A 136,530-nucleotide genomic window follows, 5' to 3' on the forward strand; every position below is an offset into this window, starting at 1 on the left:
ATATAACTATTTTCAAGTTAATTTAATGAATATAATTATTTATTTATATATTTCGGTCAAGAAAGGAAAATGCATTTAAAAGAATTCTGTGTTTTTTATGCATTTTTAAGAGAATTTAGTAACACAGTGTAAGAATTTGTCAATTTAAAAAATGGCCGCATTTATCGAATTTTTGACGTCATTTACCAGTTTTTGGAATAAAATTAGCAATAAATGAGGTGCCACTCCACCTTTATGCATACTATACTCTATTTCAGAAGTGTATAGAGCAATAAACTGGGGAATTCCGTTCTGTTTGGCTACATTTCGTGGTAGTTCATAGGCGCAGGTACTTATAATATTTATGAATTTAATTTTCACGGATTAAATGCCTTTATAAAATAATATTCCTTAAAAAATTGCCTTATTGCTTAAAAAAATATATTATTCTATTTAAACAAAAGTAACTTTCTAAAATAAAATAGCATTTAAGTACATTAATTATAAGGTAAAAAACAAGTCCCAGTTGCACGCCTTTGGCGAACCGTTTTCAATGTTTATCAGTGGGTAACAATGGGCAAAACTCATAAATTGACCCAAAACCGGGTGGCACTACCTGCAATCAACGAAAAGAAAGAATTTTACATTGAAACTAATACCCAACTAAGGTAGTGGCATAAAATATTGGTGGATCACCAGGTACCACTTTTGCATACCTAATGAGGTTTTATTGCTCTACACACTTCTGAAATAGAGTATAACATAAAAAAATATTATTGACACCCCATGACAATAATATGAACAATATATTGAAAAATTGTTTACCTATACCACAATTCGGCGCCCCAATAAATGAATATCTGCTATTTCAGTTAAATAAAAAGTTATTACTCATACAACATTCATATATGTATATTTCGTTAATAAAAGGAAAATTCAATTCAAAGAATTCAATTGTTTTAAATCTATTTTTAAAAGAATTAACTGACTCAATTTTAAGAATTTGTCCACTTTCACAAAATGGCTGGATCGAATTTTTGACTTCACTTAACGCTTTTGGGGGTAAAATTAGTAAGGAATCACTCGACTAATATATACGTACTCAAAAAAAAATATTATTAACACAACATAAGTTTTTTATAAAAAATTGTATATCTTTCTATACCACACACGTTAATCATTTTTACATAAGTTTATCTTTGTCTTGGTCCCTATGTTACTTTGACGCTGTATATTAAAACAGAAATTATAAAAATCTGCAGAAATAATAAATATGGCCCGATAGTTGAGCGCCACAAGTATAAAAATTATTTTCATTTCGGCGAACTAGAAAAGTTATTGTTTATACAACATAATAATCTATTGAAAAATAATCTTTTAAGTTACTTTGAGAATTTTAATTATTTATTAATATATTTTGATGAATGATTGAAAATATATTTAAAAGAATGCTGTTTTTTTTCAAAGCACTTTTAAAATGATAAATTGGCACAATTTTAAGAGTTCGAAATTTTAACTGCTTAACTATTTTTGGGACAGAATTAGTAAAAAATAAGGTACCACTCTACTTATTTATTCCACGTATTAAGAAACTTAGGTTTTTTAGGAAAATGGCTGCAGATATCGAACTTTTGATTTTGGTTAACAGTTTGAGATGAGGTATTATTTAACTTATTGATTTTTTGACTTTACGTAACGTTTTCTGGGACAAAACTAGAAAGAAATGAGGCCATTTATTTTGAGTTTTTTCTAAAGATTATAATGATTATAAATATCTTACGTTTTCAAAATTTGATTCAATTAAATCAAAGCACTTTAAATGTTGTTTTATGACCACGTTAGTCGCCATAAATACCAATCGGTTCGAAAGTTTAAAATTAAAAAAAAAATCATTTTTGTGAACAAATGTTTCTTTATACACATCTCTCAAATTATTAAGATTTGTGGTATTTAAGAAGTTTATTTTTAACATAAATATAGGTTGATAAATTATTTGATGTACCAGACGATTCCATGTGAAATAGTCATCTCGGTAATATTTAAGAACCGAACATATTCTACATTTCTTAACTCCTAAAGTTTTTTAGTATTGACCTACATGTTGGGCGCCACAATTATACCAAACGCCTATAATATTATCTAAGTACTTTTTGGTAACAGTCGACTCTCATGTTCGACGCCTGAGTTATGCACTACGTTTATTAATTCATGGTGATTTTTCTCGTAAACTAGAATATTAAAAAATCATTTCCTTTTAATAGAATTTTGTATATATTTTTTTGACTTTAGATGCCTATTTAATGAAATTTTATCCTAAACTTTTTTACAAGCGCTAGAAGATTCTTATTAAAATAAATTAAAAAAAATTGCATAAATAATTTTAAATATATTTGTCAATTTAATTACAAAAGTACTGTAAAAGAAATGGAAAAAATATAATTTTATTAAACGATAATTGATGAAATTCATAAAAACTATTATTATATATAAAAAGAACACTAAAAACAAGATTAAAGAAGCATTTCGTACAAGAGCCCAGGAATAATAAAAAAGCTTTCAAAGGGAGTATTGCAGGGAATCTGGGTCATAAATCACTTAATATTGGTGCCAAAGTACTTATTTAAAGAAGCAATAGAAAACCACGTAATTTTATACAAATTATATCAAAAAACTGTTTTAATCAGATCAGTGGTTCAGGAGTCACATCCATTTAAACTTTAAGGGACGTCAGTGGTACCGTAGAATATTAACCTCAAATTCTTTGGCAGGTAACTTTGGATCTACTGAACTTAAAATCACGAATCATATTTTCTTTAGGAGATAATCATATTTTCGATAATTCTTGTATAAACCTTAAATTCTCTCAATGCATTAGAAAATCAGTTATTTAGCCTGAAAAGCGTGGAAGCATTTTTAAAGAAGTATGTCAAGGAAAATGGGTCGTAACTCACTTCATCTTGCCTCAACAGTATTTATTTATAGAAATATGAGAAGATCACGTAATTTTGAATCAATTATCTCAAAAAACTTTTTTATATAGATTAATAATTCAGGAATTACATTCATTTAAACTTTGCTTGATGTCAGTGGTACGTCAGGATATTAACCTCAAATACTTTGGCTGATAACTCTAGATCTACTAAACCTAGAATCTTGAAATAACTTTTTTTTGAAAGATAATCGTTTTTTCAATAATTCTTGTAAATACCGTATATTATTTAAATGCCTAATTTAGCCTGGAAAGCCTCCAAGCATTTTCAATCATTGGTTCAGAAGTTAGACCCATTTTACCTTTGGGTGACGTCAAAATGACTCAGGATCTACTGAACCTAGCAACACAGTCTAACAAAAATCATGAATCTATATACTTTGTTAGCAATCTTTGTTGAAATCTATATACTTTGCTAGCAATCTGAAACAAAATTCTTTTGCAATATAAATATATTTTAAACAATTCTTGTAAATACCTCAAATTCTCTAAATGCATTATAAGAGCAGTTATCCAGCCTGAAAAGCTTCCCAACATTACCAAGGAATACACGGCAAAGAAAATGAGTATACATAGTACTTTCCGAGTGTCGAAAATTTTCACAAGGGTATTTGAAATTTTTCTTTCCAGATTCAGTAACTTTTTGCGGCATAGTTTTCCAAATGCGATAACAATTAAATTTCTATCCAGAACCAAAATACAAACACACGTCGGTTAAATTATAATAATTTCCAGTTTTCTGTATTTTTGTATGAAAATATAAAACCAAAAATTTCACTACAATTTCAATTAGGATAATTTTTGTCTTGGACTAAAAAATAAATTTAAGAGAAATTTCTATGTATAATAAACATATCAATATCCTTTCATTTACATAACTCTATCAAATAAAAATTAAGTTTTCATGAACTTTTACCTTCACTTTATGGTACTACCATTAAAACTGCTGAGACTACAATTCTGGTAAAGTTAATATATTTGTCCTGGCGCCTTCCCCATAACGTAACAATGGTTTTTAATGGCCAATATGCCCATTTACACAGTAAGTTCCATATAATATATGACATCTTTTCTCACCATTATATCAAGTTATATTGAAAGCTTCAACAAGAACTTAACATTTTTGGGAGTCACATGTTACTTCTAATAATTCAAAAAAAGGATTTTTCTAAACAAGTGTTTCCCAGGAGACATTCCGTAGAATATTGAAACTCATTTTAATATTTTAGAACCGAATTTCTACATTTCTTAGCTGTTTTAGTATCGACCCACATGTTGGGCGCCACAATTACCAAACGCTTGTAATAATTTTTAAATATTTTCTAGCGACAGTGGCACTATTTAATTAAATTCATACACGTCAATAAAAAATCTATATTTTAAGCATGTAGTGCTTTTCGGTATCAACCCACATGTTGGGCACCCGAGTTTAACACTTGTTTCAAAATGAAACAAAATTTAAATGTAGTTTTATAGGGGCATTTTAAAGGTTCCATGGCGAATGAATATGTTAATTCTTGAAAAACATGTCCTGGCACCCTCTCTATACTGTAACAATGCTTTTTAATAGTCATTTACACAGAGGACTCCGTACTATATATTAGACTGTGATGTAACACTCTCCTCACCAATATATCAAGTGTACCGAAAAGATTCAATAAAAATTTTGGTAATTATAGATAGCACTAATTAAAATAAAATTACAATTTCAATTTTTAAACCTAATTATATTAAGCTCACTTTAAAAAAATAACTTGTTCTTAACATGTTATTTTCAACTTATATAACCTATTTAGATAATAAAAGTGTAATGCATAATGTATTCAATGTCCCTCCAGTACCTCCTCGGGGATCAAATCCAAATGAAGCTCAGAAAGTGATCTTCTCACTCTCCTAATACACCTGTTGCTCCCTTTAAACTCCTTTATAAATCCTGGGTTGCAAATGCAGAAATTTGGTGCTGAGCATACCCCATTTTCACAGCCATCTGGAAATAAGTAAATCTATCATTAATCGCTAAAAACAATATTAGAAACAGTATACTTAATGACTCTTTTAGAGTTTATACCAGGCTTGTCACATTATTAGTGGTCTACAGAACATTATAACTTTCTTTATTTAACAAATAAAATTACCTTGACAGAATGCTACACATTTACGTCCTCCAGTTCCAGGAGCCTCAGTGTATCCCTTCTTGCAAGCACAAGTTTCCGGTGCAACACAGTCTGCGTTCAAGCAAGTACTGGAGCAGTGAGGTACACATTGTGTTCCAGTTCTATCCAAGTTCCATCCAGGTTTGCAAGTGCACATGTTCGGAGCAGAGCAAACTCCATTAAGGCAACCTAGAAATTTTTTGTTTCAATTTGCTCTTTTATAATATTGCTTTTTTATACCTCTTGGACAGTCAGCTTCACATTTGTTTCCTTTTAAGATGTAGCCAGGTAGGCAAGAACATTTGTTTGGTCCAACACAAGTTCCATGTCCGCAACCACCCTCACAGTGATACTCGCACTTATTTGTTTCTCTGTTCACTTCAAAACTGCAAAGGAATATATTGTCAGTCTAAAATCAATGCGTTAAGATGAAGTATCAAAAGACTGAAGAACTGAAGAAAGATTTGTGATTAGTTATTAGAGATGCAACCATATGCTTCCATTTACAGAATCAAAAATAAAAAGTGAATTTGTAAGTTCATGGGAATTTAAAGATCATACTGAAGGTGTCTTCAGAATTCAAACCATGAGCTAACGTGTGGTCACTAGATCGATGTCCTCTTCAGGGTCAGATTAATGATTTTGAGATAGATCCATGGATCTTGAATTTAGATCCTAGAGTCCAGGGATTTGAACGGATTTTTCTCATTCATTAAATTTTTTTTGGACTCTTTGGACTAATTTAATGCAAAATAAGCGAATCAGATATCCAAGGATACTGTAATATTAGAAAACTATGAAAAATATAATGCCATATCATTCAATGTTAAAATCCTAAACACTATAAGGGTCGATGACCAAGTCCGAGCGAATAATTAACAAATAGAGTGTTATCAATCGGTAAAAGATATGATAATGCACTAGAGATTGAATAAAGAAGAACACAGCTGCGGTTCTAAAGATCCTCATGAAAAATCAAGAATCAAACGCCTTCCAGAGTTTAAATCAATGAAATCAATCTATTTTAAATGTAGTTAAATGGGCGCATTCTAAGGATTCCATGTCCAATAGATCTATAAATTCTCAAAAGAACTTGAAACTTTTGGGTTTTAGCCCCACGTTGGGCGCCACAATTACTAAATATATGGTTTACAGATTGTCTTGTAACTTCATTTTTAGGAATTTAAGTTCATATTGAAGGTGACTTCAGAATTTAAACCATGCGCTGACGTTTTGTAACTAGATCAATATTGTCTTTAGAGTCCAGGGATTTGATAGGATTTTTAACATTACCTAATTTTCTTTTGACTCTTTGGACTAATTTAATGCAAGAATCATTATCAACTGTAGCTCAATAAGAATATGAAATATCCAATGATACTATAATATCAAAGAATCTACAACAAATATAATTCAATATCATTCAATTTTAAAACCATACAGAATATAAACGTCTGATCAAGTTGATCAAATCTGATCGGATAATTAGCAGATGGAGTGAATCAATCGCTGAAGCATATGATAACGCATTAGAGATCGAATAAAAGACAGAGCTATGGTTCTAATGAACATCATCAAAAACCAAAAATCAAACGTTTTCCACAGTTAGGTTATTTAAATCAATGTAAATCAATTTAAGTGTAATTTTATGGGCGCATTTTTGGAATTCTACGACCAATGGATCTTTAGTTCTCAAAAAACTTTAAAATTTTTGGGTTTTAGCCCCACGTTGGGCGCCACAAACACCAATTTGTTCAGAACTTTAATAATTCAAAACTAATTATTTTGGCTAACAGGTGTTTCTCCGGGCAGATTTCGAATTATTGAAGATTCCCCAGATTATTGAAGCTCATTACTTAAGAAGAACATTCTTACTAAAAATTTAAATTCTTAAAGTAATAGATATCAGACGATTTTTGCCAATTTCTAAATTTCTAAGCTGTTAAAACTTTTAAGTATAGACCCACATGTTGGGCGCCAAAATTATCAAACGTGACCATATCATAATTTCAAATAACCAGGATATTACATTTTGAAAACGAGAATATATGGTTGAAAAATCTGGTTTGTGACTTCATTCATAGGAATTTAAGAAGATCTTACTAAAGGTGTCTTCAGAATTAAAACCATGAGCTGAGCAGGTGTCGTTACTAGACCAACCTCCTCTCTAGGGCCAGATTACTAGTCTTGAGATGGTTCATTGTATCTAGGATTTATATTCAGAGGATTTATATTCATATGATTTATATTAGAATCCAGGGATTTAGTAGAATTGTTATCATTAATTAATTTTCTGGACCATTTGGACTAATTTAATGCTGCTCAGAATAAAATGTTGGTATATTTAATATATTGAAAGAACTCGTGCATTATCTCAAAGAGACCTACGTAACTAGAGAAAAAATAACAACTCTAAGTCTCAGTCTCAAAATATCTTTTTATGTGTCAATCAGGTTACATGTTTCGCTAATAATGCCTCTGATGATGCTTTATTAGCGAAACATGTAACCTGATTGACACATAAAAAGATATTTCGAGACTGAGACTTAGAGTTGTTATTTTTTTTATATTTAATATATCCTGGCGCCTTCAGTATAATGTTCTTAAAACCCGTTATAGCTATTTTCACAGTGTGTTCCGTACTATATATAACAGCTATTCTCACCATTATATCAAGTTATATCGGAGAGCTTTAACAAAATATATTAAGAATAATTTATAAATGAATAGATAGCAGTGATTAAAATAAGATTACAATTTTAGTTATTAAACCTAATATTAAGCTCGGTTTTAGAAAATAACGTTTTCTTGAAAAAATATTTTAAACTTCTATTTAAATAATAAGAAGTGTAATATATATTGTATTCAATGTCTCTCCAATAAAGCTCAGAAAGTGATCTTCTCATTCTAGATAATATCTATAAACCGAATCTATATATTTCATAGCACTTAAAGCTTTTTAGTATCGACCCACGTGTTGGGCGCCACAATTACTAAAGGCCTGTAATATTTTTTTAAGTACCTTCTCGTGACAGTGGATATATTTAATGAAATTTACACACATCAGAAAAAAAATTCTACATTTTGAGCGCGTAGTGCTATTTGGTATCGACCCACATGTTGAGTGTATAAGTTTAATTGAATCTTTGTTTCATGGGGGTATTTTAAGGACTCCATAGCGAATGAATATGTTAATTCTTGAAAAGTATTACCAATTTTGGGAATTATGTATAAGAGCCACTTTGTGGTACAACCAATTTTAAATTAAAAAATGGCGATTTTATATTTTTTCTCCTGAACGAATGTTTCTCGGAGCTGATTATTTGAAGCACAAAAATCTTATTTAAAATGAGAAAAATAATTTAAAAGAATTAATGCTTGGTTTAGTGCTCATTGCGCGACTTAAGAACATTAATCTTAACAATGATTGCTTGAACATAACATTTCGGGACCAAATCACATCTACATTTTTATCTCTTTGTGCTACTCGATGTCATCCCATACGTTGGGCGCCACAATAATTACTTTTTAAATTAACTGGTAATAGATTATTCCTCTTCCACGTTAATTTTGTTAAAATAAATAAAAATATTTCTTACCCTGGGTTGCAAGTACAAGTTTCTGGTCCAGTACATTTACCGCCAGCGCCACATCCTCCAGAACAAACTGGTGTACAATATTTACCATCAGGACTCAGGGCGTGTCCGTAATTGCAATCGCATGTTCCACGGTTGGTGCACACCCCGTTTAAGCAGCCAATTGGGCAAGTTGGAATGCATTTGTTTTTTTCTTCTTTGCTCTAAAGGGTGAATTACTATTTATGCGTTTTTCTTTTAATAATAAAATTTAGCGTACCATAATATATCCCCTTTTACAAACACACACATTAGGGGCTGTGCAGTTGCCATTTTCACACCCGTTCTCACAAATCGGTTGGCAGTGGATGAAGGTGTGGGGTATCCTTTCATAGCCGGAACAACAAATTTCGATTTTTGTTAGGTCTGGTCTAGACTAGAAGAAATTATTTAATTAAATCATTTACTTTCTCCAAATTAGTTACTTAATAATTTAGGATTTATATAGGGAGGACATAAAGTTTACTTTACTTTACCTAACTTCTGTCGATACTTTTCTGATAACATTTTTCAAGATTTAAGTTTGGTATTATGAGACTAATGAGTTTTCTAATTAAATGGTGGGTTATGTGATTTTAAAGGCCTTTGCTATCGTATTTAATAGCCCCTCAATTTTGAAAACTCGCTTATAATAATGGCGGCCATATATGCATTTAAAATTAAATATAACGTAAATTACGTATTAAAAAATTAAATACAAAATTAGTCCATTCAACAATTAATGACTATAATCTGAGGGTCTGAATAATTGTTATAAAAGACCCTTAAAATAAATGTCACATGACATGATTTCATAGAGATCGAACACGTAAATATCCTGAAATATCTATGAATAATCTAGACATATAAATCCTTAACTTACAACCAAATTTTGTCTTCGAATTGATTAACAGGAACTCCTCTTTAATATTCTTTGTCTTAAAAAAAAGAGTCACTCGTAAGGTTTATTAAAAAATAGTTTCAAAGTATTACTACATTTATTAATATATTAGTATATTTTTTTAGGAAAATTTAGTGGAATTACAGTGATAAAACGTACATTCTAAATTTGCATAATTACGATGGCAATTCTGTTAGCGTAACGTATTATGTACAATAAGAAATATAAAATATTATTATATAAATTTACCATAAAATCTAGGAAAATATGATTTTTTGGGGTAAGTTTTTTAAATATATTATTTGATATTACATAAACTTATGTATGTAAATTTACATAGTTGATGTGTTACTACATATATAACTTTTGATATTAAAAGCTTTCCTTAAGGAAGTTGAAGTATGGTACTAATAATAAAATATCTTAAATTAATCTTAAATTAAGCATACACAAAAAATAAAAATATGAAATGTGTAAAATCTGTTAATATATTATATGAAGTTACATCAACTTATTTGCTAGATAAAAAAATAAATGTAATTTTAAGAAATAAAATATCTTCTTAAAGAATAAACCCATCAGATTATTAGAAAAAAAAGTTCAAAGAAGAATAAAAAATTAATATAAAATTTATATTTACACGTATTTTTGACTCACCAGTAACTATTTAAAAAAATATAAATGAGTGTAAATACTTGCATTTTGATTATTGATGATTGAGATTTACTCACATATATCATCAATATCATAAAGTACCTGTATGTAAAGAGCCAGAAGCTAGCATAAGTACAGTTTATAGCATAACTTTAAAAATATTTAATACTAGGTATACACAAATTGTACTATTAATACGGTTAAAAAATGGAACAAAATGCTATGCTTTATCAAAGATTATACACTATAACGCACATATTCTATATTTGAATGGATTCAGCCTGAAGGTCTCTTAATATACGACACACCTTCACAGTAAATCCGTAGTGCATAGCCTTTGATATATCATAGGATACAATTCTCGTACAATTTTGTTAATGCAAAATTGTCTAGTTATGTAGCCTCTGATAAATCATAGCATATTATTTCAATAAAATTTCTTTTTTGTAAAAATATACCAAAAACAAGTTATGCGTGGCCAGAGGCTGTGCATCACTATAAAAAAAACTTGATTGATATGCTACATGTAAGAAAACACCGAGTTTTAATTAAATTATGATTTAATAAAATGAAAAATCTTAAAATAAAGCAGAACAAATTTCTCTTCAGAAATAACGCGTCGCAGACGCTGTCTAAAATTCGAATGTCCCCTTTTTTTTTAATAGCAAAACTCTTACTTAAAACTTAAAACTAACACAGACACTCCGCATCCATAAATCGTCATCATAAAAAGTCCCATAATGTCAAATAAATAAGGCTAATGGCTCGGGTGACGATTTCATGAAGAGGGCCCTATTGAGTTTCGAATCTAGCTGGTCTGGCACGGAATATATTCTCACATACATAATACCACCATGAATCTGTGGTACATAGCCTTTCATATATCATAGCATGTAACTTCAGTAAAAAAAATGCCTCGTTTATAAAAATGTAGTATAATTATAAAACTATTTAAAACGTGAATAATGCAGTAACAAAGTTGTACTAAAATTATATGCTATTGGTATGTATATTGTATACAGTGCTTTCATTTCAAAACGATCCACCCTTAATAACTTTCTCAAAAAAAAAAAAAAAAAAAAAAAAAAAAAAAAAAAAACACGTCAAATGAATATGAATCACGTGCTATGAATGCTAGTTATACAGGGGGACGTTTAATTATGCATTTTCTGAAGTTCTGTCAATCACCTCCTCACCTCCAGCTAACCTCACTTTAATATGTCAAATGGGAACCCCAATCGTGTGATACATCATAGTAAGCAGCGTAAAATTCTCTATTCAACGGTACCAAAAAAAATTAAATCGGTAAATGTGTAAGCAAATAGTTAGCGAAAATGTCTAGAAATAATAAATATTTTATTTACGCCAAACTTTGGTATGTCAAATGGCTACCCCATGGTGTGATACTTTATATGTTGCTTATGTGTGATATTATTTTAAAGGGCATTCATTATGCTATCAATGGTTGTAAAAAAAATAAAATTGATTGACCAAGAAGCAATTAAAGTGTAAATCGGTAGGAAATAATTTTCCTTTATGGAGCTCAAGATCGGTGTGATCGCAGAACATTTTCGCGAGAGCATTTAATGAAAGGTATCAAGATAAAAACGTGAGCCATAAATAGGTATTAGAATTGATACGAAAATTTGAAGAGACGGGATCGATTTGCAATAAGAAAAAATATGAAAATAGAGTTGTCGATAAAGCATGCCAAGTTGAAGTACTAGGACAATTTGCTATGGATCCAAATTTGTCTATACCAAAGGCCGCAAAACTAATATTAACGCAATATTTCCACTGCTTCCGTACATAAAATTAAAAAAAAAAATAAGTTCTTTCCTTATAAAATTCATATTCTTCATGAATTCTAGAAGAGAAGATGATTTTGATAGGAGAATTCAATTTTGTGAAGTGATGTGCCAGCGAATTGACGACGATCCCCATTTATTCAAGAACATTTGCTTCAGTGACGAATCGACCTTTTTTTTAAATGGCCTGGTGACCAGACATAACTGTAGATACTGGGATAATGAAAATCCGCATGTTTTTCGGGAAGGCCATACCCAATATCCCCAAAAAATTAATGTTTGGGCAGGAATTTATGGGAATGAAATAATCGGGCCATTTTTTTTGGAAGAAAATTTGACTGGCGAAATTTATTTAAACCTTTTAGAAAATGCAATATACCCTTCCATCATCCAATCTATGGAAAATCAAGTAGATCAACAAGGTGCTATATTATTGAATGAAAATAATATACATTTTCAGCAGGATGGAGCTCCCGCGCACTACACTTTGGTAGTTCGAGAGTGGCTTGATGAAAATTTTCGAGAAAAGTGGATTGGCAGACGTGGTGCAATCAAATGGCCTACGCGGTCTCCGGACCTAACCCCACTAGACTTTTTTCTTTGGGGCTACTTGAAAAGCAAAGTTTATAGAACCCCACCTGAGAGTATTGAGAATTTAAAAAATAGAATATTTCAAGAATGCAGAGAAATTAGCAGGCAGACCCTTGCCAATGTTCGTAAGGAGTTTGAAAATAGGCTTTTTTATTGTCTTGCTAATAACGGCGCGCATTTTGAACATTTAATAAAATTAATTTGTTAAACTAATTAAATTTGTTTCTCTACCCTACCGATTTACACTTTAATTGCTTCTTGGTCAATCAATTTTATTTTTTTTACAACCATTGATAGCATAATGAATGCACTTTAAATAATGTATCACACCATGGGGTAGCCATTTGACATACCAAAGTTTGGCGTAAATAAAATATTCATTATTTCTAGACATTTCCGCTAACTATTTGCTTACACATTTACCGATCTCATTTTTTATGATACCGTTGAATAGAGAATTTTACGCTCCTTACTATGATGTATCACACAATGGGGGTTCCCATTTGACATAATAAAGTGAGGTTAGCTGGAGGTGAGGAGGTGATTGACAGAACTTCAGTAAATGCATAATTAAACGCCCCCCTGTATATCTAATTTGACGTGTTTTGAAATGAAAGCACTGTATACATCTCATTGATGTAAATATAATTTGGTTGTATTGTTAAGATATTTTTTTTTGCCTCTTTAAATCTAATTTAGCCAGGGTTATTTAATTGTTAAATTAAAACCTATATACCAAGTCTTTCTTAGTTTTCTTTCATTTATAAAAAAAAACGAAGTGGCGCCCTCTTATTTAATAGTTATAATCAAGTTTATATTCTTTAATAGCCAGTCATAAGTGAACCTTTGAACAATCCCAAGCCTCCAATAATTCTAAGCTACCGTCTGCAAACTCTTGGCAAAATAGTAATACTGTAAAGTTAACGCCACAAGCTATGCATAAGCTGTTTATAGTATAACTGTAAACATATTTAACCCTTGGTCTACACTACACACACTGTACTATTAATACGATTAACAAAATTGAACAAAATGCTATGCTCTATCAAAGATTATACACTATAACGCACATATTCTATATTTGAATGGATTCAGTGTGAAGGTCTCTTAATATACGACACACCTTCACAGTAAATCCGTAGTGCATAGCCTTTGATATATCATAGCATATAACTTCAGTACAATTTGTTAATGCATTATTAAAAAATGCCTCGTTTATAAAAATTTAGTATAATAACAAAACTATTTAAAACGTGGATAATGCAGTAACAAAGTTGTACTAGAATTATATGCTATGGTATGTATATTGTTGTGCACCATGATTCATTAAGAACATTTTTTATACAGATGCATAGGGTGTTTTTAGTACATTTTTACTTGGATAATGCATTAACAAGATTATACTAGAATTATATGATATAATACAACATAAATAAGTAATTATATTAAATTTGCTATGAATGCTAAACATTTGAAAAATTTTAAAACTATTTGCGTAATTAATAAACGTTCATCTAAAAGCAGTTTACATGCAATGAAAATTTAGATATGACTATATGTAATGTGGATTCTATAAGATTTAAATGTAAACCATATGAAAAATACGTATTTATTAATATTGAATTGCATTGGATAAAATTAATTCTTAATCAAAAGTAAAAGTTTATGTAAACACAAGAATATATGAGATCTTAGAATTTATATGTAATTTTCAGTGTGTTTTATCTACTATGTTGTAGATCACATAAATTAAATTAATTATAAATGTAAAAATACATTGTAAATTCATGTTTGATGTTATTAAATGTAATTTTCTGTAACCTTTTAATGTACTTTTACATACTATATAAAAATACGTATTTCCCAATGTTTAAAATCAAAATGAGCAAAAGTAACAGAAGTTTATGTAAACAGAAAAATTTATGAACTCTCGGAGTTTGTCTGTTAGTTTCATTGTATCTTTATTTACTGTGCGATAAATGAAATAAATAAAAGTAATTATGTATAATTATATTGTCAATCTATTAGTATATACTCAAATTTGTACTAATAAATAGCTCAAAATAGAGATCTCTGGAAGACGACCATCAACATAACTATTGAATACTAGATTGCCCAAATTGTACTGAAATTGTATGGTATACCTTATGCGAGACTATACATCACTAAGAAATTTTTTCCTTTAAAACACATTCACTATTTAGCCTAGCCCCTGACCACGCATAACTCGTTTTAGTTTTACTATCAATAAATTATCGGTTAATGCATTAACAAAATTGTACTCAAACTTATTTTCTGTATTATGAGAGGCTACACACCACAGATGTAAATAGCTCCGCACAGCTCCGTGCTCCATGCGGAGCTATTTACATCTGTGCTACACACCATACATTGTGTATTTATAGTTGTACACCATGCACAATTTCTTTTTAGTACAATTTTAAAAAGAGTCAATTAGTATATAATTTGTACATTAATAGAACATTGATGGTAACAAAATTGTTGTACTGGAATTATATGTTATGTCTAATCAGAGACTATGGATTACCAGGCAGTTTTTACCAACACATATTTTATATTTAGAAGGATCAGAATAAATGTTTCTTAGTCATGTATAACTTCTGGCTACGCATTAACTGTTTTTAGTACAATTAAAAAAATATTTAACATCTTGATATTATGTTATGGATTACCAGGATTACTTATATATTAATGGATTACCTATATATTATACTATGGATTACCAGGCAGTTTTTACCAACACATATTTTATATTTAGAAGGATCAGAATAAATGTTTCTTAGTCATGTATAACTTCTGGCTACGCATTAACTGTTTTAAGTACAATTAAGAAAATATTTAACATCTTGATAAATAAAATTGTACTAATTTGTTCACGATCAACGTATGATTTTCGTATTCTAAGACCTACCTAACGTGAGAAACTTTAAAATGCTAAATTACTAAATTTTGAGAAACGAAAACTCCATGATAATTTGAGTTTTACTTTCAGAATCCTTTGTTAATATTTAGGCTGTGAAAAAATTGGAATATTAGACTTAGCGATCACACTTTAAAATTAAAGAAACAGAATTATTGAACAAAAATACGTTTCGAGTGTTCGATGTTTGGATTTCGCTTCCCATAGATGTTACTACTGCTCCCTCTGTAAACTATTTTTAAAATCGTCCGGAAAAATTGGATATGTTTAGTGTTTGAATTTCAAAACTGACATTTCAAGATTTAAAAAATTATGGTAAAGCTTACTTTAGATTATAGAGCAATACAGAATAAAAATTCTTGACTTTTATTACCCCCTATCAAAATATACGCAACACCACGCAATTTTTCGCCGCACATTCTTAATTTAAATGGAGTTCTTGGATAATGCATTGCTAAAATTGTACTAGAATGATATGCTATGATCAAATGGTACCACAAATTTATTATGAGGGTTTTTTTAATGTTAGTACATAAATTGTTTTAAGTAGATTTTCTTAATGTAAATAGAGTTAGTGTGTAGATTTCTTAGTGATGCATTTTTACAAACAATTAATTCTTAGATAATTCAATAATAAAATTGTACTGAAATTATATGCTTTGTTTTATCAAAGGCCACGTACTATACATTCTATATAGCCAGCCTCTAGCCACACATAATTTCTTTTTAGTACAATTTCAAAAACACTAAATTAGTACACAATTCGTACAATTATAGAACATTGACGGTACCTTATTGTGCTATTGTTATTATATAGTTGACTAAATTATTTAGAAAAATATTTGGCCTAAGTAAATAAATATTTACCATCATAATTAAAACTGAATATGCCATTTATATACTACTTACACCATTTCCTCGTGGCAAACCGGAAGCTCTATCTTCAGGCGCTATGATATCAATTGTCCTAGAAAAGAATGTTAATATTAATGCGGTCATGCGTAATCTATGGGGAATAACCATTTACTTTATGGTTATCTAATTCTAAATATTTTTTTATAATTCTAAGATTCGGATTATATGGTTTAAGCATTATTTTTATGACTATATAACTTAATGAAAAAAGTACTTACGGTACTTCCAAGACGCATACTCCAGTCCTAGAACTGTTACGGTGTCCACCGATTTGAGTCACGTTCCTGTGCTGACTCAGTACTGGTACATAACTTATGCAAAATATCATTAATAAAAAACCGACTCGAATGTTCTCCATGTTTTACACCTGATTAAGTCAAATTGAAACTAATTATAAGCTTATTTTTAAAATGGGCTTGACCAACACTTTTATATTGTCTAGAATGCAGAAAATAGATCTCAAAGAGTTTTCGTAACGCGCACCTCTTACTGACAACAGTAGCGGCGGTTCATTCACAACTAAAAATGTTCTAAGCGGATTTCTTTTATCGGTTTTTCGAAGATAAATCATTAAAGTGTTATGTTATTTAACAGTATTATGTTTGTCTGTGTGGGTTTATTCAAATTATCGGGAGGTCAAGGTATCGGTAACACCATTAGCATCATAAGTTGATAAAACTTGTTTTGATGTATTTATTTAGATATAGGGTGTGTCAACATTTGTTTGTTGAAAGAAAAAATAGCAATTAAACTAACCAGGTTTGAAGCTGGAACGAACTGAGAGAATAATAAGTTCTAAGTACAGTCCTGTCTATGTTGTCATAGACGTAGTGTTAAGCTACGTTTCCACTGGAGAAACAGCTCGTTGCTTAAAAATGTTTCCCAAAGTTCCTCAAAGTTCCTAAGTGTTTCTTTTTGTTTCGACAACAAATGCATGTTTGCGATTGTTGGTGATTTCCAGTTTTAGCGGTAAACTTCAAAAGAAATTCGGTAAGAACAGGGAACAGAAACATATTGTTGTCTGAGTGGAAACAGATACTGCAACTTGTAGTAATTGGTATTTGTCTAGTGCGGCTCGACGGCGAATGTCGAATAATTTATAGTCGGTCGGACGAGTGAAATAAATAGAAAAATGCCGTTCATGTGGACAAATGAGTTAATGCTTGAATTAATCGAAAACTATAAGCTTTGTGAGTGTTTATGGAATACGCCCAGTATAAATGTAGAAATACGAAACACGATGCTTGGACAACATTGGCAGAAAAAACAGGCTCAAATATAGAAGAAGTGAAAAGAAAAAATTAAAATATTATTGCAAGAAAAAAATATCGTACTTTAAAAAAGTCGGGAGCCGACGCCATTTTTATTTCAAAGTGGTTTGCTTATGAAGTCTTGTTATTTCTTGCGGGCAGGAACAAAGTTAGAAAATGTACTGAAAAAGGAATAACTACAAGTGAGGTATGTATATTTTTTTTATTTGTAATTTTTATACAAAGTTAAACATTATTTTGCCATAGAATCATTCCTTCGAGTGACATCAAATATTGAGCATATTCCTCTCGAACTTGTTTAGCTTCCAACGTTGAATTACGTGCTTGATTTTGCAGTAATGCAAACATATTGTTGTTTATTTCTTTTCTCCAAGAACCTAGGATAATTTTGCCCGTATCTTTATCTTCAGAATCAAAGGTGCCAGGAGGTGAGTATGATTTTCGGGAATGTAAACTGCTTCTCAGAAAATTATGGAGATATACGCATGCAGCAACAACTAATTCAAATCTTTCGGGTTCATATAGCATGAGTTTTCTTAATACCCTGAACCTAGCAGACATAATTCCAAAAACGTTCTCAGAAATATGCCTAGCGCATGATAAGCGGTAATTAAAAATTCGTTTTGAGTGCCAGGGTAAGGTTTCAATAAGTTTGGTGATAGGGGAAAAGCGTCATCTACTAGAAAAATAAACGGAACAGCTTTGGTGCTTCCTGGCAATGGTTCTAATTGAGGCAAATTGAGCATGTTTTCATATAACATTTTTTTGAAACGAGTACTGTCAAACACTCCACTGTCGGATATTTGACCTTGGCTGCCCACATTAAGATACATCACCTCATAATTTGCGTTGGCCACAATAAATAACACTACACTGAAGAAGGACTTGTAATTATAAAATTCACTGCCACTATGTTTTGGTGCTTGTGTCATAATGTGTTTGCTATCCATAACCCCGGCACATTTAGAAAAATTCCAAAGATTAGCGAATTGATGTCCCGTAATAAGCCACTCCTTTCTACTCTGAGACGTCTGAAAAATAAAAAAATCGGTAAATTTGTGTACCTAAAACTTCTCTCGCTATAAATATAATTTGTATTTCATATTCATTTAGCTTTAGTAAGTTAAAACAAGGTTCTACAAATTAGACATTTCCATTTAATATTTCAGATTGAAGGTGATGGGTCAGGCAGCAGTGCAACGGACAGCGGGGAAGTTAAATCGCAAAATTCCAATATAGCAGGCGAGGCAGATGAATTAAACGATTCTTTTTTGATTGTTGGAGAGGCGAACAATGACGTCGACAATTAGAACAAAATCGTTGCTGTTATTACTGAAACATCTACAAAGCCTGATGACAGCAGAACCAGATCTCCAACGCCTTCCACAAGCAGCACTAAAAAAAGTAAACAGGGAACTAAGCTCTTTAAAAGTCCAGAAACACTGAAATGTAAGAAAAGACAAGCTGAGGTGGAAACTGACGAACGACAGGAAGACGCATATCTAGTGCTGAAGCAGCTACAAACTAAAAAGCCACGTAATCGTTTTTAAATTTTCGGCGACTTAGTTGCCTGTAAAATCGAAAATCTTTAAAATGAAAACGCTAAGAACTTGGTAGAGCATTTCATTTCTAATATTTTGTATGAAGCGTCTATGGGTAAATATGATCGGCCATTTCCATGGTATCAAGAGTGGCATACATCTTCGGCCAATAACAACACAGCAAGATATTATTCAGATACTCAGAACTATTACTCATCCAGTTACACCAGCCTCAACAATACACACACCTATGCAATCACCAAATAGCTCATATGAAACTATATTTCCCAAACAGAGACAAACAACACGACACTCTCAAAAGAAAAGCAGCCTTGTAGTAATCTTCAAGAATCATCCATATCTGATGCGATACGTCTGGCCATGTCAGATGCAGGACTTGATATACATTACTGATGCAATATTATTTGTAAAATAGAATATCTCTTTAATTTTCTAATTAGATTTTTTTTTATTTTTTATTCAAACTTTAAGTAGAATATCTCGTAAATTTTTTTTTATTATTAAAATTTTTGTAAAATGCCTACTCATTACATTATGTCATTTGATTGAAAAGCTGTGTATTTACCGAGGTATCTACTTACCTTAAGTTTATCCTTCAGAACTTCAGCGATTACTCGACATACTTCTAGTATAATTCTACTAATTGATGGTACTGAAATTTTTAACAAGTACATCAAGGAATGGTAAGAATCGCCTGTTGCAAGGAATCGCAGTGTGAGCAGCAATCGTTTCATTAGTGAAATGGGTTGTTTATAATTGGTATCTTCTTTCTGTATTTTTAGGGCAACTTGACATAATAACCATTCAAAATCGGTGCTGGACATTCGTAAAAAATTTTTGACACTACTATTATTTCCTATGTGTAGATCGTCTTTAAAAAAAAAAAAAAAAAATACTTTTATTACCATTCAAAATTATTAAACATTATTACAGAATATACAAAGCAAAATTCCATGAATATACAAATAATTCAAAATTACAACAATTTGATTGGTAATCGGAGTGCAACGCGATTTTTATAAAAAAACCGATACACATGCAAGTACATAGATTACTTGTACAAGTGTGTACAACCCGTATTCCTAAATAAACTATTTTTTAAAAAACGTAATATTATGTATTTACAATAAGGTCCATACCAAAATCAAAAGGGACAATATGTGCATTTTACAATGAACTAGCGAGTGGCTATGAAACTGGGCAAAAAGAAAAACAAAAAAAAAAAAAACAAAAGAATCCAAAGACGAGCGAGAACGGTATAGGGGCGAGCACGGAGGGTAGATAACAGGCGAGTGAGAATTCAATTTTAATGTAAATATTTACAATTAGCAAGATCAGGTGTGTAGAACATTAATTAAAACAAAAATACCAGTTTATAAAATACGGTCACATTAGGTTACCATAATTTGCGTGTTTATATACAAAGAGATATTTTTTTAAGTTTATAATAAATTTTTTAGGTAAACATTCCTTTATATAAATAGGTAGTTCATTCCACATCCGAATGCCCATATATAAAAAAGATTTTTTAAAGGTTGCTGTTCTATGTAAGGGAATTCTAAGCAAATGGGGATTTTTTGTATTATAAGGAATATCTTGATTAAAAAATAAATTTCTTAAATTTGCAGGCTGTCCGGTTTTCATTATTTTATAAATTAAATTAAACATATGGACTTTCCTTCTATTGCTCATATTCAGAATTAAATTAGAATTTAAATATGGAGTTATGCGGTTTCTAGAGGCAATATTAAATGAATATCTCATGCAACTATTCTGAAGTTTCTGTATTTTGTTCGATAAGTATTTAGTTAAAGAATCGCCGTATACAATAACCCCATAGTCAAGTAATGAAAGAACTAGTGTATCACACAACCAATATTTTATTTTTGAAGGCAACATTTTCTTATACTGATAAAGGCCCTTTAATCTGATGTAGGCGGCTTGAAGTTTGACTTTAATATGGGAAATAAAGTTAAGATTTGAATCAATAACTACACCTAAATTACGTTTTTCAGTTACAACTGGAACAGACTCGCCATTAACAACTACTTTAAATCTGTTTGAAACCTCTTGCAGCTGACTCTTGTTATGTGTTACAAACATTACACACGATTTTGATGCGTTAAGTTTTAAGTTATGATTCTCAGTAAACACGGCCAAGCTCTGTAGATCCGTAATTCTTTTATTTTGTGCCTCATGCAGACCTGGAGTATCAAAAGCAATATATACCTGGGAATCGTCAGCATACTGTTGAAGTTTGGAATTTTGAAGACACTTTTCCATATCAGCCACATAGAGAGAAAACAGCAACGGTCCTAATATGGATCCTTGTGGAACACCCATGATAAGAGGCAAGAAGTTGTTTAATGCATTGAGTAGGTGCATGCCACCATATTCACTTCTATCAGAGAGACTTGGTTTCACCCAATATTTGTGTTTTCTTTTTTGCCGATAATACTATATAGGCCGCCGCTGCTGCAGCTATTTCATTATCTTGATCCATGTTTATCAACCTCGGTGGAAACACTAAGTTGCTCTCTTTCAGTTACCAGAAACCGCCAGAAACAAAAAGTTTACGTTTGTTGCTAATAAGTTCCTTAAATTCACAAACAAGAAGAAACACAAGGAAATAAAAATGTTGCTATTTGTTCCTCCGGTGGAAACGTAGCTTTATAAATAAGGCGCGCGCAGTACAACGATACAGAACAGTAGTAAGATTGTTTTGGTAAAAATTTTTAGGCGTTTTATTTAGATCAAGCTAGAATTATAAATAAAACAAATTATTTTTGCACATTTTTTCTTTATTTGATGCCAATAATAACTTTTTTTTTGCAATAAATTAATATACATCATAAACAACGATTCAAGTAAACATAAAACATTTACACCAATTTAACATCGGATTGGGTGTTACTAAATTATTTATCTACACTATAACCTTGAAATCTTAAAGTTAAAAAACTAATGCAAATATTACGACTTTATTGACAGATGTACTTAATGCATTCGGTTGATTGCATATTTTTTTGTTGTTACCCTGTATTGCATTTTATTGTCAATTTAGATTTTTTTTTTAATGAATCTTACCAGGCATAGTCCTTTTCATTGTTTTTTAATACTGCATCTGATTTGGCTACATTTAAATTATTATTATTAGTTTTGACTAAATTATTAAACACAAATATGATATTGGTTTACCCATTTATTGGTTTCCTTTGTATTTTCCATGGCATAATTTGTATTATACAAATAGCGATCAATAAAGTTAAACACATCTGAGAGGGACTGTAGAGTGATCCGGACATGTTCTAAATTGTTTTTATAATGTAAAATTTATATATTAATATTACCCTGTATATTTTTGATAAATTGGCTGCTTATGGCCTGTTATAGTTTTAGAAAACGTTTTTTACTAAGCTACTGTAATGGTATTAATATGTTTTGATTCTTTTACCAAATAAATTAATTTTTCCATTTTCTTGATTAAAATGTGTTAATCTATTCGCATTTATTTATTTATTGTTTCCTAATGCTTATTTCTTATCTTATTATCTCTTTTTTATGAATTGACATAAGACCTAGTTTTATTTATAAACATATATAGGCAAAGGCTTCGGTTTTTAAACGCAGATACTCTCCGTATGAATTTTTTAATTGAATATTTTTAATAAAAAGTTGGTACGCTACCGCCTTTTCTAAAAAAAAAATATTTCTCAAATCCTCAATCAGTTTGAAGTAAATTTGATTTTTTGCTTCTTTTCATATGGTGCAAGGTTTTCGAGTAAAAAAATTAAAACCAGGTCAGTTTAAATGCAAATAAAGAGTTTCCTTGCAGAAGATCCGCACCTGTAACTGCAGATTAGATGCTTGGTATGTCATAGTACATACTGTAAGTCATGTGAAAGCTTTTGGATGGTACTGCCCTAAAACGCTTTAAGACTTCATGTAACCATATAATATTTTGCATTAATATGAAAACAGCTGTTAAACGTCAAAGTGTGAAGTTCTTCTCGTCATACAAATACAATAAGCTAATTTATATGTGGCTAATACGACTTAGAGCTCCTTGTAAACTGATTTTAGTCCTACTGTTAGTTACTAATATTACAATGCATTGGTGAGATAAAAGATAAGTAGTAATTATTAACACAATAAAAATAGTTGCCATAGAAAAAATACAATAAATTTAATTAACAAGTCTTGTTACCAGATTTGAAGGATAACGATATTTTTATTCTTGATTTAGTAGAAACACATATTTTTGTTCTTTATCACATATTTATCCTTTTCTCATTTGTCTTTATATGCTAAAAATCTATTATAAAAATTAAATTTTTATAATAGATACACATTTTCTAAGCTCAGACAATTAAAATGTTTACGTTTAATGTTAATTTAACATATAAAATGTGCATAACTTTAATGGATACGGTTATTTATTTCGCGTTTTTTAATTATAGAAAACTGTATAGAATGAGTTATAGAAGAGAATTTATTTTTATAAAATGTGACATATTTGTGGGTATGAAGACATGGTAATAAGGAAGTTATCATACTTTTGTATACATTTCATATAAATTTACATGAAGTATATCTTAATAATTATTAATTTTTTCGTTTTTTCACAACATGTTTCGGATACAGCGGTGTCCATCATCAATTGATATTAAAAGAAAAGAGACTAAAGAAAGATATGATAATGAAATAAACAAAAAGAAAAACAGTTACAGAAAAGATTTTAAAATTAATATAACGCACACTAACAAAAGTTTAAAATTTTTTATTAGATTAATATTACTAGAAATACAAGACTTAAACTTAGTACAATGAGTTCCTTAATTCCTTCAGCCCAATTTTTGACGTCGTTTTTCATTTTTGTCAATAATAGAATATAAATAAAAAAATTAATAGATCAACGGTTTTTTGACATAAACTCAAACCCTGGTGTATGTAACTCGTACGAATTTCTGAAGTGACTCTTTGTATTTTTATTTCTTTGTTCATTTTCTTTTAGTATCCCCTGATGATGGACACCGCTGTGTCCGAAACATGTTGGGGATTCTAATTCAGACATAGTTCTGGATAAACTAAAAATTAAATAAATAAGTGGAGGAGGACTGTGGGATTTTCATTTTACCTTACTCTACAACTCTTTCTTTACCAATAAAGTAATGATTTTTTTTAATTCCAGGCAGTAGTAAGAAAAAATGGTTTGCTCAACTTCCTGGAATAGTAAAATCACTCATTTGCCTTGAATTTCTGCTATTTATGTTAATTTTTTTAAAATGCCATACTGGCGAGTCGTCATTTTTAAATTTTTGGGCATTTTGGTTATTTTTTTTAAATCTGAGACAGTTGAATTCTTTTTGTTTAGTTTTTACGTAATTATGATTTTTAATTTAAAAATTATTAATAAACCATTTACACGTGGCTCATAATATGTATTATATCTATTTAAAAGCTCTTAATTGGTACTGCCATAAAACGTTTTAAGATTTCATGTAAACTCACAATATTTATCAGTGGTTTCAAGCTACAAAGTAAACATTTTTTTAAATTTTTTCATATTGGTAATATGAAAAGAGTCGTTAAACGTCAAAGTGAAAATAGATTAAGCTAATTTGTATGTTGTTAACTTCAAGTTTACACGACTAAGTTTGATGTTCTTACACACATTTCTGATTGTCATCTGATAGTCAGATTTCTTTTCGGATTTATTTCAAGCAAAGTGTCAGAGAATTCGTGCAGCCAGTCAACGCTGATCTTCGGAATATGAACATAACCTCTAAATTGTTGTTTGTATTTTATCCTTTTTAATAGTCCTTGGTATTTGTTTCGAAAAATTGTAGGATTAGTCTAAAAATAAACATTAAGGAAACGAGTGATTTTGAATCGTCGGAAGAATCTGATCAGAATTTTGTTGATTCCGACACAGACTTTTAAGGAAGATTTAATTTTACGAGAACTATTTTAATGTAACTGTGTCCCAATTTAATAGAATATAATAATAGAATATAACTATTACTATTATAAAATTTCTCGACCATTTTAGAGTAAGCCCTGATGTAGCAAATATTCACACAATCTTAAACTCTATTAATAATATACAGCTATTTTAAGGTTGTAGTGTAATTTTTTTTTGTTTATGTTTTATTTATGTTTTATTTATGTTTCCATTTCCCACTGGCATAAAAAAGTGAGGTTATTTTTCTTCTTCACTCAACCCGTATTTGATGTTCGCACAGACGGTTTCAAATCGATCAGAAGTTGTAATATTTTACGCATGTGCATCAAGAATGGCTTTAAAACAGTTTCAAACTTGTAAGAAACTTGCAGTGAGAACAAACCGATTGACCATAAACGACTAGCTGTCAATGATGATGATGATAGCGTTTACACGAGGATAAGTGATTACATAGTATGCATTGTAAGCTATGTAAAAGTTTTTATATGGTACTGCTCTAAACCGCTTTAAGAGTTCATGTAAATGCACAATTTTTCACAGTAGTGCCAACCAAATTCGAAAATTTCCTAATGTTGGTAATTTTATAATAGATACACATTTTATAAGTCGAGACAATTAAATTGCTCACATCTATTTTTGATTTAACATACAAAACATTATAAAATATGCATAACTTTAATGGATACGATTGTTCATTTTTTAATTATAAACAAATATTTAGAATAAGTTATGGAAGAGAACTTGTTTTTATATGTGACATATTATTGATATAAAAGCATGGTAACAAGAGAGATGGAAAGGTATGACCTTTGTACTATATTTTATATAAATTGACAAGAAGTATATCTTGATAATTAGCCTGGTAATTATAGTACTTGTTTCGTTTTTTTTTAGACAGAATAACGATCCAAACATTTTAAGAAAATCAAAATTGTCAAGTCTATTTATAAACGTTTCATTAAAATCATTATCACATATGTTTATGTAAATTGATAAATATATTTATGAGAATTAAAAAAGTGGCGTAATCGTTGCATTTTTATTATCTTCAATTTTATAAACCGAGTGATTTATTTAAGATAAAGTAACAAAGTTAAGATTTTTTTAAAGCTCACCAAACATAAAAATCTTTTTTTAATTTTCCCTGTTAAATTTACAGAAATAGGCACTAGGATCAATAGAAATAGATTTTTCTTAAGTAAAATCATTCTTGTATGTCAATTAATAAGTTTAAAGTTTAATACATGCATTAGTTCTTTATCCATATATTAATTTAAATTGATACTTTTCTTTTAGGATTAAATAATTAAAAAAACATAATAACATAATAAAAAACATATTTATCCTAAAGAACATTTAACCACCCTGTAAGTTGCTTTTAAACCTAATCAAATATATAGTGTTCATTTTAAGAACTGTTTGTTGATTAGAATACCGAGAAAATCACTTTTTCACCGACATAATAAATAATATTGTAAAGAAATAAAAGAAAAGTATCGATAACATTATAACAACACCTGACATTTACATATTTGCCATCTTTAAACAAACACCGCTAATAATTTACATAATTTTTATACTTGTAAAAAATATCTAATTAGGTACCTTGGTTTATAATATGGTCTTCTTAAATTAGTTGAAGAACGTGATAGGACAGAAATATTCACCAAGAAAACCAAAAAATCAGCAGCAAATTATTCGATTGATTGCGAAACCTAAAACTTATTTTAAATGCACCAAATGACCAGCAAAATTTGTATGAAAAGATTGATATGGGTGTATAGGTAGTCCAGTTTTGTTTGCTTAAGATGCTAATTGAATAGTAGTTTTCTCATTAGAAATATAACTTGCTGGCCAATATGCATACAGTGACATAAAAATGGATGGGTTTATATGGAAAATAGTTTATTATTATTGTTCAAAAAAAAAGCAGGTGAGTAGTAAAAATTGTTTACAAATAAATTGATTTTTTAATAATTTGTTAGTAATTGTTGAAAACAGGTTGTTTTTTTAAACGGTAATATTAAATTATTTTTCCATATGACCTTCGTGGTCACTGCATATGATACATAAACCGCAAGAGTTACAAAAATCCCCCTTATTTAATAAACTATAATTTTAAACAAAAAAGCAAGGTTTTATGCCTGTTTAGAATTATCATTGCATGTTAAAAGCAATAAAATTGCAAATGATTTAATTTTTTATTGCTTTTTGGTTTTTTAAATAAAATGTTATCAGGGTCGTTAAATATATAAATCTGTTTCTGACTAATTTACCAGGAATTGTATATCAATTGCAGTGTTATACAGATTAAATATCCAAACGCTAAATAATGCTAATAATAATGATACCCTAGGGTGAAAAGGAATAAATACATTTCAAAACTTTTTAAAAAAGCGTCAACGCATGAATAAATATATTTTTTATACTTAAAACTTGTAATTTTTTTTCCAACATAGTAAAAGTTCAATAGAAAAAAAGGTATACAACGTATATAAATGCATAACATAAATGGATCCGATTTGCACTTGCTTATCGAGAAATCTAAATTTCGGAGTTCGGTAAAATTCAGTTGAAGAATTTGTGTACAGACAATATTTTAAAAACGAATTATTCCCTAAAAAATTTAAAAATTTTATTTGTGCCACTAATATTAAGTACTTGTACTTTTTTTTATTAAATTTTGCTTATTACGCCTTCTGTAGTAAAAGGTGTATTGAAATGGTTTTATAATTTAATAAAGTTCAGTCTGGAAATAAAGCGGAAGTTTATCCCCACTTATTAATGTCAGTGCAAATAATTTTTCATACTTCTGACTTGCAACGGCATTCTCTCTAATGTCTAAATAGTTATTACGAAGTAGAAATAAATTACTGTCAATAAAACACCACAATTTTAAATATTTACTCATTCACAACCTGAATATGAACCTATAAATTGAGTTGATTATGTCTACAGGATGGCAATTTATTATTTGTTGGGTTAATATATTTAGTTCGTATAATAATTAGGCTAATTTAAATAATTTGTTGCCTTTTTGCTTTTATTTATAGTCAATTAATGGACTAATTTTGAATATATATAATCTTTAAATTATCTCATTTTTTCCAACAAAATATCATTTATTATACCTGCATTACCAAAAACATGTATACCGAATTTTAGTATTTTAAAAACGAATTATAATTACAATAAACCTTGTTCTAGCCTTGAATAGTAAGCACTGGTACGTTTTTTAAATCAAATTTTGCTCACTACGTTATGAAGTCTAACCTATGCCTGAAACTTCAATTTTTTTCAAAAATTTTAAATTAAATACCTTTTTCAGCATCTCAAAGGCAAACTTATGATTTCTAAACTAAATATGAACTAATAAATAATGTATTTGTGCATAACATAAATGGATCCGATTCGCACGTGCTTACTGAGCAATCTAAATACCGGAGCTCAGTAAAATTGAGCTGATTATGTGAACAGAATAGCATTTTATTATTTTTTGGGTTAATATATTTAATTTGTATAACAACTACGTTAATTTAAATAATTTGTTGTTTTTGCTTTACTAATATTATAACTATAAACTTTATTCTAGTCTTTAATATATGACCGATAGATCCTTGATTGTAAAAATGGTAGAGGCTCTATTATAAAGAAATGTAAGGATTGTAGTGAGGCAAATCACCTTATAATAAGTTTAGAAAAAACTAAATACATATATATTATTCAAAAGGTATGTTGGATGTTTCAATTATTATTTTTTTATTCTTAAAAGACATTTGGGAGGGAAGGGTCTATTAAATAAATATTAAGCTTCCATGTTGCTATTTGGGGTAATAGGTCAGAGGCATAAAGGGTATTTCAAAAAAGATTTATAAGGCTGATGTTTAGTTGAAAATATAACAAATATTATTATACATATATAAAAATCAAAAATTTGTTGTCAAAGTAAGTGATTTTAATAAATAAATTATTAGATGTAAGGATGCTCTCTATTTGCCAAGGTATAACTTTGTTAATTTTAAAACTTACCCTTTTTGTGAAGGAGTATTAATACACTAAACTTATTTAAACAACTGCTTGCTACATTAAGAGAAGTAGATTACCAATTATTACTTCAGCAACATGTTGAAAGTCACTTCTGCTAGTCAGCGTCTGTATTATTTGTTAGTACTTTTATAGTTCTTATAGTTTCTCAATTTTATATATGTGTAATTAGGTTTAAAAAAACTTTTTTGCTGTTATAAGATGTAATAAGTTAGTATAACTTACAATGTACCAGTTTCTTTTAACCGACTTGCCTTTTTTATTGTACATGCAATAAAAAAATTACCAATTAAAAAAGTAAACAGTAAATATTAAGTTCTGGTCCGTTTTTCTAATTAACTTTAGCTAATTTCATTTAGAGTTGAACGTATAACCAAAAACTTGAATCTCTCCAAAGACTTAAATTTCAATACCCTAAAAACCTTCAACAAAACTAAACATAAATTTATAAATAATGTATTTATGCATAAAATAAATGGATACTATTCACACATTTTATATTTCTTATAAAAGCTTATTTTTACTTATTTACTTGTGTAATAGGCAAAGTAAAATGCATTTGTTTAAATATATTAAAAATACAAATTAATATGGATTTTCATTTTATCAAAAAGTAGATGCAATTTATGAAAAATATCAAATACAACCAATATTTAGCTTTTATCTTATTTATTAATAATAAAGTGATGCATAACCGAAATGTGTATTTTTGCATATTTTTTTGAAAAAACAAAAGTAAGTATGTCATTAAAAATGTTTACCCATTTAGAATAGTTTAATAAAAAATACACAACATCAATCAAATAAACCAATTTAATTACTATTATTCGAATACTGAATGTAAAAAAAGGATTATTATATTAATTTTAATTCAAATAATTCGTTTTTCGCAATATAACTTGGCATATTTATGAACTTCCTTGTTTTTGAGATATACATTCTATAACTCCTTATTTTAAATACCAACAAAGACTTTTTATTAAATAACTAAATTCGTTTTGAATATTTCAAAAGGATAAGTTTGTTTATAAATTTAATAAAATTATCAGTATAAATATTTAGCCACTTTTTCTTGCTCTGCTTTTATAGAGCGCTAAATGGTAAAAAAGTATAAAACTAATCATGCAATAAACAAGTGTTTAACTCCTGAGGCATAACATAAATGGATACGATACGCATTTTCTTATAAACAAGGACATTATATGTAACTCTCGCTGTTATGCAAAAAAATCGGTTAATTTTTGTATAATTTTGATACCTTAGTTTTTCCCTTAATAAAATAATAAAATTATCAATATTATAGTCTTTTTATCATTTTTGTAAACCTATTAAATACCCGATTAATTATTAACAATTTCATTTAATATTAATAGTATTAATTTCTTTAGCAACTTCATAATATTAAATAAACATTTACAGTGCTAAAGTAGGGCGGTTAGTCCACTAGTAGATATTTGCATTACGCTAATAATATAAATAAACACTTTTCATAGAATAAAAGCACAAATAGTTGAGAGCTCCATATCCTGGAGGCATAAGAACATTTGTTTTCAGGGGTATTATTAAAAGCCCATAAAGTTGCTAAAAAATTGAAGGAGTATACAAAAAATGACCCTGCAGCGCATAGTATAGAAACCTTCGTAATAAAAATTATCTTATAGCCATTATCAATAACACATAAAATCTAAGTTACAGTTAAAGCGCTATGGAAACTGTTTGGAAGTAGAAGGAAGGTTGTTTTCTTCTTGGAAACTAGTTGTGGAATCTTCTTTAGTTGCTAATGGAGGATTCTAAAAAAATTAGATGGGGTTAGTTTCCTTACATATTTGAAGCAATTTCAAATGTTTATTTGGAACAGTTAGCACTGAGAACTATATAGAGTGATCCATCATATTAGGTCTAAGGTCTTTGAAAGTCTAAAGTGTGAAGTTCAAATTTGTAACAATACATTGAATCACCTTATATAATAAAAGCTAAAGGGTGAAAAATTAAAGCTCTATAAGTAACCAAAGGACTTGTTTAAAGTGTAAAAGCTAATAAAACTCCCATAACGATTTAAGTTAGTTAACCACTTCGAATTTTATTTTTGTATATTCAACATATAATTTGCATCTACATATTAGAAAAAAATATTTACTTTCAATTAAGCCCCTCCTTAAGAGAATTTATTAAGAAACCAAGTTTAAAACCATTCTGCATTTTGCGTGCTCTAAAATAACTTTTCTCATAACTTCAATGTGAGTGAAAAAAACTCTCGTTGTTGAAACTTTGCCCACTCAAATTCAAAGCAACACGTTATCTACTATTCAAAAAAGATCAGCTGTTTTGGCCACTAGAAAGCGTAAAAGCGGGTGAGTTAACTTTACCTTTTTTTACATTTAAAATGCCATATAAGCGAAAGCGAAAAGCAAATAAAGTCCAGTAAGACTGGAGAAACTATAGAAAACTAAAAACCTTTATAAAGCATAGGAAGTATTGGCATAGCCACCCATCGTGGTTGGTTCGGTCTGTAAACAGAAAAAAAAACTGTGTTTTGTGTAATGTATCATATTTTTTATACGAATTTAAAATTGGTAAGAAAATGGTACAAGATGGGTGTTTCGAACATTTTTAGATAAGAGACTATATCTAAAATATCTGTTTTAGGTAGCAGTGTCTAAAAAAATGTAGTATTTAGTACAATTGGTCAGTTTAATATAAAAATTGAATTAAAAAGATTTATCTATTTTACGCATCAAATATGTAACAAATGTAACCTATTTTTTAGCATTTCTTAGCTGTTTTTAATTTCTATCCAAAAATCTTTTAGGACTTTTAAACTGTGTACTTTTTTAACCCAAAGACATAACATTTATTGGTAATGGTAAAATGTTTAACCTTCGGCGTTTGTTTTTATAATGTATAGTACGATCCACATGCCTACGCCTTTGTAAAAATACCGATGTGCGCGCGTCTGGCGACTTTTTACTGGTAGTATCGTTACAGTTGTTGTGTAGTTCAGTGCTGATACAGTTTTTTTATAGTTTCTAACAGTGTCATTTTGATATGAGTGGAAGATATTTGACTGATCGCGAATTGGAAGAAGCTCTATATGCTGAGGATGAAGATGATGTGAGGGATTACATAGATCCAGATTTGCAATGTTCAGATGAAGAATCCGATGACGATCGAGGTGAACAGCAGAATCGCTTTTGTCAAGAAACGGAAAATAACTCATTATCTAGCAAGTAACATATATTATAAATAAGTAAATAAATAACTAGTTTCAAAAAACGTAGCGCGTTGTGGCAAATATTTTACTGCGTTTGTATTCTATATTTTTTTGTATTCTTTTAGCTTCAAATATTCAAACAGAGTAGCATGAATCTTCTGAAGAAATTATGGATGAGGACTCAAATGAGGAAAGTAGAAGTACGAGTTTCCGAGTCTCCTAGATCTGGTCTTGGCTTCAGACTCGTACACTATATCAGTACATGCCCCCCTAGGAACATCGGATCACAAATTGATAACAGTCTCTTGCCAGTTGGAGGTTAAAACGCAGCATCCTCCGATGCCGTAGAAGGTATGGCACTATAAATCAGCAGAGTGGAACCATCTTCGGAAATTTTATCGCTCATTCCCTTGGAAAGAGGTCTGGTTTAGAACCAATAACATCTCAGAATATGCAAACCAAATTACAGAGACGATCTTGGCAGGAATGGAAGCTTATATCCCTTTTTCTACTAAATGCGGATCAAACAACAAGCAATGGTTCAACCTGAATTGCAAAAAGGCAGTAAACCCTAAAAACGCAGCATATCGCAAATGGCGTCAACATCCTTCCATCGAAAATCGGAGGAACTTTTTAGCCTCCAGAAATAGCTGCAAGCGAATTATTGATGAATGCAAAGAGAGTCACAACAACAGGATCAAAAACAAATTGCTAAACTGCCCAAATGGAACAAGATCTTTCTGGTCGGTATCGAAAGCCGTTAGTCAAGGATTTGCTAAGTCGGCCTTGCCACCCCTAACAGCAGATGATGGTTCTATCGCGGTAACAGCAAGGGAAAAAGCCAACTTACTGGGTAAACTCTTCGCGTCCAATTTCTACTCTGCACTCGCAAGGCAAAACACCGCCATATTTGCCAAGGGTGAATTCATCGATGGGAGAAATTTCGTTTCCCCAACGAATTATAAAAAAAATTCTTAAAAGCGTAGACACCAACAAAGCTTCTGGACCCGATGGAATTCCAGCCCTAATACTAAAATGTTAATTGCACTGGTTCCAGTAATATCGAAGATTATGGAGAAAGCAGTCAACCAACAACTGTTAAGATATCTGGAATCATCTGGACTAATCAGCGATCATCAATACGGTTTCCGAGAGCTTAGATCCACCGGCGATCTTCTGGCTTACGTCACACACTTGTGGACGGAGGCCATGGAGAAGCACGGCGAGTCCCGCTCAGTCGCTCTTGACATTTCCAAGGTATTTGACAGAGTGTGGCATGAGGGACTACTAACCAAGCTCTCCTCAATCGGCATACAAAACTCATTATTGAATTGGATCAAAAGTTTTCTTGAACAACGAACAATCCAAGTAGCCGTCGATGTATACTTCTCCGACAAATTTAACATTAACGCTGGAGTCCCTCAAGGATGCATTCTATCCCCCACCCTTTTCTTGATATATATCAACGATTTGCTAGGAACCACTGTCAATCCAATCTACAGCTTTGCGGACGATAGCACACTTATTTCCACATTTAAGTTCGCCAAACCAACGACAGCCGCAAGTTCTCAGAATCTTAGGCAGCAACAAGTAGCTTCAATCAGCAACGATATTAGAGCAATCTTGGAGTAAGGCGGTAACAATCTGGTCAATTTTAACGCTAAAAAAACGCAGGCTGCAGTATTTACGATGAAGACTAACCTTGGTGGCACGGAGCTGGTTTTGGCAGGGAAAACATTGCCAATGAAATCATCTTTACATCTTCTAGGAGTCGAGGTCACCAACAGTGTGTCCTGGCATGACCACGTTGCCGAGGTCGCCACGGCGGCTTCCAAAAAACTCGGAGTGCTTTTCAAAACGAAAAAACTGTATACACCAGAACAGCTGCTGACTCTTTATAAGGCTCAAATACGCCCTTCCCTCGAGTATTGCTCGCATGTCTGGAGCTCTGCACCCAAGTATAGTTTAAACCTGCTGGATTCTATACAGAAAAAAGCTAATCGTCTTATCGACAAACCAAAACTGACAAAGAGTCTGGATAGTCTGGAGCACAGGAGAAAGGTGGCTGATCTCTGTTTATTCTACCGTTATTATCACGGTAAGTGCTTCTCTGATCTGGCAGGCCTGATTCCACCCAGGGCTGTTCCGGCAAGAACGACGCGTCTAGCAGTTGCGGCTCATCAAGATCGAGTCCACCTGCCTACCCCAAGGACGTCGCTGTATCATGACTCATTCATCTGGAGAACATCTTCTTTATGGAACGGGCTTCCACCTCACATATTTCCCGATGCATACGACCTACAGCGATTCAAGATAAACGCCCACAAATATCTTCGCGCAAGCACCACTCCAAGAGTGACATAGGACTGTTCTCTTGTGCTTGTGTTTACCATAAAAAAAAAGTACGGAGGAAAATAATGGTACTTCTATCTTCAAAATGGTTTATTAGTAGTTTTGATTTTTTTTCTAGATTCTACAGCAAGACGTCGTCCACGGCCTAAAGCTGTAATAAATCAAATTAATTCTGATATGATTTCTGCATCAGGTCTTACATGGAAATCTGATCCTATTGCCCGACGAAGGCAAATTGCTGCTAATGTTATGAAAGAAGCGCCAGGTCTCGAAAATGGAGTAAATCCTAAAACGCCACTTGAAGCGATTCGACTTTTTTCGACGACGACACCATCGAATTTATTTCGGAATATACCAACCAGAAACTCGCCCTTGTAAAAGAAAGCACTCCACAATCTTCTTTCATACAAAAATCTAGGAGTTTTGAAAGAGAAGAAATATTAGGCTACATCAGCTTCTTGATAACAGCAGGTGCTTACAAGCAAAACAAAGATCCGCTTATCGACTTATTCAATGAAGAGAATTTGCCATTTTATAGGGCTACGTTTTCACACTACCGTTTCCAACTGCTCCAAAAATGTATAAGGTTTGATGATAAAACTACTCAAGATGTTCGTAAAGAATACGACAACTTTGCTGCAGCAAGAGATATATGGGAGCGTATCACAGGCAAATTTCCAGACTTTTTGGCTCCTTCAGAGTCAGTTGCTTATAAAATTCCATGGCAGATGCAAATTCCGTTTATATATTCCTACTAAACCTGGTAAATATGGGATTGAAGCTAATGTGCTTTGTGACTCAGAAAACTACTATTGTTTTGCTGCAGAATCATATGCTGGAAAAGTAATCAATCAACCCAAAGATTACAATAGTGGTCCAGAAGTCGTAAAACGTTTTGTAGAATTAGCAAAATTACAATAATGAGTAACAGAAAATATGTTCCACCAGAACTAAGACCACAATCGTTGAAGGATGCAACTCCCGGCACTATTCGCTTTGCTTTTCGGGACCATGAAACACTTGTAAGTTATGTACCCAAAAAGAAGAAGGTCGTCACTATTCTTTCTACACAACATCATAATATGCAAGTGAAAAATGACAAGCCAGAAATTATTCTGTACTATAACTCCACAAAAGCCGGCGTCGATACGCTTCATAAATGTGTAAGGGCGTATAGTTGTCGGCGAGGCACAAGAAGATGGCCGATGGCTGTTTTTTTTAATCTGATCGATATAGTTGCCTACAACTCCTATATTCTTTTCATAAAAGCTAGCGAGAACTGGGCAAGAGAGAATCCAAAACAAAAATCTGAGAGAAAAATATTTCTAAAATGCTTAGGCAAGGAGTTGTGTCAAATCAACATGAGAAATCGTTGAAAGTATAAGGGACTTCAAAATAAATATATAGCTTCTTTGAAAATTTTTGGTTTGGAATGTCAACAGGACCAGCACACAACAAGAGGTTTAGTTGGTCGAGAGGCAAATGGACCAGCTACTCGGTCCGCTGTGCAGAAGATTCCCAAAAAAGGAAGATGTTTTATTTGTCCAAGATCGGCTAATGGAAAATATATGAAGGCATGTTCTAATTGCGAAAAGTATATTTGCCCTAGGCATAAGGCCAGAGAACAAATTAAAACAACTAGACATTGCACAATTTGTAATAATAATTAGTTTTTTGCACACTTATTTTTTATTAAAGTCTTTAAAAAAATAAAATGTTTTTTTTTTAATAAGATCATTGATTTTATTACTTAAAAAAAAGCACCTACACATACAAAAATCTGGAGTCAGTAGCTAACCCCCCTGTTCCGGTTTCAAAGAAACCTGGGGTTAGTTCCTAACCCCCTCCTTTCATATTCTTCGGGTACACTGTTAGTGTACCCGGAGAATACACTGTTAGGGTCCCAGTGCGACTGCTAAGTATCACAAAACAACACACAACCTTAAACCAATTCCAGGAACTTACCATTAAGATTATTTTTTAATCTTAAATAATCTTTAAAATACATATGAATAATAGAGAGTTACCATGGTCTTATGATTATGAAAGTTAGCACACTGTCTTTTAATAAACTGGAGGATTCTATTTCAATCGTTTATCAAAATGTAATTTTTTAAATAAATGAGAAGAAGGACATTTAAATATGAAACTCAAGAAAGAGGTTGTTAATGTTTTTAGGTAACAAGGTGTTATTACAATGAAACAAACTATTACTAAAAAATTTCCTACAAAAGATTATTATACGTTAAACACAAAATAAATAAAGTTTAAATTTGCCGATAGATACAAGAACATATACATCCTCTGCATTACTGTCAACAAGAGCCACTGGATTAAATTTATTTTTGGCTGCTATAAAGACATCACCATCATAATCCTTTTTTGAACATATAGATACTGTTCTGATATGATGCCATAACATCTTGACTAATTAGCTCTTAATAATGTTAATTTGAATAATCCGAATTACTAAAAACCCCATCTTGTACAATTTTTAATGACCGGTCCAGTTGACGCTTACCTGCTTATCCTCCTCTAAGGTAGGCAACAGATCGTCAGTCGAGTGCGGGCTGGGAGTGGGGGTAAGCCTACCGACCGACGCAGAAGTCATTTTAGACAGTCTGCGCTGCATCTCCCTCTCCTCCTTTTCTGCCCTCTCTTTTTCATAGCGCCGGGCGCTGTAGCTGCGCATAGAGCTTGCGCTATGGATGGACGCTATACTTGGTCGACGTGACCCTAATTGCGAATATAATGAGGCCATAAAGTTTCATTATCTTTTATTCCAAAAAATAATTATATATTTAATGTTTATCAAGCAGAACCAGTTGATTTAAATTGGGTTATCAGTACTGTGATTAATATTTAAATTTGAACGTTACGTAAAGGGTTAGCAAAAGGAAAAAATTATTAAAAAAAATTTAATTGTTGCAGTACCAGTGGAGATTTTTCACCATTTTCTAATTTTATTTATTTAGTTAAACAGTGTGAATTGATTTCAATAATTTTTTCTCTCTTCTGCCTTATTTATAATATTAAAAAAAATATTTAAAAAGAAGCAAAAGCCATTCAAGTTTCGTGATTCTGCCAGAAGCTGTAACATGAGCAATATTTAACAAAAACCTATAAATACACATATTTTAAAAATAAATACATATAATATTTAAATCTTTTACAGATTTATTAAAAAAAAAATGTAAAAGATCCAAATTGAATTGAATACTAAACACAACACTTAAACAATAATAGTTATTATATAAATGCAAATGGTGGTGAGTAAAGCAAATTACACAATAAACAAATTTTCAACCCAAGCTGATAGAATCTTGATTAAAATAGTGCAATAATTCTATAAGCTTTGGTGAGGTTCTAGTTTATAATTAAAAATATATAAATTTAAAAATAATTAAACGCTAAGAAACGTTATTAATAATGATAAACCATGCACAAAAAATTGCTTCTTAATTATAAAAAACTGGAACATATCTACCAAATGCTACCGCTGCCATCTTGCTCATCCGTACATTTATATTCTTTTGCTTATTGTACATTGTTTAATATTAATGTAAGAAATAAGACTAAAGTAGCAGCATGTATCTCTTATATATCTCTTCTTTTTTATTGGATTTTATTTATTACATAATAATTAGTTAAAGACTCAAAAAGATAATAATGTACAATTCAGTTAGTTGCCACAATACCAAACTATATAATAAATATGATATGAAGTAAAAACTACAAAAAAGATTTATTCCATTTGATACAACAATCACAAGTTTCCACTGTCTAATTTACAATAAGCTGTTAAACAACTTGCTTAAGTTGAAAGTTTTAACATATAATATGTACAGGATGGCTCAAAATGGACCCTATCAAAAGATATCAGATATTGATAATCGACATACGTAACAGCACATGTTTCAGTAAGCATATAACACCAATAAGTGTTGCAGTAACATCTATCTAATATATTCGGGTAGATCTGCGAATATTTTGTTGAAGGATTTGAGTCAGTTTGTTTCTATAATTTGTGAATCAGAGTTGATTCTATGAATAAAAAGTATTTTTGGAAAATATAAAAATCTCTAAATTTAAGAAATGTTAAAAAATTTTCGCTAATACTAATTTTAATACTTGGCATACATTTTAAGTGCCTGGAATTACAATTAATTTATTAGAAATGTATTGAATTGCTTCAAATTCAAAAAAAATAATTCAAAAGCCTGCAAATTATTTAAAGACGTTAAAAAATGACATCAAAGTTCTGGAAAAACGTTATTCCTTGAGAATATAAAAATCCCAAAAGTCCCAAAAATGCTGCAAATTTCAAACCGCTCTTGCCAATACCACTTTTATTACTTGAATACGTTTTAAATACGTGGCATTACTATGAGTTCATTAATAATTTCATTAGCAGTTATAATGATGAGAAATTATTTTCAGTTGCCTCAAATTCAAAAAATTACTAGGAGAGCCTGAAAATCAGTCCAAAAGTCTGGGAAATACAAAAAATGCCTTCAATTACCGATATAATGATTTTATTGTAAAACGAATGAAATGCCTGGAATTATATATAATTTATTAGTAATTTCATTAAAAACTGTTGTAAATAATTAAAAGATATTAATAGTAATGTAGAATTTCTAAGAGATACAAAAATAAAAACTTGAAATAAGTGTGAAAATCAAATCAAAATTTTTAGTACTCATATACCTACAGTGCTTTCATTTCAAAAGGAACCACCCTTAATACGTTCTTAAAAAAAAAGAAACACGTCAATCTAGATATACAGGAGGATGTTAACCACCTCCTCACCTTCAGCTTTGATATGTCAAATGCGAACCTTTATCATTCCTAGCAGCATTAAAATGTCTATTCAACAGTGCCAAAAAACTTAAATTGGTCGACGTAGCAGTGAATATTTTGCTTAAATGTCTGGTAACAATGAATATTTTATCGACGTCATACTTTGGGTATGTCAAATGGCTATCCTATAGTATCCATCATTTTAAAAGATATACAATCTACCACCCAATGGTGATTAAAAATGTAAGTTTATAGACTCATAAACAGTAAGGGTGTTATAAAGTGTGTAAGTATTACTTTAAAATTAAATTATGTGTGTTATCGTAAATAGTTATTTTATTTAACAAATTACCCTTTGACAATGTATGTGTTCAAGGTTTGCTGTGTTCATTTTGAAAATACGAATTTTTAATTATAGATATTTTGATGCTCTTTACTGATTTGACATTTAAATCTATAAAAAGATTAAAACAACAAACAAAGTCATTTTCCTAAGGTGAAGGACATCTTAAGCCTTTTGGTCATTGACTAGCGTCAAATTATTAGGGTGAGTACAGTTTAGGTGATGTTACTTGGACAAGTATAAAAACTAAAAACGTTTAGCATGCGGCGTTTTCTTTATAAGGCATTGGCGTGCATATAATTTTTGTTTCTCTGGCTCAGTATATATGTAGTAAATATGTTATTTTACAACCAACAAAAACATTTATCAAGTTACGCAAAACTCATGGTAAGATGAAATTTCATTGTTAAGCGAAATTTTTTGGTCTTATCGAAATCAAATATAAGTGAAGTTAACTACATATTCATAATTTTGCACCCACATTTTTAACGTCCAAAAATGCTTACCTATTCAGCATCACTATCCATCTCTTCAGAACTGGATTCGTCATTGGCATGAATTATAATTGGATTAATTCGCGGCAGATTAATTATTATACCTCAATTAAATTATTGTATTTAAGACTTATTGAACTTACATTAAATTAAATATAACGAAAGGTTTCATTATGTGAATAAGTATATTTTCTTCTTCTTTTCAATATTTGAGATAGTATTTTCTAAAATGATATTTAATATAAGTGACATAATACCCAAAATAAGTGACTCAATAATTTTAATGTCAAAAATTCAATTTAACCTTGAATTTTTATCTTAAAAAACGGTACTCTATTTTTGTTTACTAATCAAATATTAACGATATATCTTTTAACGTATATTGTATGTAAAAATTATAATTCAGGTTTATATATATCCAGGTCAAAAATGACACGTGTTAAGAAATTGATGCTGTCTTAAAATTTTATCATAAACTAACACATTATAAAATACCTAAAACTATTTACACTACTCAATTCATTATCACTAGTATCAAAAGGCCGCCAAAATGACATTTTTATTGTTCAAAAGTTGAGACGAAAGTAAATAAAATAAAACATCAACAGTATATAATAAATAGAATAACAACAAGAACTACAGTATAATATAAACGCGAAACCGATTTTAGGGTGAGCCAAGTCTGCACCATGTTGACTTTTTGACAAACTTAAAACATACTGACAAAATTCAAAATTGGTATAATTATTACCATATACAGACCTATATATTATGACACGTATTTTAAGAAATGGTTGATTCTTGAAAACTTTATTTCCACGTACAAAAGGGGTGGTTCAATAGCGCCCCGACAAGAAATATAAATACTATATACAAATTTTGAAATGGCACATTTTTAGGCTCAAAAATGCACAACTTTGTCCTAAATTTAACCATCTTCTTATCTCTTATATTTACCGAGATCCCAATAGTGAACTAGGAATTTGTAGCACGCCGTATAATTGCACGGTCCGTCAGAGGAATAGGATGTTTTTAAAATAATCATAAAATCATTAGTTTTTGCTTTAGGGAAAATTTATTGGTAGACCAACATACACAAAGATATAGCATTTGATTATACTCGGATGGATTTTCAGGTGTGGAAAAAAATATCAGGCATATGGTGACCGTTTCCAAGGCGTTCGTGGAAATTAGCCTCGACTTTTTGTAGCAAATCTTTATTGATTCCATAATTTTCTGGCAGATTACATCTTTCAATTCATCTAATTTACGACGATTATTTTCATAAACTTGAGGTCCCGAATAGGTCATAAAACGTCACCGAATCTTAAAATTAAATGGTTGGCAAACAAAGGACGAAAAACAGCCATGGATGCCCTGGCGGTCTGTGCTGTGGCTCCATCTTACTGATATCACAAACGATCACGGTCAATACGTCTTCTTTCTAACTCGGGGATAAAGGTGTTTACCATATTAACGTAACGTTTAGACGTTACTGAAACGGTAATCCCATTTTCTTCAAAAAAATAGGAACCTATTAAGCCGAATTTGTAATCAATTGAAATGCTTTGAGTCAAGGACTGAATGTAATCTAACGCACACCCCTTCCTTCCCTCCTAAAAACGTTCACTCTTTGAGCCGCACCCTGTATAATATCTAGTAAAAAAGTACGTTTATAAATAATAGAACCTAATACAAGTTAATATTTTACTTATATTCGTTTATTTAAAGAGAAATGTAAAATAACAATGATAAAACGTATAAAATAATCGCATTTCCTATTGTTGATCGCGCGACTCTGTCTAATATTCCGTTCACAATTCAATTTCAGCAGCATCGAGAGAATCTCGTATCTTCGTCTGTTACACGTTATCTGCACCGAACTTGCCTTGCCTATCTTTATCTGACAAATATTGATTGTTGAACGGGCCGGGGTGCCGTGGAAAGACTCGAATTGACCGTAAATATACAGGGTGTCTACTATAAAAACCGCCAAACTTTAAGAGGTGATTGATTTTATCAAATCTCTTTGTTTTTTTTTTCATATAAACAAGAATATCTCCGTTATTCTTACCATCACCTAAAATTTAGATATACCATCTAAAAGAGAATTAAATTTGATATAAGATTGGTATATTTAAGTTTTTGAGTAATTTCTTATACCGGGTGTTATCAGAAGTTAAATGTAACATTTGGTGCAAAATTAGTGGTATCTTCTTCGTTGTCGTTTTTCTAAAATTTGGTAAATAGAGATATGTTTTTTTTCAGCAAAAACTACAGCATTTAATATGCTTTCCAATGATATACTTACTTTTGTGATAGCTATTTGTTTTCACAGCAACATCGCGGGCAAAAGAAAGAAAACCACAAAAATTGAAAATTTTCAAATTTTATATTTCTTGATCTTTTGAGCACCAATGCGGTGAGTACTTGTAGATCTATCTTCCCTAACACAACAACTCCAAAAATTTCCATTAAAGAAGCCGTAAACAAATAACATATCGCGATATTCATTCTTTAAGAAAAAAGACAGGTTTTCCTTCTTTTGTAAATAGCAATGAATCCGCAAAAGAAGGAAATTTACAAACCATGTTTCACTTGATTTTAAAACTAAAGCATAGATATTTACAATTTGACAAGAACTGTCATTAAGTTTTCACTTCGACATAAGTAATTTGATTTGAACGTGCTTAAAAATATAATGCCTAGTTTCACAGACATTGAATATCGGGACATCTTATTTATTTAAGGTGTCACAAATAGAAACTGGCGGGAGGCAGCAAGGGAGTATGCGCTTCGTTTTCCTAATAGGCGGCAACCCCATAGAAGTACATTTGCAGAAGTTCTCAGACGTTGTGGGGAAACTGGTTCCTTTCGAGGTTTGCGGATTAGAGAAGGTGGTCAAAATGGTCAACGCTGGAGACAAGAACCTGCGATTATGAGAGCTGTTGCAGAAGATAGATCTAGAAGTATTCGCCGCATTGGTGTTGCATGAAGGATTCACCATTCCACTGCACATAGAGTTCTTAAAAAAATAATTTGCATCCATTTCATTTGAAAAAAGTCCAGGATTTATTGCCAGTGGATGGTGAGGTGAGGCTTTAATTCTGTAGGTGGTACTTGAATAAGTTGCAAGAGTGGGGAACAGATCAAATATTTTGGACCGATGAAGCAACATTTACAAGAGTCGGAATAATGAATTTAAGAAAAAACCATATATGGCATACAGAAAACCCTCATGCGACTGTTGTTTCACATTTTCAGCATGAGATAAAGGTCAACGTATGGATAGGATTAATGAGAGGTCGCCTTTTCGGGCCTTTAATAGTTCCTGATCGGCTCAATTCCAATGAGTTTTTAAATTTATTAAATAATGATCTTGTTGACTTTCTGGAAGAAATCCCTTTAGCCGCTAGATAGGAACTTTGGTTTCAAATAGACGGATGCCCAGCCCATAATGGTAGAATTGTGCAAAATTCCTTGAATCAATGCTTTGGGGAGAAATGGATCGGAAGATACGGTCCGGTAAGATGGCCGCCCAGAAGGCCTGACCTTACGCCCCTTGACTTTTATGTCTGGGGCACATTAAAATCTAATGTTTATAGTATTAACATTAATACTGGAACGAACTAATTAATCGAATTAGTGTGTGTTACAATGAAATGCGAATCAATCATGAAACTGAATCAATAAATAACAACTCTCAAGTCGACGTCATATATACGGACTTTTCTAGGGCCTTTGACCGACTCTTCCATGGTATTCTCGTTAACAACTTCGATCGAATTTATGGATTTTCTTCCGGCCTAACGAATCTTTTTAGATCCTACTTGAGTGACCGCCCCCAGTACATAGAATGCTATGGTCGAAGCTCGGCAAAGATTGTTGCCGCCTCTGGAGTTCCGCAGGGCTCAATTTCGGGACCGCTTTTTTTCAACTCATTTATTAATAAAATATCTGATGAACTTTCTGTAAATAGTCTATTATACGCGGACGATAAAAAAGTTTTTTATAGAATTAACAGCATTTTGGACTGTATTTTACTTCAAAGTGACTTAAAGAAACTTAATGCATGGTGTAAAAATAATAACCTGCCTCTAAATGCTGCTAAATGTAATGTTGTTTTTTTCAGTTTAAAGAAAAAAATAATTATTTATGACTATACCATAGACAATGTCACAGTCCCTAGATCAACAGTTTTGAATGACTTAGGCGTAACATTTGATAGCTCTCTTTCTTTTTAGCCACACATTACAGATATTGTCAAACGTAGCTACAGAATGCTAGGTTTTGTAATACGTAACTCTCATAATTTTAATAATATCCTCAGCCTAAAAATCTTATTCTTCTCATATGTCAGATCCATACTTGAGTATGCTTCTCAAGTTTCGTCCCCCTATTACCAAAACCATATAAATGAGACTGAAGGTATACAGAGAAAATTTCTAAAATTTCTTTGCTATAAATACGATGGAGTGTACCCAGAAATCGGCTTTCCACATGCACGGTTACTGGAAAGATTTTTTTTTCATTCTTTAGAAGATAGAAGAAAATCTGCTGATTTGCAGTTTCTATATAAATTAGTGAACAACTTAATCGACTTGCCAGAATTATTACAAGAACTGAACTTTCATATACCTCGCATATCAGCCAGAAACTCACATTTTACCTACCTAGACCAAGGACTAACATTAACAAATTTTCTCCACTACGCAGAGCCTGTAGCACATATAATTCTGTTCAGGGTCAATGTGACTTATTTAACTGTAGCATAGCAGATATCAAAAAAGTACACTATTCTTAGTAAAACTTTGCTTTTTTTTTCTTTACTTTCCTCATTGTTTTTCTTTTTAAGCATTTCGTTATTGTTATTGATTGTAAATGTATTTTTTTGCCCATTCAGTAATTGGATGTATTTCTGTTGAATGGCGTAAATAAAATAAAATAAAATAAATGCGACAAAAACGCGTTGAACTTGAACGGGTTGTTGATAGCGTCAGAAGAAGATGCATCAAATGTATTGAACAAGAGGGAAGACATTTTGAACAATTGTTATAATTTTAGGTTTGTTTAATGAAATTTTGAATATTTAATTTTGGTCAATTAAGAAATATAAAATTTGAAAATTTTTAATTTTTGTGGTTTTCTTTCTTTTGCCCATGATATTGCTGTGAAAACAAATAGCTATCACAAAAGAAGTATATCATTGGAAAGCGTCTTAAATGCAGTAGTTTTTGCTGAAAAAAAACATGTCATATACTAAATTTTAGAAAAACGACAACGAAGAAGATACCACTAATTTTGCACATTTCTCAAATGTAATATTTAACATTTAACTAACACCCGGTATAAAAAATTACTCAAAAACTTAAAAATATCCATCTTATAGCAATTTTAGTTCTCTTTCAGATTGTATATCTAAATTTTATGTGGTTATAAGAATAACGGAGATATTCTTGTTTATATGAAAAAAAAAAAAAGAAATTTGATAAAATCAAAAAATGTTAAATACCAGAGGAACTAACAACTTTTCGAAAAAATGTTATGCGACTTTTTTATTGCAAATGACTTGTTTAATCACCGGTAAATATCGGAATAAATTTTGCCGTTTATTTTAATGCGTAGACGTAGTATATTGATTGTACTCAATTTTGAAGCTTGACCAAGTAACTTCACCTAAACTATACAAAGAAACACTAAAACACTAGTAACATGCATGCAAAATTTGGCAAAAATCAGTACACTAGAAAAAAAGTTATTAAAAAAAATAAGAAAACAAAATATTTTTTTCAACACCTTAATTTTGGTTTTTCAAAAAAATTGTATAAAAGTTTGTTGCATTAATTTTTCATGTAGAATCGCCCACCTAAATCCTGATGCGTAATTTCGAAACACCCTGTATAAACAGATATTCAAATGTCGATACTTAATAATCAATATATTTGAAAGCGTCTTTAAGAACAAAAAACTTTCAACAGTTTTAAGCCATCCAGTACATACACAGCGTGTACTAAGATCACGAGCTCTCACAAAATCTTAACGACATATTATGAAGCTCTCACTAATGTAAGGGCAGTACCGAGTGAGGATTCAACGATCGAACCGGACTCGCCGGCCGCTACGTAATCGCAGTACGACAAGAGCAAGATGGCGGCATCTCGCGCCGCACCTGTCCGTGATTGTGGTACCGTCGAGGTTCCGGTGCCGACACGGTGGAGCGTCGCGACGCTGCTGGCACGCCGCGTCGACGACGAACCGGTGCGTCGCGTGGACGCCTGCGATGGCGTCGCGACGCTTCGCGCCAAAATAGGTAACGGCAGCGATCCTAAAAAAGAAACAACAACTCTGCTGGGGGTGAAGGAAGGATTTGTCGCGTCTTGAGACGAGTTTTTTTTTTGGGGGTTTTTTATTCATCCCTGGGCCTATTTTCTAAAAATTGATTTGCTAATTTAATATTATTTGAAGCTATTGATGATCCGTCCGAGGAATATACAGGGTGATTATAAGTAGGAAAATATTGAAAATTTAGCAACGTGTCAGTATTAAAATATAATAGGATGGGTACGAAATAAAACACGCAGATTGTTTTATCTTCTATTGAAAACGGTTCTAAAGGAACTAACTATTAAGACAAGAGAACCAAATAAAAATATCCATCGTTTGTGTTTATATTAACACCATTCAAATTTAAGACAGGCCGATGGTAATAAATTAGATAAGTAAAGTGCGGTCTCTACGGTGTCGAATTACAATTTTTGCTTCGACTTATTTGATATATTTAACACTCCCACTCAAAAAATGTAATAACATATTATACCGAGAGCACTATAATGAAACTACACTTATTTACTAATCAAAAAAAATTAAGAAGATAAAACAAATACAAAAAAGAACAAAAAAAAAACTTATTTTAATCCCAGTTTGAATATCTACAAACTTAGTAGTAGACAATAGCTTTGTGAATGCATCTGCCAGTTGTTCACTTGTGGAAATATATTTAAGGATTATATTATTCTGAATAACCTGTTCTCTTGAAAAATGATGTGTTTTGATCTTTTATGACTTACTGGATTTTTTTTGCAATAGCAATACATGCATTATTATTTTCATATATAGTAATTGGGCTTTTCCGATTTGGAGCCTGTCCAAATTTAAAAAATATCATCCACAAACCGTCTCGAAATTAAAATCTTGTTGATAATTGTGTATTAAACAGTTTTTCTTCAAAATCTGACATCACGATATCAGTCAGTAGGGGAGACAAACCAGAACCCATTGGTAAACCATCTATAATATATATCATTAAACCTAAAGAAATCTAAATTAAATCACGCACGCAACAAAGAAATGATTCCCGTTTTAGTTCTGGGTGTTTGATTTTGATGTTTATTTAAGCCATTTTCTATTATAGCTATTAGTTCGTTTCTGGTTATGCTGGGAAAAAGATTAACTATGTCAAAGGAGACAAGAAGATAATTTTTTTAAAAAGATACACAACACCTCACTAAAACACCTTATTTTAAAAACATTGTAATACGAAAACTCTCCCATATATCAATTTTTGACAAGAAAATTTTACAATGTTGCCATTTTTAACAAAATTCTTAATAAATAATATAATCTCAAATGCAGCATATAACTTATTAGGATAATCAAAGACTGATTTTTATCCAGGATGCCAAATTTACGAACATTTCAAATTTCAGTTCGCCGTGGACGTATATCTCACGTGCTCTTTTATTTTCATAAATTTTCAATAGCATTTATGTGTTAAAATGTTTTACGGTAAACAATGCTATAAGCCCATAAATCTGTAATTAAAAATCAAAATCGATTTATATGACTAAACAAAAGCTCGATAATTAAAACATCGGGCGTCCATTAAACAAATACGTTTTTCCGTTGGCCCAGTTTATTGGAAATATTTTCCTTTTTTATCCGGTTCAAAAATAGCTTCAAATGATGCATTAGGTACTTGAGAGTGACGGAATTTAATACAAAACACAATGCAAAAAACAGATAATAATAGTAATCTAATATGTAATAATATGCTAAACTATAAAGGTTTTATAAAATTTGCATACAACAACAATGATCACGTTAGAAGAATACAGTAATGGGAGTGATGAGATGATTTAAAGGTTCGTTAATTTTAATTTTATAAGCTTAGAAACATCAACAAGGGAATATTAAGACATGATCTGTTTAATGGAAAATTTCTTTAATGTTCTTAATCAAAAGCAAAAATTATCAATTTGATTGGACCTTGTGATGTAAAACTAAAAAGAATAGTAGTTAATTTTATTCTCAATTCAGGTAAATTTTTAAATTAAATATCGGAGCAGTATGTATATTTAATGAAAATGGCTCTTTTATAGCCCATATCTACACTTAATCTCTTGAGAGTGTCTCAAAATGTACGGTTGAATTAGAGGATTTCTCTTTGCACATGCATAAACTGCAATATTTTCTGATATCATTAAGCAATTCCCTTCCGTTAAGATTATTTGAGTATACATGAGCCAGAAAATTGTAATTTTCTTCAATTAATAACAGGTTCTGATTGCTAGCTACTTTATTATCGACTAGATAATCCTTGTGCTCTAGAATATGCAAAGAAAGCGGAAACGCCTTTTCATTTATCTCATACTTAAAAAACGATTCGAAATCTCAGTACTAAGCTTATCTAGAATTTCAATTAGAAAACATTTTGTAACTTGATATGTATGATATGAGTTACGTCATCTGCAACATTGCCTGGTATCTTAAGTTTTCTTCTTGTACTTTTTTTGATGGTCACTTCCATTTCTTCACAAAGTTGCTTAGTCTTGAAAATAACAAAATCACAGAAAGTTATTCTTCATTCCTGCAGATAGTCCTCCAACGTTTCCAACAGTGTGTTTTTTGCAAAGCAATGTCATATCAACTGTCTCAGTTTTTATATCCCGTAACTTCTTAAGGGTCTTTCGTATTTGATCAAGTTGCATTAATAAACTTCTTCTACTACTACATTGGCACTACATGTTGTATCAGACTAGCACTGTAATTTATGTGAATTTTTTGAGCACGTCCCATCGATGAGTAGATTTTGTAAAGAAAGTGTATATTTGTTTAACTGTGCCAAAAAAGGTTATTACTTGTAGATTGGCATAAGCTTCCACTAAATTAATCAGATGATTAATTATCATATATTCTTCTCTGTATGTATATTTGCCATAGTTGCATGATTATCATATGATTGGTATCTGCAATTATGTATAACTAAAAAGCATTTTTTCAGCTTTTCTAGAATAACATTTGTCATATATTTCACGTCCTTCATGGAATCCGTATTTCATGGGAATTAAATCATTGATCGACTCCTTGATTTTCACGATTTTTTTCCACTTCCACATATCAAACTTTTTGAGATATTTTCTCCTTACAGCTTATTTCTGGCGTAATATCGAAAGAAAAGCTGAAGCACTTCTTAACTTTGTTCCAAAGTAATAAACTTAGATCGTTAAATATCATGAGAGAAGTATGACAATGATCGTTGATTTGCACCCACTCTATCTACGTGAGTCTTTGTAAAAGCAAGAAGAAAGGTTCATAGAGAACATATTAAATGGCGCGGTTAACGAAATGATTAGCACGTTATGAAGAAGGAAAGCAACGGATTATTATTATATATAAGAAATTGTAAAAAGCAAGAACGATGTATTAAGAGATTATGAAGAGTTAAGACAAGAGTCAAGAGGGAGTTGAAAAACTGAGTGCAAGAATGATGTAATTAATCATTAGTCATTGGATTTAATTAATGCTGACTTACAGAGGATCTCTGATTGGGCTGACAAAAACTCACTTTTTATAAATTCTGGTAAAACACAGGCAATCCAGTTCTCATGAAATGAACGTACCTTGAATAATGGAGCACCAAGTAAATTAAATATTAAGAGTGTTGAATTGGAATGGGTAGATCAACTAAAAAATCTGGGCCTTTGTATGGATAATCGAATATCATTTAATGCGCATGCAAATAAGATCTGTCAACAGTCATATTATAAATTAAAGTCATTATATGAATTTAAGGATATTTTGCCTGCTGGTACAAAAAAAATCCTTACACAGAGTTTAGTGCTTAGTATTGCTGGATACTTAAATATTGTATATGGTCCTTTTTTAACTCAACAAAATAAATATAAAATCCAGAAAATTCAAAATAACTGTGTAAGATTTACTAGAAATTTGCCTCGGAGGGTTCATGTGAGTGAGCATGTAAAGCAGGTCTATAGTCTTAATATGGCCCATAGAAGATTTTGGGGTATAAGCTACACTGTACATAAATTACTTAATTTTCATGAACCAGAATATCTGTCAGAATTCCTTATTCAAAGGGGAGATACGCAGATTGTAAATATTCGCTATAAAAGCACACTGGCAATCCCCCAGCATAAGACTGAATTTCTGAAAAGTTCTTTCATATATACTTCTGCCTGTATTTACAACGGCCTACCTGCAGAAATTAAAGATTTAGGCATGGCCTCTTTTAAGTCTAAATTTAAACAAATTTTGGAGGCTGCTGATATTTTAATACGGGTGTAACGTTGATTCTGGTATGGTTGGTTCTCTAAATCATTTTTGTTCAAATTTTTATTTTTAAGAAAATTGTGTGTTGAAAAATGTCCTTTTATTATTTATTGTGGTGGCTGTTTTGTGTAGCTGTATTTATTTCGAGTATTTCCAACAGATCAAGTTTATTGCTTTTCCGACAGAAATCTAACAGCTTTGAGTCAGTAGCTGGGTTAAAAGTGTGGTTATTAGTATAAACATGTTTTGCAAAGTTACACTCTACAATATTTATTGATACGTGTAGAAAATCTTCTTATAAATAAGTGGAGGTAGACAGACTGAAGGATTTTCACTTTTCATATAGTTAGAAAAAGTAAAGTTCTTAATTGAATATTTATTATAAATGCCAGTGATCTTCCTTAAGATGTTGTTTACCAAAAGGATAATCTGCAGCCAAGGGAATCCACAAATGAAGCAACAGGTCTCACACGAAACGCTTCTTTGTGTATTTTAGGCGTTCTTGCGTTTACAGGGCACAAGTTAAACTTGGCACATTCGAAATACTTAATGTAGAGTTAAAAAACGCTGACCACTCTTTATTTTTGAGCAAAAAAGTTAGTGTTGTCTTTATTAATAGTAACACAATCATTTAAGGATATAAAGTTAGAATCATCAGCAAATGTTCGTCCATTGCTTGACATGAGCCTCCTTTGATTGCTTCCACATTCTCTATGTTGTGTCAACCTTGGTATTAAATATTAAGTCGTGGGACTTAATTTTGTTCTTAAGAGAAATCATCTTAATTTTGTGGATTCTTTGACCTCTGCTTTTTATCTTATTCATAAATAATATTTCTGAGCAAAGAAGTAAACACCTTGATAAACTACGATGCCCAAAAGTATACTGTAGTAATTACCCCTATTGAAGACTGCAGTAAATTCTACCATTTGAATAAATAAATATTGAAGACAATGAGAACTTGGTAAATAACTATAAAAGCTTATACGGTCTCGTTAGGTAACTTTGAATAAGTCGCACAGCATTAAAAAATTCTACCAAATAAGGTAGTTTATTATAGTAATTTACTAAAGTTCGTTTATTCATCTCTTGTAGAAACTATATCAAATTATTGCATTGCTGTATGGGGAGCAACAAATAAAACAATTATAGAACCTTTAGTAATTACCCAGAAATAGATATTAAAATGATTTTAAGAAAACCTTAACTGTACTCATCTACTGCTCTTTTCTCTGAAGTTAATGTATTAAAGATAAGCCAGTTTTATATTAAAGTAGTAATTAAATCATACAATCATTTTTAAGGTTTCCAACTCATACATTTAATTAGGGCAAACTGTAATAAAGAAGCAGTAACACAAAATGTAAAACTTGAAAAATATCAAAAATGTATTTTTTATATTGTGCCAAAAATGTACAATATGCTTCCATTTGATATAAAAAATAAAAACATTAGTAAAATAAAACGCAAAATTAATATGGTTATTTGTAAGTAATATAGATTAGTTTAGTAGATCAATTTGTTCATGCTTACTTCTTAATATACTCTCTCGTATAACTTATTCGTTTCATCATTTATATATTTAAATATTTACTATAATATTATATTTATGTGCACATACCGATTGTAATCCATTGTGCACTTTAAATAGTTATATATATTATATTTGAATTAGTTATGTGAATATGTATTCATAAAATAATAAAACGGGCACCATAGGCATTTACGTTATGCATTTATATAATTTTAACTTAGATGTTATAATTTCTCTTGAAGTAATTTTCAAATTCTTTAGTGAGGTTCCAACTTGTCTCTAAGAAAGTAAATAAAATTAATATTTTTTCCTAATTCCCAATTATTTGGAAATACAAAAAAAAATAGTCTTGCTATCATAGGGCCTAAGGGCGATTAAGATTTCGTATGATATGACGTAAATGAAAATAGAATTTGCTATAGTCTCAACTTTCTTGAACAAGGCGTAAATCAAACCTTAATTCGTCGGTAAAAAGAATGTAAGCCCATTCACACTCTTGCCAGTTTTGATCCATTGTTGGCTTATTCTAATCTCCTTGCGCAAAATTAAAAAAAAGTATAGCGAGTCGTTTGTTACTTAAAAAATAATACGAGTACAAGAGTAGATAATTTGAGTGCAGAAATGCTAAAACAGCTTTCTCCAAGCGGTGTAAATTTATTATGGAAGATCTGGAAAACTGGGCAGAGTAGAGCTATTAAATTTTATCCACTTTCATTCCATGTCATAAAAAATGGTCAAGTGAAAAATATAGCAACTATAAGCGACGAAAGCCAACTCCTCAGACAACTAAGTCATCTACCTAGGACATGCCAGACTTCCGTAATACTTGCAAAGGATTAAAACATCCAAGAAATTAGCTAAAATCTGTGGCTAATAGCCGTTGCTGACCCGCTTCATATAACTATCAAATATGGTACCAGAGGCATAGTCATAAAAATCACCAGCAACAATACGCTCTTAAAACCCCAACCTGAATGTAAAGCATTTATTGGCAGCACGAGAATCCACGTCTAAAAGCTGATCACTGGCACACATGACATCATGACTTATGGCAATAATCCAGTTATGTTGCTATGACCACCTATCAGAAAAATTGAGGACCTCAACATAGCTCAACATTAGCTCAACTATTATTCTGATGACCTGGACCGACTCATAAAGCAACCTTTCGTTAACAAACATATGAGCTGATTTACTATCCTCACAATAGTACTTATCATAGTACTGATTGCCCTCTACATCACCTGTAAATATAAAACACGAGGAAATTTGAGAATTCAGCAGCTAGACATCTATATAGTGCCTTTTCTAAAAAATATAAGATCAAACATCCATATTGGAGATCCCTTAGAGGAAGAAGAACTCAACAGATGTCTTAAAAAGTTGTAAGTTAAAGAGTATGTAATCTATTCCTTATTGTTTGAGCAGAAACACTAATGCCATGATCATTTTGAAGCTCACTTCTTGGTTGGCAGTAATATTGGTATTTTGTAATACCTGAAGGCTAAACAAATCATGTTGTTATTGTTAAACCAGCATGTCTTTCTCTCATATTACCACTGCTCCTGGTGTTCCTATAATGCTCTTGGTAGAATTTACAGCTTCTGTAACGTTGTTCCATACCATATCATACCAATAGCTGGTAGCTGTGTTTCACAGTCAAAATGTTGCCTTTGAAATAGTTATGACTATACTAACAGCAAAAATTGTACTGAATACGCATTGAGGAATTTAAACTATTTATTCAATACTAAGAAAAAGAATTAATGTAATAAGGTAGGTTTAAAGGAATGTCCAACAAATAATAAACAAAATTTATCTTTAAAATAATTTTTTTCGCCATTTTGATGTGTATATTAGGAGAATCAACAAATTAAAAATAATAATCAAGAAATTATTTTCAATATAAATGAACTGATTCTGAACAATTCCAAACAGGCCATGTATAAAAAAAAAAATAAGAATTAAATTTTAATTTTTTATAAACTAATTTCTAGGACTAATCAAATTCTGTTCGCAAATTTTTAAAAATGATTTATTTTCGTAATTTTTTCAAATTTCAATTAATTTTATTAATTTTGTAAATAACATTTAGAATATTTTCTTTGGAAAAGTTTTTTTTTTATTGTGTTTGAATTTGAATAATAAAACACTATTATTCTAGTAAAAAAAATATTTAGGTTTCGTTATATTCATATTTTATTCTCCACTTGTTAAAATAATTACGTTACTTCTCATTTTTTTTTCAATTAAGTTATTCTAATAAATTTTCTGATTATTTTCAAATTTATTCAATAAACCTTATCGAATACGTCTATGCTATATTTATTGAAATTAATTTCATTACATTCGCTTAATCTAAATTTTATTGATGATTATTATCTTAATTTTTCCCAGGTAAGAATTATTCAGTAAAATTTTTTAGATAATTTATTTGTTAAAATTAAATTTTTTTTGCAGGAAATTTGTTCATTTAAATTGTTTGTCATCAATTTTGGCTAACTTAGTATTTATTTCCATTACGTTTATTCTTGATTCCTTATATAATAAATTCAGAAACTCCTCTAAAAATTGTTATTAAATTCTTATTTGCTCAATTAATTTATTCATTATATTTACATAATCAAAATTTTCAAATTATTATTTAATCTTTTTTATAGAATTTATTCATTAACATGGCTCGAAGATCCTATGAGTTGGCATTTTTCTTCTATATGGAATTTTTCTGCTAATACTCATTGTTTCAATTTTAAAATTTATTTGCTAAGATTCTAGCCTCAATAGGTCCTTAGGGTCCACTTGATCAAAACTATTATTTTTAATAATTGTTATTCAATTTATTTTCGATTAAACTAAAAGGAAATATGAGATGTACAGCATATTACCATACACAATTGCTGAGTTTTTCAACCATAAATTTATTAAAAAAAAAACATTAGAAAGCTTATCAAAATTAAAATAAACGAACCAATGAACTAAATACATTTCTAAACATAATTCTACACACATTTTCCATAATGCGAACATCTTCAGTTCTTACTGCTTTCAAAACACTGATTTACACAAAAAGTCTTAAGGGACTGCGAAAATATTAATTAAAAACTGTAAATCAGCCCCTTAAGAAATATTTTACTCCACTTAAATTATTAAATATTAAGGAAACTTACCTGGATCACTGGAAAATAAAATAGGAGGGGCTAAATTGGCGTTGCCAAATCTATGTCTATGGTGTCCAGATCCATATAGGTTTTGATTAAATAGATGCAGTACGAAGCAGATAAGGCCTGATAGGATGGCGATACCTGATAGAACTCCAGCAAACGTGGAGAAGTCTTTTGTTATTACCTGTATATCTAAATTTAAAAAAGAAATGGCTCATGAAGAAACTGTTCTAAAATGTTTTTTTTGGTTTTTAAAGAGTTTTACAAAAAAAAATTAGACTGTTTAATATCATTTTAATTTTCGCTTTAAAACGGATTATAATTGAATTTTATGCCAAAAAGAATCTCTTATAAAAGGACTTGACTAAAGGGCTTTTAGAGAGAAGTGCTTGTTAAAATCGCAAGAAGACTCTTATTAAAGGGCCAGGTAAGCCAATAAAATCAATTTAAAAAAATGGTTCTATGAAAAAGCTAATTTAATAAAATGTGCCAAAGAAAATTAGCTCAAAATCTGTATGTTAAAAAACAAAAAAATATATAAAAAGGGTTAGTGTTCCCACTTTTATTTCTCTAGAGAGTGTAAATACCTCATTAATCAGTTTATGATCAAAAAGGGGTCTGCTATAAATTCAACTTTATCTTTTTTATTAATCTTTTCACTGTTAGGTTAAGGGCTTTTGAAAAATTTATGCTTATATGCAAACCCTTAAAAATAATTTTATGAGCTTATATTTAAGGGCGGTAACATGAGGTACAAAATTGAACCAATATATTAAAAAACTATTTTCGATGACGTGGTAAAGACGAATATGCGGTCAAATCCTTTAAAGTTTCGCCGCATAAAGTATAACTTTAAATGATAAATACCGTGAATGATAATTTTTTGGTAATTTATTTTTAAAAAAGTTCTTACCTTCGGCACAGAATACCCTTTTCGTCGGCTTTTGCATAGCAACGGAATGGTAGCCATTTTGGCACTGACAGATGGCATTATGGTGGATCTGAATGCATGAGGAATGTTGATCCATATATTCGCAGGCCTCGTGGTAGTAACACTGTTCTCCCAATTTTTTAGCTAAAATTAAATAGAGAAACTCAAAAGAATGCTTAAAAGTTATCTATCTTTAAGTTATAGTTCAAATTAAACAAGGTTCTAGAAAAGGACACTTCCTCACTGCTTTTCAATAAGAAATTGAAGTGTTCATGTATGCAAATACAGTTCAATTAAGCCTTTATAATGTTATTTTTGATCTTGGAAAAAATATCAACGAAACGACCATCGAACAACCCTGGATTCGTCACCCCAAATAACGACTACAAACGAAAAGTTATTTATAACCGATTCTCACAGTTTACTATCGATCCACATTTATTTACTTGTAAAAGTCAATCCTTACGCAAAAGAAACGATAATAAATAAAAAATACGTCAAAGGCTTAAATAATTTAAATTATATTGTAACACAGTCATTGCAAAAATTTCCATACACTTTTCCCCTTATTAAAAAAGGTGTCATCCCAAAACATGAATAATTCAAGTAATGAAAATGAATAATCCGGCCTTATTCGAAGTTCTCACGCGATCAGGTTTCAAGATGAGCTGTTTTTTTAATAACAATATTTAATTTTTTAAGTAAAGTAAAAAATGCGTAACTTAAATGGATACGACTCACACTTCATATGATTTATTGAATTTTAGCTAATAGAAAGCATTAAATTATTAAGAGTTATTTTTGGAGTGCACGACATATGTTATTAATAATTCTTTTTAATAATAGTAGTAACATTTTGAACGATACATTTTTCATTTTGTCTCATTTTCCTTGAATAAAAATTTAAAAAATAGCAACAAATTCCAAATATATGATAAAATAATAAGTTGAAAAAAAATCACAGGTGTTTGAAAGGGTCATCCCCAAATATGAATAAACAAATAAATAGTAATAAACAATTTAGCATTTTAAAATCTAAAGGCTAAGAAATGTTCGAAAGATAATAACTGATTAGTCCAAGTGCCTTGGCTAAAAAAGTCAATATCCTAGCATCACTGAACACGATGAGACCATATTAGCCAAAATAAAATGGTTTATATAATCCTGATGATTCATGTTCCTCTAATAGAAATAAGAATTTTGTTTTTACATGAACTGTGAGTTGAGCTAGGACTAAGACGTGTTAAGAGTAATATATTTCTCTTACTCTTTCCATGCATTAGAGTGAGCGGAAGCTTACAAGAAGGCAATCATCAAATCACAAATTTGATCAGGATAACTAACAAACGTTGTGCGCTAGAGTGAGAAGAAACCATTTAACGATAATAGCTGATTAGTCCAAGTGCTTTGGATAAAAAAAATCAATATGGTAGCAGCATTAAACCCGATTTTTATTACCAGAAGACTAAATTAGCCAAAATAGAAAAGCTATCAAAATTGTTTGACTTAAGATGCTTTTTATAATACAAAGTGAAAAAAATTGTTTAATATTCAGAAAATATATATTTTAGGTTATTTATTCGTGTTTTCTGAAAATACCCTTGGTTTTAATTTTCTGAAAATATTTAAAATTGTTATTTTAATAAAGGATCTGTGTGGAGAAGGCAAAAGGCTTTTCTATGAATACTTTAAATACACCCAACAGAATTGATAAAAAATGCATAACTTAACTGGACACGGCTCACACTTTTAACGTACTGTTTATGGGTAAACTCGCTAAGTGAAGTATATATTTTATCAAAAAGAGGAAAGATTTTGCTATTTAATTTATATTATATTAACCCACTTAGTTTTAAGTTATTGCTGCATAAATGACATATGAATATGGACACCATTTTATGTATCCTAAAAAATAAATGTTCTTTATTGAAATGCAATGGAAAAAATTATTGAAGTGCATCATATTATGTAATTAAAATTTATAATATTTAAATATATTTTTTCCACCCATTTAATCGTATATTAACCCAGTTGGTTGGAAATTATTACTACATAAATGTCCTACAAAGTCCTACAAATGTCCTACTTTTAAGGTATTTCTATAAAAAATTATTGAAGCAAGGGCAATATATATAACAGGATCACATTTAAATGTGATCATGAACGGGTATACAAAACAATGCATCACTTAAATGCACATGACTCACACTTTTATTTTACTGTTTATTGGTAAACTAGCTAAATGATTCGTACGAAAAAAAGTGGAAGAGCTTTTACTATTTCAAAAATGTACATATGTATGTATATGTAGAGCTTACCAAAAATCATTTGCAAAATTTAATATTTACCATATTTGAATACATTCCCCACTCATTTAATTTATAATAAATTACAACTAACTGCGCTAATCGTACATTAACCCAGTTAGTTGTAAATTAATGCTGCATAAATGTCATACCAACATAGAAATTATTTTATTTCTAAAGACCACGTGCACTTATTGAAATACAATTGGGAAATTATTCAAATGCATGACACGATGCCATTATATTGAAGTATGAATGTAGTGAAATTATTTGAATTGTGAATTACGATAAGAAAATGCATAACTTAATTGAACACGACTCATGTTTTTATTTAAACATTTATGCATATGTCTTCAATTAAAAAAGGTGTCATGCCCAAATATGAATAATTCAAATGATAAAAAAGAAAAGTTCGGTATTATTTAAAGTTCTATGGGGTGTTTTTTTTATTAAAAGAATATCTAAAATTTAAAACTTGTAGAAAGCATCAAATTAATTAAAATTGTTGTTTTTAAAAACATAATTAAGGTTGTTGGATATTTCTTGAGTCTTTTAAATATGTTATTAGTTTTTTTAATAAAGGTTATTACAACTATTGAGTGATGTAATTTAAAGTGTGAAAGAGCGATTTAATATTGCTAAAATATATTCTTTAACTTCATATATATATTCATTTTAAATCTTTAAATTAGATTAATTATAATTATAAAAAAACTGTGCCAAGGGGAAAAAAGCTCTCAGGGGCTTTTCTGTGAAAACTTTGAAATGTAGGTCAGAATTGCGATAATATCATGTATAACTTAAGTGGACACAACTCCTACTTCTTACTATTTATTGGTAAAGTAGCTTTTTTAAATGAGGTGTATGTTTTTTAAAAAAGAGGTAAAGCTTTTACTATTTTAAAAATGTACATACATATGTATATGTATGGCTTAGCTAAAATAATTTTCAAAATTTGACATTTTTTATAATGAAATATATTTTTTCACCCATTAACGTATATTAACCTAGTTAAATATAAATAATTGCCACACAAATGTAATATGAACAAGAAAACCTTTTATTCCTAACGAAGGGGGTGCATTCATTAAAATGCAGTGGAAAAATTATTAAAATGCATGATACAATCCAATTATTGAAATAGGAACATCGTGAAATGTGGTTTGAAATATTTAGCTATTGGTTCATAAGAAGAGCTTATGAAATCATTAATAGAAAGAGATTAATAAGAAAATTAAAAAGTATATGTTTAAAGAGGTTTAGTATATATTTAAAAAATAGAAAACAGGTATTAAAAATTAATGATGTTTCGTTAGAACCATTAATACATAAATGTAGAGTCCTACAGGGTAGTCGGTTAGGACCATTGCTATTTGGGATATATATTAATGATTTAATAGACTATGTTAAAGAATGCACAACTTATCTTTTTGCAGATAATGCTTTATTTTATTTTACTACATCAAACACACATGAGTTTCAGGTTAAATTGAGTAATATATCAAATACTTAGGCATGTGGATAGATCGAACCTAAATTTTAAAATTCATGCACTTGAGGTCATTAGGAACGTTTCATATAAGGTTTATTATTTACCTAGGTATTCACCTTACTTATGCTTATAGAAAAAAAAAGATTTACAATGTACTTTTACTATCTGACTTTAATTATTGTTCTAGTATATTATTTATATTAAAACAAAATGAGTTGTCCCGATTTCAAAAGTTTCAAAATGGGGCTATACACATAACACTAGGTAAACCAAAATTAGCCCCAATAAAAGACATACGGGCTTTAAAATATTTACTAGTCAAAAATCACCCTCTACTCAATACCCTGATATTTGTTCACAAGATTAAAATTGGTCATACTCTACAGAACTGTTAAGTAAAGTCACATTTAGTGGAGGAACAATTTTTATATACCAAGAGTTTCTCTAGAACGTGCTCAAAATTCATTATTCTTTAATACCTAAAATCCTTTGCAACATTTTAAAATTAATAATAATTAAATATATTTTTTCACCAATTTAGTTGTATATTAACCAAGTTGGAAATAATTGCTACATAAAAACATAAAAAATATTTTAAGGTACTCAGTACGAACAATAACCTTTAAGGCTTTCCTATGATAAATGATTGAGAAATTGCAGAGAAAGTGTTGCATTAAAAAGTCCAGAATAGATATTACAAAAAAAATGCATAACTTAAATGGACACGACTTACACTTCTTAGTTTTTAAGTTTTATAAAAAAAGGAAAAAGTTTTACTTTTTGGCAAACTTAGAAGATTTAAGAGGCTCGTGTTATTGATTGAAAACTCGGGACGTTTAATATGCGATTTTGTAGTGCCCTCCTTTGGCTCCGCCCTCTTGGTATTAGATTCCGTGTTGGTCTTTCTTAAGGTCTCGGCGAAGCTGTTTATGTTTGGATTTTTTGGGCAGCGCCAATAGCTCGCCGGATGGTCGCCACCACAATTGCAACACTCTGCCGGTGTTGCTCTGTCTTTTTCACAATCTGAGTAGTGGTGTTCGCCCATGCATTTATGGCAACGCGGCTTTGCGTTGCAATTGCTCATTACATGTCCGTATTCCTGGCAGCGATGACACTGCCCAATTTGCTTCCTGTTTTCTATTGTGTGAGTCTTTAAGTCCGTGTTGAGCATGGACTCTAATATTTAATATGCTTTCAATTTCAAACACGGCCTCATGCTCTTTAGGGACGAGGAACCTGATGAGGTCCGTGGGCCTTCGGCGACCTGGGCCGGTTTTAAACCAACCCAGCTCCTCAGGCTCGAACCCCATCATTCTGAGTTCCTCCTCCACTTCTTCCAGTTTGAAGTTCTGATCCAGTCCCCTCAGTATAACATTCAATTTTGTGTCCTCTTCAAGGAAGAAGCAATGGAATTCCATTCCCTCTTCCTTAAGTAGTTCTGTAAGTGCTCTGTGGTCTTTGGAAGTTTTGGGGAAGAGCGCTAATCCCAATCTATCTTTTTGGACTTTTGTAATGTTAATTTTGTTTTCACAAAATAATTTATATGTGTAATAATTTATACTTAATTTATATGCTTGGGTTTTTGTCGCTAGCCAGCCCTCCCTGCACCGTCTGGCGCTCTTCGAGCTTGGCGTTTTTGTTAGTAAGGGCTTTGATTTCGTTCATTCTTAGCCTGATAGTTGTAATCTCTCAGTTAGCTGAGAGTTTTGAAGTTTAACCTCGTATATCTCTTTTACATTACATTCAATCAGCAAATCTCTTTCCCGAATTATCTCCTCGAGTTTGCGTACTCTTTCCTCGCTTTGCCTCTACTCCGCAGACTGGGGTGGTGCTTTGCCAGCTCCCAGGTCGGGGTTTTAAGTGATTTTTAAGGTTTTGGACAATCTGGGGTCAGTTCGGGATTTTGTTTGGGGTTTTAGGAACTTTGAGGAGTCGTCCTGAGTCTTACCCCGCTCTCTCTCTAGTCTGCTTCTCGATCTACTGCAGTCCTCGCTTGTCGTGGACCTGTCCGTCTGGTATCCATCAGATAGGTCCATTTTGTTCTCGTCCTCTTTTTTATTCCGGCGTGGGTTTTGCCCCCCACTGACAATGGGGGGCGAGACGACGTTTTTCTCCGCCGTTTGTTCTTGAGGCGTCTCTGGTTTGTGGATTGATAGGTGAATCACACTGTGTGTGTAGCTATGTCTGTCTAATTTTGGCTCTGTTAACTGCTGTACTGCTTCTGTGTAGTAGACTGCCAACAAAGAATGAAAACAACTGCCAACTAACTGCCTAAACTGCCGTGGTAAGGATGGAGTTGTTGCTCGTGTAGTACCCGCCAGACAAAAGCGTTACTCGTATTCATATTCTTAGCGACGTCACGTGTGCTATTTGATGGTTCATCGGCAACTCACTGAAGCACCTCTTCTTCAAATTCGACCGTTCTTACGGTTCGAGCAACACCAGTATCATGCATCTTGGTCTTAAATATGCCTGTCTCAGCGAGCCGCCGATGAACCGCAATAAACTTTTTGTATCCAGGATGCTGTCGTGCGGGATAACGTTCATGATACAACCGCGATGCTGCTCGTGCATTGCAGTTTGTTGCTCCGTATGCCAAATGCATATCCGCCAATTCTTGATTGGTAAACTTTTCCATTAGCAATAAATGTTGTAAACATGAAATTGAGAATTGACATTGATAAGCGTTGATTTTAAATAATTGTTGTTATGGTATCATGTACAAAAGGTAAAAATAAATGCAGCAGATCCTCTTTGAGTAATTAATGTATATTATACGAAAATGAGAACTGATTTATTTCTGAAAAACAAATACAGACGGTACGGAAAAAACCTTTAAAGTCCTTTTTATGAAAATTTATAACCACAATACTAGGAAAAGTGTTAAACTTAAATGTGAAAATAATTTTAATAGATACCGTTTACATATGTTCATTTTAGTCTATTCTATCTATGATAAAGAATATTGCATTGACACGAAGTTGGTTATTCTAAAAATAAAATGAAATTTATTATATGTATTTACTATTCTAATAATAGAGATTAAAATTTTTTTTATTGAGACTAAAAACTGTTTTAATAAAATTGATTTAAGTTTAAATGTGAAAGTCGTGAATAAATATTATTAGAAAAAATGCATAATTTAAATGAATACTACTAAAAGCCGCATTCATAAAATTGATTTAAAATTAAATGTGAAAATGATGGATAAATATTACGATAAAAAAGTGCATAATTTAAATAGACACCGTTCACATATTTTATTTTTAGCCTCCTCTGTGGTACAGAAATAATGAAGAATATTGAATTAAAGTTAGTGACTATCAAAATTGAATAAAGTATTTTTAACTATTCAAATGGATATTTTTAATTTTTTTTTATTGAAAGTAAAAACCGTATTCATATAATTGATGTTGCAATTAGTTCGTCACATGGAAAGATAACAATGTTAAATAATCACTTGCCAACATTCGGTTCATGCACGTTTGGGACTGATACAATCCAATTAGTTGGAAAAATCGTGTGATTTTTTGCTTTGATTTTTTTCCGGAGGGCTTGCAAATGTAAACAGTAGGTTATACAAGAGCAGGATTTGATAAAGTGTTTTCAAAATTTGATTTTACTTTCAGGGCAAAATTATGGCTTCTGAAAAATACGAGAATCTTTAGAAAACGTTAATTTATTTTCCAGTTTTTTTTTAAACGTTAATTCATTAAAACTCATTTTTAATAAAAATTTGCTTAAAATATACATTTTTCAGAATTGTGTTTTATTTACAATATATGTAATACCAGTTTATACCTATATAAAAAAATACTATAAATAGTTTCTCACTCTCACTTCACGAATTTCTACAAGAATAACGAAGTAAACGCTGAAACATAAATAATGTTAGTTTAAATGTTAAAAATGTAAGAAAAAAATGTAGTATATTTTTATTATGACCCTTATGAAATAATGATAACAAAATACAAGTTCCTTATATTTTATAACTATGTTTTTACAGGACTAGTTATGCCCTAACGTAGACACACTATATATTAAAATTAACATTTGCTTTACCCGACAAAAAATCGCATTTGCATGTCTATTTTTACTACTAGCAAAATAAACTTCCGAAATTACCCCGAAAAATGGAAAGTCCTGATTCAGCCCGTCTGATTTACCTGGAAAATTAATTTTTTCGGGAAACCTTTTAACTTGGTTTGTGTATTTTGCATAAAATCCATCTTTTTTTGGAATATTGCCTTAATTTAAATTTATACTATATAAATAATTTAACAAAATTATTAATTTTAATACATATCAAATTTATAATACAAGGCCTTTTTTAATTTAGGCCCTTAAAGAATAATTTATTCTATTCGTAAAATTTGAGGTTTTTACAGTATCCAAAAGAAAAAAAATTACCATAAATCAGAGTTTCTTGGAAGATATGCAAATATATTTTAAACAACGGTGGAGGACCATAATTGAGTAGCCTCAGGGTTGCTTTTGCAATAGAGTTTTTACTGCATGATTCTCCAAACACCAAAGTTTGTTTAGGATATATATTTTGGAAATCTTTAGGGGTGAAGAATATATATTAGAATAAAACTTTTTGATATACTCTAAACTTTTACAATCACCTCAGGAAAAGTTATTCTGTAACTATTTTGAAGTTCTATTATTCAAAAACTATTGGCTTTCAAAGTAAAATATATTCTGCCTTCAACGTCTATGCCATTTCATACCTTTGAATAAATTTATGTATATTTCATGTTTTCAAGCTCCGGGTTACCACCTCGAGGAGTAGTAAATTATGACTTTATTCATCTGTGATTCAATAAGGCTGAAGCTATATTTTATACTCATTTAAATCACTTTTAAGATAATTATAGAAAAATAAACGCAATAAATAAACAACTAAATATGCTCCATAAAGATTTTCACTCTACAGTAATAATACGATTGTACAGATAAAATGACATGCGGTGATTTACTAATTGCGATGTGAAGTCCAATTCACTTAGGAAGAAAGCCATTAAAAGTACCAAAAGGAACTGGATATGCTCGCTTTAGATCAAAGAGAAATATTTTCAGGGATTTTTCTATTTATCAATTAATATATAGTAAATATGTGTTAGATGCAAAAGATAGTATGAAAGACGATAACTGCGGTGATGGCAAATCTATCGAGTCCAGTCACGTAAGCGGTCCCAAAATGCTGAATAGGCCGCTAGACGCCGGGATATGTTTGTTGATTTTTCGGGGCTTAATATGGTTCAGTCAGTTACATACGGTCGTTCTTTGATATTTGCCTTTAGTACGCCTGTAATTCTTTTTATAAAATTTGATTTAAGTAAAGTGTGTTAAAACTAATTTTTGTGTTTTTCTTTTAAAACAAAGTAAAATCTACCAAAATCTATCATATGTATTAACTAAATACGTAAAGACCATTTTAACTTAAAGTCCTAAGACTGTAGCATACAGCCTTAATTCCAATATTAAAATATTCATGAAGGTTGGATTAATCTCCAAAATTCTTATGCAAATTATCAGTTTACTACACTAAATGTTCCTTAATGAAAGTAAAATGCTGACCTTAAACTCAATTGCCGACAAATAGAAAATACGAGACTCCATTAAATATTAATAAGGTTCTTAGACGCTTTTAATGCATTAATTTCCTTAATTTTTCCAATAGAATTGGAGTGAATTACTCTGTTTTATTAATATATTTATCATAACCGTTAGCACTATGGCGTAGCAAATGTTTAAAACATCATTAAGGAGTATTAGTATCTGTCTTTATTATCCACCTTCATTAAGTACGATAGCATGTTATGTATTATATAGAACCTCATCAGGAATGCAAATTGACTACAAGGGTTTAATAAAGATAATAAAATTTAACTTATGCCTGAAAAAACTGGAAAGGAATTTTATTACTTTATATATTTTAGAATTTTTAATTGTATTTTCTTTTAGGCGCAAATATTTTAAAGAAAAATAGATACAATTGGGACCTCAATTTTACCTTATTAGCCCTTTCAGGTTATTTTGTATATTTCTTTTTTCAACAGTTTTTTGCAGTTCACTCCTGGGCATAGGCTTCCCCTGATAGTTTCCAACAATAATATCTTTGACATCATCATGTTTGCGGTCTACCAACATTTCTTTTATGCAGTTGTGGTAACTATGACTCCATGATCCCTACACATTCTCCTAACATCACCCAATTTATTAATATTTCCCAAGTAGACGTAATCTTCGACGTAATTTTTCTCTGATCGGATTGCTGACGCGCATAACAAAATATCAACTGCAATTATGAGCTTTTTCGGCATTTCTTGTAATTCACCGATATTTTGACTAATAATCACAACATAATCCACAAAGCAAAGATGGTTTATATATTTCCGTTAATTCTATTGACGTTTCGTGTTTCTTTATATCTTAAATCAACTCTTGCATTATTTAAGATATCAAAGATAGCCCACAGTCATATGGCATCGAACGCCTTATTATAATCGATGAAAGCACGGTGTTAAATTAAAACTTTGTTGTATTCATTACATTTTTCTACTAATGATCGGATTGAATTAAGGTGTAGTTATATTAAAGCCTTTAAGGAATTCATCCTGTTCAGGAGGTTAGTTATCATGTAATTTATTGTCACGATGCAAGAGAAGATATGCAAGGTTCGTTTGACCGGCCTGAAATATTGACGACATTGTGTCACATTCAGAAAAAAAGTGACCCTGGTTTGAAAGACGTGCCTGGATAAAATGCTTTTTGCAAGAAAAAATTGTTAATGTTTTTTCCTAATCTTATTAACAGAACAATTAAATCAATATCAGCTTCTATGATACAAATTTTGTTATAATTTATATGTGCTTTATTAATATCGGCCTCGACGATCAGTCTATATTGTTTTAAATAAATAAAAGTTGTAATAAGTAAATTTACCATCTGTAGCAAATACTGTGATAAATAACGTAATCAAATGTTTGATGCTTATTGTTGGACCCAATTTTCCATTCAGTGTTCCGTTCAGTCACATAAGAAATTTGTTCATATGAATATTCAAGTATGTGTTACTATCTAAAACTTTGAAACGTAAGCAACAAGTTATTACAATGAAAAAGTTAAAAAACTACATAATTGCACACCTTGCGGAAAAACAAATACGATGTGTAAATAAGCAATTTGTGCAAACGAACGATTTATTGATATAGACTTGTACAGGGTGTCCCAAATTCGAGGGTGACCATTAGGATCTCGGAAACCGTAAGAGTTACGGGGTCGGTTAAATGGAGGCAAAGTTGCGCAATTTGGAGCTAATAAAAATTTGTCAAAATCGTTTTTACCTTCTACCGACTTTATTTAAAGAGATATCGGAAAACTAAGAACAGTTTTTTATTACCACTTTTTATGCTCTACAACATGATGCAAAAAAAATAATCCGACGTTTCGTTTTTTTTCGGTCATCATCAACTTTATTTTTTCTTATGGGCGCCATATTGGATTTTCTCATTTTAATTAAAAGTATTTTTAATTGCCTTTAAAATGAGGTATCGCACTTGCATGTCCGATTACTCCGAATTTTTTAAACGTCATTTTATTAAGCTCCAAATTGCGCAACTTTGCCTCCATTTAACCGATGTAAGTCTTTTTAACCCTGTAAGTCTTCCTTCGATTTCCGAGATTCCGATGGCTACCCTCGAATTTGGGACACCCTGTACATAACTTGATTGGTTACCTACAATTTGATATATTAAAATTTATTTTGCGTGAACAAATGACGGAGATAATAAAAGACTTAAATAGACAAATACGTTAACAATGTAGATTATCGCTTACAACATTTTAGTTAAAAAACTCAGATTTAGCATCTTGGAGTGGAGGTTCACTAAAATGAACCAAATAAATGCATGTCCGAATTATATATATTGAATTCCATTTATAATTTTACTGGGCTAAACTTGTTCATTTTACTTGTCATACCATCATCTCCTGGTGCTCTCTTGCTCTTTATTTAGGATAGTGCTAATTGTACTCCTTAGCCGGGTAATGCTTCGGATTCAACATTAAGAACTTTTCTGTTGTCTGCCTCTTTCTCTGTAGTATAGAAATTCTCGGTAATATTTATTAGCTCACTTTTTTCATTTGTGGTATTTCCGTTAATGTGTTTAGATCGACGTATTCTGAGTCGCTCCTTTGTGTTAATCATCTTGAGAACTTTCCTTTTTTTTGTTCTTAATAACTATTTTTATTAGTTCTGTGTTGTAGTATCTCAGATCATCTCTGGTTTTCGTATTTATAATTTTATTTTGCTCTCTTGTTTATGATATAGTTATTTTAATATCTCTTCTCAATACCCGTAGTTTCTTATTTGTTTATGTCCATTGGGACTGTCAATTAACAATGGGATGCCTGAAGATTTCTTTCTTTTCTTCTAATTCGCATTTTAATACATAACTTTAATAGATACGATAAATCATTTTTGTCCTGGGTTTAATCCTATCAGTCTAAAGCCTACAACGTAAATATTGTGAACTTATAACTTTTTATAAATAGAATAATTTAATAAGAATATTTACTTAATTTATATACATTTATTTCTTTATTATTAAGTTTTTTTACATAACTGATTAAACGAATAATTACAAAAAGATAAATAAATTAATTAAGAATCACTATTGAGGAGAAAATATAAAAAAATCAATAAACTATTCTAGAAGAGAGAAGCTAAATTCTAAAAACTCGAACTTAATAAAATAATACGAATTTATAAAAATTATAGCACTCAGAATTTGTCCTTAAATCTGAAACTCACCTTATACAAAGTAGCCAGAAAACAATAACCAAACAAATTATTTTCAGAATTACTTCAATTACTAAATAAAACCCTAAAACAAAAATCTACAAAAAAATTTAAAAACTGCATTTATTATCAGGAATAAGAGAATTAATTACAAGGAAATAAACGAACAATAATACTGATTGTAAAAAATTATATAATAAGAATTACTTTTACACGAAGAGTTGCCTCACAATTTTTTGATTAGTTTTAATGCACTACTTTTAATAAATATGATTGGCAACTAAAAATGTCTAATCTAGGACATGGTTGTAAATCTGTCAAAATAAAAACTAGGAGGGAAAAATACTGTGCTCCATTTAAATTGGCGGTACTTTTTGAAGATCGTCCCAAATATTTGTGTGCTGATACATGGCCTGATGGGGTATCAGTGAACCACTTTCTGAACCTACAGTACTATTGAAATCCCAGTTGCCAGACAAATGATCTTTAAGGTGTTCCATATTAGATCTAATTTGTTATTAGATTTAATATTAAGACAAATAAATTAAAATCTAATATTAGATCTGAGTATATTAACAATGAAGATTTCTTTGGATAAGTTTTGCTATTTATGCTTCCAGCAATCTTCTTTTCTTCCAATGTGCACAAAATCTCTGCTTCTGTCCAATGTATATTGTGGCAATTAGATCAAATATGTTTTGCTATTATTGATCTAAATGACTCTCCTGTTCGCGTTTTAATGTTTTTTTGTCCTGTATTTCAGTGGTCGCTTGGTCTCGCCTCAGTATGATTCTTAACATTCACAGGGGATTGATTTATGCAGTTCCTGGTATCCACTAAGCATTGTTCAATATTAAACCTCGTGTGGTTATGCTGCAAATAAAAGATGGTGATATTTCTGGCAATTCTCCTAATTCCTTGATGTATGGAATTGTTAGTTAATGTAGGATCTTCCAGGTACTGTGACTTTTTCTATGTTATCTCTGCTGTTGTCATAATAGTTCACTTTATAAATTTGCTGGGTACCTGCCTTTCTGCTGTAAACCTTTGCTGATATTTTTTATTTCCCTGCTGAGGTCAACAGTGTTGTGGCAAATTGTGACTGCCCTTTTTTGTTGTAAAGTTTGCCTATTATCAAAGCTATGCATGTTTTTAATACAGCAGATATAAGCAGTTGGCAGTTATTGTAACTGTACCATTCTCTTAAGTTCTTTAAGCATGAATTTCTTCTTCTACCTGTAATTATATTTTTTTGTTTAATTATATGAATCACATGTTCAATTTTTTGACCCTGTACGTGTATGGTTATGTGAGTGAGTTTTGTAATGATTTAGATACCACTATATTTTTTTTGCTGATGTTAATAATCCATATTTTTTGCTACATTCTACTATTCTGGTAATTAGTATCTGAAGATCTTGTAGAGTTTCTGCAATTACGACCGGGTCATCAGCATATCCTTAGTTGTTCATTGGGATGTCTCTGTATATCTTGCTATTATAGTCCTCTGTTTATAATGTCTTCTGAGTATATGTGGAATAAGATTGATGACGGTATACATTCCAGTCTTACGCTTTATTAATTTATTCTCGATTTCCTCCGTTGTCTCCTACTCTATTCGAATATTCGATTTTTGGTTTTAGTCAATCTTGAAAATAATTCTGTGACATAACAATTAAAGACAGCAAACAATGCCAGGAAGAACCAGCATCTACAAAACAGAAGAAATACCAAAGGAATGGCTTCTGCCACTATACCAAAAAAATACAAAAGATTTGAATTCATTGGATTGGGGATGGACATAATTGATAATTATTTACAGCCAATACAAACACTATTGTCATCTGCTCCTGACGTTTATTAAATACATTTTTTTAATTGTATGAAAGGTTGTGGAGCTAACTGCGAATATAGAAAACTTGGCCTACACTATTCTCCTATTTATGGATAATTATGTGTAAACATTAAATCGGATGATAAAGAGAAGAATATAATCGGATAATATAGAAAGAGAATTTATATCTAAATGAATGAATTTTTTGTACTCGACACTTAAGGTTGGCGAAGACTCGGAAAATGTCGCCTCATGTCACACTGATAACTCTGCTCGTTGGTGATTTTTATATTGTTTTAATTGTACAAATAATTTTTTTTTAAAGATCTCTATGAATAAAATGCATAGGACCTTTGTTGTGGAGAACTTCATACTAACTAAAAAAGAAATAGCTCATTTTATCGTAGGATTAATAGTAAATAACTGTTTTTTATGACTTTCGACCCTCCATAAAAAAAGCTCCACATAGATTCATAGGGACTTATGAGGAATAATTTCTAATATCAAAAAGAACCTTTAGTAAAAAATATATCCACCTGGGAATTTCTCAACAAATCAGTCTTCTTTTTATCTAATAGTCCTGGACTATAATCTCTCTAGAGCTTTAGAAGGCTCTAAAGAGATTAACCCTCCTATACAGAGTTTTAATAATTGCCATTCATTTATAACATAACATACATTCCTTTATTGAACCAGGATGATTAAAGTTGTAGTATAGGTATTGTTATATGTGTGATGGTTTCCGACAGACTGACGTCCTTATTGCTCCTATGTAAAACCTATCTTTGAATTAAAGGTAGGAGTTACGAAGACAAACATTGAAAAGGTGCATCCCTCCCTTCAGTTTGCAGACAAATGTGCCCATCTGAGAATTCCTTAATATCATCTTAACAGTTGTAGAACACACTGGACTTCCACTGGAGAAAGTGTTGGACCTTTTTTGAGGTTAGTCTTTCTAACTTCTACTTTCAATTCAAATACAGGATTGTTTTATTTGTTGTTTTATTTGTTGGGTGCCAATTAACCAAAGTACAAAATATATTTGTGTATCCTTATAATAGTATTTTGAATTTCTAAATATTTTTTTATAATCCATCATATATTATAGAAAAGTTAAAAGGTAAATTAGCTTGATTAGCTTTTTTTGTATTTATTTTTTGATTAGCGATCTCTCCTAAAATGTATCTTTTGTTGTGGTAAATTATACTAAATAATCAATAATTTTAATTTTGCGTTTCTAATTCGCGTTTTTTTATTCAAATTAAAACGTTCTGAAGGTGTCAATCATTGGAATTTTTATACTACTATTCAATCGGTCATTAGGTGCCAATTATAAGAATAAAGAAAAAATAAAGCCACCGGAGAAAGACATTGTTATTACCGACATCCTAGAACCATCGAATAATTATTATTATATTTAACACCGGTAAACACAAATGAAATAATTAAACATATTTCGACACTAAAAAGTAGTACTCCATCAGAAATAGATCAAATTGCAACGCGAGCCATAAAAATAGCAAATAACTGTATAGCAAAGCCTTTGAGTCATATTGTAAACCTTATTTTCGCAAACGGCTCAATACCAAAATATTTACAGTCGATTGTCACGCCAATACATAAGAAAGACCCCACAGCAAAAATTATCGCCCAATCAGCCTAATAAACAATTTTTCAAAAATTTTAGAAAAATGCATTAAAGATCGTTTAAAAACGTTTTTGAATATACTTTCTGGAGGAGTTTTATCAGATAATCAATTTGGCTTTTCAAAGGGTTTTAGAGGGTTTTTGACTACTTAAATTATTCATTTAAAGAGCTTTAAGAAAGAGCTGGAATCCAAACATGATAAAGATAAACAAATTTTTTTAATAATATATTTTTGCATGTATTAAAATACTTAGGTGCTTATTTTGTACTTTTATAAGAATTTATGTAACGAAATTTTTGGATTATAAATAAATGAAATGAAATTAAATAAAGTAAGAAATATGCAAATGTTGCCTTTATTATGCCTCCAACTCAAAAATTCATACTTCATACTCGGAGAAATAAATTATCATTACTTTGGCTTTATAGATGGCGAAACCTTAGTAGTGTTAACCCTCTCTTTTAATATAGTGAGTATTATAAATTTATAAAATAATGTCCTTTAACGAAAGAATTAAATACAACAAACAAGTTGACTGAAATAAGTTGACTGCAATAACCTAATTTTAAACCTTTTAAATGGCTTGAAATGTTTAGGCGTAAAAGTCTCTAGGATGTGATTTGCTGTATTTTTTTTTAAGTCGGTTTACTGGGTTAGTAAGTTATTAGGACCGAACAAAGATGACAAAAAAAATTAATAAACTGCTTCAGATAAATTTAAATTGAATAGAAAAGTGCTTTAGTCTTTTAGGAGAAAAACAACATACTTGGAGCTTTAAAAAATAAATTGCAGAAAAGTTTTTTTCACTTTAAACTAATTTAAAAAAAAAAGCTTTGTTATGCCATACAACCGCAATTTGTATAAAACCTATAGGGCAAGCAACAATAAATGTTTCTCAAAAGGTTTAGACCCAATAATCTAATTATTTAACACCTTTTTACGGATGGCACATTCAGGTATTAAAAACGATAATCAGGTGATTATTTATTTAAAAATTGGAATTTTCCCGATTTATTCCTGCATGAAAATGAAACGCCACCTGTATTATTCTAAATTTAGTCGTACAACACATGCTATAAATTCAGGATTTAACCAATAGTACAAGTAACCAAAAAATGCACTTTTCTGAAAAGTAAATTTTTTCAGATAATAGGATGTGTCAACCTACATCCTAAAAAAGCTGATCGAGCAATGATTCCAAATCAGGGGTGGCTATATTTTTATCTCATGTGCGGTGCCTTGGGTTGGGTTTTTTATAACATTATTAATAAAAATCAATCGGAAAATGTCAAAGAAAGGTAGCATCTAATCAGAATACCCTTGGGCCTTTATATCGATTAGGAAAATTGTGTTTTGTGGTCGAGACAACTCGGAAAAGCTGTGACGTTTTTTTTTTTTTTTAAATGCCATTCGGCCTCTGCCCCCTGGCTCAATATCCAATATACATTTTTTATTGGGTAAAAAATAATAGCGGTGAGTCGTAATAATTTGCTTAATTTGAATATATATAAGTTAAGGCAATTTATAGAACCTGATTTAATTTGAATACCTTTAAAGTTTATGTTTTTTATTCTTTCTTGCTACTTAACACAGTACAGAGCGAATTAATAACACATCCTTTAATTATTTTTTCTCAACAATTTAACCAGATCTAACGACTCTTGATAATATGTACACCTCGCGACATGTATGGACACACATAGGAAGTTTTTCGAGAACAGTGGCCTACCTAATATAAATGGAGCGCTTGTCGCCAGGAGGCCAGTATTTATATTGGCGCGACTTTTAAATCGATATGAATGTTTCTAGTAGTGCGTACGTGTGTAATAAATCAGTCTAGTATTTTTGTGCACGAGCAGTTAAAAACGTTATATTACTTACGTTTGCTACATCCCGAATAAGGATTATGAAGTTTAACAGGATATTTCTTTTCGCATTCGCAGGTGTTGGTGACTGGGTTGCAGTAGACGTGCTGCAATCTGGAGCTGCATGTAAACTCACAAGGGGCTCCAACATGCAACCCTCTTTCTAAATTATTAAAATAAATTTTAACTGTTTATCGGTATAAGTTCTATTGTTAAAAAGTTACCATCAGTGAGGTTTGTCTGGACGTAATCGTCTTTTTCGTCGTCCGACAAAATGGGATGGTCATCGTCTTCATCTTCGGAATGGTAACTTCTGGGTGGGGCTAACCTTTGGGCCTTGTTTAATGGCAATGCTGGTAAATACAAAAGCAACAACATATACAGGGCTAGCGGTACCATAGAATTTCTCATCTCATGAGGGTACCTTTTCGGTGGACCTCTAGGATATGCTGAAGAGGTGATGACATGGTACCAAAATACTGCAACTAAAACAAACAGTTTTTGATTTTACCGTGGATTTGGTATAGGATGTTATTAAAAGAAGCTTTTTAAGAAATGGAAGGTGCCAAAATAGAGCAGGTTAATCGTGCTGACGAAAAAAAAATTTTTTTTCGATTTCTACTAAAGAACTTGAAATTATAAGAAATACAAGAATTCATTAGGAAATCAAATGCATACAAAATTACTTCGAATTGAGCCTGGAATAAATACGTGAAGATCCTTTGTATACCTAAAATATATTAAAAAAAAATATTTGGTGTAAGATATTAAATACTTTAACGAAAAAAATTATCTAAAAGCCTAAAACAAAAATTACTTCTATGACTGAGAATTATGCAAAATACCTAGAAGATAAATAATATTATTCCAAAAGTCTAAAACAGGTAAGAAAAAATTCTACATCCCTAAAATAAAATTACACATTACGTCAAATGCCTAGAAGGCATAGAAAATTGCTCTCATTAGCTTAAAAATTTAAATTATTTCCAGATTTTGGTAGATAGTAAATGCTTGGAAGTATAATAAAGGCTCAAAAAAAATTACTATTCAAAGTGTAAAAATGACGTGGAATGCCTGGAAGACATAAAACATTAGTTCCAATAGCCTGAAAATCGTAAGAAGTTAGTTCCAATTTCTAAAAGATGTAAAATGCCTTAAGTTAAAACAGAAATTTTTTCCAAAAGAAAGTATCAAAAGTTTACAGTTTATAAGACAAATCTCAAAAATGTATTACAATAAATTTGATACAAAGTATAATATATAAATCTGTTTTATAAATATTTTGTTATTACCCTACTTAAAAAGTTATATACAACTACTATGAAAATTATAAGTTACAAAATGGTTTTAGAATCATTTTCTAACTAAATCACACATAAATATAAAAGAAAATTCTTAATCTTGTGCTCAGGTCAGTTTAATGTATTGACCACTTAACTTTTACAAGAATAAGAAATACTCTATAAACCTATGGGTACCATAATTTTAAAAAATAAATAAAAAACATGTAAAATATGTATTTACCTATATTAAAGAAAAGTTTTATAAATAGCTGACAACAATGTTGTGCACATATTTATTGTGCACAACACATATACATTATTAAATCACATTTGTATTACTAAAGTGGTAAAATGAATAAACATAGGCGGTGCCTTTATTCCTTTTTTGATAAATTTGTGGCGTAGTTTGTGGTTTTTTAATGGCAAATTTATAGTATTTAAAAAGTGTTGAGGGGCACCACCTAGGAAAAAATTAAATAGGAGGGAAAGCTATTTCTAGGAAAATTAATATTTTCGCATAAATTAACACTAAAGAATAAGCAAATTTGTGATAAAATTAAGTCAATTTTTTCCATTTTTATTTTTTTTAAAAAAACATACCAAATAGTGTTTATTTTATATATATATTTCTAAATACAGTATTTTATAAATTAAAAAAACATCTAAACAGGCTATTTTGAATAGAAATGTTCTAACATTTATTTTTTAATAATAAGTATAACTTTAAAAAATATTGTATTTCTATTAACCAATACTAATATAAATAAATAACATAAAATTCAAACAAAAATATAGAAAGCTATTTGTGGTAAACATATTTTCGAGAAAAATAAAGAAATAGCCTTTTCAATGTACATTTTATTTTGATATTTCTTGTTTTGTTATTTTTTCGTCATTTTTCTTGATTACAATAAAATTAAATAATTATACGTTTGTACAGGTTTCCTATAAAAGTCGATTTTTTAATTAAAAAGTTTAATACATAATATTAACACTTAGTTATCAAGTTGTCGTTTTATCTAAAATTAAGTCATAACGAGTAATTAAATTAGGCATAACTTAAACGGATATGATATTCACCTATTTAAATGTGGGTTTAAGTCTTATCTAAATGAAGTAATTTGCTGGTAGACTTAAAATATGTTAGTAAGAGCGTTTTTGTGAATAATTTTAATATGCTTCATGAGTAAAATTTGTTCGAGTTAATTACAATTTATAATTCTATTAGGATCGTCAATGCAATAAGAATTAAATATAAAATATATGTAAATATATATTCTTTTTGAAATGGAATATGGAGGGGTTAAAAACATTTCATTAGCTTGAAGGGATGATTTAAACTGAATTGAACTTCGAATTCTTCAATATAATAATAGAATTAAATAAGTAATTAAAACGAAAATAGCTAGTGCAAATATACAAATATTTGACAAAATTAATTACTTCAGTCGTAAAATTTAATTTTTTGCGATTTTTATTCTGACTTTTTCTATAGGTTTTAAGCGTGGTTTATGGTTCAAAATGGTCAAAATAAACACTACCTTGGAAAATCTTTAAACAGGAATAAAAGCTTTTTCTAGCACTTACCGGTACCGGTAAGAGTATTAATTAGTGAGCAATTTTTGAATAAAATTGGGTATTTTTATGATTTTCTTATTCATTATAGTTTAAAAAAATTATATAATACGTGTTTTTAGTAATATAATGTAATACCAAAAAAAACTTCCACAGAATTTATATGATCATGTAAGCACATAAGTACAACTGTAAAATATCCTGTATTGTAAGTCCAATGATTGGTATTTATTTTTATTATTATACATGTTTAATAATATAAATAAATACCAATCTCAATCTCAAGAATCAAGTTCTTAATTCTTGTTGACATAATAATTATCCTGGTGTGGTAATTATGTGATTTTAATGTTTGTGTAGACCCTGTTTATTCACTTTCTCATGCATCTTAATATACCCTTTTTATTTATTGTTAGTAGTTTTAACCTTTGACCTTGCCAGAAGCACTGTGGCTTTTTATGTGTTGTGATGGAAACCCTCATTGTATATCCCTGATGATGGACATCTTATATGTCCGAAACATGTAGGATAGATGGTTTTTCTAATAAATTTAGTGGAGGATGACCGAAACTATTTTAGTTACCCTTTGACATATTAACTCCACTGCAAGTATGGACTACTTCTTCAACTTTAATAAATAAATCTTGTATATACTGCACCATAAATATACCATAAAGATGAAAACCGTAAAATCCATGAAATTTATTTTTTATGTTGTCACTTATTATTAACTGGGTCGTCCCTCACAATTAGTTGTAAATTATACAAGAAATTTTTTTCCCAATTGTTTAAAAAGTACACAACAGGATTTAATTTAGCTATCGGAATTCTTCGAGGTGCTTGTTTAATCGGAGCATTGTCTCCAGTGTTAATTCGATGCTGCACCAAATCAGTTCTTCCCAGGTCATTATCGTGCAGCGAAAACACATCTTGATTTTCTTCAAGAAGACGTCGCAATTTACTACACTGGTCCATGGTTAAACTGGCAAAAGATTCTTCAAATAAGTTTTGTAAACATACAGGAAAAGGTCTGTTTGAATAACGACTTCTATCAGCATTTTTCATGACTGCCACTATTTCAGAGCATACGCCAATATTCTCTCCTTGTTTCAGGTGTTGATCATATCCTCTTAAATTTACCATTCGAACCAAAACAGTAGACTTCTTCTGCGTAGATAACGTCTTGGCTGGAAAAATTTCTTGACCATATAGTTTGCAGTTTTCCATGGGCTCAATCAAAACAGTTTCTCCCTCTTTTCCTCCGGTTGTAGCATTAACCACCACCTCTGAATTTCCTGGTATAGTAACATCTTTGAATAACTTAACGACTCTGGTATTTACTTTATCTTCATATAGGTGGTGCATAATCTCTTCATTTCTCGTCGTCAATATCCGGTTATATACATCCAATTTAAACTGCTGAGCATTCATAACATCTAATCCTAATGTGACATCATCCATGATTTCTGTCACTAGTACTGGCTGTTGGAATGTTGTTAAGCCAATTGTAACTATAGCTTCATGCAATCCAAGAATCGGGATCCTTTTTCCATTTGCAGACTCCAGAATTAAATTGGGTGGTGCTGAAAGCCTACAGTGTGCTACGATGTTCGGCTTCACGATAGTATGACTTGATCCTGTATCCACTACCATCTCACATTCACGGCCGCATATTTTTCCCGGTACTACCAAGCTCTCTCCAGGATGTGGCAGCCGGTTTAGTCTTATACGTGGGGCTTGGTAGCAGCCAGCCAGCTTGAAGTTGAAGTTTTCCTGATTCCTTGGATCTCTTAAAGGCTTGGGGCTTTGACGTTTAAGGTGCCCCTCCTCATTGCAATTCCAGCATTGCAATGGTCTTTTAGGTTTCCTCGCTAATAATGATTCAATCTTCTTTAGGCGGTCTTCGAGATCACTTTCCGAAGTTCTGATTTGTCTTATTCGTGTCTGCCTTCTAGTTGCTTGAAAAGCTGCCTCATACTCTAGTCCATGAGCCAATGCTTCTGAAATACTTTTATGATGAGCCATCCTTAGGCGTGGTTAGTATCTGGATCTCGAACTCCGTCAATAAAAAAGAATTTATAGAAATTTGTTCTCGGAACTCTGTTGGGGCTGAAGGGTAAGCCAGATTTACTAATCAAGCAACATCGGCCTCAAACTGTTGGAGTCCTTCCTCGGGTTGTTGTCTTCTAGATTTCCATTGAGCCTGGTACACTTGTTGTAGATGGGCTTCACCGTATCTCATCTCTAAGGTACGCACCAGTACGTCGAAATTGAGCTGATCCTCAGATGGCACCATTCTTAATATTTCTGTAGCTTCTCCTCTAAGGCTTAGCATAAGATTGATTGTCTTTTCTCCGTTATCCCAGCGATTTTCCCTAGCAGCGGCCTCAAATTGATTCAAATAGGTACTACATGCTTCTTTGCCGTTGAATTTTGGTGGCTTTACTTTCATCATTGTTTGCATTTCAGGATTGGGATGAAGAGGAGTCCGTTTTACTTTCATCTCAAGTTCTTGGTTCTTTTTTTGTACTTGCCCCAGTTCTTCTTCTACCGTTGCTTCAAAGTTAGTCATTAATTGTTTCTGATTCTTCTCCAGATCTTCTTTAAGTTGTAAAACTCGTTTAAATTATTGCTCAACAAAAATGTTGAACACTTGACAAATCTTCATCTATTCTACTACAACCCCCTAATAAATCATCAGCTTTAAATGAATAATATATATAATAATAAATGAATATTTACCAATCTTATACATGTCTGCTACTTTAATTAAAAATAAGATAGAACTTAATATGCACTTATGGTACATCAATAGTTATATAAAAGCTATTTGACTAAGCTTGATTTTCTAAGACTACCTGTTATTAAGACTATCCATAATAAGTCATTTTTGCTAAAAGCATGCTGTAATCCAATTTATTCAATGCTTTAAAGAAGTCAAACAATACGAATGCTATAGTATCGCCCTTAAGGATTTCTTGAGTAATTTTTATCAAGATGGATGTGTACTGTTAAAATTATTAAAATAATTGATATAGGTCTAAAATCGCAGTATTCTTTTGGACTAATGATTTTAGCTAAAGACATTATAAGAGAGGTCTTTCGAGCAAGATGTTAATTGCAATGTTGGAGCATTTTCGCTATGATACAATCACTACCAATAGCATTAGATTTGAGGCGTGAAACTATTTTTTAAATTCCTGTTATAGTGGCTATGAAATGATAACTAGAGAAGCTGGATTAATATTAATATTAAGAAAATATTAAACTATCTGATGGACTATAAACTGGCCAAAAAAATCATTAATTTTGTCAGGATTTTTAAGGTTTACAGGTATAGAATGATAAGAAAAAATTTTGAGAGTAATGTTATTTATTGCTTTTCATATTTTTTTACTATTGCTGCTATTTGTTGAAGATTCAAATATGCTGTATTTTCCTGCCTCATTACCAAATTGCACAGTTACTGATAGTAAATCGGTTAATCTTTAATGTAAAAAAAATTCATATTAGTTAGTCTTACATCCCCACATAAATTATGCTTCTAATAATAAAGATAATTAATTACAATGTACAACTCTAAAAATGTTACGGTATTTTATATGCAGGCCTTCGCCATAATAAATGGCTTTCGGGATTCACTTTTAAATTACAATCTATTTTGAAGCAATAACGTATAAAAAATATCTTTTGGCATGCATAATTTAATGCGTAATCACTCCACTTTTATAATATAATTCAAAATTAAGCCCCTACTAAAAGTAAATTAACTACTTAAGACATACTGTGAAATCCTTAGTTAGTTCGGGCCTTTCTTAGCCAAAAGAAAGGAAGATTAATCCAAATTTAGATTCCGATCAATATAACAGTTTATCTCACTACGTAAATATAAATCACTTTTTCGTGTTCTAACTAAATTGTTTACGCAATTATAAACCACTCTAGATACGCAATTTGATAATATACAAAACGCGATTTATGAATTTTTTTATGTGGAGATTTTTATCGACACTATGGAAAGGAGCACGAAACCGAAACTCCCCACAGAGTCTCCACAGCACCGTCCAGAAGGGAGCTGGCGTCGGCGTCGCTACACGATATTTGAAATGCGCTACCGAGCTACACAGCGACTTTGAGGGTGGAAATTTTCGGCCTACTATGCTTACATATTTTATTAAGGTTAAAAAATTGAAGCATTTAGGGCCGGTATTAATAGTTTTAGATTTATTAATAATTTTATTTATTTTTCTTCTGAATGAAACCTTATTGAAATTCTTATCTCTCAGCCAAATGAAAGTGCTCAAAAAGTTTTAATATGAGTCCTAATAAAACATTAATTATCTAATTGGAAATATATATACAGTAGTAACTTTTATTGTGCTTACGTTGCTGAAATTAAAATAAAAGTGCTGTTTTAATGATTTTTTTTTAAAATCACTGGATTTATTTAAAATTATGCAGAAAACTTTATCTGATACTGTTGATAAATCTTAATATGCCTTATCAACAAAAATCTTTTTTTTTTAATTATGGAAGTAAGAGGTAAAAATACTTAGAACCGAAAAATTAAATCTAAAACTATTATGTAACCGCTATATAAAACTATTTTGACAGATAACTTAAAGTTAACTTGTGGAATAACATCACATGTCACAGTTAACTTCAAAATGTAGAAGTTAACTTTATTAGGTGGATGGGATATCAGTTAAAGATAACTTTATAAAAAAATCCTGGGCTTTGACATCTATTCTATCAATAATTTTGAATATAACCTAACATTGAAAAAGCTCTATTCCTCGACATATAGATGGCGGTAAAACACGAAATTATCTCCCCGAGACTAATGGACCGTCAAGCATCTGATATGTCATGTAGAGGTCTTCTTTCTAGAAGTATATCTACTGCCAAGCCAACCCAAAATAAAAACACGAAAAATTCATCTTTGAACAGAAGCATACTGCCCTAATAACGTCTCAAAAACATAAAAGAAGAAGAAATGGGATGTTCATAAAACTGCCATTTTATTGCTAAGGGTAGTTTGCTGGTTAAAGTTAGCTTTTGAAAAATATTTATAATACCGGCCCTTAAAGCTATACAGGGCGTTCGAAAAATAGATGGAGATATATCAATGGGTGATTCCTTGTAAAAAAATATGAGAAAAAGTTTCCATAAACATGAGTCCGGAAATGCAGAGTTTTCAAGATACAGGGTAATAAATTTTTCTAAAAATATTAGTTTTTTATTAATATAAAAAAATATTTACTTGATTTTTTTTAAATTTGACAGTATTACTTGTTTTATTAAGAGGCTAATTTAGCCCTTAAAATTACCCTTAAATATTTTATTTCAGGCAATTTAACATTCGGAGTTATCGGTGTCGTTAGTTGGTGTTCTTAAATAGGCGTAGGTTCGGAGCGCGGAAGGGAAATAAAAAATCTATACATTGCTTAATTTTCACTTAGGCCTTAAAATAGTTCTCTTCAATTTGAGTCTATCCTCTGTTTCATTTTCAGTAAAATCTAATTGGTCTACTTAATCTTAAATACTTGTTGAACAGTTGTTCAATGGGGCAAGTGTAAACCATGGATTGTCTTTGCTGTCTTTACGTAGACTTTTCGATTTTGTTTTTTTATTTTAAATATAAATAAATATATACTTAACATAGTTCTTTGATTAACAAACAGCATACGCAGAACACTTAACATCGATTTCTCAGGAGGATATCGATTAAATCTTAAAATCCTCGATTTTAAATTGATCTCATACCTCTATTTTGGATTATTTCTAATTGGCTTATTTTGTATTGGGGTAAATTAAACAGCAGTGTTGAGCAAAATTATAAATGTAGAATTGCAATGGCTTTTTAAGTCTTTTTAAAATTTTTCTCATTATGTAGTCAGCATGGGCATGGCAATTTAAGTTGGCATCTAATATTATACTCAGGTATTTAATTTTTTTTTTATATAAGTCTATATACTTTTCTATAGACCATTCGGTTGGTAGATTTTATACTCTTTAAAATGATGTATCACAACTGGGGTAGCCATTTGAAATATAAAAGTTTGAGGTCGATAAAATATCTATTATTCCCAGACATTTTTGGTCACAATTCGCTGGTACGTCAACCTATTTAATTTTTTTTGACAATATTGAATAGACATTTTAATGCTGCTTGCGATGATGTATGACACGATGAGCTTCCGATTTGACATATCAAAGTGAGGTTAGCTGGAGGTGAGGAGGTGATTAGTAGATCTTTGTCAAATATGAAATTAAGCGTCCCTCTATATATCTGAATTAACGTGTTTTTTTTGTAGAAGTTATTAAGGCTTTGTTTTGAAATAAAAGCACTGCATATAATGCTATTATTAAGAACCATATTTAAATCTAATTGCAACTTAATGTAGTTACTTCTTTGAACATCTTAAAGTTATCTGAACTTCCATAACCACGATTTTCTACTAATGATAGATCTATTTTTTGAGTCAGTTTCTTAGTTTTTTCCACCAAAAATAATAGAGTAGCATTAACATTAATATCTAATTCTCATCCACATACCTTCTTTTCCTTATACGTTTTTTTCGAATCAAATCTTGGGAATGGTGTTCACTATTTATTCACGTTTCCAATTGGCTTTTTTCGTATGAAAAGTATGCATATCCACATTCCACATTTTCCATGATAATACAAACTACATACAGTATATTGTGTAACAATTTTGCATCATCAAATACATTAACGCACCTATGAAGGGTCCTCATCAAATGTTTTACTTGCACTCGCCATTTTGCATTGAGACTACAAGTAGTGGATACTCGAACACAGCAGTCAAATTGATTGATTGGTATTACTATCATACTGGTACTACTATATACTATATTACTGGTATTACTTCATGGCCAGAGCAGAATGGAACTACTTCGTAGTATCCAATGTTCCTGAAAATTTTACAGCAAATAAGCTTGCCTACTACATAAAAGAGAGACTCGGGACTACTGAATACATTCGTTGCTCTTACATGCAAAAAAATGGGCTCAGGTCGAATTTTAAGATTGGGGTGCAAAATAATGATCACCTTCCACAACTAAAGGAGATTCGCATGTGGCCCCCAGGCACCGTAATAGATGGTGACAAAGCGAATCCCTTACAGCTTTTACCTTTGGTGCAGCCAATAACATTGACCACAGCCGCCCAGGCTGCTTCTGCTAATGTTTCCAGGCAGGAAAAATTATTAAAGATCAGTTCGGATAAGAAAGCCATAGCTGTATGCAAGTCCCTTACTCAAGATGACGTCAGCATTGCAGTGGTGGATAATGTTAAAAACAAATATGTGCCGCTGCCGAATTTGGACCCGATGACTCCACAAAATTCTGATGCTGAAAGTGGTCGCTACCTCTTGTCGAGACTAAGGGATCCCTCCATCCTGAGAGCCCTTAGGCTGTACCTGTCATACCTTCACGACCAACCCTCCAATGTGTGATTTGAAGGGCACACGACCACTAGTATAAAACTAATGATAGCATCCGAAGGACTGCCCATCGATCTTGGTTCATTGCGAAACCTGCATATCCGCTTCCATGATGTCTACGGCATTGGCGCCGCCGAGGTTGAAGATGACCTTTCAGCCTTTAGGTCCTTTTTTTCATCTGAAAAACTGGTAAGGCTTCAAAAAATTAGGGAAAGTCAATCAAATTATTTTTCTAGTTGCTCTCCATCTAGAAACTAAAATTTTTAATTAATGTGACGCGACCAGAGGATCTAGCACCCTCTGTAAACTCGGAAGATAGCGAGCTCAGTGTTTTTCTTTTAAATATTCAGTCCTTAAGAAGCAAAACCAACGATTTATTCCTTCTATTAGAAGAACTTAAATTTCCTGAAATTATCGCCATTACCGAACATTGGTTAAACATAGATGAACCTATTTGTATTCAAAATTATACTACTAGGTTCAATAGAAGTATTTTTTCTCATGGCGGCACATTAATTATGTCTACCAACAGCGACTTTGTAGCGGTCACTAAGTTCGATATCTGATTATCTGAAAAAGAATTTGAATTTTCCATCGTTCATAACGCTTTACTTGACCTCTACATTATTTGTATTTATCGATCACCGGACGCTAATGTGCTGATTTTCTTCCAAAAACTACTGAGCTTGCTGGAATCCCTACCTATAAAAAGTAAATTGATTTTATGTGGTGACTTTAACATTGACTTCACCAGTGTGTGTGCTGCTCAAGAGTCTCTGCAGTCAATTTTTGATTCATTGGGTTTAGAAATGCACATCAACTCTCCAACCAGAATAACTAAATAAATAGTTCTAACACAATCGACTATATTGTGTCATCATTTATTCCATCATTCGTTGATCGTACTGTCTTAAATGCGGGGATTTCTGATCATGAAGCTGTGATTTGTAGATTTTCTTTGGAATCTAAAAACAAAAATACTTTACGTCGATTAGGCCGTGTTTTTGGTAACAAGAATTTATTCAATTTGAAGAATCAGTGCCTTGAGTGCAATTGGGATTTTCTTTCTGATGATATCGATGATGAGTTTTCTAGATTTACAAGGACTTTATCAAATATTTCAGATAAGTGTTTTCCTTTGAGGACTATAAAAATTAAACATCATAAGCCTTGGTCTACTTGTGGCTTACGTATATCAGCAAAAAACATGCGCTCATTATCGCATCTAAAAAAATTCTCCGTCAGATATCGTCATTTTCCACAATTACGTCAGGCGATACAGAAGAGTTTATCACAAGACAATAAAAGCGTCAAAAGATGCCTATTATAACAAAAGGCTTACTGATTCTGATAATGTGTCTAAAGAAACATGGTCTATTGTTAACGAATTGAGAAATAAATCTTCCTCGTCTAGCACTATCACTACTTCACCGGAGGACCTTAACAATTACTTTGTAAATGTGGCTAAGAACCTAATGACCACCATATCACCTTCTCACGATCCACTTTTGTATCTTTTAAATGGTAATCTGCACAGTTTCTTTTTCACCCCTATATCATTCACCGACCTTCGAAGTACAATTAACGAAATAAAAAATAAATCATCGTCTGGTACAGATGGCCTAACTCTCAAAATGTTTGCAAACCTGCCTGATTGCACCTTAAGTTACTTGGTGAACCTAATTAACATGTCATTTCAGAGGGGAATCTTTCCAAGCTGCCTAAAGACTGCAATTATTATTCTACTGCATAAAGGAGGGGATAAAGATCAAGCCTCAAATTATCGCCCAATAGCACTTCTCCCAACTTTATCTAAGATTGTTGAAACACTGGTTAAAGAATGGGTTTTGTCATTTTTGCTTAAATATAGAGTTCTAACACCGAATCAATTTGGATTTTTGAGTAATAAATGCACCAGTGATGCTATGTTTTCGCTCCTAAATAGTGTTTATTCCAGCCTAAATAATCAACACACCACAGCTACAGTTTTCTGCGATTTCTCAAAGGCATTTGATTGTGTTAATCATAATATTTTAATTAACAAACTGCAACACTATGGGTTTAAAGGATCTTCTCTCAAATGGTTTAAGTCATATCTTAGTTTCAGAAGTCAACTCGTGACAACATTTTCATGCCAACCAATTGAATGTGGTGTGCCGCAAGGTTCAGTTTTGGGCCCTATTTTGTTTCTCCTATTTATTAATGACATGGCCAATCTGGATATCAGCGGCAACATTTGTCTGTTCGCCGACGATACCAGCTTTACTTGGAGCACTCCAGATATCACGTCTCTGCATGCAACTATATCTAACTATTTACTTACCTTTAAGTCCTGGTGCGATTCCAATCTTCTATGCCTTAATATCTCTAAAACCAAGGTTGTATCATATAAAAGTACCATTCAACCTTTTACTCTACAAAATACCAGTTTGGATATTGTTGAATCTGTCAAGTTCTTGGGACTAATTTTAGACAGCTCTCTAAAATGGCAAAGTTAAGCTAGCATGTTTTGCCATAAGATCGATTTCCAAAGAATTAAGCTTTTTAACATCTAAATTAGTTTATTTTGCCCTTTTTGAGTCACTTCTTCGTTACGCCATTCCATTCTGGGGTTCATGCTGTGCCACTCAATTTGAGCGCGTATTCAAGTTGCAAAAGAGAGCGATACGCTATTTACTGGGACTTGACAGTACAGCTCACTGCCAAGAATACTTTAAAAAACATAGAATACTAACTCTTCCTTCACTGTTTATATTTGAATCTGTTTGCTTAATCCGAAAGCATATCAGAATTTTCAAAGAGGCCTTCTCATAACTATCCACTTAGAAAAGCAGAGCATGATATTTATCTGCCAACACCACGGTTGGAATTAGTAAAAACCTCTATACTCTAAAGAGCAAAAAAAATGCACAATCATCTTCTTTACGAAATCTAAGACAACGTTTTCCTGTTTTCGCCATGCCTTAAAAGCTTTACTATTGGAAAAGGCTTTATACATAGTAGAAGACTTTTTTAATCTTTCCTTTTAAATACCACACACACATTGGCCCTATTTACTTTATAGTCTCCATCATTAGTTATATTGTGATAATAGTCGTAATTTAATTTCAACTTATTTTGTATACTTCTTTTACCTAATTTACATTTTTGTATTGACTTTATAAACATTTAGTTGTATAAGTAATTTGACCATATACAATAGGTTACCTATTTTGTATAAAATCTAAATGTCTTGTATTTTTGTTTTTTGTGTACTCATGTGTTTACTCGTATGTGTTTATTTATTTATTTATATTAGCTTTGTCTATAAAATTTATGATTTTTTTACAATAAAGCGATTGTATTAAGTATTAAGTATTATTAAGTATTAATATATATGTAAACAAATATTACGATAAACAATTTTACACAAACTTCTTAATTGTTTTCACATAAAAAATGGTTTTAGGCTTAACTAACAGGCACTGTTACAACACGATAGATAAAATATTGGCCAATATTCTCGCCTAAATGCATGGGTATCTACTCACTAGTTATAACGAAATACGAACATTTATTGCTATTTTAATTTGGATGGGATTGGATAAAAAACCATCACTAAAAGATTATTGGCGCAAACATCCATTATATAAAAACGAAATATTTGCCGCGGAATAGATTTGAGCTGCTTTTACGTATGTTTCATTTGGCAAATAATGAAGATAGTCCTCCCAATGACCGGCTTCATAAAATTTAATGCCTTGTTGATATGCTGAACAAGAATGCTTCTTTCTGCATTATTCCAGAAGAAAGAAACTCTTTCATCGATGAAACCAAGATACCTTTCCAAGGTAAACTATCCTTTCGACAGTGTATAAAAGGAAAACGACATAAGTTCGGCATTTAAGTTTATAAAGTATGTCTAGATGGAGGATTTACTTACAGCCTGAAAGTATATTGTGGTAAAGAGAAAATAAATGGACAATAGGTTGCGGAATCTATTGTTATGGAAATGTTGCAACCATTGCTTGATAGTGGCCGGACCCTTTTTGCAGACAATTGGTACACCTCTATTCCTCTTGCGGAAAAGTTGCAAAATAGATCAACTCATCTAGTTGGAACGATTCGTAAAAATAGAAGAAACCTACCAAAGTCTGCAGTTGATGCAAAATTAAAAAAAGGGGAAATTGTTGCAAAACAAAATAAAAATAAAGTTGTTGTTATGAAGTGGCATGACAAGAGAGACGTGCTTTTCTTATCCACAAAACATACAGATGAACTAAAGGAAGTACACCATAGAGAGGGTCCTAGGCTCAAATCTTCTGCAATAATCGACTAAAATAAGGCCAAATCATTTGTTGATATGTCAGACCAAATGTCAGCTTATTCAAATTCTATTAGAATGTCAATAAAATGGTACAGAAAATTGGCCTTTGAATTTATCACAGGTACCTCAGTCGTAAATGCCTTAAATCTGTGCAATGAAATTAACGAAAAAAAAATTTCAATAACGACTTTCAAAGAAAATCTTGCCATGCAACTTTTGGAAACGGCAGTACCGCCAATCCCAATGAATCCCTCAAAAGACCACAAAGTTTCCGAAAAGACAGATAACGAGAAAAAGCTAAAAAGAGGCAGGTGCAGATATTGCTACGAAAAAAACTCACAAGAACAAGGGCGTAATAATGCTGTAAAAAATACCAAAAGAGTTTCCTACGTATGTCTAGGTTGTGACGAAAATATTTTTATTTGTATGGACTGTTTTTTTCAAAAATATGTTTTTAAAAATATAAAATAATCTTTTTATTTTGAAGTAATTTGTTTTTAAAATTTTAGTTTGTTTATTTTATAATTATAAATAACAATTTTATATGTTAAATTACTGCCCATTGAAAAAATAAACGTATCATTTAAAAACGTCAATATTTTGTGTCATATTATTTCGAAAAACAAAAATATTCCCGAGCCATTCTCAAACAAACTATTTCCTACGCCAGACCAATCCATATATACATTTCAATCAACGCTTAATGTGGCCACCCCATGTACACATGACTTGGAAGGTAAGAAGTTCTGTGTCCACTGGTGGTACACATGGCGCTGAATAAAAATTGACTGTGTCCATATATGGTACACATGGCAGTTAACGTGTTAGAGAACAGATCAAAAATATATATGAGAAACAACACAGGTGTCAGTATGGAGCCCTGTGGTACACCAGTACAAAATATAGGAAAAGCAGTTAATAACTTGCCTCTAAAAACGACACTTTGTTTTTTTTATCAAAAAGATAACTTCCAAAAAGCCTTATTGAAGCAAAGTAAATTGCGATCCATAGTATCAAAAGCCATAGAAAAGTCCGGAAAATTCAATGCGACATGCTTCTTTGCATACATGTTGCCAGGCGTAGTAGCATTCTAAAAATGTTGGCTTTACTTATTTTAATGGACTAATAATTGTTTTCTTGTTCAAAAAGGGATAATAAATGAACTATTGGTGTTTCTAATACGTATTAGCAATTACGATTTTATTTGCTATGCAAATAATGACAAATGACAACCTCTATTCCAATCACTTTGATGATTTGTATTTCTAATGGACTCTTATCCATAATCGATTTGATAAAAAATAAAATAAACAGTTTTTTAATGATTGTGGCTTAATAATCGCCGATAAGTCTTTGACTGAATTCCCTTTTTTAGGTATAAACGTAGGCTCTATTTACAAAGCCATTGGGGTCACGGCGCATGCGTCTTATTGCAATATTTTACCAGATTTCATATTTCGCGATTACGTTACCTACTTTAAAGCTATTATACGGCTACCGTGACATTTCTGTTGACAATGAGGGTATATATAGTCTAATTATTAGAGAGCACGTGCTGTGAGAAGGACAATATCGAAAATGTTGCGTAAACATTCATATGAGGCTTTATTCCTTAATGGATCATGTTGGTTATTAAAAAAAATTAACAAAATTAATTTGTGCTTTTTTGATATTAACGAATCATTTTTAATGAATAATTAAAGGCTCATTATTTTTCATTTAAAACGACGTTGAGCAAAGGAAGCTCTTACTTCTCAGGCGTAAAAATGCAAATTCTGTTAAATGAAATATCAAGGGAAAAGTTTGCATTTAAAGCATTTACTTAAAGTAAATTGGAATATACAATTAACAAATGGTTCAAGAAAGAGGTAGAATGAACTAGAAAATTCCCTATGATGACCATAGAGGTACTCAAGGTACTTCTATGTTGGATCCAAGGTTACCCTAAAATGCAAAAAGTATGAAACAATAATGGGATAAGATAAGTAATTTAATTTTTTATAGCGAATAGAATCGAGAAGTTTTGCCAAATTCCGTGTTTAAATTAAATTAATTTTAAAACTCCTTTATCTTCTCGACGTTGATTAGTCGACGTCTTCCAGTGAATTAATTTTAATTTAAAAAACGGGAAGTCGACGTCAACTCGATCATAATAAATTGGATTTATATTTATTTATCATTGGCACTTTCCAGTAAATGCATTTAACTTATATGATAAAAAATTGATATTATTTTTTAATCTTCTAAACATTAGAATTGAACACTAGTTTAACGTTTAACTTATTTAAAATAGTACGCCACTGATAATAAAAATTTTAATAATCCTTGGGTTATTTAACAGAAAAAAAGGTATCCTGCATCTTTTCCCAAAAGGCACCATTTTATCAGAATTTAAAAGTAAATAACTTTAATAAAAACTAAGGAAAAAAAAATTATCGGATAACGTTAAAAAATACTAAATAATCAATAATAATAATTAATTAAAAGGTGCTCAAAGTGGCCGCCATTTTGTTGGATACAAAGCCTGCAGCGTAATGTTAAATTGTCGTGAATTTTCTGAATAACTTCACCCCTATCTTTAATTTCGTTATTTGGTCTCGCACGAACTCATCGGATTCGCCGAGTGTGCACATCCGCTAACTCAATGCCACGCAAATTGCAAAGAGGGACATGATAACAAAATAACTAATAGCTTTGACGGTTGCTAGGATGTTTTTGACATACGAATCAAAACTTTGTTATAACGTCATCTTCCTGATTAATTTAAATAAGGTAGTTGTTCTGCCGTAAATAAATCATATTTTGAATTTTATGGAGCGATTTACGTGGAATGAATTGGCAGATATGCATTTAACCCTTGGTGAATCCAGAGGAAATGCTGTATTGGCTCGTGCGATTTATGCTGAACGTTTTCCCAATCGAATGGTCCCAGAGAGAAGATTTTTTCTTAAGGTCGACAGAAGTAAGTACCTACTTAAAAAAATAAAAACAAAAAATTAACATGTACTTTTTGTTTTAGGTGAACCCAGGCATAAGAGTTCGTGGAAGACCTATTCGTGATAATGTTGAGGAGGAAATACTTCACAATATTGAAGAGGATCCAAATACAAGTACCCGAAAAATTGCTGATCACCTGAGGATAAGCCAAACGTTGGTTTGGAATGTTTTGCATGATAACCACCTTTATCCATTTAAAAAACAAAAGGTTCAGCATCTGTTGCCCCAAGACTATGCTAATAGGTTCGCGTTTGCCACTTGGTATCTTCAACAAGGGGCTGAACACCCAGACATTCGCCAAGCTATTTTGTTTAGTGACGAATCAACGTTTTGCCGAGAGGTACATTTCAACCCAAGAAACAATCATGTCTGGGCTGATGAAAACCCTCATGCTAAATTTATCCGTGGCTACCAACAAAAATTCTCTGTGAATGTTTGGGCAGGCATTGTAGGGGAGAACTTGGTTTGATTTGATTGGTCCGTACATTTTGCCAAGACGTCTCATTGCAGGGAATTATTTGATTTTTCTTCGAGATGTACTGCCTGAACTTTTAGAAGATGTGCCATTGGATGTTCGGCAAATAATGTGGCTTCAACATGATGGTTGTCCGGCACACTATGGTCGCGTTTTTAGGGAATATTTGAACCAAAGATATCCTAGACGTTGGATTGGGAGGGGAGGTCCAGTGGCTTGGCCAGCGCGCTTCCCCGATTTAAATCCCTGTGATTTTTATTTGTGGGGTTATTTGGTCATTTTATTTATTCTACACCTGTGCCAGATAAATATGATCTTTTGGCTCGCATTGCAGTAGCTGCAGGCAAAATTAAAGATAGGGGTGAAGTTAATCAGAAAATCCACGACAATTTAACATTACGCTGCAGGCTCTGTATCCAACAAAATGGCGGCTACTTTAAGTACCTTTTAAATTAATTATTAATTATTATTATTTATTATTAAGTATTTTTTTAAGTTATCCAATAATTTTTTTTCCTTAGTTTTCATTAAAGTTATTTATTTTTAAATTCTGATAAAATGGTGCCCTTTGGGAAAAAGATGCAGGATACCTTTTTTTCTGTTACATAAATCAAGGATTCTTAAAATTATTACTACTATTTTTTTTATTAAAAAATTACTCTAATGCCTATCTGATCTACGCCACTGGTTGAAACTAAAACATTTTCTTTTTACATTTAAAGCATCTTTATTAGGTTGCTTTATTGAGAAAATTTGACACCAATATCTTAAACAGTCAAAAAACTAAAAATTAATTTCTTAATTTTTTTAAAAACTTTAACCCCCTGTATTTTGCTTCTGAGGCATTTCCTACCCATAGTATCTTATATCAAAAGTTATATTTGAACGTCCCCTATCATCCCCCAAAAGCATGACATTCTTATAAAAATCACCCTGTATAACAAGCAATGGACATCTATTTAACGTTCAAATTTCATTTTAAAATTACTGTTTAAAAAATGTTTTGTAACTAACCACAACTTAAAATTAAATTGACACGGTTTAAATTAATTGTTATCTAAGCCATTGAGGCTTTCATTAAATAATGCCATAGTTTATTAATTAGGAAATTAATAATAGTTTAACTTTTAAATTATTGCTCACTAACGCCTTTCACTAAAATAAAATTAATTTAAAAATTATAAAATTTACTTTTTATCGACTGTGAATAAGTTTAATATTAAAATTTATTCCTTCAATTAATATTCAAGAATGCCCCAATAAATAACTCATTTCATATTTATTCTAGAAATTTTCAATAATTTAAAATTATTTAAAAAAATAAAAAAAATCATTTTTTATTAGGATTTAATGTGAAAATGTATTTTAGAAAATATTATTCATTGGCGTCCCCACTAATTACACTTCATTTATTAAACAAGAAATATCTCTTTAGTAATAAAAAATTAATCCCTATAAAATTAAACAGTACAGTGTACATACAGTCATGCAGCAAAATAGAATATGTAATTATTATTATTATTATTATTCTATAAAAAATAAAACCAGTAAATACCTATCAGACCGCTCGTCGACGAGAAAAAGTGGTTGTCATAATTTAGGACAATGCGTAATCTTCAATTCGCCAACCTGTATATATTGATTTACTGCATTGAAGCTTATTATGAAAAAGCAAAAGAAAAGACCTTACTATTAAAAGGCATCTAGGAATGAAGGGTCTACTAAGTGTGTACTATGGGAAAGTAACTAAAGTTAAAATTTAATTTTAAAACTACCTCATTCTTCTTTTCTAGTAATTTACAATTTTAGTAAAATAAGCCTAATTTAAAAAGTCAGAAATCAGTACCGTAATATTTAATTTTATTTTAAAAACTAATGGATATTTACGCTACTGGAATTTTTTAACCTTTCACTAATATAAAAATGAGTTTATTATTAGTGCCAAAATTCCTTAAATTAATATTCGTTGTTTAATTTAAAAAAAAAACAAAAAATAGACATAAAGGACATTCTATTATATTTACTTTGAAATTAAAATTTAAAGGATTTAATCACACTTAAGTGTTAAAATTTATTTCTTTAATTACTATTTATCTAGCCCCAAGTAAATTATACTTATATTAACAATTTAATTTAAAAAGTATTTACAAGTTCAGTAAACTAAGTTAGAAATCGCTATGATGCTTTTCATTAAATTAACACACAGGCTATTATTCAATCACTCTTAATCCAATGTGAACAAGTTGAATAGTTAAAAATTACTCATTTAATTATTCTTTGAGTCCCCAATAAATTGCTCTTAAATTAAAATAATAAGAAATTGATAATTAATTAAAATTCAATAAATTAAAACTTAAAATTAATTTTTAAGATTATTGATTACTGGAGCTTTCCAGTAAATTATATTTAACTTATAAGACAAAAAATAGATATTTGTTTAATATAATTATTTAATTTTGCAACTTTTTAAAAAGTAATGGACGTCAGTTTAATATTGTGACTTTATGCAGTTCCCTTTAGATTATTAAAAATTACGCCTATTCCTAAATTAACATTACAGTGAAACCTCTCTTGAGCGGGCACTTATGGACCTTCAAAAAGTGACCGCTCAACGGAGGTGTCCGTCCAAGGGAAAAAGGCCACACAGAAGCAAAATTAAACAGCATGTTATTTTTTTAAACAAGTTTAATATTAATTATTTAATGACAATAAGTATATAATTAGGGTTACAAAATACTTATAATTATGCAAAAAAAAAACTTGTCGATTTTCTTTATTGAGCAAAGTATCTTGGAAATGAAGATCAAGCTTAGATAGTAAATCGAGAACAGATAGGTCACCCCTAGTCTGAGTGAAGCGTTTTAACTGTTGTGTCATAATAAAAGCCTGTTGATAGGTAGTCAATTCCTCTTCTTTCTCAACGTGTTTCTCTTCTGACTCATCGGATGATACCACTACTTCGTCTTGATTCGAAACCTCCAGAGGAAGGTCATCAATTTGCTCCAATATTAAATCATTGTCTACATTAAAAAATTCGTTGTTATCATTATTGTTTATCATTCCAAAATTATCCTTATTCCTCAACATTTGAGCTAAAAGTGACAATGGAATGTCGTCTTCATTTTCCTAGATTTACAGGTTTTCTGCTCTATTTTCTGAACTATTAAAGTGTGTAATGCCAGACTTAATAAAGCAATTTTGAACCGTTTTCTTTGTCACTTGGTCCCATGCAATGTTTATAAAGTAAATTGCATCCAGGACGTGTATTTTTCTGGCTAATTCTTGGGCTGATTCAGCAGTATTTATGGCTAATAAAAGTTTTTTAATAATGATTGTCCTATAAAATGTTTTAAAACTCCTAATAATGCCCTGATCTACAGGCTGTACAATAGAAGTGCAGTTTGGAGGCAAAAAAATCAATTTAATATTTTTCAATCTTATATCCTTTGGGTGACAACATGCATTGTCGAGAAATAATAAAATTTCTCGTTTTTCACGCATCATTTTTTTATCAAATTGATTTAACCATTCGGCCATTAGTTCACCGGTCATCCAAGCTTTTTTATTCCACCTATTTACATATTTACCATATTTACACAAAAAAGTATAGTCAGTCTCTCTTTTAAAAATTTACCTCCAATACATCTTTCTCGCTTCAAATGTAGAGTCCTGTTTGGTACTGCTCGGAAAAATAGCCCAGTCTCATCAGTATTATAGATATTTTTGGGAGCATAGTTCTTAATTATAGATGGTACTTTCTCCCAAAATGTCGTGACATCGGCAGAGTTCACACTTTTGCGGCCTCCCCACTAATGGTTCTAAAAGCAATGCTGTGCCGGGTACGAAACTTTTGCAGCCAACCTTCTGATGCACTGAAAGTTCCACACCCCAAACCATCAGCGATTTCTTTTTAACAATTGTACCTAAAAAGAAAATAGGCACACACAGGTAAAATATACAGTAATATGTGTAATAATTGAAGTACGTACCTGATAATGGAACATTTTTGCTTCGAGCTCTAATGAACCACTCATAGCACTGTCTGTCAATATTTCTGCCCTCTTGTCTTGGGAAGCTTCTTTTTTCATTCACATTTATATTTGAGTGGAACTTACTTAATAAAACATCCTTATTTTTAATAATCTCAGCTGCCTGTGTTTTTCCTAAATCTCAATTACGTCAACTTTTTCTTTAAGAGTTAGCACTCACTTTACGTTTCGACGACATATCGGTTGTTACGCTAATAACGCTAGAAGATACGACAATAAACTAAAGCCAAATGCATTAACAAAACAGTCAAAACACAAAAACATCCCGACAAACCGGCGCCATGCAAGGAGTACCGGGGAAAACCCAGGCTCTGGCGCCAATGCAACCCCCGAATGCGTGTTTAAATTTTTTTTGTGTCCGCTCAAAAGTTAGCGGTTCTTCGGACCACTTTTAGGTGTCCGCGTCCGCCCGAGAGAGTGTCCGTTAAAGCATATGGGAATTTAGTGTATTTTCAATGAGGCCAAAAAAAATATCCGCTCAAGGGAGTTGTCCGTCTATTGGAGGTGTCCGTATCGGGAGGTTTCACTATATTTAAACAAAATTAGAAATCGACATAATTCAAATTAATTTTATTTAAGCCATTGACGCTATTCATTAGATTAAACATAATTTATTAATAAAAGAAATTAACATTAGTTTAACGTCGCTAAGATGAATTAATTTAAAAAATTTACTGTCAACTTTTATGGAATGTCATTAATATAATTATTAACCTTTATCCTTTACATTAATATTCATTGGTCCTCCAGTAAATTACAGTTAAAAAATAAATTGATACTTAATCAGTTAAATCTAATATTATTATTTTTTTTATTTATTGCAAAAATTACACTTACTTACAAAACAAAAAATATGTATCTTTTTAACAAAAAATTTTAATTTTAAAAACATGTACAATTTAATTATTAGAAATCGACACAGTTTAAATTAAATTCTAATTTAGACCATTGACGCTTTTCATTAAATTGCATGTCGTTTATTTTTTAAGAATTTAATATTAATTTAAGGTTAAAATGATTGGACGTTGACCATTTACTAATATACATATACTTTAAGAACAAAAAATCAATTTTTTAGAGATTTAATTAAATTGTTTTAAAAAATAACCAATCTACTCTTAATTGTAGTCGAGACTTAATCACATCTTTAAGTTTAAATATATTCCTTAAATTATTATTTTTAGAAAATTACACTTAAAATGACAATTGAATATTAGAACTAAGTCATTCTTCTTTTACAGTTATTTACAATTTTATTAAACTAAGCCTAATTTAAAAAACTAGAAATCGACACAGTTTAAATTAAATTTTACCTCAGGCCCTATACATTAAATTATACGTAATTTATTAATCAAAAAATTAATATTACTTTAACGTTACAATTATTGTTTATTAACTTTTCACTTAAATACAATTAATTTCAAAAATAAAAAGTCAACTTTTATTCAAATGCCTATAAGATTAATGTTAAACTTTATTCCTTAAATTAGACTTAAAATAACAAAAAATTAATACCTGATTAGTTAAATGTAGTTTTACATTTTAAAAAAATTACTCTTAATCAAAATTTAAGGAGTAGTTAAATAGGGAGTTTAAATTTATAATTAATAAGTATTTAAAATTAATTTATGTATTTTTTAAAATAAGTCTTTTTCCTAAACTTTAATTGTGCATTGGCACCTACCAGTAAATTATATTTTACGTACAAGATAAGTAATCAACATCAGTTTAACATTAAATTCCTATTTTATATATCATGTAGATTTTCCCATGTTGGCTAATCTATTAGTAAATTACTCCGAATATAACCGGGAAATTACCCTATTTTTTTCACGTTAGTTGGTCGTTGACCTAAATAAATTACACCTAAATAATAAGAGGAAAATCCATTACTAGTTTAATAATAAAAGTTATCTTTTTGGTTTTTTATCAGTTGGTGGTGATATTTAATATAAAGGGCAAACACGTTACACTTTTAAGCAATAAGCTAATTTTTACCAACATTAACGTTCATTTAGGTCAGATTTAGGAGAGTAAAAGGTCTCACAAGAGATATTTTTATAACTCATACTGTCAGTTTGACCCGAGTTTTGATGCTAAAAGAGACAAAAAGAAACACAAAAATCAATAATTCACCCTTTAACAGGCTTTAAAGTAACTTTCTTCAAATAAGATTTTATAACGATTTTCACGATCAGTTGGCAATTTGCCATATTTGAGTTGTAATACTGCAGCATTCTATTTAAGGCGATTGAAAGCACTTCGCATCTTTATAGGACATCATTTAATTATCTTAGTTTAAAATTGTCGCAACTTTATTTATTTGTAACTTTAGGGCAATCTAATGATATGCTAAATCTGGTGCTATGCAATTAATTTTTAGGCTAAAGGTATGTTTATTAACGAACTCTCGATCAGCTGCTCAAAAAATCATGTTTCTAGGTGTACAAAGTAATGAATAGAAGTTGAAGATGGACCTTAAAAGACGACATGCCTTGTTGTAAATTTTAAATCAACATAATATTGGGCGAAAAAAGATGGCATTTATTTTGCTTTAATTAATATAAGAAAAAATGCCCCTCACTCATTCTCAAGTCTGGGACATCATGGGGCAGTAAACAGAAGATTCCTTATTGTTAATATTATTCAATTAAAATTAAATAAACATAATGGGCAAACAACGTAATAAAAGAGAACAAGTAAGCAATTAAATTAACATCAGACCCATTTAAGTTATGCATAATTTTAATGGTTTTATGTCCAACAAGTTTATATTGTTGTGTATATGAATTTTTTCCCATGTTTATTGTTTTTTAAATTTCCAACTGTTGAGTAATATTTGATGAATCTGGCAACGGTGCTTATTGATCGTGACCATGCGCTTTCGGCACCACGTGCCCGGTTCTCGAATGTTATCAACCTCAGGCAGTAAAATTCAATATCATTTACTTACACAACTTTGGCCAGCTGTTTGTGACGTACGATACGTTTAAACAAAAGGATTTTTGTTTGAACACAGGCTTTATCTTTAGTTTAGTTTAATTTAATTTTGGCGCTTTGTTTGCAGTTTTTCAAAAAAAAAATTAAAACAATGTGGGTGTTTGGCTATGGATCTTTAATGTGGAAAGTGGACTTTCCTTTTAGTGAGAAAATTGTGGGATATATTAAAGGGTATGGTTATATGTTTTATAGCTTAGGTAATGTTTTAATTAAATCTTATTGCCCCATTTATCAGTTAAATTTCCTTATTCACTCAAATTAAAAATATTCAATATATATATTTTAATTTAAGTGAATAAGGAAATTCTTTGGCAACTTTTTGGCACCCAACATTGGCCTCAAAAGTTTCGAGATGTTAGGAACTATTGGGAGTATTATCTTTCTAATAGTCTAGTTGAATGCAGGACGTTAAATATATGAAAAAATCGCCAAAAATTATAAAGATTGCGCGCATAATTTTTTGGCAGTGGTTTTTAAAAGTTGAATTTATTTAATTTTTCTGGCATAAATTTTGTTTAATGAAAATTTTGTTTTGTTTTCGGATGTTGTCTATCGATAGCAATGTCTTGAACTTAGCCTATAGATCACAAAAATACAGCAAGGTTATGTTCGGATCTGCATAGATCTTTAAAAATTTGGAAATATTCAAGAATGGTAATTCTTTTGCTTCAATTTACCCTCAAAATTTTTAAGTTCTCAGGAATTACTCATAATAGGACTTTTCTGCTTATCGTTGAGAAATCGATTTCGAAAGTCGAAAATACTAAAAGAAACGTCCGAATTATAAAAACTGAGGCCATTTAATTATCTTTCAAAGTTAGGGATATTTTTATTTTTCGTATATCTCTTATCAGGTATTATGATCAAACATTTTTGAATACCACTTTCCTTTTGTAGCGGAATTCCATGATTTTGTTTTCAATACAAGACAAAAATACATTAAAAAATAAATTATCACCAATGAATCAATATTTAATAACACGTGCATGACTGCGAGCTAATACAGCGTTCTTCCTTACTTATAAGAAAAATTAAACTATTTGGTTTTAATATAAAAATTTCAATATATCTCTAAAGGGTCTTATGATGAATTATGGACATTTAATAACAAATCCTCTATTAACTACATTTTTATTTTCAGTTATGAAAGAAAATTCTATCAATACAGTACTGACCATCGAGGTACTCCTGAAAATCCCGGTAGAGTTGTCACACTTATTCCGGCCAATAAAGAGAGCAGAGTTTATGGTATTGCTTACAGAATACCAGATGATGAAGTAGATAAAGTAATTGAGCATTTGGACTTTCGAGAAAAAGGCGGTAAGAAATTCTTCTCAATTCTTTTCTTAAAACATAAATTCTCGTTCTTCTTTTAGGGTATGAAAGATGCCCAGTGATGTTCTACCCAAAAGATCAACAGGCTCATCAACCATTTGAAATGATAATATACCTGGCTTCCCATGAAAACCCCAACTATGCTGGACATGCTGATCTAGATGATATTGCACGTACCGTGGTTGATTCTATAGGACCCAGTGGACCAAACATAGATTATGTATGTAATTTAGCCAAAGTTATGAGGGAAGTATTGCCTGAGGCTAAAGACGATCATCTCTTTGAGCTAGAGGAAAAAGTGTTGGCTCTACTAAAGGAAAAAGGGATTCGCGCTGGAAATCAACGGGCAGAAGCTTGAAGCCTTTACTATTTGTGATAATATTGTGTCAGTATTTTTAATAACAAAGAGCTTGTTCTATATTTAATACAGGTGAATTTAATTAGTATATAAGTATTTAAAAGAATTTTAAGATACAGTGCCAACTGTAAGTATTTTAAACTATTGATAGCAAGTACCCAATATATTTTTAGTTACAGTAAATCTTTTTTTGCATAGGATTTTTTAATATGTTCAATCATCAAGGTCGTTTTTATCATTTTCAACTCTATCGTTGAGAAGGCAATATTATGCAAACTGATCGAGAAAAGGAGTTTTCCAATTTACTATCGTGCAGAAAGTATTTACTTTACACACTGTCCAGAGTATATAATGTTAAACTTTTTAATGCAATGCATTAAGTGCTGCTTCATGTGACATTTAATTTATAATTTGGTAAAATTAACAGCGACATGAAATTCAATGCAAGCCATTAATTTTGCCACAAAAGAAACACAATGTAGTATACATAATTATATACTAATTTTTGCAATAACGTGAAGAAATTATTTTGATAAAAAACATCTTGATTAAATAACAACAAATAGCAATATTATATAATAAGCTTTGCTCTATCTCTAGTCCCAGGTTCAAATCCGCTCAATTACATAAACTTACTTTTCTTTTACTATGGTAATTAGGTGAACAAATAAATTTGGTATTTATTATTTTATTACAATTATTTTTTTTATTACTTTAATAATTAAACATCAAAATAATTATGTATTTTTGGGTTTTATTTAGAATGTTGCTATTAAGTAGTATAATAGTAAGTAGATTTATTTTTAAAAGAAGTTGTTGGGCTTCTACGTATCATTTATTTAAATCCGTGTTAACACACTATTATTAAAAATTATTATTAAGGGCTCTAAATATATCATCTTGAGATAACGCACTTGCATAACCAGAACCTTTTCAGAAACCGGACTGATATTCAGGGATTAATTTATTGTAATTTAAACGTTCTAGAATCTGGTTGTTCATATTTTTTTCCAAAACTTAAGAGACAACAGAAAGAATAGATAAAGATCAAATTTAATTAAATTCTGTATTTGGCAAGGTAATTACATATGTTTTTTTGCATTGATTAGAAAAATAATTATTTCCAATGCAAATATTTATAATATGAGTTAAGGGATTAAGTATAGCAGGGTAGCGTAGTAGCATAAGAGTTCAGTTCTAAATGCTTTACTCTATAGTTTTTAAAATATCAATTATTTATATTTTAAAAACTAATTAATTGATTAACTCATATAATTAATTAGGATTATTGTGGTTTTAATTTAGATTTATAAAAAAATTATTAAGTTTATTTACGCATTGCAGAGTTGAAAAGTTGAAAATTTTTTTTTTTATAAAGTTCATTTCACGCATCTTTCTTACGATTTATATGTTGCAATTTCCAAATTTATATGCTAAATAGGCTTTTTTTTCTGCTCGTATAGCACAAGTTGTAATTCCCGTACTGTTTATAAGTATTCCAGTCATTTTGGTAACAAATGTTGATAAACTTATATTTAGGCTTTAACTCGTAATTCGTATATGATTTATTTTTACCCTTAACATATTTTAATAGAGCATGCAAGTTAATAACCTCGAACAATGATTGATTAAATAAAGTTTGATGTCTGTCATATGCCAAGGAATTAATGCTATACATATACAAGGTGTTCCGTTGTTACAACCTTCTAGGGCAGATAGAAAACGTCAAAAGAAAAACAAAAGTTTATATAAACATGGGTCCGGAAAAGCTTCCTCAGGGAGCTAGAGCTCTTTGAAAATAACCTTTAAAAACTAGTTTTTTTTTAATAGCTCCGGAACTAATTTAGCTACCGCAACCAATTTTGGGAGATAAATTATTGTTAGTACGTTTATTCTTTTGAACCTACTAAATAAAAAAAATATTTACCAGGGGCTTCAGAATCAGGGGGGTATTTGGTAAATTTAGGCCCATTTCTTTAAGACTTTAATTTCTGCCCGTTTGGGCATTAGATTATGATGTTTCTATGCTTTTTACATAAAAAGGTGCTCTTAGTAAAAGTCAGTAAATATCACCGTTTTTGTGGAAATTGACTAAAACCAAACTAAGATACAGCACCTGAATTAATTATTTTAATAATAATAATAATAATGCTAATTCATTGCCACTGTCAGTATTTTTTACATAATATTAATTTCCTTTTTATTACGGTTAAGTAATGGAAGATTACACTTTTGCTGAATACTTTGCTGAATGTAATGGTAGAGCTGCTTCTCGACTATATGAAGAGCGGTTTCCCGAAAGGCGAATCCCAGCTCACACACTTTTTGAGAAAAGGGTCAATCAACGGCTCAGGAAGACTGGCTCCGTTAAAAAAAAACGCCAAGATAATGGTGCGCAAAGGAACATCCGAATCCCGGATTTTGAGGAAGAAGTGCTTCAGCGATTTGAAGATAACCATCAGTAAGTACTCGAGCAGTAGCTGATGCGATGCATGTAAATCATGTTAGGAACGTTGTTAATGAACAGCTTCTTCGGCCCTACCACCTGCAAAAGGTGCAATCATTAGGACCCAATGATTTTATGCTCCGCGTGAATTTTTGCCAGTGGTTTCTTGACCGGTGTACAGAAGAACCTCAATTTCCAAAAAATATGTCCTTTTTACTGACGAGGCTTTATTTACTAAAGAAGGCATTTTTAATTCTAAGAATAATCATGTGTGGAGTGAGGAAAACCCTTATGGTATTCATTTTAGGAGCTATCAACATAAGTTTTTGGTCAATATGTGGGCCGGCATTGTTGGAGAACGCTTATTTGGTCCAATTATGTTGCCTCCTCGTTTAACGGGAAATATTCATTTAAATTTTTTAAGAAATGTACTGCCAAAACTATTAGATGATCTGCCCCTAAATATACGACAGAACTTATGGCTACAACACGATGGAGCGTCAGCTCATTTTTCACTTATTGTCCGCGAGTTTATAAATAAAAATTTTGGAAGGCGCTGGATTGGCCGCGGAGGCCCTGTCACCTGGCCAGCGCGCTTACCAGATTTGACACCCTTAGATTTTTTTCTTAGGGGCATATGAAAAGTCTCGTATATGAAACTCCAGTCGAATCAGAAGAAGACCTGGTGGCCAGAATTTCCGCAGCTGCTAAAGTAATCCAAACCACGCCTGATATTTTTAACCACGTCAACCTTAATATGGTGCGTAGATACAATAAATGTATCGATCGTGGCGGCCGGCATTTTGAGCAATTAATATTTTAAGTTTATTTTTGTAATACCAATCTTTAATAAAATTTGTTTACGTTTCTATAATTGTTAATTTGGTGGTTTTTTATTACACTTAAAATCATTTAAACATTTTATGCCTCAAGGTAATTAAGTGACAGGACTCTATGGACTAGTCTTTCTACTTGATATAATAGTCCAAATTCCTCCAAATTTGATTTCTGAGCTTCAGTTTGAGAGCTCAGACTAGTAGCGAAAGTGAAAAATAAAATTTTGTTATTCCTTACTTTCGAATTGGAAAAGGGAAAAACTAATACAAGAAAATTATTCTTATATCTTCTATTTTATTGCAAAAAATCTCTTAAAAATAATAATAATTATTAAAACTTTGTACGACATGTGTTCATATATAAACAACTAGCGTCAGCACTTTCTCGTTTTGTTTTCGATGAGTTGGCATATACGGCTTCTCCATCCCTCTGGGTATTGACGTATGTAACTCCAAAAGGATCTTTCGAGGGAATTTCATCATAAACCGGTTCCGTGATGATTTCAGGTTGAGATCGTTGACTAAAATTATACTGCGATAACGTATCTACTTCTGAAGATGCTCGGTAGCTCCCAGTAGATGGTGGGTGGTCATAGAGGTACAGTTTCGTATCTAAAATCAACGTTGATTTACAGTTGATAATCAATCGGGTTTATTAGGATGTCTTACCCAATTTCGGATTTTTGATTGGCTTATGGAACACAACATTGAATTCCTGAATCTCCATTGTCTCTCTCTGACTGATTGATTTCCTTTTCAGGGATTCATTTGAAACCACTAATGGATATATTGGATTTTCGCATGTTGGTGTAGGCGGATCTATCAAAAAATGCAAATAAATAAAATACTTGAGGTGAATCAAAGAAGCTTTTAGAGTTCTGAAATTGATTCAATAAATATGATCAGGAATCAATAAAATAGATTTTATGATACAGGTATGGTAGCAGTTTGAAATTGATTAAATAATAATAGTTAGGGTTATTTAGGAGTGAATTAAGGCGAAATAATTAATCCACCTGGCATTTACTAAATAATTACTATAGAAAATATAAACGATTATCAGATATGCACTTATTAGTCAAAAAAAATAATAAAATATAATGTTTCTTAAATTATTAATTTAATTGCTATTCCGATATGATTAAGTAATTTTCGATTTAATGATGTAGATTGATAAATTCGTTAGAGGAATTTTAAGTGATCATACGTATAAGAATCAATAATTTAAATGAATTTAAAAATTAATTAGTTGACTCTTTTAACAATCAATTGCCGTTTGAAATTGAGTAAACAATAATAAGAGTTCTTTAAGAGTGAAGATGAAATAATTGATTTACCTGGCATTTATTAAATAATCACTATAGAGTATTTAGACGGTTACCAGATTTGATCTTATTAGTCAAGAATTCAATAAAATAAGTTTTTAAATTCCAATATAATTGTATTATCTCGGAAATTGTTCAGTAATTTTCGGCTAAATAAGCTAGATTCATCAAATTCTTAAATCATCATATACATAATCAATAAATTAAATGACATAATTTTGACAAACTTTCAGCTTTCTGAAATTGATTAATTAGCTCTTCTAATAATCAATTGCAGTTTGAAATTTATTAAATATTAGGATAACATATAATATATGTTAGGATTATTTAATACTGACCAAAGGTGAAATAATTGATTCAACTGATGGCATTTACTAAATAATCACTATAGAGATTTTAAACGGTTACTAGATATGCAACTATTAGTAAGGAATTAAATAAATTAGGTCTTTAAATTCGTAATTTAATTCTTAGTATCTCATTATGTTTGCATTATCTTAGAAATATTTGTCAAGTAAATGAGGTAGATTAATAAATTCCTCACATCAATTTTAAATAACCATATACCTGAGAATCAATAATTTAGATAACTTTCAGCCTTCCGAAATTGATTAGTTGACTCTTTTGTTAATCAATTGCAGTTTGAAATTGATTTAATAAGAATAATTAAAGTGTTAATTTAATTATTGGTATTCCGATATTACTATGGTATTATTTTACAAATAGTTAAGTAATTGTCGACTTAATAAAATGAATTAATAAATTTCTTAGGGAAATTCTAAATCACCATACATACAGGGTGTTACAGAATAAGGTGCTGATCTTAAAAGGTGTGAATCCTTAGGTGATCTTAAGAAGAAAAGTTGATATAAAAATGTCCTAAACTCCTTAACTTTTGAGTGTTGAAGTCAATCAAATTTGGGAGACCCTGTATATTTTTTTTTAAATTATTTAATATTAAAGTATCACTAGATTTCTATAATAAGAGTTGTTGAAATGGTAAAATATTAGTCATATATATTTTTGCATATGTTTATATAATAAATAAATTTATTTTTTTTTTAATAAATAATTTTATTTTTTTCCGCAGTAATCGTATATCGGACGACAGAAAGTCAAAAAATCTAATTTGCCCTAAAATAAATGTGGATTATGAAAATATTTTTATTTTATGGAAAAGCATTGGCGTACGTAATATTTTTCAAAAATATTTAGTCTATGTTCCTGTACGTACGGACGCCACTGGTTAAATTTTAATAAAATACTCATACATCAAAAAATTACTGTTGATTCTCAAAGGGTGTGTGCTAAATTTCATAAACATATCTAGGAAGTGAATATAGTTATGATGGAAAAACGATGATTTAGTCAAACTTGATCAAGTCAAGATGATTTAACAAGCTTTCCGAAATTGATTAATTGACTCATCTGATAATCGATTAAAAAATCATCAGCAATTAGTATCATTTAGATCAATAGAGATGAAAATTCTTCTACCTAATAATCTGGAATTAATTTTATAATAATTAGATTAAGTAGGGTAATATAAAATATAAAGGAATAAAATATGGTACATACTTACTAAATCACTGACTGTAAATCTTGTGACTCGTGATTTCAGTCAATTATCATCATGATAATTATAAGAGCTCATCAACTCAGAATCAATACAGTTATAATTCAGATAATTCCTTAATGATTAAGAATTGATTTATTAAACAAATAGAATGTATACATTTAATCAATGAAATGTGATCATGTAAATGGAATTGATTGGTTAATTGTTATATTAATTTTAGATGGTTTTATACCAAAAACCTAACTTGATAAAGCAGTAAATTGGTCCTGCATTAATGCAATAGAAATAATTAAATCATTGTTATAATGTAAATAGACCTTCGACGATTTGAAATCGCATTTAAATTGATTGAGCATAAAGTATTAATCAGTTTTTTAATAATTAAAAAGGGAATTAAAGGTCAATTGATATTGAGTTTTTGAAATATTTACAATCAATAAAATTTGATTTATTTTCTTGACTTAAATTAATATATTTTTTGTTATCATTTCGAAAAGATATTTTACCTGGCAACGGAGAGTGGAATATACTTGTTGTATAAACGGCCACGCCTGCCCCATTTCTTTTAGTTCTACTTTTTTCCTTTTCCAGTTTCTTTCTTGAATTTTTCATCGAATACATCGTGACAGCAGCGACCAATATTAGAAATGTCGTCAGTGCAGCGGCACAAATGCTGTAGATTAAATTCTTTCCTGCTGCATTTTCTAAAATATAAAAAATTACGAAATTATTACATATTTCTTTTTCTTTGATTTTTATTTATAAAACATTGTTAAACTTACCGATTGAATATTTCGTATTTTTCCTCATTTCTTCTAATGATGAATGTTCTTCGTGCCTCTCACTTATAAAGTCATCAAGATCTTTCAACAAATGCTCCTTTAATATAGAATTTTCATTATCCGCTAAGTTCTTATTTAAACTTGGTTTTATCAAAGGTGTTGTCGGCTTTGGAGTGGTTGATGTACCTGAAATAAACAATTAATTTCAATAAAATATTAACAAATCATATAAAAGTCATAACTACCCGCATCAATTAATCCCTCTTTAAACAAATCTACATCAGTTTGCACCAGTTTATCGTCACTCTCAATGCTTTCAAAACTAGAACCAAATTCTTCATAGTTATTATCATCGTATTCCTCTTGATCAAATTGATTACTTTGATTTATTAAAGGCTCAGAACTTTTACTTCCACTTTCTTGGTCAGTTGCATCAAACATCATAGTTGATTCTGCAACTAGTTTGGGCCAATTTTGAGTAACTTTTGAGCCCGAACCCTCCAATTCATCCATTTTAATTGATTTTTGAGTTGTGGTAGACTCAACCATTGGTATTGTAATTTTGGTTGGAACTGATGTGGCTTGGTTTTTCTGAATCTTTGAGAAGCTTTGAATATGTGATACAGTCGTATAGGGTTTAGTGGTAGATAAAGGAAATATTGAGTCAACTTTTAACACGATATCTGGGCTAGTGTTAAAGACTTTTGCAGTATATTGAGTAGTTGTGGATAGAATAGGTCTAAGAGACGAGTTTTCTATTCTCCTGGTTGTAAGAATGACTGGTGGTCTCACTGATGTAAATAATTCTTCTTGTTTGCTAGTGACAGTTGCCACATCTAGTAGCGGCCTAAAGGTCGTTGACGAGATGGACGTGGTACTGTCTGTAGTAGTTATACCTTAAAAAGTTAGAATGTTTAATTTAGAGCATCATTTATGAAATTTATTATTTAGTAAAGCTTTTATTAGCCTGGAGCTCATTAATTTGGTTGATTTATTAAAATTTTTGAAGGAATAATTACCCTAAATCATGATAAATAATTTTAAAGAGCCTTCGATTCAGAATCAATAAAGTATCCGATATGATGCAGAAATTGCTTGAATAATCAGGAATTCATTACCTAAATAATTTTAATAATCATAAAAATCGTCTCAGCTATTCATTAAATTGTAATGATTTGACGGCCTGGAATTGATTCATTAATGATTGCAGATATTTTTTTAACCGGTCATTGATCATGTCGAAGATGTGATTCAATAAAGAGGAAAATATACGGATCTCCCCTTTGATGGTCCAAGTTACTCACAAATCAATCCTATAGCGTTACAATAAAAAGATAATTTTCTGGCAAGAAAAGTTATATAATAATAATAATAATAATAATAATAATAATAATAATAATAATAATAATAATAATAATAATAATAATAATAATAATAATAATATAATTTATTCAACATAAGAAATACATGCTTAATACAGGATAGATGTAAACAAAATTAATTTGTAGTACCAATACAATAAAGTACACCTAGGTGCAAGCACCTGTATGTGTATAACTTATTAAAATTAATTATATTACTATACAACATAATTATAATTACTAGGGGCCCCATACCACTAATTTACATAAACCTGAGGGTAGTGCATTTAAAATACAGGTAAAACAACTATAAGACACAAATATTAAAAATTTCAGAAGAAGAGGAAAACGTTAATAGTTATTTATAGAAAGTCAAGTAAGGCATCATAATTTTCATAGATAAATCTTTTACAAAGTTCTGAAAATTTTTGCTTATTTGTAATCTCCCGAATTGTCCGTGGTAACTTATTGGAAATTTCTGGTCCTATTACAGAATTACATCTTTGGCTTCCATCGAATCTGCGAAATGGTACATTAAGATGTCTTTCAGTTAGTTGTCTGGTTTCATGTTGGTGACTTATGTAGTTTTTATCTTTAAGTTTATACCAGAATACACAACTGGAGTATAGATATAAGGATCTGATATTAAGTATTTTGGTAGCATACAAGAGCGAGGTGGGGTACAATCTGTCTTTTTTATAGATTATTAGAATTTTGAACAGTTTTTAAGGATTCAAGAGCATTATTGTAGAGTCCACCCCAGGTCACTATACCATAGCATATCAGAGATTCCACAAATGATTGGTACAACATTATTAAAGTTTTTTTATCCAATATATTTCTAATAAGGAAAAATTTATGAATTAAGCTTTTGAGTTTAGATGTTAAGTTTTGAATGTGTGGTGTCCATTTTAATTTTTTGTCTATTATTATACCTAGATGTTTAGTGTTTTCTACTTTTTTTATAATAAAGTTTTGTTGTTCATCAATAACTATTTTCTTAAAATTTGGCCGATTTGCATCGGTTAGAGAAAAGGCGACATAAACAGTTTTTAAGATATTTAGGGACAATTTATACTTGTTTAACCACATCTTTACCTTCCTCATGCCATTTATGAGTTTCGTTCTTACAAGAGTCCAAGTAACATCCTTAAATACAAGAACTGTGTCATCCGCGTAAGATAGTGCCATGCCACCTATAAGCAAGGATAAAAGGGAGTTTATACATAAAATAAAGGATAAGGGTCCCAGCACTGTGCCTTGGGGCACTCCAATTTGTACAGTGCTAGGGTCACTCAGGGAATCTCTACTCTCTAATTTTTACCATTTACTTTCTTTGTTGTAGATAGTTGTTAAAGAGCCCCAACACTACACCTCTAATTCCATATCTTTCAAGAACATGAAGTAACTGAGAATGGGGTACAGCGTCGAAGGCCTTTGCTAGATCCATAAAAACCGCAACACTTTTTTTTCCCTGTACCAATCCATATTTTATGTTTTCTATTAGACTATACATTGCATCATTTGTACCATTTTTTTTTTTGAAAACCCAATTGATTTTTGTTAAGTACTTTATTTTTATTTAGGTCATATAATCTTTCTTTTAAGCATTTTTCAAAAATTTTTCCAAATGTAATTATTAAGCTTATTGGTCTATAGTTAGAAACATCACTCTTACTTCCTTTTTTGTAAATTGGTGTAATAATTGAAGTTTTGAGTTCTTCAGGTATCTTTGCTGATGAGAAAATAATGTTAAATATATATTTAAGTGGTTCAACAGTAAATGGATGACACAGCTTTACCATCTCAGAAGTTATGCCATCTGGACCTGGGGAACTGTTTTTCTTTAATGAATTAATATGAAGTATTAGTTAATTTTTTGTTATAGGCGTTAACGACATGTAGTTTAAGAAAGATGGATAATTTAGATTAAGCTTTGTGGTTGTATCAGGAATTTGACATGCCATACTAGTTCCTATTTTAGAGAAATATTCATTATAGAAATTGGCCATCTCTGTGTCATTTTCAAATTATTTAGATCTTTTATATAAATGTCTTGGTTAAATTTAACTTTAGGTTCATTAGACGCGTCACTCAGAATTTCATACATCTTTTTAATATCATGTTTTATATCTTGCAGTTTGTTTATATAGTAGTTATTTTTAGTAGTGGTTATTAATTTCTGTTAATTATTTCTATAAGTTTTATATTCAAGTTTTAGTGTGTCATTATTTTTATTTTTTAATAACTTTTTCTTCATTTGGTCTCTTTTTTTAATTGATGTAATAATACCTTCAGTTATCCAGGGTTTTATATCATGTATTAATTCCAGTTTTTAAGCGATTCAAATTTTATTAATTTTTTGCAATTTTAATTTATTTTACATTAAGATTTGATTTGAAAAATGTATATTTAATATACAACCAATACCTACGAGAATTGCATTCAGGTCCAGTCCATCCAGCTTGACATACGCAAAATCCCTTAATGCAAACCCCATTTTCGCAGTCAGCGCATTCACTTACGCAGTAGTTCTTATACTCCTTAAAACCGTTGCAACAAATTTCAGATGGTTTTGTTACGTTTACTACCTAAAAATAATTAAAAAAAAATCATTGATGTTTATTAAAAACGTGGTATAATATTCAACATGTTAACGATCTTACCAGCATGTCGCCTCGTAATTTTATTAGGAGATAGTAAATAATTTAAAAGATTACATGCGTTTCCTAATCCAATGAGCACATCCTGCTTAAGATGAATTTTGCAGCCGTATATACGTTCAAGATATGTACAATATTATTTGATTGTATAATATAGTCTAATAAAATACTATAATATGATAATATTAGTATGGTGTAAAGGGAGAAATTAATACTGAAGGATGTGATATATACAGGGTGTTTCAAATTAGACCTTCAACATGGAATCTATAAGAGATACAACGATATTTAAATTGCGGCAAAGCTGAGAATATTTGAGTTTAACAATATGACGTTTAAAATAAAAAAATTCCGATTGATTCCGAATATATTCGAAAAAATACGAAATTTTAAAAAATCGATTTTATTTTATGCTGAGTTTATTTCTTATCCAATTTTAATTTTTTTTTGCACATTGCGTTGCCAATTTTTTTGTGCTACATGATGGTGTTTTTAGGTTTTTAATACGACGTTTTATCATCAACTCGATTTTTTCTTATGGGCGCTATAATGGATTTCTACATATATAAAATCTCTGTAAAATTATCTTTTTAACGATGTATCACAAGTTATATTTCTTTTTTGTAAGAACCCGAATTTTTGGAAAAAACAGATTTGCCGCAGTGATAAATTGACAAGAAAATATATAAACTGTCATAAATATGAAATGTTTTAAATATTTGTATGTTTGTTAGTATTTTAATACAAACTGACTTTATTAATAATTTAAGCAATTATGAGTTTTCCGAATGAAGAAAAGCAAGATATGATTAAAATTTATTATAAATGTAATATGAATCGATGACAGTATTTAAAAAACTGCGGCATTTTTAACAAAAATAAGCAACGCATTTGAAGCCAAAATAATGCTCGACAAATTCGGGAAATTATTATTATTTAAAAAACTGATCTTTTAATTTTAATGTTTTAAAATAAGTTTTTCTTTTCAGTATTTGAAGTCCGAATTTTTCAATTTTTCGGATTTTCTGAGCATTCCTTTATTATTCCAGGAAATCGAAATCAAATCTTGTTTATTCCTGAATTTTAGGGTTATTTTCCACGCGTTTCAAGTATTCCAAATAATTTGTCTTCAAATTTTAATATTTAAGGATAAGTTTTTGTTTCCAATTTTTAATTCCAGAAATTTTAAAATTTAAATAAAATTTTTTTGACATTTTGCAAATTTTTGGAAGATTCTTTGGCATTTGGAATAAAATGTAATTTTATTCCTAGACCTTAGAGTCATTTTCCACGTCTTCTAAGTATTTTAAATAATGTATCTTTTAATTTTAATGTTCTAAAATATTTTTTTATTTTCAATTTTTAATTCCAGAATTTTTGAAGTTTTAATATTTTCCAGATTTTTATAGTTTTTTTATAATATTCCAGGCATTTGGATTAGATCTTGTTTTATTCCAGGAATTTGGGTCAATTGTCACGTCTTCCAAGTATTTCAAATATTTTTCTCTAAACTTTAATGTTTTAGGATAAGTTTTTATTTTCAATTTTTTCAAGTTTTTAAGATAATTTTTAAAATTTTCTAGTTTTTATTCCAGGTATTTGTAATAAAATTTTATTTTATTCCAAGATGTTGAGGTAATTTCTCGACGTCTTGCATGTATCTGCACGTAATGTTTTTATTTAACTTAATACTATTGCGTTTTTAAGATTATTTTTCAATTTGGGAAATTGTTATGTTTTTAAGTTTTTCAGGTTAATGGAGTATTTTTTAAATTATTTCAGGCATTTAAAATAAAGTTTTGTTTTATTCCAGGCAGTTTTTTTTATTTTCCAGATGCTTGGAGTGATTTTTTATGGCTTCCAGACATTTAACGTAATTCTGTAGATTTTTTAGAAAACTATATTAATTTTCTATATTATTTTAGACATAACGCTTTCCAGGGATTTCAATAATTTTTTAAAATATTTTCCAGGAATTTTGGGTAATTTTCTGTCTTCCAGACATTTAACGTAATTTTGTAAAATAAAATGAAAAATTACTTCTAAAAATAAGTGTGTAACTCTGAAGTAATGTATGCGCCACTACGGTATTGCATTGCTAGTATTTCTGTCTAATGTGTAATATTTATTGACATGTTAAAAATTGCCTTGTCAGTTTACGCACAGCCTATTGCGGCAAATTTTTTTTTTCAAAAATGCAGGTTTTTGAAAATAAAAAACTATTACTTAAAATAGATCATTAAAAAAGAAATTATGCAAAGATTTTAACAATGCAAAAACCAAATATAGCGCCTATAAGAAAAATCAAAGTTGATGACGATTGGCAAAACACGAAACGTCGTATTACAAATCTAAAAACATGTGACACGAAAAAGTGGCAAGGAATAAGAAATAAACTCAAAAAAAAAACGGATTTTCAAAATTTCGGATTTTCTTGAATATCTGCGGAACCATTCGGAATTTGTATTTTTTTTAATTGCATATTATTAAGCTTAAACTTTTTAAATTCTGAACTTTGCCCGAATTTAACCATCTTCGTATCTTTTATGGATTCCGAAATCTTCAAGTTGAGGGTCGAAATTGAAACACTCTGTGAAAATACCAGAAGACGTTCCTAAAATATTTTTTAATCAGGCATATTTAGATATTTAAATTTCGAGTGTTTTATTAACAATTTTGTGCTTAATTAAATTTGAAGCTTAAAATCACAAGCCGGAGGCTGGCATCTAAAAAAGGCTTGCTTAGTTTGAGTCGATAGGAGATATAATTTACGAGAAAATTTACTTTTTAATATTTCTCATATTTTAGCTGTGTTAACGTTAACGGTGCCTTCTATGGCAAATAGAAAAATTGAATAAATCGTTAGAATGGAAATCATATAACTCAACCCAACCCATATCCATATGGGTTTTATTGTTTTTTTTTTTAAATTTGTTTTTCATATATACTACTCAAAACAAATAAGTGTTTTAAAAATTTTTTATGCAAAAATAATTTTAATTTAAAGTTAGTGATGCTGTATAAAAAGTAATTATTAGAGCTCTTGCTTGTTTCAACAATCAATTATATATTGTTCCAAATTAATTTAGTATGTGGATTCTTATTAAATTTTAGCCTCAACATTGCATTTCAGCAATTTTACATAAAAAAATATTTAAAAATATTCAGTCATCCGAATTATTTAGCGCAAAAATTGGTCAACGAAAACCGCATTTTAATGAATAAATTTCTAAATAGGAGATTTTCTTAATTTTATAATTTTTTTGTTTTGAATTTAGGAGAATATAATAAGCCACTCATGTGAAAATTATTCATGAAATTTGTCTAATTGTTTTTTCTAAAATGTTATTTAAAGGGCCAAATAATACTACTCAATAGTATACTAGTGTAAAACAGTTATTTAATAAAAACAGTTTTTTGAAATAAAAGTAAAAATTTTATAAATTTTTTGTTCTTCCTTTTGCATAAAGTAATTTATGTTTTAACAATGTTAAGTAGAATAAATATAATTTTTTTTAAACAAAGAATATTGGAAATTTTTATTATTTTTCTACTAAATTTTATTCGTTGATAAGCAAAAATTAATGCATGTTTTATTAATTTAATTTATTAGACAATCTGATAGCGTGATAAAAAATGTTTATAGTTTTTAAAGTTTTTTAATATATTCTCTTAATTTTCTTTAAAATTTTAATCGAAGAAATCAATAATTAAGCCAAATAGTTCATTGATACAGAAGAGTATTTTAACGAATAAATATTTAAAAAAAAAATTGTTTTGAATGAAGTAATATTCATGAATTTTTCTCTGGTTATAGATTTTATTTCTTAAAAGTTAAAATAAAAATATTAGTTCGTATACCAAGTATTTGTACGTTCTTATACCAAGTATTTGTATTTAATGTAATGGATAATCTGATATTGTTATAATTTTTAAAGTTTTTAACTTGACATGATTAAAATATTTATAATTTTTTCGTGAAATATGATTAAGAATTTTTTTTTATTATTCTTTATATCTTCTTTTAAATTTAATTCAAAGAAATTAAAAATTAAACTATATAGTTCACTTATACAAAACATTATTTTATATGAATGAATTTTCGTTGTGTTTTATTAATTACTAATTTGATTCGCTAGTAACTGAAAATTAAATTTGTTTAACGTATTGGACAACCTGACACCAGAATAAATAATTGATTATAATGTTTTATATTTTTTAATTAAAAAACTTTAAATTCAATTATAATTTATAGTCAAAGAAAAAAGTCTTTGTGTTTAAATATATTTTAGCCTCACTAAAACATTCTCAGTATACAGGGATTGAACTATGGATCAGAACTATGGGATCAAACTTCTAGCGGTTGTTCAGTGCAACAGTAGAATCCATTTGAGTATAGGAAGCCATGTCCGGAAATGTGTCACTACGCCACTACGGCCCTAAGACGCGTTTAAATTTAGAAAAAATATTAATTACCTAAATAGGATCTGATGCATTTATTTTTACCTTTTGTATATGATACCATGACAACAATTATTTAAAATGTCTTGTGTTAAGGACAAAATTAAACTCTAGGATGAGAATCGGCTGCATTCATACCTTGAACTTTCTGGAAGTGGTAAGGATGGAGTTGTTGGTCGTGTAGTACCCGCCAGACAGAAGCGTTACTCCTATTCATATTCTTAGCGACGTTACGTGTGCTATTTGATGGTTCATCGGCAACTCACTGCAGCACCTCTTCTTCAAATTCGATCGTTCTTACGGTTCGAGCAACTCCAGTATCATGCATCTTGGTCTTAAACATGCCTGTCTCAGCGAGCCGCCGATGTACCGCAATAAACTTTTTGTATCCAGGATGCTGTCGGATAACGTTTATGATACAACCGCGATGCTGCTCGTGCATTGCAGTTTGTTGCTCCGTATGCCAAATGCTGCCAGTTTTCCATTAGCAATAAATGTTTAAAAATTGTAAGCTATAAAATTTTTAAACATGACATTGAGAATCGACATTGATAAGCGTTGATTTTAAATAATAAAAGTTGTTATGGTATCATGTACAAAAGGTAAAAATAAATGCAGCAGATCCTATTTAGGTAATTAATGTTTTTTATAAATTATTAACGTCTTAGGGCCGTAGTGGCGTAGTGACGCATTTCCGGACATGGGTTCCTATACTCAAATGGATTCTTCTCTTGCACTGAACAACCCCCAGAAGTTTGATCCCATAGTTCTGAAAGACCCTGTATACTTATATTAAAAAAGTACTATAACATAAATCACGACGAATGCCTAGTTATTTTATTACAAACCCCTACATACTTATTTCTACAATTAAAATGATTATTTAAGTCCCCAATTCATTTTTTTGCTGATTCAAGATTTAAATATTTATTATCTCTCTCTCTCTCTCTCTTTTTGTCTTTAAAATGGAAAAAACCAATTAAGAACTTTTTAAAAATCGACATTTAACAGTTTTTTGTTATAAATGTTTAAATTTAATTAAAATTCATACTCACAGAAAATAAGCTTCAATAAACACATGAAATATATTTTTGACTAACATTTCGTTGAATTAAAACATTGTCACATTGATAGGATATTCTTCAATTATAATTTTTATTAAAAAAAGCGCTATACCAACCACTACAAATTTCTAATTATTTTACTATAAACCCTACATTTTGAATTGGCACATTTTGATTTTGGCTGAATTCTCAAGCCCGATATAAGCAATTGATTTTAAATGACTAAAATATGTATAAATTTATGACATTTTACCATTAACTTAAAATAATATGACGTTTTTCTGATTATTCTCTATTATATTATATTGCAGTATAGTATATTTTCTATTTTCTTTGAAATTCCTTTCAAAGAATTTAATAATTGAACTAAATAGTGCACTAATGCAAAACAGTATTTTAACGAACAACTGTTCCATTTTCTTATCTTTGGATCTAATAAATGAGCATATTTTATATTCTACAAGTTTGTTTCATTAATTTAGTTTATTGGTCAGCGTCATATATAGGCTGTGGTCCTTTGATGAAGATATTTTTTTTTAAATTAGAAAAAAATATTCTTGGATGTTCTTTTTATTCTAAATTTTATTCGTTCAAAATAAAAAAGAAAGTTTTTATTCCAAGTATTAATTTAATATATTGCCTGACAACTATCTGACAACATGATAAAAAATTGATAATAATTTCTGAGGTAATTAAATTCACACAATTAAAATATTTATAAATTTATTCGTAAAATTTGTATTATCACTTTTTATTGATTACTCTCGTCATTTACTTACAATTTTAAATAAAAAATTTATATTGAAAATAAATAGTGTGAAAAACAGTATTTTAGCGAATAAATATTAAAACAAAATATTTTTTTATTTAAAAATATTCATAAATATTCCTTTTGTTTTAAATTTTATTCGTTAATATTAGAAATAAACAAGAACCGTAGTTCTTATTCTAAATCATTATTAATTTATTCGGGGAATTTTCCACAAAAAAGGTATTTTGCAATATTAAAACGAATAAATTTTGAATTGAAATCTTGAATTTTGGATTTCTGATTGAAATTCATCAAATTAATTTTAAGTGAAATTTATATGTTATGAAGCTTTCTTAAAGTAATGATTATTAAAAGAAGTAATTAGTTAAATAAGCATATTTATAAGATTATTATTATTTACCGATATGATCATTAAATCTACCAAGAGTCTTCAAATTTTAAAATAAAATAACTTAAATAAGGGATTTTCAAAAAAATATGTAATAATTTTTGTGGGTAGTGTATATACCCTAAATAATTATTAAATCGGAGCATATAACTTCCTAGTACATAACAGCATGGCTAGTGTCAATGATTTATTATAATCGATTAAATATAAATCAGATAAATTTACGAGTAAGGCCTTTATAATAACGAAAAACAATGTTATACCCACACATTAAAATCGGTTCGAAGTGATAGCTTTAAGCGCTCTTACTCATGCGTATCGGATAATAAACTACCTTGTCCATTCATTTCTGTAAGATAGGGCCTTGCTTACTTTCTCCAGGCATTTATTTCGCTTTTTTTTTAAATTGTATTCGGCATGATCGTTATACTTTTGTTATGTAATTATTTAAGTTTCCTGCAAGGGTTAAAACTGAGAATACGCAATTTTTAAGCCACTTGAATGGCTATTTATAAGGTAAAGTGCAACTAAGTACGGTCCTGTCGCTTCATAATTTGTAACAAATCAGTCACATTATTACGGGCGTTGGTTGACATGCGCGCAGCTGTCTATTGAGCACAACTTTTAAGGGGAATCACAGGACCGTAGCGGAATTTTTGTTTGATGCTTTTTTTACTTACAAGGTCCTGCTTTTTGACCCTCGATTTGACTTCTAAATTGCTCAATTTTTTACAAATATCAACTCATTTATATAAAAACTAAATTTATGTAATGATCCTAGAAATAATAATCTTCTGAATTAGCTTTAGTCTAAAGGTTATGGGTAATACGCTTTTATCTAATTAACTCTGTAATTAATGGTAATAATTACATATTTTCCTTTAGAGAAAGGCATTATCAGAAAAGTAGAAAACCAGCCTAGTATAGAAACAACAATGCATATACACGAACTACAATATTACAATACGACTTACCGGTTCAACTATACAAACATTAAGTTAAAATAAAAAGAAAACTTTAATGAATTAATTAATAAATTTAATTGATAGATCAAAGTACATACAAGAGGTGAATATACTGTGGTCCCGGAATATATATATATATCCACAGCAATAGCTTTAAGCTGTCAGCAAAAGAATTTTTGCATTTTTATTACGATTCCACGAATACCAGAAAAATCTTTTATAGGAAATCTAAAAATGTACATTTCATATTTTGCGATATATAAAATAGAAGGAAATAATATATTTATTCCTTATTGACAGAATAAACTAATAAATATGGTAATATGTCCCTAAAAAAAATCGTACTAACTTAAAAATTAATTTAGGGCGTGCCAGTTTTTCTTCAGACTTACCCAATCCAATTTCACATGATAATTTAGTGCGCGCGTGATGATTAAAAGAACAGATGTCAGATGGACTTCTGTTGTTAATATTACAATAAAATTTAAATAAAAGACTTACACAAGGGTCAGTTGGCAAACATATTAACAACGAAATCATTCTTGTATATTGTCCTTATTGTTGCATATATACAAAGCACGAGGTTTAAGTGGTCGTTATGTAAAATATATATTATATTTTAATATGTTATGTAATTAATTCACTTGGGTAAACAGATACGGTGGAGCAATATTCAAAAAAACAAGAATTTTATTGGGAAAATTATGAATTTTTATATAAAATTTTATAAATCGGCCTTGAAAAGTACATAAAGAGGTGACTTAATTTTTTTAAAACATAATTCATAATATAAAGGATTGTACAAAAAATGTATAGCTAACTCACTTGCACTTGATGCCAGCAAGTGTATTTTTCATGCTGATTAATAAGGGTTAGATCCGAAAGTGAATCATGAAGGAAAAAAATTTTTGGGACATCTTGTATTAAACAGGCAAAATTATGTTTTATATACATATAATCAGTTTAAGTATACGCTTATATTTCCCATAAAAATTGCTTACCTCTATCCATTGCAATGTAACCAGAAACTATTTATACATACTTATATATTAAAGGAGTATATAACTCCTATATACATATCGACTTACCACTATTTTAGACTCATTTACTAATCTGGTCGAGTATTCTGCGCAACGCGGTGGCACATTCAAGCACCATTTGTAAGTTCTTATGGTTCTGTTCTTTAGTTCCCATATTTGTTCCTCTTTTGGCACTCTGAAAAATTATTAAAATATATTTTTAGACATTTAGACTCCTATTACATGAAAAGAGTATGAAGTGTATGATGCTAAAAAGTAGAGATATATAAGAGAGCTGAAGAGAGACAAGATCAAAAAATCTATCAACAATATATCTATAGTTAAATTTGCTGATGACACATTAGTGTGGATACAGGCAAAGAATCCACAGCTCACCAAAGAAAATCAATCAACTATTTTACAATTTCAATTATTTGTTGTTAATTTTGTACTTGAAATAACCACATTATTGAGGTTAGTTTGTGGTCAAGAATCGATCAAGAATTCAAATTTCAGAGAGGAGCAGTGAGTTTATATCAATCATCTGGTCAGGTATATAATGCCCAATTAACTTTTCCTTTCTTAACATCATCAGGAAGTTCTTGTGACTATTCATTAATTAATACGCATATAAAAGAGCTGGTTCATGTCTAAATAACATTTTTCTGAACCTAGCAGTAGTGACTTCTGTAAATCCACTGTCTTTGATATTGGAATATCTGATCACATTGGACAAGAATTTGAACTGATGATGATTGATCCATGGCTCTGGTAGTGTATCATACAAGGTATATAGGCCCATTATACAAATAGGTATGTGGAGTTTCTTTGATGCGTTTTATCGTATAACTGGAATTTTGATAGAAATCAGATGCTTCAATTTCTTCATCAGCTCTATCACTTTTATGCTTTATATTAAAATTTGCTGATGACAACAGCTTATTAAAATAAATCAATGCAGTTTGTGAATCAGACGTTTGAGTTTCATCATTAACTGCCTGCAAGAAATAAAACATTACTTCAATGGATTTGAATAATAAACTCATTGACTGGGAAACTTGGGAATTTTGTCAAGTTTAAAGCAAAACTTGCTTTACCAGAAAGTCAACTTCCATTTTTAACTATTTTTCAACTGCTCAAAAGAAGTGGAGATTTCAACTGATTTAGGAAACAATAATTTAATTAAAAACAATAATTTAAAAATTTAAAATCTGTCAATTACCCAATACTTCCAGGCCTTACAGTGAAATTGCCTGATGACACATTAGTGGACAATAACTCACCAAAAGCAATCAACGCAATTTGTTAATCGGAATTTTCAGTATGTTCATGAACTACCTGAAAGAAATAAAATATTATTTAAATGGATTTGAATAATAAGGAACCCATGGTACATCACTTCCAGGCAATACAGTGATATTTGCTAATGATAGATCAGTATGAAAGACTTCTCAGTTTTTTTAGCAACTGCCTGGAAGAAATAAAACATTACTTCGATGGCTTTAATTAATAAAGAACTCGCTGACTAAGATATTTTAACTCCTGGACTGACTTTCATCAATGTCTTCTTAACACTTGCATTAATTAAAATGGTCTTTGAGGGATGAAGTATGATGTCATTGATCCTTTCTCTCTCAAATAAAAATTATCTCCAAGGATTTTCAACTAATATGATAACCAAAACTGAACCTATACCCTTGTTAAAACCACCCTGTATTAAATTCCTTGAATCTCGTTCAATATGCAATATTTTCAAACGTCGCAATCGTTAACAGCTCTAATGTCGAAACATTATTATCTTGTCAAATACATGCAACATAAAAATGAAGCAACACCATAAAATTCTGTAAAACGAGGAATGTATTAATTAAACCAGGAATAATTACCGCCAATAGGCCGCAATTTTCTTGTCCGTGCTCCCATGAAAAAGCAATGGCAGTCAATTAAATTGTAAGCAGGTTTATTGCGAACTGTATCAAACGTTCCTTATTGTTGGTTTCGTCATTTGGTGGTACAACCGGAGTTAATGTTACGTCGTGTTAGCGAAAAGGTTTTACTATAATAAATCTATGTACTGGGTGAGCACTTGTGAGCAAGAATCAATCACAAGAAATATCAACATCCATGGTGTATAGAAGAACTTAAGCATGATGAAGATAAGCTTCAAGATCTATTTAAAACTCACAAGAGATCAAGAATTATATGATTAGTATAAAGCCAGAATGAAGTAGACCAGTAGGAGAGGGTTCTTTGATATATTTCGTGCATTTGATACCTAAAAACTGTATTAATTGGGACTCACATGTCACTTCCAGACCTTGAAGTAAAATTTGCTGATGACACATTAGCATTATTATCCCATAAACAGAGGATGATTATGAAAGAATCACTGCAGTCTATAATGCCATGAATAAATAGTATGCAACTCATATTAAATGGAGAGAAAACAGTAAATATTTTCTTGTGAATTAAGAGTCGGAAAGATAATTGTCATAATAATGTTCATGTTAAGTTTGTGTTTTTACTTACATTAATTCAGTCTGACACACGTGGTCTCCAATTAACTTTCCTTCTCCAGTTGGAAGTATTAAAACTGCTACCAAAGACACCAGCAACAATGAAATCTGCAATAAAATAGAATTATTGAAATAACACACAAGAAATATTACGTTTTTATATGTGAAAACTGTATTGATGTAATTGTTTTTATTTTATTAAATAAACAGTAAATAAAATAAAAAAGGTAACGTCCAATGTAAATTTAAGTGCGATCCTGTCATGTTAATATCGGCAACTTCAAACAATTTCTGTGAAACAGAGGACCGTAGTCGGTTTTTTGGGAAAAGAACCTAAATTTTGTCAATATAAATAAAATAAACAGGTAAATATTGGTCAAAATTGCCATGTGGTATTATTTTATATTATTTATAATAATGACCAATAAATAGGAAATAGTAGGTTAGCAATTTAATATTAGATCAACTAATAATTTTTGTTGTGTGATATGAACATTTTAATATGTAAATGTATGTATTGTTTTTTTGCATAGAAATTTGTAACCTGTATATGTAATATATAGCTCTCTGTGTGCATGTTAAAATTATAACGTTAGTATTCTAGTTTTGACATTCGCTATTCTAATTCTTTAAAAATGTAAAAAAAAAATGGTAAATATTATGCTAATTGGTAAAGAAAATAAGCAATTAATAAAAATAATAAAAACATCAACAAAATACTAAAAAATAGCTCATTTATTATGGTCCTATTATATATATATTATTGTAAAAAATTAAATTTTATTAAATTTTTCCTAAACAATAAAGGTTAACTTCACTTTTTCGCATAGAAACCTGTATTTTTTTAAATAATATCTGATTTAGGGTTAAAAAATAAGTAACTTTCTTTTCATAAGTAATTTCAAAATAAGTAGCTTTGGTTCAGCAATTCTTTAATATTGTTGTGACAAGGCATTGTTGATCAATGGTCAATGCAAGTTGATATGATGCAAAAATTTTCTATAGTGAACAGATCTCACGTGTTTATCCCAGGTATTTCAGGCGATTGTAAACAAATACTGATGAATAAAGTAAATGAGAGATTATTTTGATTCACAGTATTCGTTTAGTTATCAAGTATTTGACTATTTTGTTGAGTGACCATGGAATGCCTAAGATTACAATAAATGAAAAAGTTGAAATGGTCCTTATCTATGGTGAATCTGAACGGAATATTAATAGAGCCATTGAACTGTATAACATGCGACATCTTCAACGGCGACTTCCATCGCGAGCATCATTTTATCGTGTAGTGAACCACTTTATAGAAGATGGAAGTGTGAAAACGATAAATCGATCACGAAAGAGAAGCATTACCAGTAAAAATAATGAAATTGCCGTCTTAACTGCAGTTGGCCATAATCCCGGAGTCAGCTCACGATCAATTTCTTCTGCTTCTGGAATCTCCAAAACAAGTGTCCTGAGAATTTTAAAACGCCACAAGTTTCATCCATATCATTTGCCGCTACATCAAGAGCTTCACGGGAATTATTTCCAAAATCGAGTGTTGTTTTGTGATCAGTTGCATGAAAATAACAATTTCTTTCTGCGCGTCTTATTCACCGATGAAGCTTCATTTACAAACTATGGTGTAGTTAATCGTAACATGCATTATTGGGCAGTTGAAAATACTAGGTGGTTTCCAGCGATAGAACATCAGCGGCCATATTCTGTGAATGTCTGGTCTGGCATCATCAATTATAAAGTCATAAGACCTTATTTTATTGATGGTGTGCTTACAGGGCAAAAATACCGTAATTTTTTGCTAGAGATTCTACCAGTATTTTTGGAAGATGTGTGTTTTGAAGTGAGACTAAATATGTGGTACCAGCATGATGGTTGTTCTGCACATTATTCACGCGTTGCGCGCCAAGTGTTGGATCGTTTTTTATTTTCTTTTCAAGTTTTCGATTCTGTTGATAATAAAATTCTGTCATAAGATACTTTTACTCCTTTTGATAGATCATCAGATACTACCTACAAGGGCAAATGTCATTGGCAAGGAAAAAAATTCGTAAAAGAATCAAGAATTAATACCTTGAAAAGGAGAGGTCGCATGTAAAAAAGTGTCAGATGAAAGTTACTTATTTTTTAACCCTAAGTCAGATATTATTTAAAAAAATATAGGTTTCTATGCGAAAAAGTAAAGTTAACCTTCATTTGACCTTAAAGACGTCCACTCAAGGTTAAACCAATGACGTCATTTTATGGCCCCCTGGAAACTATTCAAATTTCACATGAAACATTTTCTGGATACATGTTTAGTTTTCGAGATATTGCGATATCTCAAGTTAAATGGACCACCCTGTATAACAGTAACAATAAGAATATATAATATAATTATATTATAACTACTATATGAATAACATTTTTGAGAGTGTAATAAAATATTTTGATAAACATAATCCTTACAACTCACCTTACAAGTCACTGAAAGTAATTTGTTTTAGAATAAAGTCTTCGTTCACCTAATATAACTTACTAAAAAACCTTTATAAAATGATTTTATATTTGTTTTATAAATATGTTTTAAAACAATTATAAAGCAACTAAATAACAAATCTTGCTTAACACAATATAGTTATATAGGATTGTTTTATAAATGCTTTATAGCAAATTATTATTTCATTATAAAAATATTTTATTAAACTGTCCCATAGTTATTTATAAAACTTAATAGGTTGTTTATAAGACATAATTATTTTAATTAAATCCGTTAGGTAATATTTTATTGTTCGATATGCTCTAAATATAACTAATATAAAATAATTTTGTTTCGTAGTAGACTTTGTGAGCTGCTTGGGATAGAAACTAGTTTGGCAATATTACATTTAGAATGCGTATGTTTTATTCTCTTGTCCAGGCTATTCTGGAGTAGCGCTATATTTCAGAGTAATTTTTTAATACTTTTATTAAAAGATATTTGGATTTACAGTCTTTGAACGCAAGGAGAATTTTAATTGATCCATGCTTTCTTTATCGGATTCTCAGTGCTGCCATTGACTGTTTCCAAATGACGCCCACTGTATTTTGGGAAATAAAACTGCCTGGAGATATCGAATAAACGCTTTTCTTCCAAAAATGCGTCTGTCACCATTTGCTTCAACACCAAGCCAATTTTTTACCCTTAGGTTTATTTAATGCTATGAAATATATGAAAGAGCGTTATTTTTAACTCTTAAAAATATGTTTGCATTGGTACATACATGAAATAAACCGCTTTTTTGAAAAAAATACAAAGTTTGCTTTACTTTTGTCGCGTTAATAAAGTATATCACTTTAAACTAAATGGTGTTTTATTTTTGCTAATGCCAATTTCATTTTTAATAATAAAGTAGTTCATATTACCGAAAGAGTTGCTTTACTTTTGCCTGATAGTGAATATGCAATAGAAAAATCGCTATTATTGCTACTTTATTACCATGTTTCATAATTTACTTCTCTGACTTATAATTCCAAATAATTTGCTAATTGTGATCACACTCGGATTAAATAGATTCAGCAAGTTAAATATTTGGCCATTTTGTGAATGCTCAACGATTCTAGAAAAAACACTATAAAATAAGGCTTATTCAGTGCCAATTCATCCCCAAAAATCTGTTAAGCATCCATAACATTAAGAGTAATATACACAAAAGGACTATCATTTCAAGGTGAATATTTGCAGTTTATAGTTTTTAGGAGTGCCTATTATATTATGAAAGAGATGTATGAAAAGATAAGCCAAGAGTGCAATGACACTTTTAGACTACTTTAATGATCAGATAAAAATGAGAAGTGTACCTATACCATCAAGTGATCAAGTAATATATGTATTGAGAGTTAAAGAAAAGCCACTCCATAGTCGTAGTTGCATTACACTTTTGCTTGTAATGTCCATCTTTTAAAAATGTCCTTCTTGTGCCTTGGAGTAGTCATGGTTTTTTTGTGTATTAAGTTTTTGTTACAGTTTAGTTATAAAGTTATTCGGGTAGTTTTTTTTAATAATTTTCGAAATAAAAACAACTTTTATATAATAAAAATCTGTCTTGCATATTCAATTGGAAAACAGATTTTTAAATAACCAATAATTATGGAGAATGAAAAAATTGTTTTATTACTACTTGTTTGTCCGATTCATAGCAATTTTTTAGTCATAACAAGACCAGTAGAAAGGTAGCAATTTATTTAATTTTTAGCCACCAAATTTCAAGAGTGGAATCAAAAAGCATCGTTAGCCATTTCGTGACCAAAAAAAAACTTTAAAATAAAGTTTACCTTTTTTGGCCTTTTTCTTGGGAAAAATTGTAATAACAGCTTAGGTTGTTTAAATTTAAGCTTAATAGTTGCGAAGAGGTTTAAACTTAAATCCTAAATAAAGGCTAATCATGTAATAAACAAGTTGCTTTTATTGCTACTTTATCACCATATTTAAAAATTTCTCCAGCCAACAGGAAAGCGGCCATTTATTTCATTTTTGACCAGACAAATTTTGTTCCAAATTGTGCCACATAGCAAAGTCCTAAAAAATCTATAAAATATATGTAGAAATAGCAAAATTGTGGTGATTTTACAAGTTTTTGGTTTGAAAATCATTTTTTAATGGCAAATATTAAATAATAATTTAAGCCCTTTAAAGTAAAAAAGCGGATAAACTTAAATCTTTGAAAGCGCCTTCATCCATGTTAATCGCGTAATCGACTTTAATTTTTGTACTTTAAAGCGAAAATTTAAATCCTATTTCTGATTTTAGGATTGGAGCCAATGCCGTGCACTAAATATTACGAAGACAGTGAAGATTAATGAAAAGAACGACATATTTAAAATATTCCTTAAATATGCTTTCCAGAATAGTTCAATTATTATTGAATGTACTGTAGTTCAAAAGTTATTAATAACCATTTAGGATGCTTTAAGTCAAATATTGAAAATTGTAAAATTTATTGACGTTTTAGTTGTATCTTCTGAAACAAGCGGCCATTGAAATAGAAAGTATGATTTTCTTTAACTCTTAGGGTTATTTTCTAAATATATATATATATTTATTTACAACAAATAACATACTAAATATCTGCTAAGCAAACATGATCTGGATACTTCAGCCAAAAAATCCATAACTTTAAACATTGTTCTTGTCACCGAAAGCTCACATATTGAGTGGTAAAAGCACGAAAATTACGTAGTCATTCGAATAAATTAACACCGCAAACATTATTCCATAACGCCCGTTATTTTAAAACGAAATTGGAACAAACCATCCGTAACCGAGTACTACATGCGTTAAAAACCACACGTCCAGCTGCGTATGAAACACTGTCACTTTGGCCTCGGCAGATTGGACCCTATAGTGCGTCTGGAATCCAATTTGTGTAATTCCCATATCATCTCTTTAGTTGGATACGAGCAGCTGCTGTCGTGCGGTTTTTCAATTAGAGGGCCACTTATCCATATATTATTATAATGATTATTGTTTTTATGTATGGGATAATAACACTAGTGTGCACTGGTATTGCGAGAAATAGCTAGATATACACAGATCCGGCTTATACGGTCCGTTTATATGTACAGGATGTTTCAAAATACCTCAATATATATACTTTTAAAAGTAGAACCAATAGTCTATGAGAATATTCAGAAAAACTGACGCGATATTCAATGGTTCAGGTTGAGTCATCATATTTACTTCAAGAACTCGTTTACTTTTGGTCTTACAAATTTTTTAGTAAAAATTAAAATTCAATCATATATTCCATACTATAAAAACTTTTCATGACAATTTTTTGTAGACCTAATACTTCCAGAAAAACTGACCCGACTCTCACTGGTTGTATTTTTCTCATTATATTTGGTCGAATAACTCGGTCTCTATTAGTCTAAAAACATTTCTTGTAAAATTTAAATTAAACTTAGGTTTTAATATACAAAAGCTTTTAATAACATTTTTTTTGTATAACCAAGAGTTTTTGAGAAAATTCAAAAAAACTGACGCTTATAATAGCACTGGGTGTTGGCTGAAGTCATCTGCTTGAGCAACTTGAAGAAAGACACTGTAAATTGGTGGATAAGTCTTATCGAGAAGTTCGTTGATATATAAAAAGATGTGTGTTGGTTACAAGATGCATCTCTAAGAGACACCAGCGTTAATTTAGAACCTGCCTTATCGAATGCCTTTGAAATATCTTCTTTTTTGTCTTCATTAAATCCACGCAAGTTTTCAGTTTCCAAGAGACATTTTCTATATGAAAGAGAAAACAGTTTGCACAATAGTGGTGTCAGCACGACCACCCATTTCTCAAGATCTCTGTGATGGAAGACTATCTCTGACATCGAAAAAGCCTTTCTTGGTAAAGTCGGTAGTGTTTTGGCTTGCGGATCTACTGTAAAGTTTGATGGAAACATCTGACTCAGCAAGTCTGTCCTTTCCATTGCGGTCATTATAATAGAATCCTAAAACACCTAACTCCACCTAAACACTGACCAACTGCTTTTGCTACAGACCAGAACGTTTTTGATGCATTTGCGTAATTGACGTATTTGTTTTTCACTCTCTCACATTTTTCTTTGTAGGCATCGATCGTCTGTCTGCACGCATTTTTCAAAGCAACAAACTTGACAAGATTTGCAGAGCTTGGGTCTTGGTGCCAAATGCAATAAGCAGTATTTTTGTTGTTGACTGCCTTTTATTGAACCACGGTTTATTATCTGAAGAGCTTTTCAAGATATTCGGAATATAAGCCTCTATACCTGATGAAATGACCTTTAAAATATCGCTCGCACACGCTTAAGGACCATTGGTCCTAAAACAGACATATTTTCAAGGAAACCATAAGAGGAACTATTTTATACTCCAGACTGATCAATAATGCCAAACAAGATGTTCCTAGTGGATGTGCGAGATGAGGTCTTAGATGTCTGTTAAAAAAGTTAAAAAACCTGTCACTAGCCAAATTTCGGATCTTTTTAAGCGCAATAGGTATCTGGTTAGACAGGCAGAGAGCCATCTATGTGTATCTTACCTTGTCTCATGTTAGGTGTTTGCATCCACCTCCGGAGGGTACACTTTTCCCACAGATTCTTCGATGATGCAACAGCTACACATTTGCCAACTGATTATAGGTTCAGGGCCTACCGGCTGTTTCGGAGATCCCAGTCTAACAAGAGAGTATAATTCCTCGTTTGTATCAAGTCGCCAGACACCCAAATAAGCTGAACACTGCAGCTCACCTTCACCAGTTCCTTCAGCACTTTTCTGCACTCAAGCATAAGCCTGGAGCTCTTCTTTTAGGCCGTAATAGCCCTAATAGCTGCCCTGATGTCCGAGCAGATTGATACGACTGAATTGCAGTCTCCACAGCTCAGGATTTTCTGTCTGCATTTTAATACAGAGAACACTTTCGCCTGAAAGACGTTTGACTAAAGTAGCGTGCTCCTTCAGCAATTATGCCCTGCTGGAATATGGGACCCCACCACAAAATTCTGCACCAGCTCTGTTGTTCATTCTTAAGCTATCTGTATAGTAGATAGTCTCCCTGTTTAGTAATGTAGGCCCATTAGAATTCTGCTACTCCTCTCTGCCTAAGATATGGGTCACAAAACTCTTGCAGTCCACTGTCTTGCAAGATTATGAGAACGAAAAGACACAAAGATCATCAGAAGGAAAAGACATATTTGTACGGCCTGTGACCAGTCTCATCAGCCATCAGATCACCAAAGAACATGTAGAACATGCGCAGTTCTCATTGCCTTAAATTGCACCACAAGATCCAGGAAAGGAAGGTTCAACAGAGTCTCAAACACCCTAAATGAAGCCGTTCGCCTAAATAAGTACTAGTTGAGATAACGATGTTAGTATCATCAGCGTAGCAAAAGATTTCCACTTAGTCAAAGAAAAATACCTTGAGAAATATATGATATAAGATCCTTTGTGTAAATGCTAGAGGACCCAGAAATGATCTACCTGAGAGTCAAACTTAGTCTTAATATTGACGTCACTTGTATTTTTTTCAGGGGTTGGCAACAGTCTCGGCGAAGATCAAAAGGTCCTGGGCACTCCGAAATAGAGAGTAAGCATCCATTAGATACGGAATCCAGCCTCTAATGTTCTTCAACCAAGAAAGCTTCTTTCTGCCCATGCCCCTATTGCCCTCAATATTCCCTTCCATTATTAGTGTTAAGAGCTCATATTTACTTTCAAGCTTTACATGATCTAGATAAGCTATCTTTCATTTTTTGACTACGTGTATCAATTATTATCAGTACTGCACTCGTCCATACACCTCATTTCCTCTCATTTCTTCCGAGGTGTCTTGAGAAGTCTACGAAGTATCCATATTTTAAGGGCTTTAATTTTATTAATGACGCTAAACTTTAAGATCCATGCCTCATAGTCATACAAAATGACTGAGTCTACATAATACTTTACAAAACGATATATAAAATTCAGACTTGATTATTGGATTGAATTATGCAGTAGTGACCGCATCTGGTATTAACTTTAAGGTTCTAACAATCTGCGACTGTAGTAAGTTGTTTTAGCAGGCATTGCAGAGCTTCTGTGTCATCTGCATATCTAAGGGTGTTAAGCGTTCTACCGTTAATCTTTCATCCTATGACTTTTGTCTTTTATTGCCTCTTACAAAATATGTTCGGAGTATAAATTAAATAAATAACATTAAATAATACAACCCCGTGGGACACTGTGAGGTTTGTATAGTTGCTGGTTTACTTGTTATATTATTTTATTTTACTACTGCTGTTTGATCCCAATATAAATTTTTAATATTTGCAATGTCGTTCCATCTAGGTCTCTTGATTTTAATATCTTCTAGAGTTCTACATGTACTACTACTCGGTAAAATGCTTTTTCATAATCTGCGAACCATCACCTTCCTTTGCTGGTCTCTACACTTTTCAAACAAGGCTGATATCCTGCTCACATTTATTAAATATCCTCATATGGATGATTTGGAAGGACACTTTGAGGAGATGACTCATCATGCTTATAAATCTATATTCAACGATTTTTTTTGCATTTATCTTTTTTAGGATTAGAATAAACTCTGACTTTAGCTACTCCCGGGGAATCATACCTGTGGAATAAATTCTGTTAGAAAGCAGAGAATCCATGTTTTTTCTTTCCGCGATGTTATTAACTCTATATGCACTTGGTATGGCCCAGGACATTTTCCGTTTTTCTGTTCGTTATTGCATTCATAACTTCATGTTTCAGTATTGTAAAAGAGCTGTCCTGGAAAAAAGAAGTCTCTGGTCAATTCAAAGTGGTGTGTTTCCTTGCTTTTACACAACTGCTTTATGTATGATTTCCTGTGTGTCTTGAGATCCTCGGTATCTCCAATTATTGTCAAGTAAGGCACAGATGTTAGATTTTCTGTTTCCAGTACTTCGATTTCCTCACATTTTTTATTGGTCTTTCTTCTGGATGTCCCTGTTGATCCTTATTCTTGATTGAATCAATTAAGACATAAAAAATGTTGCAGGTCTTCCAAATATGATTGCAAAAGTTGTAATGAGATGCCCCTTGTAAAGCAACTTATACAGGTCATAGTTAACCCAGTCAAAGGCTCAAGAAAAATCAATGAAAGCTTTAAAAATGACCTTTATCTTATGATTAAATTATATGAAATTATGAAAAAATTAAATTTTTAAAATATTTAATTCATTAGCAGTATACTTGGATTTTCCTTAAAGGTGTATTACTATTTGTTTACTCTTGTTGCATTTGAGTTTTGAAGTGTCAATTAGATTCTTCCCTATGGCTATTTATTTTCTATATCTATGTATGTTCCATAGTAAAGAAACATTTTTCTTGCTAGAGTCATTTGCACATTATCGCCATTAGAATTAGCGTAAAATTGTCTTTCTCAGCGATATTGTTCACTAGTCCAACTATGGTGTTATTTTGATACAGTGTTGGACCTGCAATTAGAATTAGCTGTAAATAGATATCAACATTCTAAGTCCTACTCCATAGCGACAAATTAGACAAAAGTCTGCATATGATGAAGATGAGAAAATGCACAACACTTCAACTAAGTTCAATCAACTCAGACCACTCCATCTTACTGCAGTAATATTCATATGATCCCATATGGTTTTGGCACCAACATCAGATCATTTTAACTATTTGTTTCATTTAATAAAATATCTACATAATAATTTTTCTGCACATAAATTCATTAACGTGTATTAATTACCCAGAGACCATTAATTCTTATATTTTTTTATTCCTGGATAAACTGTACACGTGCTTTTTACTCACCACACCATAACCTTGCTGCAGTATTATGTAATCCGTTGAAAAATCACTATAAAAAGTTTGACAATATTACAATATCTCGATTATTAACTCCTACGTCCAATTTATTTTTTAACTCAAAATTTAATTACATAAATTACCGAACTTCACGCTTGGAAGGATTTTCTCGGCTGTCATGATCTTTTCGTCTTACAGGCAATGACTGTACAGCTTTTATTAAATCTGGTCTATTGTATGACCCTAAGTATTGCAATACCCGCATTTAGAAATAGCGGTAATTATATTTCATTGTTTCAAGGATATATCTTATTCTAAAATCTATATTTGCTTTATTATGATTGCTTTCTTTTAATTTTTATCAATGGGGAGTTGTTAGACCATTTAAATTTAATTTAATCTTAATATTTTATGGATCGGCGGTCGGTTATGCTCGATTAACTTTTACGTGCACAAGTATAACAATAGTGTGTCAGTAGGTAGAACGGGGTTTAAAAATGTCTTATTTGTAAATTTTAATCTGTCAATTTTTCTACTCACTTCACGACACACTCTTGTTTAATGGACGTTTTACTAATATCCAAAGAAAACGCCTGGAGGACTTACCCAAAGACAGCCAAAGTAATTTAGTAAATGAGTATCTTCTCTTTGCATTGCATACTTGGAATATTCTCTGTTTAAACTGCTAATTGTTCCATATAATTAAACAATGAAAGGGAAACACCCAGGCGGAAATTTTAATGACTTTATTTTATACGTTGTGTTAATAATATAATATAATTGTGTTGCCAATAGGAATTAAGGTATGATCTTAAGTAGTTCCTTTCAAATGTTTTAGAGCCGCAGTTATGGTTTTCTATGATAGGAAGAAGGATTAATGTTTTTCGTCTTCTTTTCAAAAATTCTTGTTTTTTGGTCACCCTCACGTATTTCTACAGATATGTTAAGTTTTTCATAAAGCTCTGAATAACACCTTATACTCTAAGTTTTGTAATACGCAGTATACTCAAGAAGGTTTTTTGGTACACAGGAACACTTTTATGATCAGGTAATCTTTTTATATAGTATTTGAAAAAAACAGCTTTCGCCTCAGGAGTAAAGATTGCTTGTCTGTATCTCTTAGGTTTGCAATAGTATAATTAAGAATAAAACTATCCTGCTTCTCTTGACTTATATAAAAAAGGTCTATTATCAAAAATTGACATATACTCTTTCATTGTACTCAGAATATCATTTTCTATCGAACGAGCATTAAATATACAAAGACTTTTCTTATAAAAATCAAAAATAATTGATGCATCTCTAAATGCATTTTTATGACTTAAACTAAGTTCCAAATTTCATTTCTCTATATTAAAAAAATATATGGGAAAGAAACGGGGAAATTATATGTTATTTCTGAGAATCACCCTAAATACTTTTGTAAAGGTAGCCTTTTGATCGTCGCGGCCAGTGCGATCGATGCGATTGCTACTGCAATGCGACCTGTCGTATGGGCACCCCTTTAATCTATTTATAACAGATCTCTTTTCAAAGCATCCGACCGCGACAAATGCGACAGAGACGATCAACGCGGCAGTACGACCCGGCTGCTCTAGGAGCAGTCTCGCTTTTTTTAAATGGAACACCCTGTATATTTTTTATCCATTTAACAGGTTGACTGCCGAGGATTATCACCAAAAGTTTCCCTAGGTGCCAAAACTCATTTCTGGACAACCATTGCATATAAATTAAGGAAACGATATCAAAACGTTTGAATAATTATTTTTCTTCAAGAAGAATAAATAAAAAAAATAGCGGTCATATATGGCCGCCCGGCACTGTAGGAACAAGTCTGCCGCTGTGGCCAAGCGGGCATTGCATCGGCCATCGCGTCAAAAAGTAAATATTTTCAGGAACCATGCGAACGTTTCTTGTTCGACTGTAACCCAGTATGTTTTGTAGCGTGGTAAAGTGATAAATGGAGGTGAAAGTACAACTGGTCAACTGTTGATCATATATGAATACAGTTGACGGCGTCTGGCCACGTGTTACGTACGAATGGAATAGAAACATTTAGTTTTTTCTCGATTTTCGGCAAGTACGTACAAAGTCTACGTACAATGTCTAGTCACAGCGAACGAATTTTGAGTTTAGCCTTGAATGCCAAACTAGGTAGATTTATTTCTAAACTGCAAACATTATCTTTTACTTACTTGTTCCAAGACATATAACCACTTCTAAATATTTTTTGAAAGCGATATCAGTAGTGAAGACGAAGACGACTCAATCGTCGATCCAGCGTTTTTACCATCAATGAAATGAATATGAGTCACTTTTTCAACCTTATTGTATTATTTTTGAAATATACTTACCTTCTGTGCCACAGCGGTCATTCAATCGTATTAAATATAGCAGACATGACCGCCATTCAAAAACCCAAATTGCAAACTGTATGCAAAAACTCCATACATTACTCTAGAATCTGAGGCCAGAG

At 30.7% G+C, this 136,530-nt stretch overlaps 4 protein-coding genes across 6 annotated transcripts; 1 reads left to right on the plus strand and 3 right to left on the minus strand.

Moving 5' to 3' along the window:
• Positions 1–4,674: 4,674 nt before the first annotated feature.
• On the minus strand, positions 4,675–17,108 carry LOC126748269 (epidermal growth factor-like protein). The gene is made up of 7 exons (XM_050457381.1): positions 16,764–17,108; positions 16,540–16,597; positions 8,977–9,132; positions 8,721–8,920; positions 5,362–5,507; positions 5,104–5,310; positions 4,675–4,955 (listed from the first exon to the last, which is right to left on the minus strand). The coding sequence occupies exons 1-7, from the start codon at positions 16,901–16,903 to the stop codon at positions 4,792–4,794; spliced, it is 1,071 nt and encodes a 356-aa protein (XP_050313338.1). The 5' UTR covers positions 16,904–17,108; the 3' UTR covers positions 4,675–4,791.
• A 13,186-nt stretch (positions 17,109–30,294) lies between these two features.
• LOC126748266 (uncharacterized) lies at positions 30,295–81,653 on the minus strand. Of its 3 annotated transcripts, XM_050457376.1 has the most exons (9): positions 81,384–81,653; positions 74,965–75,225; positions 74,757–74,903; positions 56,768–56,929; positions 55,861–56,046; positions 46,670–46,915; positions 37,472–37,686; positions 31,842–31,894; positions 30,295–31,177 (listed from the first exon to the last, which is right to left on the minus strand). In XM_050457376.1, exons 2-8 carry the CDS (start codon positions 75,149–75,151, stop codon positions 31,844–31,846), a joined length of 1,194 nt encoding a protein of 397 aa, XP_050313333.1. In that variant the 5' UTR covers positions 75,152–75,225; positions 81,384–81,653; the 3' UTR covers positions 30,295–31,177; positions 31,842–31,843. The 3 variants fall into 3 exon arrangements, with proteins under 3 accessions (XP_050313333.1, XP_050313334.1, XP_050313332.1); XM_050457377.1 differs by lacking the exon at positions 31,842–31,894 and having other exon boundaries at positions 46,760–46,915; XM_050457375.1 differs by lacking the exon at positions 31,842–31,894.
• Positions 81,654–99,826: 18,173 nt separating this feature from the next.
• On the plus strand, positions 99,827–101,781 carry LOC126748273 (putative glutathione-specific gamma-glutamylcyclotransferase 2). The gene is made up of 3 exons (XM_050457385.1): positions 99,827–100,064; positions 101,035–101,213; positions 101,270–101,781. Exons 1-3 carry the CDS (start codon positions 99,985–99,987, stop codon positions 101,584–101,586), a joined length of 576 nt encoding a protein of 191 aa, XP_050313342.1. The 5' UTR covers positions 99,827–99,984; the 3' UTR covers positions 101,587–101,781.
• A 3,362-nt stretch (positions 101,782–105,143) lies between these two features.
• LOC126748259 (uncharacterized) lies at positions 105,144–129,133 on the minus strand. Its single transcript, XM_050457364.1, has 9 exons — positions 128,846–129,133; positions 123,777–123,871; positions 121,317–121,443; positions 112,350–112,506; positions 108,800–109,450; positions 108,555–108,740; positions 108,279–108,476; positions 105,538–105,687; positions 105,144–105,480 (listed from the first exon to the last, which is right to left on the minus strand). The coding sequence occupies exons 1-9, from the start codon at positions 128,906–128,908 to the stop codon at positions 105,200–105,202; spliced, it is 1,908 nt and encodes a 635-aa protein (XP_050313321.1). The 5' UTR covers positions 128,909–129,133; the 3' UTR covers positions 105,144–105,199.
• Positions 129,134–136,530: the final 7,397 nt, after the last annotated feature.

Source organism: Anthonomus grandis, chromosome 22 (assembly GCF_022605725.1).
Source record: "Anthonomus grandis grandis chromosome 22, icAntGran1.3, whole genome shotgun sequence".
In the NCBI taxonomy this organism is placed as follows: domain Eukaryota; kingdom Metazoa; phylum Arthropoda; class Insecta; order Coleoptera; family Curculionidae; genus Anthonomus; species Anthonomus grandis.

Bases quoted from the DNA above. Each gene is read 5' to 3' on its own strand.
- LOC126748269 (XM_050457381.1), bottom strand. From the start codon at position 16,903: ATGGAGAACATTCGAGTCGGTTTTTTATTAATGATATTTTGCATAAGT. The intron at 8,921-8,976 runs GTACGCTAAATT...TTCACCCTTTAG, and splicing joins GTAAAAGGGGATATATTATG to AGCAAAGAAGAAAAAAACAA. The intron at 4,956-5,103 runs GTAATTTTATTT...ACTTATTTCCAG, and splicing joins ATGTGTAGCATTCTGTCAAG to ATGGCTGTGAAAATGGGGTA.
- LOC126748273 (XM_050457385.1), top strand. From the start codon at position 99,985: ATGTGGGTGTTTGGCTATGGATCTTTAATGTGGAAAGTGGACTTTCCT. The intron at 100,065-101,034 runs GTATGGTTATAT...TTTTATTTTCAG, and splicing joins ATTGTGGGATATATTAAAGG to TTATGAAAGAAAATTCTATC. The intron at 101,214-101,269 runs GTAAGAAATTCT...TTCTTCTTTTAG, and splicing joins GGACTTTCGAGAAAAAGGCG to GGTATGAAAGATGCCCAGTG.
- LOC126748259 (XM_050457364.1), bottom strand. From the start codon at position 128,908: ATGTTTAAAGTTATGGATTTTTTGGCTGAAGTATCCAGATCATGTTTG. The intron at 105,688-108,278 runs GTAAAATATCTT...ATTTTTTGATAG, and splicing joins ATTCCACTCTCCGTTGCCAG to ATCCGCCTACACCAACATGC. The intron at 105,481-105,537 runs GTAAGACATCCT...CGTTGATTTTAG, and splicing joins AATCAAAAATCCGAAATTGG to ATACGAAACTGTACCTCTAT.
- LOC126748266 (XM_050457375.1), bottom strand. From the start codon at position 75,151: ATGAGAAATTCTATGGTACCGCTAGCCCTGTATATGTTGTTGCTTTTG. The intron at 56,930-74,756 runs GTAAGTAATATA...ATTTAATTTTAG, and splicing joins TTATTCGGGATGTAGCAAAC to CTAAAAAATTGGGAGAACAG. The intron at 56,047-56,767 runs GTAAGAACTTTT...TTTTAAATTTAG, and splicing joins AAGGGTATTCTGTGCCGAAG to ATATACAGGTAATAACAAAA.